This window comes from Vespa crabro, chromosome 14 (genome assembly GCF_910589235.1).
Source record: "Vespa crabro chromosome 14, iyVesCrab1.2, whole genome shotgun sequence".
Lineage (NCBI taxonomy): Eukaryota > Metazoa > Arthropoda > Insecta > Hymenoptera > Vespidae > Vespa > Vespa crabro.
The window spans coordinates 638,331-760,226 of NC_060968.1; the positions used below are offsets into that span (position 1 = coordinate 638,331).

Consider the following 121,896-nt stretch of genomic DNA (forward strand, 5'->3'; position numbering starts at 1 on the left):
TTTAATTATCTTGGTATTATTACTTTTTCTTCCTCTTATTTCTTATCTCCGTCATTCTATTTCTCTTTCACGCACTAACACACACAGCAGTAGATTTGTCGAATAAAAATAGTCGTACAAACTGGCCATTACACTGAAAATACGTTTTACATTATTCATTTGGTACAAGCCTAACGCATCGGTCATCATCTAGATTGTTTTCATTGGGTATTTGTGCTTATTAATTGCGCTTGTTCTAATAAGTAATTCTATTAGAAAATTTATTGAAAAATTTCAATAAGTGTGTCATCAATTAACACCAATTCCGGATTGAAATATATAAAAATCATTCAAATCGAAGGAATGTTTAGCGTCACATTGACACGACTATAAAATATAGTTTACGTTTTAGCAATTTTATTTCCAGTCTATATATTTTCACACCATTTCAGTCGAAGCAAGGACGCATAAATATATATCTTTGATACTCAATTGAGTACTCTAACACATTGATAATGGAAAACTCGCATCCATATATTTGCTTCGTAATTGTTTTCTTTACTATAAAGTCACCGAAAATTGGATACTAGTTCACTTTGGATATTCGCTAACAATTATATATTATTTAATGTAAATTTGGCATCATGTTCATAGAATCAGAGGTAGCCGTAAATTTTATTATTAAAATCAATTCAGACGAATCATAAAAACGTCTATTGATTGATATACATATGCATGCACATGTAGATGAGAATGAGAAAAAGTATAGCGATATATGGGAGAAGAACAAGGAAGTTAGAGAGAAAAAATGACGGAAAGAAAGACATGTATGCAAAATGAAATTGAATAGTAACAGAAAGTGAATAAAATTCCAAAAGAGTCAAAAAATTTATCTAAGAAAATATCGGTATATTAAAATCGTGTTCAAAAAGACCGGTCAATGTCATATATACGAAATTCTACATTTAATATCTCATATTATTGTAGCTGAATAGAAGATATTTCAAAAATGATACTAATTCGCTACTCTCTTGCCCAAATCAAAGTTGATGGGCCGTCATGTAGAAAAATCCACTGTGCAAATTTTATGTTTGAACACCGTTTTTAATATTAATGCTGATGTTACTGTAAAAATCAAATCTTATTAAAGGAAAAATGATTAGTGAAAAAATATTTTATTATAGTATCTATGAAATATCATGAATTCAACTACATTAGTATATAATAAAATAGCGGTTTCCATTAAAAATTTTTTCCGTTCCCTTGATTTATCTTTTCATGCCCCCTAGTCGTATTATGCATGAGTAATTTAATAAAAAGTATACAACTATTCTATGGAATCTTCCAATTAGTATTGTTGTAATAATGGTTAATATTCCAGTGAATTCCATAATGAATCGAATCAATTCAAATCTATAGAAACAGTTTAATTAAAATAAAAATAGTCTATTGATTGTAGTAATAATTTTTGTGCTTTACAGACACTCTACTTACACAGTGCAACCCCTACTATTCTCATATCTTAACAGAAAGTGAGGATGGAGGGGGAAAACGTGGATTATTAAAATATTACCGTGTAAGGATATTGTTCACTCGACTAGAATTTACGTCAGTAAATCTTTTTTGCTATTGGAAAATTTTCTTGCTCAGAAGCGATCAATAATGATTTTTCATAGTACTACTTATAAAAAATGAATTACGACTGCAGTACATTGTTGTATAAAAACATCTTCTTTTGGTTCTTTATTGGATTGATGAATAATTTATGTAATAAATTTTTCATTCGTTTCTTACTTTAATATATATTTCTACATGAACTTGTATTTCCTTATCTTGTTTGTTAGAAAAGTAAACATTTAAACGAAAAAGAGCTTTAATAAACGAAACAGGGACAACTTATTTACAATTACCATCTTAACAAATTAACTCTCTTAAAAGTATTCAAATATTTCAGAATGTTCGTGAGTCATGTCCAATTAGGCCATTCCCTTAAAAGACAGATGACAATCTGTTGTTATGTGTCAAATTTTCTGAATGCCTAGAAGCGGGCTTTTAGTTCCAAGTTCACTCCGTACTTCTCTAGTTAGGCTCATAACAATATTAATAATAATAATAATAATAATAAAAATATTGGTACAAAAAATAATGACAGTATGTATAAAAAGGATAAAATATAGATGAAAATTGTCAAAGATGTAACATCCGTGGTATGTACTTATAGATAAATAATTTTAAATAAGGATTCCAAGCTAGTACAGAAATGTTGAAACGTGACAACGATACGATGATTACGGACTCGAGGAAAGTAATAAAGACATTTAAAAAGAAAAAAAAATTATTTTTATGGGTTATTGATTGTTGAATTTGAAAGCGACCGTAATGTCGCGACCAGAAGAGAGTCTTGAGTTTCAGACGACTGAACCTATATTTAACAAACCGACAATTTGTGAAAAGTAAATAGCGCGATCAAAAGATTGAAGAATCAGAAAGCATTGGATATTGACTTGATTAGGAATTGACTTGATTAATAGATTAACAGAAAATTTCATAAATTAATGAACTTAATCTGGGACAAAGAAGCATTAAATAATGTATATAAAAAATAATGTATATAAAATTTACTTCCATTTGTATGAATTTATTATAATTTTATTACACTTTTTATCGAAAGATGACAACTAGGATGCGCATATATTAGGTTGTTCGGAAAGTAATTTCGTTTTTTCCCGACAGAGGATTTAATTGTATTTTTTTGGATTTAATTGTATTTTGCACTCAATTTCACACTTAAGCCGCATAAGCATTATATGATTAGAGAGCTGATATAGCTAGGCTTGTGAATGAAAATGTCCAATTGATTCTACGCAATAATATTTGGTTTTAAATATGGAAAGCAATAAGCAGCATTTTCGTCATATTTTACTTTTTTACTATAGAAAAGATAAAAATGCTGTTCAAGTCAGAAAGAAATTAACCGATGTGTATGGAGAAGATGTGTTGACAGTACGTCAATGCCAGAACTGATTTGCAAAATTTCGATCCGGCAATTTTAATGTTGAAGATGCACCACGCTCTGGAAGCCCGGTTGAAGCTGATAAAGACACGATAAAGGCATTAGTTGATGCAAACCGACGAATAACAACACGTGAGAAATAACAATGGTGAGAGATTAAATTTATCAAATTCAACTGTTTATGACCACTTGAAAGGCCTGGGTTTAAACTCGAAGCTCGATATATGAGTTCCCCATGTTCTCACGGAGAGAAATTTGTGTCGTCGCGTTGACGTCTGTGATTCGCTTCTCAAACGTCACAAAAATGATCCATTTTTGAAGCGCATCATTACAGGGAACGAAAAATGGGTTGTATATAACAATGTCAAACGCAAGAGATCATGGAGCAAAAAAGATGAACCGGCTCAAAGCATTTCCAAAGCCAATATCCATAAAAAAAAAAGCTGATGCTGTCTGTTTGGTGGGATTTTAAAGGAATCATTTTTTTTTAGATTTTACCGGATAACACAATTAATTTGGAAGTCTACTGTCATCAGTTGGACAAACTGAATGATGCATTTCAACAGAAAAGGCCAGAATTAATCAACAGAAAAGGCCAGAATTAATCATCAGAAAAGATGTAGTGTTCCACCAAGATAATGCGAGACCTCGTACAAGTTTAGTCTCTCGCCAAAAGCTTTTGCAGCTTGAATGGGATACAATACCACACCCACCATATTCTCCAGATCAGGCACCTTCGGAATATTATTTGTTCCGGTCACTGCAAAATTTTTTAAACGGTAAAACCTTCATTTCAAATGAGGAGGTCAAAAACCACCTCGATCAGTTTTTGCCAGCAAAGACCAAAAATTTTATGAACGTGGAATCATGCTACTACCAGAAAGATGGCAAAAGATATTGGACCAGAATGGCCAATATATAATTTAATAAAATATTTGTTCATTATACGAAAATTGTCTTTCATTTTCACAAAAAAAAAAACGAAATTACTTTCCGAACAACCCATTAAATTGGCTGACAAATCCGAATTTTAAATTAGCTGGATTTATAGAACGGTAATAATGACATATATCTTTTATATTCGTAATGTTCTGTATTTATTTATAATATTTTTTCTTTTCTTATTCAATGGGATGGATATAGTTGCCCAAAAGGATCCTTAAATTATGATCATGTATATAATTTTTTATAACACTGCTATAGGGAAGAAATTGACAGAAGAAAATTCAGGTTAAAATAACTACAATACATATAATAGAATTTTAATTCTCATCTTTTTTTTGTACTAATAAAGGATCGTTATTTATTGTACAAAATGAAAAGCCGAAAACATTTCTCAACTTTTTATTCGAATCAACGCACAAAGGAGAAAAATATTCGGAGCAAGATATTTGGGATGACATTAATACGATAGCTATAGCTGTAAGTCGCATTTATTATTTAGACGCAATAAAATTTTGATATCCAATAATGTACATACGTATTATACTTTCTTAATTATTTGTGATTATTTATATAAAGGAAATAATTTTTATATTAACTTCTTATCATCCTTTTTCCATCTTCGATCAGAAAGAACAAAATATACAAGGAACTGAACCAAATCTACAGCTCGGACAATCCGAAATATGTTCCAATAACATATAATGAGATTAAAAGTATAAAACTGTTGAAAAGAGTGATTAAGGAAACATTACGCCTTTTTCCTCCAGGTCTAGTCATCCTTTGGAAAGTAAGTAAAAGTATATAAAATATCTCTACATATAAAAATTATGTTTTGTTATCTAATATGTTATATAATATGTTATGTTACATAATAATTAATTAACGATATAATTTTTTATCGTTAATATTATTTAATAATAATATTTACTTATTAATTAAAGCAAGTGACAAAAAATTGGACTATAGGAAAGGAAATTCTGTAAATTCTAATCATATAAACTCTATCGAAACGAAAAGTATTCGACCCAATTGTTACTATTCAATGCGAATATATTTCTACCAAATATGCATAGTATATCAAAATTCTCACTATTTCGCTACGGAAGAAGAAATTCCACAGGTAATTATAAACTCATATATTATTTTAATAGCATACCATAAATTTATAGAACAAAATACATTTACAATTCATTTTATTCTTTACTTAACATCAAAAATTTTCTATGCTAGAGATGATAATAATAATAGTTGTTGCATTGCTAAGAACAGCTATAATTAAAATAGATTAGCCAATAGGACTTGAAGAAGTCGGAGTAAATTTGAAAGTTAAAACCGACGAAACCAATAAAACTAAAATTTGGAAAAATATATATATACAATCATAACGTATTCTGTGCGTGTTAATCGGTAGTAGAAATAAATTAATGAACGTATTAAATAAGTTCTGTATAAAAACTGCCCTCTATGATCTCATTATTTCAAATAGTAAAAATTCAAAACTGCACCCATATAGATTTTTTCTCTATACTTTTCTTATAGTTAATGCTGTAAAGTAATTAAAACTCGAGGGTGGGGAGTACTATCCAATTTTGGAAATTCACTAATGAGCGAATCATATCGGATATAGAATATATTAGTGTACAGAATAACCACATAAAAATTCCATCCATTTGTTTAGGAGTTTGTTCGCGTATTGTATCTTATAGAAGAGACGTGTAAATATTTATGAACAAGACCAACCAAATATCCATAATTTTATCTCTTTATTTCGCTACTTACTCTTCAGCACTTTCCAACGTAATTAAGAAAATTGGTAAAGAGATTCTATGCGTTTATTCGAAATAAGCAATTCTTAAATATATACAGAAAATGTTTTTTTTTTTCTTTTTTTTTTGTAATGATAACTAACGATAGAAGAAAAAAACAACGAGGAGATACGTTTCTTTACAAGTTTAACTTAAATAAAGCAATAAAATTTGCAGAACGTATGTAAAATATTTTCTCTAATAATATTTATTAATAGTGCCGAAAAAAATTATTTATAGCATAATTTAATTAAAATTTGTACTGACTTGATGGCATAACAGTATGGAAATATTCAAAAAACCGATGATCCAATATTTTTTTTTCTAATAGAAAGTTCCGAAAATGTTTATGTTTAATTTTCTAATATTCAATCAACAAAAATATTGACATAGAAAACCGTAAATTTATTGTAGCAAAATTTATGTTTTTAATAATAATTTATCATATTAACAGGTCAATATGATTACTGTCACTATTTGATTGGACAAAGTGATATAAATAATATCATTTAGACAGTATAAGAATCGATCGAGTTGGACTAGGAGTGAAATAGAGTCCGGCAGGATTGTGCTGTAATTTTAAGTTATAGTATCGAATTATAAATTCACCTTGCACTCAATTATTCTTGTTTGACATTTTGATTTCTTTCCCATTTGAAATAGACTTTCTAGTATTTTCTGATAAGCAATTTTCCAGTATTATATTTCGAGAAAAAGAAGAAAGAAGAATCTCGACTTGAGCCGCATACTTATCTTGATATAAGGCTGAATAAAATTGTAAAGCACAAAATTGTTATCGTTAGTTCTCTGAAATAATGCCGAGAACTTTCGAAAGTTCGATAAAAAATTAATATAAATATGAAAAGAAATAGCCAAGTCTGTACGTATATTAGTTACAATGAGTTAGACTGTGGCGGCTAAATCGTAAGTCTATGATATGAACAAAGTCATTATTATAGGCATCGTACAAAAAATAAAAAACTTTCTAGAAAGATACAGCAACCCTTATGCCGAAATTTATTACAGTACCGAAGAAGATTAAATTGCCCAAAGGAAATGTAGCTGTCTTCATAACGTCTGGTCGGTTCAATAAATTAAGAAATATTTGTCATGATACGCGATTGTTCTGGTCACTATTCACAATAATTGAGCACTATAATTTAGTAAATCTGTTTAATCACTTAGTTTATGACATACATATATAATACTTTAATGCTATTTTTGTTATAATTAAAGATACTGTAGGCATACGATGTTTACACGTACGTAAGGCTAGGTACGTGTTACTATATAGCCTTTAATAACTTACTCTTTTTTACGCTACCTGTATACAACGTCGTAATGTCTTGAAATGCAAACGAGATATGGGTACTTTATACATGAATTTTCTTTCATTCGCGTACCAATAAAGTGAAAGCAATTTTTCTTTTCGGCTTCGCATCTCTCGCTCTTCTTTTTTGTACGGCGACCACTCACTGTTGTCTAATCGTCATGTCATTGCGAATTACAGTCTAATATATACACATATTTAAATACATATGTTTTTCCCTCAAATATATACCTTTCTCAATCTCACATTGTATTTATGTTAGAATACTGATAGCGGATAAGTAAGTATATATGTATTGCATATATAAGGACTGTACTTTTCGAAAGTATAATTTTCATAAGATAAGATTTTTATATGTCACATCTACTATCTCATTACATGCAATCCCCCAAATTTCGTCATAATCAAACACCAATACTTATGCAGGAGCTACAACCGAAGTTTGTAACAATATTACCTTCACAAAATTGTCAGATTAATTATTATTAATAGCTAATGTTAATTGTTAATTACAATTAATTATTAAATTATTAATAAAAATTAAATGGAGATAAATTTAGATGTTAATAATAAATTTATATATTATTAATAAGATATGGATATTTTATACTTGAATTTTCTTTCATACGCGTTTATATATCTCCTGTATGAACATTTTTTAATCTGATAATCTGAAATAGTAATTAATACGAACTGATTTAAGATAATTATTATTTACGTATGTTTTCGTTAACACCAAATACAAACGATAAGAAGGACAAAAATCTATTGGATCCTTCGATCTTCGGTTACGCCCATACGTTTGAAAATTGAACGCGATATTCAGATAGTGATCTTACTGTAAAATCGCCGAATTCAAATATGTTAATATCATTCAAATAACACTCATAGATATCGTTGACTTATATTAATTAATTACTTATTAATTAATCGTTAACCGATTATTAATGATTTAACTTTATAATGATTAATCTAAATAATGTATAAATTTCTTATTTAAATAATTAATTATTTCGTTTCTGTAAGGATGTTCATCATCCCTAGTTTTACAAAGCCAACAATGAGAACAAACGTATTTCTTGACCTATTTTGATAAACAAGATTTCATTTTAAAGAGGAAGGTTTAAGATAGAGCTCACTTTTTTGAATTATTGTAAAAGCTTTATTTTCTTTGTAAAAAATTGTATTAAAAAATGATATTTCTTCGAGAAGAGTTTTTGCCGAAATATGAAGCTTTTTTAAAAGTTTCAATCAGTTGGTTCCTAGATTAAACTTTCGTTTCCAAAATGGGGCTTTGGTTAAGAAATATGTTTGTTTGTCATTGTTCAATTGCTGTTTTTGACATGTCTTGCAAAGAAAAAGTTTTGTACACTGCCGTTCCTGAAAATCTGCGGCAAAAGAGAAGAAGTTCGTACCTCTAATACTGATTTTCATATCTATATTGGAATAATGTATGATTTGTTACGGTTAATAAACGATTGCTCGCTTGTTCGTTTTAATAAGCGGATAATACTAAGATCTTTTGAACGCTAAGAAATGCGTTTCACGATAGTCTTATGGAGAAGCAACGGACATTTTCATGAGCTTTGGATAAATGATTCTATGGCAAAAATAAGGAAACGCGTGTCCAATCTTTCATGTCAATGGTTCTGAATTTTTAAGATATTGTTAAATTTTAGAAAATTGTATAGTTCCTTTTATATTTTATAAACTAGAAACTTAGAGACTTTATAAGCAATATTAGTAGCACGTTGACAAACATCTAGATTAGTAATTCTGAAATCGTAGATTCTCTGAGGTTGAATGATTCCGTTGTTTCTTTTTCTTTTGTTTTTGTATCAGCGTAGAAGAAAATAATCGACTAATTTATTCTTTGAGTTTATTTTATTTGGAACTTTAATAGGACGTTAGTGCTCAATATCTTATATTTATTTCCTCCACTGATAGTTGATGTGAGTAGAATGTGATGTATGTTGAATAGGACGCAACAGCATCAGTATTTAGCTTGATGACCAATGCATATAAAATATATACATTTGTCGATTGATTTTCCAATAATAATAATTAGTGATAGATTAAAGATCAAAGAGCAAGTGTGCTTCCACATTATCAGCGGGGTTTTTTTCTCATTACTTTATTTCTTGTATCATTACTATTACTACTACTGTTACTATAATACATAATATAATATACTAATAGGAAGGATGATAAGAAGGAAAAGTAACAGAATATACTTATAATAATTACGTGTGTCGTCTGTTCGAAATTGTTTATTCCCGTAAAATTTGTTATTATCCGATTCGTAATACAGCGTATATTTTAGAAACACAACGTAGTTAAAACGTTCAATCTGAGACTTTCAAATAGCAACGTGTCACCAGTGTTCATAATATAAAATAAGCATAATGTATATAATATTTACATACGCCTTTATTATTATTATATAATTATTAGTAGTAGCAGTAGAAGTAATAGTCCAAATAGTATGGAGTGAAGTAGTCGTGAAAGGGAAATAGATGTGGAAAAAAAACCCGCATATGTAATATGGAAATGAATGCATGTTTTAATGTATATTAAAAAGATATAATATATGTTTTCACTAATTTTTGACAAAATATTCTACAAAATCTTATTTTTTATCGTATATTTATATACTAGTTATATGTATCAATCATATTTATTATTCTCTATGCAATCGTGAAACAAATGCGTATCAACGTCATATCTAATTCGGATCATTACATACGCATGCTACTATCAAAAAAAGATGTATATATGAGACATTAAAAAATATGATGCGTTCACACGAAACCGGTTATTATGCACACGTGAAAAGGGGAGTAACAAACACAAGCTTATACACCAATACGATAGACGCATGGTAGGGACAGCGTTTCCCGCTTCTTTCGTAGTTCATATTTTGTCCATATCTGAAAGTCCATCACTGAAGTCACACGCTTTGAACAAAAGGTAGTGAATAGCCTTAATAAATTTTCCAGGTAGATTAAACTCTCTATTAATTTTTGATGAAGTATACTTTCCATATGTTACTTTTCTTTGTACTTAAACGCTATAAATAGTTGTGACTTAGTCTTATCAAGAGCCTTTAGTGATCTTTATGCAATTGATATAATCAGCAAATCGTTTACGTATACCACAACTATTATGATTGATTTTTCTATTATTCCTCCAAATATATGATTAACTTTTAATCCGATACTTTTTTATTTTTCACACATGTTATTTGTGTTACTCGACAAAACTGTTTTAGTCCATACAATGTCGTAAAGGTTTTATCATTAGTATCATCCTCGATGAATATGAATGACTGCTCATAACTGTTCCCTATACATATGCATAATAATGTCCACATGATGCACATGAATTTTCTACACTGATAGCAAGAAATATATGTCAAACATGTGATCGGGCAGAGACAATTTGAACAAATGAAAAAGGATGAACTCAATTTGCAAACATCCCCTACGATTTCAATTCAGCAAGTAACATACAATAGACTAAAGCTTCTAAATTATTTAATTATTTTATAAATAACTAAATAATCTAGTCGGTGGACGGAGATCACAACCTGTAGTCAATGTAATCAACTGTAATCAACTATATATTTGTTTCTTCTCTTATTATAATCTTTATTCACATGCATTACCTTAAATAGAATTTTCTTTTCACAGCCTCTTTCGCTGTTCAGTTCGCATAATTCTTGCTCTATCTCGGCATTGTTTTCTGGTGTTCCGCATTTTTAGATTTATTTTTCTCTGTTCATTCAGAACTATCATTTTTAATTGACACATCATCTAACTGCTCTGGTGAAATGTCTCTCTAATTTCACTGCGTAGGTAAATTATATAAAAGGTAAATTAATACGTTACAAGTAGTTTTCAGCATTGCCCTGAGAAATGAGCGATAAATCAACAAAATTTGAGTTTTCAATCAATTTTACATGCCAGCTCTTGATTATTTTTACAGTCCTAGGTTTTCATAATCTGTACATCTCTAACTTATTATGATAATAACGAAACTCTTAAAGAATAATGAGTCAGTCAGTTGATCTGATGACAGCGATACAACTACCTGCATCGCACGTCTAATTTCGCAGTTTCTAGTTAGTATATCTTTTAATAGATGAAAATCAGTGAGTAATGTCTTCATTGTCGAAATATTTATTTTTAATTGAAATAAAACATACGAATCATTTTTTCTTTATGAAAATAAAATGAGATGGTCGAAGTATAGTAGCCAGAAAACAATGGCAACGAAGTAATGCTCATAAGTGTCGAATACCGATATTCTTTCCTGACGAGCCCGAATTATGTTTCAGGCAATTCGAATCACAAATCGCAATGGCAAATATTAAGATGGATTCGACGAAATTCCACTACGATCTATCAAGTCTCTACATATAAGCTATGAGAGAAATCTATCCCACTCTTATAAATTCGCCACAAAGAACTAAAGTTCGGACTGATCGAAAATTTTTGTTTTGTAATTCGCTTATGGACGATTCTTAGCGACAAGTAGGTATCGATGAGACGCGCACTAGAATCAAGAATGGTAGACCAGCTGTCATCTCAGAACTTCATGAAAGTAATACTTTCAGGCAAGGACAACTGGGAAAAGAATGGCTACATATGTTGAGGCAGTGCTACAACAACAAAAAAACAAGAAAAGAACTAAATGGCACAAAATAATTAATAAGCAATGGCGAATAAGAACAAGAACCTTATGCAAGGTAGTACGAGATATCAATTTGAAGAAATATATATGATTCTAGAATGGATTCTATGTCTGAAATAGAAGTGGCCTTTTAGTGAGTCCTACACATCAGAGAGCAAATAAGCTCTTTAATAATGCATAATACATTCTCTCCTTTCTAAAAAAAAATTAGTATCATTATTGTTTTAGTTTAAATTGATCTTTTTCCAATTTAGATGATTTTTCGAACCAAGCATCAGTTAATCTTTATAATATTTTCTATTGTAATTGTATAATATTGTACATATATTAGATATCGTGGCTTCCTGCAACTCTAACTAGATGTATATCTTACTCCTACTACTGCACGTAACTATATGAAAATATATGATTGTATAGAACTTCTGGAAATTATTCTAATTTACAATATGCTTTGGTTATATAATGATATTGAGAATTTGAATAATTTTTTTCTTATTTGTACGTTATATGATTTTACCTGATACTCTCAGAGTCACATGAGAATTTTCATTATTCTAGACAAATAATGACAAAATAATAAAAAATATATGAAGTATTTCAATCACTGATGACCACTATGGCTCCATTGAAGAAACAATCTTTGGTCATAAATGACCAATATGACACTCGATGTGTTAATATCTCATTCTTATGCTACCAATTTTCCTCTTTCTCTTACAAACCCCCTTTTGTCTTCTCTTCTTATTTCTTCCCTTATCGTCTGTATTTCTATAATATGTATCTTTGGAAAAACAAAAAAAAATCAAAAAAATTTATAAAATTGATTACATATATAAAATAGAAAGTCATAATACCTTGAAAGAAAAGATACAATGAAATTTAAAGTAGCAATTTTTATAATAACAATAGAAATCAATCATTTTAACCGATTGGTAAATTTAATATTAACTTCTTGATTTTCTCCATCTTTTTCACTTTACTTTTCTCCACATTAAGCAGTGACTTTTCTATTTCCTAACCTCTCACCTATTTTCTTATTTACATCACCATCTGTTTCTTATTCTTTTCCTCTTTTTTGTTGCAATTTTTAACATCTTCTATTCTACCATTTTCATCCCAAAAATTTACTTTTATTTCCCTATTTCTCCGAAGATTTATTCACTCTTTTATCACCTTTTCGTATTTCTTTTACTTTTATTTTTTTTCCTCTGCATCTCCAATTTTCACCTTACTATATCTATTCTTTATCTAATAATAAAATCTATTTTCTCAGTATCAAAAATCATCAATATTAATATATTTTCATATTTATATTACTGATTTTTTGTTTATTTCTTTTTCTATTTTTTTCTTTCTTTTCTTCTCCTTTCCTATATAAATTTATTAAAGGAATTGTCTTTCTTTTAAATATACCTCTTTTGTCATTTTCTCATATTTTTTACTTTTTACATATTCTTGTAGTTAACTTCTATAAATATAACAAATCCTCTTTTCTTATATTTGTAATTCTTCTATCTTTAGAAGTACTTTACAATTTGTTACAAAGTAGTTAATTATCAATATTCTCTTCATTCCTGTATACTTTTCTTCTTTATCCATCTTTACTTCAAAATATTAATTTTGTATATATAAAATTATAAGTAAAAAGTAATATTTTAATTGAGAAAAAATAGTATACATAGAAACATAATATTAGAATAAAAAATTAGTATATCAATGGATTAAACTGATTAAGTCCACTTTTGATAATTATTCCAATTTGAATACCAAAGTACACACATAAGTATTCAACTAAGTATAAATAAAATAGTTTGATAATATCTATTCATTATATAATATTATCTTAATATGATAAAAGTTTTAATTTCTACCGAATAATAAATAGCTTGTTTTAGAAATTAATTCGATATATATATTTTTATATATTTTATACATTATAATATAAAAATTACATATGTTTAATTATATATTAAAAATTTTTTGTTTGTTCATATAATTTACACAAAATTTTTAAAATCATTGTATAACTTTAATGATTTTCTCTTACTTTTATTTGATAGATTTAGCTAATTTGATTTCTAAATGGCTTATTTGTAAATCCATCTAACTCTTTCTTATCTATTTTTCATCCTGCTTTCTTCAAATTTATGATTGTTCTTATATTTACATAAAAACTGTTTTGTTTATCGTGCTTTATTAATTTTATCAATTAAATCTATTTCTAACCTTACCTTGATCATTTGGAATTAAAAGTATCTTTAAACTTGTATACTACCATTTTCTTTATTTTACCTATTACCTAAAAGTCTACATTCTGTATACTATTTCTTATTCTTACTTATTATTCTTTTCTCAAACCTCTCTATTTAACATCTTTTCAAGTAATTATTAAGCCTCACACAAAATTTACTCCACTAACACATTTTTATCTAAATTCTCATTTATAAATAATGATTCTAACTAATAACTCTATCTAAGCTTTTACACATATTTGACATTTCCGTTAATTTTATTAATGATACTAGGAAATGCCGAAGGAGCGAATTTTTTGATTCAAAGAAGTAATTTGGTATAAATTGAAAGTCACGTAAAAGTCATGGTATTATAGATTGTTAAACTCATCTTGATTTTAACTATTGTGTCTCAATGATAATATGTTGTATATTTTTTAATTTCCTGGATGACCTTGAAATCTCGAAAAGAATTGATTCACATTATAATATATACTCCTTTGAACTAAACAATTCATTCCTTCGGAATTTTTTTATATCATTCAAAGTAACAGAGACATCGCTTTGTAATAAAGTTACTGATACACCTATATATATACATATAAATTAATATGTATACATATAATATATGCTTCGGACAGCGATCCTCAAAATGCGACTGAAATACTGCAATGTCATCTACACAAGCTTGAATTATGGTGCCAAAAGTGGTAAATCAACATCAACGAAAATAAATCGGGACATATAACCTTCACGCTGAAAAAGGGCATTTGCCCTCCTGTGACAATCAATGGGACAGTAATTCCAACCAGGGATTTTGTTAAATACTTGGGTATGGTACTTGATAAAAGACTGACGTGGAAACATCATATTAAATCCAAAACAACCTATCTGAAGGAAAGAGTAAGAAAGCTATATTGGATCATTGGGAGATCATCCAAGTTAAGTCTGGAGAGCAAGCTCATAATATACAAAGCCATTCTAAAACCCATTTGGACCTATGGAATTCAACTATGGGGAACCGCTAGTAACTCTAACATAGAAATTCTACAAAGATTTGCAATGCCCCTTGATATGTAACAAACGAAAGGATACATATTGATTTAAGAATTCCTACAGTCAAGGAAGAAATTGTTAATTTCAGTGAACGCTGCAATATTCGTCTATCTAAATATTCGAATCCTCTAGCAAATAAATTGCTAGTAACCTCAGAACTAGTACGTAGGCTAAAAAAGTTCTACACTTCTGATCTAGGAAGAAGATTTAGTTAATTTCTTTTTTTTTTAATTAGGTTAATTAATCATTGTAATGTTGTCTTGAATTTACAACTCATGTCAATATATCACGTCAGCAAAAATACTTATAATTCTCTGCAAGAATTGATTGTATATTCCTCTATTAAAAAAAAAAATAAAATAAAATAAAAAAAATAAAAAAAATAAAAAAATAATAATATATTAAACAATTTAATATATTCGATTTTATTTATTTTTGATTTGCGTTATATGTTAAAAATGAATCGTGTCATTTTCTGTTTTCTTTAACCTTGACAAGACGATGCATCAAAACGATCTCGGCAGTAGTTAACCATATTGTAGTTCGTTCAAGGAGATATCAAATGTAAACAAATGCACATGATCAAATGTGATCGGATCAGGACCGTACTTATAACCTTCAGATATTATATTATAATATAATATTTTTCTGACAGAAAACTTACGAGAATATACTCCTGCATTTAACAATTAACTATCATTCAGCATCCAATAGCTGGTATCCTAACACTAATCACATTCTTAGTACGTGATTGTTTCATTTAGATTTCTATTTCGTTAAACGAGCTATAGGTGGCGATTTTCTTTATAGTGTATGTTACGCTATTGAGATAATATGATACAGTTTTGTTAAATATGTGTGCGTATGCTACTTATCAGTGCCACTTTACTATTTAAGACTAAATAAATCCTAGTGAAATCGAAAAAAAATGCAAAAAAATTTGATAATGCAGCATTTCTTCTATTAAAAATAAATAAAATCTTTTAAAGTGCATTGTATATACAGATACTACAAGCTGCAAAAATACTTGTTATATTTGCTTATTTCTTCTTATATATTGCTTATTACAAAAGTCAATAAAAAAATGACAACTGTCACATCATTAAATTGGAATTGTGAACGCATCTTAGGGACTGGAGGTTTTGGAATTGTAAAATTATGGGTTCATAAATCAACCGGACAAAAACTGGGTAAATTAAATATGTAAATAGTAAAAATACGATTATATGTAGCAAGTGCATTAAAAGTATTCTATGTATTCTTAAATTTATAATTCGTCAAAAAAATTATAATATTAATTTAGTAATTATTTTTTTAGCAGTAAAACAATGTAAATGGAATGATACACAATTAACAGCAATACAAAAAGAGCGATGGACTAGAGAAGTCGAAATAATGAAGCGCTTAACACATCCTAATATCGTAAAAGCAATACATATTCCATTTGAACTTCTGGATAAAGATAAAAGCATGCCAGTATTATGTATGGAATATTGTACAATGGGTGATCTTAGAAAAGTAAATTTTTTATTATTTTTATATGTGTCTACACCATACTTTAATTTTAATTATTATTGTTTGATTTTTTGCTTTTTAATATTGATTGAATCATACTATCACTATTATAGGTTAAAATTGTTTTTTTTTTGTAATATCTGTCAGGTCTTGAACAAACCAGAGAATTGCTGTGGTATTAAAGAAACAGATACCTTAAAAATAATAAGTAATATTTTATTGGCTGTAAAGTATTTACACTTGCATAATATTACTCATCGTGACTTAAAACCAGAAAATGTAGTTTTGCAACCTGTAAAAGGCACAGTAAGAATATATTATCTAATCTTGTAGAAAAAAGTTTGTAAAACTTTTATATAATATTTAAAATATTTTATAGGTTTTATATAAATTAATAGACTTGGGATATGCTAAAGAAATTGGAGAGACAAGTACATCTGCATCTATAGTAGGCACGTTGAATTATGTAGCTCCAGAACTTCTTTGTAATGAAAAATACAGTTGCTCTGTTGATTATTGGAGCTTAGGAATACTTTTCTATGAAATAATAACCGGAAAGAGACCATTTTTACCACTTATGCCACATACAATTGAATGGTAAGTAGTATATTTATAGAATAAATATTCTTTATAAAAATCATGTTTATAAACATTCTATTATTAACTTACACAGGATGCAAATTATTAAAAATAAATCCAATGATGATATATGTGCATATGAATGCGAAGGAAAAGTAATATTTAGACAAGATATAGAAGATCCAATAGATCTGTCTAGGTAAATTTTATAAAAAAAAAAGTTTGGTTTATTCCATACACAATTATAGAAGAATTTATTAAATATAACTTTTATTATGATTTATTTTATTTTATTTTATAGTTATATCAGATCTGCGATGGTAGAATGGTTTAAAGTTGTCCTTCAATGGGATCCTAAGAAACGGGGTAAACAATTAGATGTAAATGGAACATTTGAATTAGTAGTTTTTAAATTACTTGAACCAGCTCTATTACAGAAGGTATTTTTAAGTAAGCAACAATTAAAAATATGAAATTTTTCTTTTTTATACAGATGCAAATAATAGAATAGAATTTTTCGAAATTATTGTTTCTATGCTTTACATGTTATTGTTTCTATATTTTACAGGTTCTGTATGTGTATTGTATGTATTTATATAAGATTAATACATATGTAATTGATAACAACACTACACTTTCAAATTTGCAATTTCTTATAGAGAAAGATACGAATATTTCAGTAAATCATCAAATATTAACTGATTATTATGGGAATATCCTTCTTAATGACACACCAGTTCTTGCACAAATTAATGTACGTATTAATATAACATGAAATGTTTTTATAATTTAAAAATAATTTCATTAATATAGAACTCAATGTTATTTGTCCTGAAAACTGGGGATATATTAATATACAATATACCTGTACTAAGTATGCCTTACCTAACACAAAAAATGATAGAACAATCAAAAAGTGAACTCGGTTTTGAAGCATTAAATGATTATTATCGTGCAACCATATTCATGATGAAACAAGAGTTGCATTTTTTCAATTTGTATATTTTTGCTTTATCCATAGAAGTGTAAGTTCATTCTTCTTATTCTTTACTTAATTGTTAAATACATATAGTAATTAAAACACTGCAATGATCTTATAATAAAAAGGTATAACATTTCAGAGATTTAATAAATGCAAGACTTGTTAAATTTGGAAAATGTATGAAAAATACATTACAAAGTACAAATTTATTAGCTGCAGAAGTAACTTCTTGTCAAACCCATTATGTTAATCAAGAAATAAAAAAAGAGAAAATTGAAGCTTTGGAAGAAAATTCTAAGAAAGTAAACAAATTACTAACTGCTGCTAATCAAATACAGTTACAATTTACTAGTTTAAATGAAGATAATAATGTATTAAGAAACATTGCCCAAAATATTTCAATAGAAGTTTTATATGAAATGTAAGTAACATTATATATTTCAATTTTAATGCTATATTATTCTAGAGAAAAAGAGATTGATATTTACTACTAATGAAATATTTTAAATAAATTCTCCTATAGATATGATAAAGCTTTAGATATATATAAAACTTTTAAGGAGACCTTTAACCGTATTGGGACACCAACAAAAATGGTTAAAGTACTTTTTGAATTCATAAAATTACGAGAAGTTCAATTTCGTGAAAACAAAATCATTGAATTTGCAAGGTATTATGTCTGTTTAAAAACATTTATTATTGTAATTAAAACAATAATCAAGAAATATTTTTCTTGTTATATTGAATATAATCATGATTTGTATTAGTTTGTACATTAAGAATCTTTTTACAGGCAAATAAATAAACTGGAAAATGAACTTTTTAAATTAGAAGGTTCATTTGATTCTGTAATAGTCATGACTAAAAAGTATCAAGAAGATTTGCATTCTATAATAAAGGAAGATTCAGATATGGAACTTTCATCTAAAATTGATGAGATTACTGAGCCTAATAAATCTATAGAATGTCATGATAGCTTAATATATGAAAATTTAATAGTACGACATACGTGAGTTTATTTTACATTATGTTTAATTAATACTAATTTTCTACAACAGTTTTATATATTATATTTATTGTATAGGATGGATAACCTTATGACAGAAATAGAGAAAATATATCAGGAGATAGGCTTGATCCATAAAATGAAAAATAAATTTTGAGTTATACATAATACGTGCAAAATATAAATATTCATCAACATTTTTTTAATAACTAATATATTATTCCACTTTAATTTTACATTATACTTGTATCAGAAAGTTGTATTGAATTAACTTTTATTACAATTATAAAAAAAAAAAAAATAATAGCATATATTCTTATCTTACTCATTTAATATTTACTTCTTTCTCAGTTCTAAAGAATGTATTTACTTTCAATTTATTCATCCTTTCTAGTTCGAATAGAATATTAATTCATATTGTTGAAATAGAAAAAAAATATATATATTTGTCATAATGATTTGTAATCTCCTATAGTGTAGTAAGTATGGATCTTTTTTCTACGATTAAACCATGAAATATTTACTAGGAACAGATCCTAAGGAATATGAATTCATTTAAAGATTATGATAAAAAGGATTGTGATTCTATAAAACAAAATAAAAAATATAAAAATAGATAAGGTTAATTTATTATTGTAAACTGGGGTGAATTAAATGAGTTTCTATTTAATCTATAGAAATAATTTTTGATTCAAATATTTTTTCCAGAATTATCATAAAAGAAAATGGGATAAAGAAATAATTATGAGTGCAGAAAAAGTTTAGATTGTAGGGTTGTTCAGAAATTATATAAAATTATATAGTAATTTTGTATAATCTTTTTGTAGAAAAAATAATTCTTCAATTATTCATCTTATTGTGTCTTTTAAAAGAACCGGATGCCCTCTTTTGAACTTGTTATCATTTACGTAAAAGAATAGGCATCTTTTTTGAATTGAAGCTGTAAATGTTTAATGCACCAATGCCTACGTAACAAATAATCGAATAAAAATTCTAATTGGATCTATTTTGATTACTATATATAGTTGTCAATTTCAAAATAATATTGTATATATTGAAATTAAAACTTAGAAATTTTGAGTATAGAACTGACTATTAATCGTAAATTCTAATTAAGTACTGATATTAATTACAAAATAATGAGATTAATCTTAAACAACAAAAATTTCGACTAAACTAAGTGCAGATACCAGAATAAATTAAACACAGATTAAGATATTATTGACAGTAGACTTTAAAATGGATCTTGCCTCAATTCTTACATATATGTAGAAAATATATTAAATATGAATTCATTTATACATAAAAACAATGTAAATATTTTCATTTTCATAAATTCTTCGTCGGAATGTTTTTGAGCATTCTTATTGGTTTAAAATTTAACCATGAACTTTTTATAATTGAGAATATAGAGAAGTTCGACTAACATAAAATATATCTGTAAAAGAAATCTAGTAATTACCCTAGAAAGTACATTACGAACAAGAATAGATTTTAATTAATAAAATTTCGTCAGCAAATAATACAATTTAATACTTAAATTGTATTAAAGAATTAAGGAACAATAAAACACTAAGAAAGGTTTATAAAAGAATTTTAATAAAAAAGACGTGTATTTCATCTTTTATTTTTAGCGCATCACAACGATCGCAGTATACTTTCATAATCTAGTAGGTATTGATTGGTCTTGATATTTTCATTAACGACCACTCATTGGTTAGCACCCTTTTTCTGAAAGAACTTCATTCTGGTGACTAAAATGTAAAGTCACCATATATTGAAAAGATAGATAATTTGCATAATCTATAAGTATTATAATATATCTATGTAAGGTATTAACAGTTCCTTGTGACTGTTTATTGTTTGAAAGATTTTTTTAGGGATAAGCGCGCGAATAGATTTAGGATTCAAAAAATCCTTAATCTTCAGCCTATAGAAATTCAATGTAATAAGTGTTTTTAAACTTATTTTAGAATTATATTTAGATAAATGACGTGACAAAATAATGAAAAAAAATGAAAAAATGAAAAAACTAAGAAAAAAAATTTTTTAAAGATACTCAAATATTTGCGAACGATTTTTAATTTTGTGACTTAAGCGAATATTTGGTTTACGCATTTCTAACTTTCAACGAGGAATATTTATGGCATTAAACAATTTAACGTATGTAGGATATGACAGACATCGATATGTATATATCTGATTGTTACAAATAACATATATTTATTTATATATACTTATATATATACTTATATATATATACATATATATGCTAAAAGAAAATAAGTTATAATGAAAAAAATATATTAAACTTACATTTATCATAAGTAATAATATATATTGTATATAAAAGTAAATATACAGGAATACTCATAACTTTTAAAAAAGATAAATAATTTATATATTACATATGTATAAATAACATAATATTGATTTTTATATAGATTTATATTCATATGTTACTTCATACACATAATGTAGATTTATTACAGTAAAGATTTGCATTGTAAAGTTCTTTATAAAATGTAGATTAAAATGTGATAATCTTGTAAATTATAATTAAATGTAATTTTATAAGACAAAATGTTACTTATAAAGAGCAAGTGACTAATATTTATATACTTTATTTATACTATACATTTTTTTTATGGTAGAAGTTTTTTTATTAAATTTTTTCTTGATTCAGATTTTATTGTTTATTACTACGAATAATGTATAATTATAGTAATTATAAATTCGATTTCTTTCAGCATATACATATAATACATAAATGTACAATACACCAAATTTTAATATCATATCTTTGTATATGTGTACTATGTTATTATTGTTATTAAAAACTATATACAATACATATTTTTTGTAATATACACAATAAATCTTTTATTATTAATATATTTAATTATTAGCATATGATTTACAAATCACGAAAATTCATATAACATAAACACGAAAATAAAATTATTGGTATATTATAAAATACACAACCCTATGCACGTTTGAGATTAAAAATTAAACAACGATCTTAAAATAAATATCATGTTCTTTATTTACTATTATTTTCTCGTCATGGAGAAATATTACACACCATACTATTTCCTAGATTGTCCACATACATCAACGATTATGCAATTCCATGTATAAAAGACAAATTTACATTAACTTAGCAAGTAAAAAAAAAAGAAATGAGGATTTTTAGAATATCCATTCATCCGATCATATAAGATAAATAGATATTATTCATTATCACTGATATCTTCGTCAGTTGTGAACTCGGAATGTTCATCCACTGCATCCACATCCTCTGCAGTTTCTTCATCCGAAATATCCCATTGAGGATGTTCTGTTGGTACCTCGGGAGCTTCTTTTACATCCAACTATCAATCACATTAATTTAATGATTTGAAAGTAATTAGTAAAAAAAATTAATTTTTCAATATAATGTACCTTAATATCTTGTGCCTGATCAAAACCAAGATATGAATCGCTACGTAAACATACTGTAAATGTATATAGTCCCGGCCAACGAGGTGCTGTAAAACGTAATTGTACCTCCTCCGAATGTGCTAAAGATGTAACATGTACTGGAGTTGTCAGCAAAGTTTGACTTTTGCGATCACAGATATAAACCCACCAATATTCTTGTTTAACATCAGGAAAAAGTGGACAATGTACTTCGTGTGATAAATTACTTCTTCCTTCTAAAACTCTTTCTCTTTTTGAAATTCTTTGTTGAAATCTATAAATAATAATATGAAAAAATCGTGTCTTCATATTTTTAATTTATATACATAACTGAAAATAATTATGGAATAAGATTAAAATATTTAATGATTTATTATAAATTATTACCTTTCCCATTCTGTATCATCATCATCAATACTCATATCTTTCTTATCATTACTGTCTTCATCATCACTTCTATCGCTATCAGCTTCACTATCACTAACATCAGATTTCTCTTTGGAAGACTCTTTTTCTATTTTGTCCTCTTTCTTTTTTGTGTTTGGTGTATTACTTTGCTGTGTACTATTATTACTCTGTTGTGTTGTTTGTCCTTGTGCTTGTATATTTTTTACAGGGGCTGTTTTCTTATTGGTACCTTTTTTGTGAGGTTTCTTCTGACCTTTCTTCTGTCTAAGCCATGCTGGTTTCTTCACAGATTGATTTTGTTCTTCTGAACCTTCGTTAACTTCCCCACTTACTTTGATGTCATCTATCATAGTTTGTTCTTTAACAGTGTCATCACCAAATAAATGTTTCATGTCTTTGCGTGTTAATGATACTGTTACGGTTACTATAGCACCAGCAGTATACACCGTTGGATTTTCATCATCAATTACTAAAATTCAAATGAAATATTAATTGGTTTAATTGAATAGTAATCTTATTGTGCGATAGAAAACAATAATCTAACCTTCAGACCGCACTTTGAATTCTATGTATGGCATATTTCCAAGAACTTTCATAACATCTTCATATTGACTATCCGTCAAGTTTCTAAGAATCAGTCTTCTTTCCTCTCCTTTTAATTGTGCAAATTGTTGAAGGCTCTTAATTTGGCGCTATCAAATAAATATATATACAACATTTGCTACCTTTGATTATATTTACAAAAAATTTGCAGTAAAATAATATTAGAGTAATTACTTTTTTGGCTAGAAAGTATTTTAAATTATCCTCAGAAATATGTGGAAGTTGAAGAAGAGGATTTTTAAATTCCCAGAATGCTTGAACAATCATTGGACACAGTTTCATACAATTTTCTATAGTTTTTATACTGGGTACTCGCGGAACTAGAAAAGAATATATTTACATTTATAAGAAATTCATTAAATTATTTTATATATAAATATATATGATAGATACCTCGTTTTGCATAAGCTAGAAAAATTACTTGATTGACACATGCAACCATTTCTTGGATTAAATATGGACATTTCTTTACAATATACTGTCTATCTTTATCTAATGTTTCCGGATTTAATGATATACGTGACAAATGTGCATGAAGTAAAGCTCTAGCTTTTATTGAATACAGATGACATAATGGTATTTCTTTATTTTTTTCTCCTAAGTTAGTTAATTGCTTGATAAGCTGAAAGTATTAAGAAATATTGTGTATAAAACATAAAAAAACATAATTTTATAAAGATCTTACCGAAGGAACTTCTTCAATGTCTGTATGTCTTTCAATTATTTCTGCATTACGTTTCTTACAGAATTCAAAAGATGCAGCAAGAATCATAATAACTCTCTTTAAAGTCATCGATGGAGTTTTAATAAAAAAGTAGTAATATGTTTCAGTTGTAGCTAATAAAACCTAAGAAATTGTTTTTTTGTTAAATATACACAATACATTTTACATGTACAATTTACATTACAAATTTATATCCAATAGAATTAATCTTTATATAAAATAGAATTACTTGATCTCCTGTATAACGAATACTTTTATACCACCATGTTCCAACAACTGTAGGTAAAGCTACCATAAAAACCAATGCGTATAAACCTAAAACCCAAACTGAATTTTCTTTTTCAACTATCCAAGAAGGCAAAGCTATTCCAAAGCTCATTGCACCTGGGCCATCTGGATTTCCATATTTTTCCCAATTTTTTCGTGCCTCATCATCTGTCAAAGCCTGATAAGCTAATTGTATATTAAAAGAAGAAATAATTTTTGTTAAATTTTATATTAAATTTGTTAATATGCTAGAAACAATATACTTTCTTATGCAATATATGCAAGCTACGATATTGATACATATATACATACATATATATATATATATATATATATATATATATATATATATATATATATATATATTGATACATTTCATAATATTATTTAAAACTAATTATACTTTGTTTATTTCATTTATAAACTAACCTTTAGTTAACTTCATAAACGCTTTTTCATTTCCTGTTTCTTTATCTGGATGTAAAATCAATGAAAGTTTACGATATGCCTTTTTAATCTCACCTTGTGATGAGCCCTTAATGAAGATACGATTAATAATTAAGTTATTTAATTAAATAGATATCTTAAATATTATCTATACTTACAGGAGAAACTCCTAATATTTCAAATGGATCAAAATTTGCCATTTCATAATCAAATTGGGATACTTTATATGCTAGTAAAATAAGAATTATCCATCCCAGAATAATCAGAAACTTCCTACGATAATGTACAGATTATGATATCAATCGTATCTAATATATACTTTTGTTAAATTAAATAATTAGATTATAAAAAAATATATAAAACTTACGTAAACAATGCTTTTGTTTCTTTCCAAGGTTCATTCGATTGTAAAATGATTTTTTTCTTTTTGCATCCATCGCACTGACATTCTTTCGAAACTTTATCCGGATCTACAAAGAGAAAAATGTTAATTTTAACAATCTGTTCCCCATAACTTAATTACAAATGGTAATAATCAAAAACATATTAATAATTATAAATTTTGAAAAGCTTTGAGCTTAATCCATTATGATAATACACGATATATAAAATATATCTCTTATTAAAAATTAAACTTTAAATTTAGTTTATGAAACATTTTTTAATTTAGTTATTACACGAAGTTTATTTCGCCAATTACTTTATTGTTTCTCTACTAAAGTAAAAACAATCAATAAGAGCAATAAAGTATAAAGAAAAGCGTCGCCATTCGATTCATGAGTTCAATAAATTTTAAATAAACTGATATACTCTAACCTTGCTTTGGGCAACGTGGCCATAGATAATATGTTCCGGGTATCAAAAGGAGTGCCAAAAATGAAAGCAGGAAATAGAAAAACGTCCCTCCACTTTCGTCATATTGAAATTTCTGTCCGCTCATAGCTCATTAAGTACAAATATTTAAATTAATCGAGTTATACTTTGAATTCACGGTTCCATCATGTACATCATTAAAGTGTAACATTTATCTTCGTCAAGAGTGCCAACTCAGCATAGACCGCGGATGAATAATTTTAAGTCCGGCATACAATAGACGTTCTCGGTGACGTTGACGATTCACCAAAAATGAGTATACTTGTCATTCTTTCTATCAGTTTTCACCGTTATTTTTCACTCCCTCTTCTTTTCATTCCTTTCCATTTTTTAAGCTCTCTCTCTCTCTCTCTCTCTCTCTCTCTCTCTCTCTCTCTGCAACTAAATTGTTATATTAGTAATTACGAAGCTCGTTCTTCCTTCCTATTAATAAGTTTCCTTTTTATTACAATAAATAATAATCTATCTTTTTTCGTTAATACTAAGCCAATAATAGTATATATGTTAGTACTATTGGAAAGACAAAACTCTTGTACGTATTTCTTAATTTAAAATATAGTTAGGAAAATATACTTACTTAAATTGATGACGTAGATTAATTAATTAAGAAGAATGCACATCTAAATAATAATTATTTTAAGACGAGCATAAACTATATTTTATTGTTTTAAAACACATTCGCAGCAAAGCTCAATATATATATATATATATATATAATTTAACTGTCTTATATTTTTTTCTTATTTGAAAACTACCTTCATTAGATTACGTTAAAAGTCATAAAAACAATAATTATATATACGAAGTATTAAAATTTTTAATATGGAAAATACTATATTATTATGTATTATATTAATATTTATCAAGGCTGTAAAAACAATCACAGTATTAAAAAAAAACTAATATTTCTTTCAAGATATTTATTCTGGTTGATCTATTTAGAATTTATATAATATCAGAATTTGTCAATACTCCCAAACTCTAATATAAAAGACTCGTACATGGAAAATCAGGCAACGCAATAATATATGGATATATCTTTACATGGTATATAATATGTGCAATATTATGTATCTACTAATGTATACGTATATATTAAGGTTATATTAAATCTGTAAGAACAGTCGTCACTATATTAGAAAACTGCAATATCGACATATGTATTCTTTTCGCCAATCAATACGTTTATTACAGAAGTTTATTTAGAACTTGTATCATAAATAACATCATTATAGTATTCCATGCTGATAGTTGTATATAGCAGAATAAGCAGCTTAATAAGCACTGCCGATAGCATAAGATTTCTGCTGGATGTATTTTTTCAATTATATGTTTAAAGCAAGTGTAAGCATATTTTATATTGTGATCAAACTGTATAAACTATATGTTTTGGATAAGGATATAAAGTAATTTATTCAATAAATAACCAAAAATATCCCCAAGTTATATATTATCAGTTATATATTACTATTGAGTTATTAAAAAAAAATATTAATCTAATGTTATTTATCATGTTAGATGAAGACGTTGATCTGAATCAAATTTAATTTAAACTAAATAAATCAAAATATTTTTTATTTATTTATCCATATATTCTACATTATTTTCTATTAAAGAAATTAAACATTTTAAAATATCATTTCTTTTTTCTTGAATTTTATTCTGTTTTCCGATCTTTTCTTCTAATATATGAATTGCATCTACTTTTCTTTTTTCACAATAACATCCCTTTACATAGATTATATAGTGCTCTTGATTTGATAAATTTTTCTTTTAAGTTTCTAGAAAGATATTTTAAAGCTATATGTAAAATATAAATAACTATACTCTCAGATTTACATTTGAATTAATATTTTTATCACAATTATGCTACTTTATGTCATACTTACATGGATCAAAATTAAATTATATACAATTGTTTAGTCAATTGAAAATATGTGAGCTACCTCTTATAGATTCTTTTACACACTGTATTGAATTGAAGTTATTTTCGACTATGCATTACCAATATCCGAGTGAACAGTATTTACATATTCGTCATCTTGAGTCAACGGCGATGGAATGGATTGAAGTGGAACCTGCCTGATAATTTACAATTAACATTAATGATATTAATTATTTAAATTAATTAATGGTAATTATTTTCATTGACATCATTATACATATTTCATTTTCCTTTATCTTATCCATCTTATTAAGTTATAATTTTAGTATCTCACTTTTGATATGAAAAGATATTAAATGTGTTCCAATAGTTGCAAGATTTTTGATTGAACAATACTAATTGCTTAATGCCTTTTCGATATGTTTGCCCAGCGTTCACCATTTTTTGCAGCATAACAAATGTATATTTATTAAAATCAATACATTAAAAATCTTCTCAGTTCAAAAATGAGATTCCAAAGAAAGAAAATGGAATTATATATATGAATAATAATATCAGTTATAGTAATTGACATTAATATATTTAATTATTAATAACATTAAATAATTAATGTTATTAATATTAATTGTAAATAATCAGGAAGGTTCCACTTCAATTTCATCAATATCAACTTAAGTTGACGAACACAACTATCTACTCGGATAATGCACAACCAGAAATAATAAAAAACTTTAATAATACTGACAATGAAAACATTACTCACAGAGTAATGTTTTCAGAATAATGTTTTCAGTAAAGAGTTCAGTCTATTATTATTTTTAGAAAAACTTTTATGAAATATATAAACCTTCTCAAAAACTGTCATTAAATGTCATAATATTCCATGATATGGCAGACTCAGAACATGTAATCCTCCAGAAATAATGAAATATGATATACTTGTGAAACAAATCTCTAAAGATTTTATTTATTTAGCTTTATACAACTATGCAACATTATATTTATCAAGATAATTATTATAATGTCAAAATAGCTCAAATTCTTAAGAAAAGAAGATACGAGAGTGCTATAAGATTTAGAGAAATAGAATTACTTTAAAATTTTCAATCAGTAATACTCAGAAATGGTCAACAATTTTTCATAGAAATAATGATCTTATACAAATATGGAATAATGTAGAAAAAAATATAAATTTGATATTAGCAATACATTGCACGATTAACAAAATACGATGTCGTAAATAGACAAAATTATTAATTCAAAAGTTTATATCAATATTACATTATAATTATATAAAAGGAGTAGATTGTGCAAATAAATACTTTTCATATTATTCAATTTTTAAAAAGACAAAAAAGTAATCCAAACAAGTTGTAATGTTCTTTATAAATTATATCTTATTTAATTCTTTTAAAATATATATTGAACTATTGGGTTGTCCGGAAACCGACGCCGATTTTTGATATGAGATTCTTACCCGAAGTTGTAGTTGAAGAATGAATTGTTGATTGCGCAATTACTGAACAGGTAGACTTTCTAAATACTTCTAACTAACTTCATTCGGAAAGTTTAATGTATCAAGTATTTTTAAAATGATAAGATCATTCAAAATAAATCATCTAAATTATTTCTTCATTTAAAAATAATAAGTAAACCTCTATTAGAAAAGTATGATATTTTAATTAAAACTTTGATATTTTATATATTAATACCAGATATACTCGAAAAAGATTTCTAATTGGCTTCTTTGACAATTGAATTAAACCATATTTAATTTCCATTATTGTTACCTATATATCCATTACTTTCATGTTCATTTTCACTTTCATCAGATACGATTCTACATTTAAATTATTTGTATATTTCACCTGATGAATAACTCAATATAGTAATTGTTAGGGTTAGTTTATGTTAAAGGCGCGACGACGTTTCATAAGATATAACTCATGTCGCGTGATGCCAATGACGTGTATAGTACAAAAGAAATTTTCTATTATCATTTTATCGGATAAATTTAGCCGAATCTGAAGACTGAGACGTAACCAGTCATGGTATTCAATGAAGTGCCATTCCCTAACAGATTTTGTCCAGTGTGATATATGCTTAAGCTATACGGTGTGGTATTTGTATTGCAACGAACAAGGTGTGATATTTCCATGATCAAAACATGTATATTTTAAGTGGTGCCATTAACATGTTGCCGCAAATGACAGCTATAGCCGTCTTGCACATTTTAATTAATAAAAAAAGGAACATCATTAGTACGAAATGTACTAATGCATTTATTTGTTAATTATTCAGTAATACATAAAAAAAAAAAGATGTAACATTCCAGATAACATATCAATTGTTTTTCTGTGCAATTTTTCATGCTTTAACAATTCGGAATATTTTCACATTCAGAGACAAATGACGATTATAACAGTCATGTACCAAACGTTTCGTATATTTTAGTTCACTTAGTTAAAATGTGTGTTTCTGTGAAGACGAACTATTTATTTTTGAAGTATCTTTTCATGAATTAAGTAGACACAGATCAATTACTCTTCTCAAAATTTAATAAATAAAAAAGTAAAATTAGCCGACAGAATATGTACACAGGTATCAGTATGTAAATTGATAATAATATAATATAAAAAAATATTAAGAATGCATAAACGTTTCGGTTTGCATTTAAGCCCTCTTTAGTATATAACGTTTATGTATTCTTAAAGTTTATTAATATTTACATAATACTCTTTTATATTATATTATTATCACACTCTGACACCTGTGTACTTACTCCGTCGGCTAATTTTACATTTTATCTTTTCATAAATTAGTAAAAATGTTTGTTTCGATATTCCTGTGAGTGATGTGTATAAGTGCATATATTTCTCGCTTTATATAGGATAAATTTTAATCGCTAAAATGAACTTCTGCGGAAAAGAGAAGAAAAAGATCAGAAAAATATTACGTGACTGCAACCTCACTGATGACGATCAGAATCTTGTTTCGGAAGAATCCGATGTTGAAGCGGACTCTTTTAGCATCGATAGTGAGGCAACTCAACGCCGGAAGAAGAAGCGTTTGATAGTGTCATCTGAGGAGACACTATAAAATATCGATGATCTTGCCGATGACGATGGTGCAAGTTGTTCACCAATAACGAAAGATAATGAGAGGATGATCGACGATGACGATATGTAGTATGATAATAAAGAGAAATTGATTGAATTTGCATTTAACGATGGTGAATGCGGCATTAAAATGAATGCTGATAAGTATTCTAGTGCGAAAGACATTTTTGATCAGCTGTTCTCAAGAAATATAGTTGAGACACTTGTTAGTTACACAAATGAATATGGGAAGCATTTATTTGAAACCAAGCATTCTAGTAATTTTGTTTTACAATTGATGCAACCATGTTTGGGTAAAGGACATCATTTCTTTATGGACAATTTTTACAACAGATCGAGCTGTCAAGAGCTGCTAACATATAAAACACACACGACCGGAACGCTTTATTCTAATAGAAAAGGTAATCCGAAAAAAGTGAGATCAAAAAAGTTAAAAAAGGGCGAACATCGAAATGGCGGGATAAACGGAACGTTCTTTTTATAACAACAAATCATCATCCCGAAATGGTAGAAATTACCAACAAATTTGGACAAAAAAAGAATAAACCAAATGATATAGCTGAATATAATTTGAATATGTCAGGAGTTGACAGATGTGATCAAATGATTTCCTATTATTTTTATATTATCTTATCGATTTTCGATAAGATGGTATAAAAAACTTATTTTTCATCTTTTAGACCTCTGCATTTGGAATTCCTACTTCATCTATCAACAGTTCCATAAATCAACGACATTCCTACAATTTAGAGATTTGCTGATGCAATCATTGATTACATTACCTAATACTGAGATTTCTGGAAAGAATTTAGCGGCATTAACATCTACGCGTGCTCGACCGAAACAAATAAATTCATTATCATTGACATCCACAGGTTCTACACAACAACATTTCTTGGAAAAGATCCCTTAACCTATTGATTTTCAGCGTAAAACTTATTTTCTACATTGTAGACAATGTTCGGCTAACAAAATTAGAAAAGAGACGTCATATAGATGTAAAACTTGTCCGCAAAACCCACCATTATGTCCAGAATGCTTCGAATCCTTTCATTTACAGTAAAGCTGATTCCTTTATAATGCTTTTTCTTGTATGTTTATAATTTGTTTCTTGAATTTTAATTTGTTTCTCGAATTAATTTTTATTTTATTTTTATTAATTTGTAAGCAAAATAAATTGCAAATGATAATTTTGTTTGAAACTGATTTTCTTGTATTAAGCTTAGGCCTTTTTACTCTCTTTTATTCATAGGAATCATTTTTGAATTAGTAAAGTAAATCCAGTATAGTCGTCATGACGGTCATAGCCGCCATTTGCTTTGGGAAGAGAAAAAAATATGATAAGCAACTGACAGTTACAGCCATCGAGAGTTTTCAAGGAAAAACTGTGACAAAATGTGATAATTTTCGTTTCCAAACATACGAATGATGCTCAATTTTATATGGCAGTCATGAACAATTGAAACAAAAAAAAGTATTTCTGAGCACGATCGTTAAATTAAAAGTGTGCGACAATGTGTTAATTATTAATGATCGATATTCATAAGCCAAGTTCTGTTCTTAAAAAAGTTATTTAAAATAATGATTCGAAGAATTTCTCTAATATATTTCTGTCGAGATCATTAGATAAAAGTAGTTTTTTCATTGTTAAAAACAATAAAAAGTTTTAAATTGGAATAATTAAATCTTTATTTGCTCCAAAACTTCATGTTGAGGAATGTTTTTTGTATAAAAAGTTAGCAAAGGTAATAGTTCAACAATATATTAGTTACCGAGTATGTATTGTGTTTAAAGATTATAAATGATATATTTTGAATTGAGAATGAACTATAACTTTTTTCTTTTAATTAGTTTAATAACTTAGTAATGATTAATGAAGGGTGATAAAAAGCTCAATAAGTTTAAAAGAAGCAAATGGTAAATATACTAATTTGTTAATTTTTAGTTATTTAATTAATCAATTCTGTTTTCGTACAATCTTTATGACTTTTAAGTATTGTCTGATTTATATGACATTAAAGAAAATAATTAGTATATTATTCTCATACTACTTTTTCCTATATTGTTTAAAAGATATTTCAATTGAGTTTTTTAATATTTTGTACTCCTACCATTATTTGATATAATATTGGGTTGGCAACTAAGTGATTGCGGAAAGTATAAAGTCCATCTATCGACAAAATTCGCAATCACTTAGTTGCCAACCTAATAGAACTACAATTCGAGCACGTTTTTATAAATTTTTGGAAAGAGTAGATCATAAATGTTTGAATTTGTTAATTTGTTTTATTTTAATATAAATTAAATTTGTTTTTAACATTTTAAAGTTCTCTGCGTTATGGTACCTATAGAAAAGCAATCTTTTGGGGTTATATCTGGACAAGTATAATAGTAATCACACGTTTCATTTATCTGTTTCTTGGCGTACAATACAATCCTTTTTCATACCTTTACCTATTATATGAAGCTTGCCAACTTTATATCAGAAGAATAGGAAAGTCTTTCTCTTGGTCAAAATTTTTTATGAGTTAATCAACTCAGAGTTTAATATATTTTAAATTCTACAATGTGGTGTTTCGTTTTTGTTTAATTTTCCAGTTTTGTAGAGAATACATGAATTGATTACACACATTTTCATTCTCCACCATAAAAAAACAATATCTCCACCATATAAAAGATTTTATAATTGTTAACGAATTGTTAACAAATCATTTGGGGTCATTAGTAAAATGTTCTTCTAACTTTTTTGCCAATTCTAATAATTCATTTAATATGTTTAAAATAAAATGTTGGTTTGACTTAGTAAAAATTTGTAATGGGTTTTCTTCATTATTATTATTATTTGAATCGTAAGAGTGTGTAAGTTCGTCTTTCTTTAAATTTTAGTAACTATTAATCAATTCAATAATATCTTTTCTTTTCTTCCAGAATAAGGCAAATTCATTAACATTTCATTAACAAATTTTTTTTAAATCTTTTAGTTTTTTCTATATTTGTTGATGTACTTTTTCCCATAATTTTGGCATTGTACAAGAAAACTCAATTTCTAAATCTATTAAACCTATCATTATTAGCTTTAAATTCATATTTATGTGATTAATTATAAGAACTCATTCAAGTCCTTTTACATGTTCATAAAATTTAAGTGCCTTTTGTTTTATCACATAACTATTCAAAGGCATATTTTTGAAACAGTTATCTTCTATTCATATCGAGTTTTTCATTTTATTCATTAAAGTATATATTATTCAAGCAGTTCTATTCAAACTTAATGAAGATCCAGAAGAAACTATAGCTCTTATTTTGTTTTTATTTCTTTTTATTGTTCAGATTATTGACTCATTTAAATTTATATTCTTAGCAATGGCTACTACTTTCTCGTCAAATTTCAACCTATTTAAAATCTTAATTTTTTGTTTTTAGAATTTTTCTCTACAACAAGAATTATGATTAAAAAAAAACTGAATTTTTATACAATGTAAAAATTATTATTATTATTATAAAGTTAGATTTATATCTATATTATATCCTAATAGTATATTTTTAAATCTTTTTAAAATGCTTAACTCTTAACAAAAATTTTTTTTGAAGACAGATCTATTTCTTACAAAAAAATTATTTAACACTTTTTTAAGTTATCATTACCGCGAACAAATTAAGAGTACTTCACTAAGATCGTTCCATTGGTTCCTTACTTTATATATACTATAAAACAATGGCTTTATAATATAATGTACTACTAGACTGTGAAAATGTAAATATATATACCATGTTATACAAAAATGCCATAATTTTTTAAAATTAGTTATTTTCTTTAAATGTTCAGGGCCTCCAAACTTTAATATAAAAAGCTTGCACAAATTTTAATTTAACACATGGAAAATCAGGCATGATATCTTTACTTGATATTAATATTATGTATCTACTAATATTTATTAAGAATTTATTAAATCTGTCATCATTATATCAGAGAACTTCAATATCAACATATTCATTCTTTTTATAAATACGATCTACTTAGTACTTTAACATTAACAATACTTATATCATTTTTTTTATTCATAAAAGATATTCAAAATTCCTTCTTCGTATCTGAATATAAGTCTGTAGACATCTTACTAATGACTGCCTTACTCTCTTCTCCATATATCTAGCTATATAATCAAATTCTACAATTGTAAACATTCTTATTGGTTAAAAAATAAAATTGTTCATATAAGTGACAAGATCCCCACTAAATTTTTAATTTATTATAGAAAATTAAATGCCTGTTTATTTTACAAAAAAATGTAATATGACTATATTAAGTATTACAGTGTGGATTTATTACCGTTAAAGACATGCATGTATTATAAAATATATCCGAGATTGAAGTATCTGAGATTAAAGAATCATTGAAATATCCTTTCGGTAAGAATATTTAATAGAAAGTTTGCGAATTTTATCGATTTTATATATATGTTTAAATGAAGCTTTGAAACATTAAGTATTTTTTTAAAAGTTCAATTATGCATAATGATTTTACGCATTTCTCTCTCTCTCTCTCTCTCTCTCTCTCTCTCTCTCTCTCTCTCTCTCTCTCTCGCTTCTAAGTACATTTTTCACATTGGCTCAAATACAATTTAAATAACATCAGATTAATAGTGAAAGCCATTAAAATGTAAAAAAATGTAATTTCGAATTAAAAACTTTTTCTAAGATGATTAATCACATTAGAAATATCTTATTATAGAATATCTATATTCTCTTTGTTATTTAAAATAAATGTTTAGGAAAATAATTATATTTAAATATATGTATTATGCAACTTGCAACTCTCTGTAAATTTTTATTTAATTTAATAATACACGTGCGTTATCTTTATAATTAAGGAAACAAAATTATGATAATATACGATATTTAATTATTTTTATTTGTCCAATAACAAATAGGAAAAGAGACAAGGATATATTTGTATGTATACATATATATATGCATATATTCTCTTTCCCTTTATGGTAAAAGAGATAGTGTTACATGAACTCGATGTGAGACAAGACGTCTGCGTTTGCTTAATCAATCAAAGAAATAAAGACGTTACTTTAAACGTATACTTATTTTGTTGGATTGACTCTTATTTATTCTATGTTAAAGAATAAGTCAAAAGTGTGGAATAAAATTTGTTTATGCGAAATTTTATTTTCGACTTTCTCTATTTTATATTATTTGCGTGGATAGACGTTTAATAATTCACGTTGAGTTATCTTCCATCTCTATATCGATTTCTATTATCTATACGACTCTGTTATGAATTATATTCTTATTTATTACTTTCAGTGTTCTATCTACATATGCCGACATTAACTTCGTTAGTGCACCTCGAACGACGCGCTCAGGACGAGCGTGAGATGAGAACTGGTGCAACAACGTGGTGACCGTTAACTGGCTTTAAATTGTATTAATATTCTATTGTATAGAAAATATTATAAGATATGATATTTAGGATATAATGGATATAGAAAATATCGATTAATTCTTTGTTTAGATTTGAAATTTAATGTGAAATAATAATATATATAGTCGGTAAAAGGAAATAAAAATAATAGAAAAAAGTAGATATAGTGACTGTTACTTTGTATGCTTAGTACCCTCTGTATTCTCAGATAAATGTCTGCCAGGACTTACACGAAACGTCCACGCAGTTTGCTTATGATTAAAAGAAATAAAAAGAAAAAATTCACTTATTTTAAAAAGTTTCGCTATCCTACACTTAAGTATTCGATAAAATCCGTTCTGAAATACATATTTACTTTTTGGATTATTCCATACTTCTAGACAATTTTTACTATGAATAAACTAACATTCGATATCAACTAAGCACTGAATAATAGTGCTTGGATTACTAGGATGTGTTTAGTGTTATAAAAAATATTTGATACCATATAGCTAAACGCCCTGATATTTTTATTACATAAAAAAATTTCCCACTAATACATACTTTTTTCAGCATTAATTAATCTTTTCTAAGCACAAACCGAGAAAAAAATCAACAGATACAGGAAGCTATGGACTAAATATGAATACTTCTATCAATATGTAATGTTAGAAAAGATAATTTTAAAATAGAATTCAATAAACATGGAACAATCGAACATATTAGTATAAATCGTCAATTTAGTTCGAGAGAGACACATAATATATGGTTTAATAGTTTAACAAGCAAGGAAAATAGTTAATGACGTTAGCATAACCAAAGAAATATAATTATATTTTTATTATTAAACATTCAGAAATCCTTTAGATCGACGAATTAATATATAAGTATAAAATGATAAGATATAAATGTATGGACTCATTTGTAAGATTAATTTACTCATATTTAAATAATAAATATTAAAAAGTCGTGAAAAAATCAAGTAAACGCAAAATAACGATAGAAGTCTGTCGATAGGACCAAAGCTATTTAATATATATATATTATATGCCGGATTCAGATATAACCAGGAAGCAATATGTCTTTGTCTTCAAATACACTGAATAGAACCGAATTATAGCAAAATGACTAAATATTATATAAAAAAAATCAATATCTTTTCATAAAAAAAGAAAACTAAATTAAGCCAACTAAGAACGAACTATATAGTACTCACTATTATTGTTATATGACTAATGAGTAGATCTTTATTGTGTTACACAGATTTTTGTACAATTTATTTTATATTATCAAATAAACTTACGTATGTAGTATAAGATTCTCATTTAATTACCAAAGTCAAACGACGGAGAAGAAAAAGTTCTCTGCAGTCTTGATAGATTTTAATGATAGATTTTTTTATAGATTTTTTTTAAAGAGTAGTTATTAAAATCAAATAGTTCCTATTGTAGGATTCAAGTGAGGATACATGAGAATAACGAAATTTTCATTAGTAAGAAACACTTTCGAGTAGTTTTATTCTCAAGTAGATGGATGTCTTTAATATAGAACTGACACAAATTAAATATTAACCCTTTGTATTTTTAAGGTTAGCTTTTAGGCATTTAAAGATGTTCTATTTCTATAACTAGTATCACTAGTCTCATCGTTATTTTACATATTAAATTTTCAAGATACTTTTTCTGTAAATACATTAAATAAAAGCATCTTGGAATTGGCTATCAAAGCATAATTAAGTTGTGTGTATGTGTATGTGTAGATGTGATGTGCAAAAGATCTATTATAGGCTCTTAGGATCTTAGACAGTTAGTTATGTAGTCGGATAATATAAAGAAGAAATAATGTATCAGTAATCAAATCACTCTTAAGTATTATAAGTTCTTTTCTAGATTTTATTTTGCCTGAATCTATTTCCAAATTTTAAAATTGTCATCTTATAAAGATGTCCGTGAACTTTAAATATATCATCGAAGCCCTTTCCTTGAGGATAATTTAAATATTTCTGCAATTTACCTACATATATTCTAATTCAATTATTGCAACGATAAGGCATTTTTCTACGTCTTTATAGAACAATCAATTGGCAGGCAAGGAAACACCCGACGCTCTCTTATCAATATACTTATCAATATACTAAACAAACTATTTGGGACGCGATCTAATCAGCTCTTATTGTAATTCACTTCTTAACATATTCCTTATAACTTCACAGTCCATGTAACAGGTCAACGAGATTTTTACTTAACAATTCTACTCATAATATTTCACAAATATTCTGTGTATATTATTAAAATCAGAAGTTTTTGAAGGAACCTTGATGTTTTTCGATAATGAATTCATTTATTTACAAAAACTATTTATTCCAATTTACAAAACTCAGCTGTGATAAACATGATAGTACTAATAATGGGTTCGTCCCGATAACACTATGTATTTTAAAATTACGACGTTATTTAAGTTAATATTCCACAGACATCTATCACCATTAATTATTTTTCAGAGGTAGAGATTCTTTTTTTATGCTTTTCAATGTTAATTCTTCGATTCTATTCTATACTAAAAAATATTGGTATATTATGGCAATATTTGTACGTAATAAAAATATGAAAGATCAATTTAATACATTGTACTTATAAGAGTATAAATATTTTTTTATATATGTACTATTATAGGTACAATTTTCATGTATATAAAAACATACAAGAGAAGCAAGCAACAAATCAATGATGACAGTTTTTTCATTGTTATAGATATTTGTAAATAATGAAGTCTGAAGATGCTCTATGAAAGTTAAGTTATTAATTATTTATATTACGATAATATTCTCCATTCTTATAAATTTAATCCCATCCGATTAATACGGTCATAATATATTCCTAACATAGAAAATTTCAAAATTGTTTCATTTCTTTTTTTTTCACCTTTCTTGTTTATTTCGTAGCAATTGTTTAAGCAAATAAGAAAATCTAAAAAATAAAATTTATAGTGACCGTGTTAGAACAATACGCTTGGGACGCTTTACAATCCGTAGCGACTGAGTTGGAAAGTTTTAAAACTATTTGCATGGAAAATTTTAAATGTTAAAGCTAAAAAATAAACATATAAATTCCAGATTTATATGGAAACGTGTAGATCTTGATTATAGATTCCAATTGATTCAGCTTTGATACAGCCTTTGTTTGTAGTTCGTAGACCTAGTTAATTAAAAGAATCTTATTTCAAATTTTCTTATATATTTTTTTATAAATCTATTATTATAAACGATTGCATTCGATTTACAAACAGCTCCTTTCCAATCGAATTTATTCATTTTAATCTCTTTTTCTGCTGGAATGACATATATTGCTTAAGTCACATAGACGTCGAAGCAGAAGCAAAAGAATGTTAATTGTGAATCTCTATAAGTTCGATAATCTTAATCGACTATTATACAATATCTAATTAATTTTTGAAAATGACAAAAATTCATTTATTTTTATTTCATATTTCAGTTTTGATGAAAATATTAAGTAATTAGAAGAATCTTTACTTTAATATAGCAATCATGATATTTAAAGAAAGTTATATAGGATAAAAATTTAGGCAATATTCTAAATATATGTATATTTATATAATTTTATGTTTTAATTAACATGGTCAATGATAAAGGTCAAATGTTACGAAGATTGTCCTTATATTTTGAAAGCGAATATAGTTCTAATGTTGCAGTAGAAATAATAGAGATAATCCAGAACATAGACAATGAATAGATTGTTAGATCTATTGGATGTGTCTTTTTATTATATCAGCGGTGGTATTTTTACTTAAATTTAATTTTTTTTTTTTTTTTTTTTTTTTTTTTTTTAATAACTCCCAGGAATTTTCCCGCAATTTGTCACGTAAGACATTCAGCGAGTTGTTTTACTGAATTGGAATAGCACTATTACAATATCCTGTTGTTTCAGACTTGCGTAACTAGATCTTGAGGCCTTTCTTTTTAAATCTTCTTACTGTATTGTTATTGTAGAGAGTGTTGGCTATCCGGTTAGGGTGGTTTAAGATCCTTGATTTATATTTGTCAGACATCCTTTGATACTGCTGGGATTTGTAAATCTTTACGTAAGTCCTCGTTTTTGACATACCATGGCGCATCCACAATGGTGCGGATTATTATTGATTACATAGCTTCCATTTTGGAAATATGGCTTTTAGCTATCGTGCCCCATAACTGGATGCTGTACATCCAAATAGGCTTTATTATTGTTTTGTATATTAGTAACTTATTTTCTATACTTAGTTTAGATTTTCGGTCTGTTAACCAATAAATGTCTTTTCTTTTAAGTTTAATTTGTAGTATTTTTTTATGAATGTGTTGTTTCCAAGTTAGTTTGGAGTTAAGGTGCAAACCCAAATATTTGATTGATTTTGTTTGCGGTATTTCATTATTGTGTATAGTGACTGCTGGTACTTTGTGAAAAGTGAATGTAATATGATTGCATTTATTGTAGTTAACTTTAATTTTTCGATCTATCAGCCATTTTTCAAGCAATTTTATGTGATTTTGCAAGATTTTAGCTGTTTCTTATGGATCTTCGTGTGTGGCTAAGATTGCAATGTCGTTGGTGAATATAGTGTCTTGCGTTGTCGGGATATCTGCAGTGTAGAGCATATAAAGGTCCGGAATTAGTATATTTCCTTGTGGAACACCGGTAAATATTACATGTACAGTTGAGTACGAATCTTCAACTTTTACGTATATTTAGGTATATTAGGTATATCAGGTATGATTTAAGTAATAAATAAATTGGTACTGGGAAGTGTTGTTTTATAGTTTTCAATAAGCCTTCATGCCATACCTTATCAAAGGCTTTTTCTACGTCTAAGAATAGACGTACAGTATTTCTTGTTTTCTATAACATTTTTATTTGGTTAATTACTTTGTGGATTTGTTCAGTTGTAGCACGTTTCTTTCTAAAGTCAAATTGGTGATCTGTTATTAATCGTTTTTTATTAATTATTTTTTTAATTCTACCTAATATTACTTTTTCTAAAAGTTTGGACAGAATCGGTAATAAGGAAATTTGTAAGAGGATGGTTCATGAATATTCGGCTTAGGCAGCATTATTATTTCTGCCAATTTCCGTAAGTCAGTGATGTAATGAAGTTTAAGTATTAATATTTATATCTAAATATTATGGTAATCATTCTGATGGCTTCTTCTGGGAGTTCTTTAATTACTTTCCTACTAATGAGATTAAAGCCTGGAGATTTTTTAGTTTTTATTGAATTTATCAATTGATTTATTTCTTTTTTTGTAGTTTTGTATATCAAGTTGTTTTGATCTTCACTTTCAGTACTATCGCATACGGTTGTAGTATTTACTGTCGTAGCCATACTATTTGGCTGAAAAGTTTGATATAAGTGGTTAGCAAATGTCTTGGCTTGTTCCATGGACGTCTTTGCCCAAGATCCGTTTGATTTTCGCTATGTTGGAGTTTGCATTATTGGTCTTTTTAATTTTTTGTTGCCTTCCAAAGTGAATAGTTTGTATCTTCATTTGACGTAAGGTTTAAAAGATATTTGCTAAACTCGGAATTACAATATTCTTTTATAATTATTTTAACCTCCCTTGAGAGTGCATTTAATTGCCTTTTATTTTCTTCTGTTTTATGCCTTTGCCATTTGTATTTAGCTTTTCTTTTTTGTTTAATTTTCTGCAAAACGTAGACTGGGTATGAACAGTTCGTTTTATTTTCTTGTATATTTGAAGTAGATAACCATGCTGACTCTTGAATTATTTTTGTTAAGTAGTCCACGGCATTCTCGATGTGTTCTGGTGTTTTTAGAGAGATTTTGCAATTTAGTTTTTCGTCAATAGTTGACCTAAATTTATCCCAGTCCGTATTTCTATTGTATAATTTGAGTATAGTTTCTATGTGGATTGGTTTTTGTAGAAAATCTATAGTATAGGTGTGTGATCAGAGTTGTTCTGTGCTTGAGATTAATTTGAAGTGCACTTTGTTCAGTCCTTTAGTTATGGCGAAATCTAGAAGATCTGGTGATTTGTTTGATGTTGGTGGCTAATAGGTGGGTTCCCAGTTGATAGTGGTGTTGATGATAATTTCTGTGTGATTTCGAGTATTTTACCCCTAGATGAAGTTCTTTTTGATCTCCAATATTTGTGCTAAGCATTGTAGTCCCCTACTGCTATAAATTTATTTCCTAGACTTTTAAAGAAGTTTGAATATTGCTCTTGAGTAATTTTATGTTTTGGCGATAAATATATAGCCGATATTTGTGTTTCTCCAGTTATGGTTTCTAGTGTAATTGTTGTTGCTTGTAGATAGTCAAGTGAAGTGTTGGCATATAAATGGTGTTTAATATTATATTTAATAATAATCGCAGAACTCCGGTGTTCTTTTTCCGATGAGTGCTTGGTATCATATATGCTGTAGTATGTTATTTTTATATAATTTTTAACTGTAAGGTGAGTTTCTGAAATTGCTATAATATCAATGTTATGTGTGTAGATGAAAATTTTGAGTTCTTGAAGTCTTTGTTGTAACCCGTTGCTGTTCCAAATAGCTATTCTGATTGATTCATCCATTATTTATAAGTATTCAAGAATTTAGTTGAGGTCTAACATGATGGTTATTTGATGTGTTTGTTGCTGTAACAGTGATGTTTGTGTTGAGAACATGTCTGTTATGAGTTCTGTACTTTTAACAGATTGGATTAAAAGTTGTTTAAGTTTTGTATATTCGTTTCCAGAATTTTTTGAGCAAGTAGGAGGAGCTAGGTTTTGTTGTTGCGAGGTCTGTTTTACTGTTATTTGTGCATAAGTTTTGTTATTCTTGTAAAAGTTTTGAGAAGTGTCTATTTTTGGATTGTATTCTGTGATGTAAAAAATATGATTATTGTTAGTTTCAGATAGTGTTCTTCGTTTTAGTGAAGGAAATGTTTTGTGTTGTATTTGTTTACGTATCAAACAGCCTTTATAACTTGCTGAATAATTATCTTGGCAATTAAAGCACTTTACGTTTACTAATTTACCCTATTGTAAGCAAAATGTAGTTAAGTGATTATATGATTGCCTGCACTTAACTACAAGCACGTAACCTATTGCAATAATTCTTCGTATGGCAGCGATGGCATTGAGGTATGTCGCGTTTCGGTCTTGGCGGTTCGAATTTAATTAATGTATTGAGTAGTTTTTCTATGCTGTATATGCCCTTGTTATTATTATTTAGTTCAACTTCAATAGCAAATAGTGGCTGTTTAGTATCATATTTGACTATATTATTAATCGATCTAATAACGTTTTTGTGTTGCTTGAATTCGTCAATGATTTTCTGTAAATTTGTTTTTGGATGAATTCCGCGCAGAATTACCTTGTAACATTTTTCAGCTTTAAGTTAATAGGTGTAAAAATTTGTGTTTTTGCTTTTTAACTCGTTTATTACTTTCCTATAGTGGTCCGAGGATGATAATTGGATTTTTGTCTGATTATTTTTGAGTTACTTTAAAGCAAAATTGTTCTTATCTGCTTGTTGTACAAATAATTCTATCAACGGTTCAATGACTTGAGCCTGAAAGTAATAGGAGGAGATTTATTTTCTTCATTTGTTTTAGTGTTACCTTGGTATAGTATCGGTTTCGGAGAAGATACTATATGAGTTGTATGTAGGTATATCTTGTAGTCACATTTCGGATTGATGAACGTATTAGATTTCCTCTTTTTACTAGTAGATAGGGACTCAGCTCGATAGATTGAAGCGTTAGTGGACATGTCGATATCCTCTACTTCGTTATTTGATGTGTTCCGTATGGAGCAGGTGTCTCCTAATTTTGAGATTTTTAATTTTATTGGTGGCATATTTGAGCCAATAGCCATACGATGTATGCTTACTGTCTCACCGCGCCGAAATAATACAAGAGGTTGTTAATGTACATTATAAGAACTGTAAACAATTCACGAGTGATAGGAAATACGTCTATCCCGTATCAAGTTAGCGACCAGACTGTATTAAGTAAGTTTGATATATTAAGCGGTACTATATAAATGGGAGTGTGTAATACATGATTTTGGTATATATATAGGTTTAGAATATAAGTTTAATTTCTTGTTTTCCTTTCTGAGGAAAACGATTTCTATATAACTTCTTCTCTCATTTTTTTAAATAATCCGTATTATAAACATGGATTGGTTTTACCCATCTTATCCGTTTTTCAATAGAAACTTTTTATATAAAGAAATCGCTGTTATAATTGTAGAAGATAATCACTATAATAATTGTAGAAGATGGTAAATTAAGAATCGGCAATTTCTTTTTGGAAAAGAAAATCGTCGATTTGCCGTTCTGCGATAAAAAAATCGTATTTTTCTTAAAAATTTTTTTTTCTTTAATGCATTTGATTTTATTTATTTTATAAATATGCATTTTCCTATTGTAAATAGAAGATAAATTAAAAATTTTGTAATTTACCATGGTGTGATATCTTTGGAAACAATCTCCCATGTGCATTCTGGGTTTACTTGGGCAAATAATCATAATAATCATTTGTTTGACGTCTGCCATCCATTTGTTTCCTTTTAGAGCACACAACACAGTCCCTCTTTGTATCTTTTCTCATTATGTGAAGTTTTCCGTTTAGTCTGATTTCAGAAATTGATGTAGAAACTTCTATCGTGACGAAAATCTCCTACGAGTTGATCGATTATAATTTTTCTATACTGTAACTGCGTCAATGCTTTCTCATTTTTATTGTGCTGTACAGTTTAATAGAGAATGCATTTGAATTAATTATTGATATCTCCATTCCCCAGACAAACAATTTCCGCCACCACTTAAGAGATTTCTTCAAAAAGCAATAACTAGAGGCATATTGATCAGCTTGATCAACTTCACCCATCGACTTTGTGTACCCGACAACTACATTTGGCTGTTCAATTACTTCGTTTGTATCACCTCGTATAAATCTTTTAGTAGTTATCATTTCAGCATTATGTCAGTTGCTCAATAACGATACTATCCTCTTATCCCTCCAAGCTAAGAGCATTGTATTTCCTTGTTTGTATGCGACAGTCCTTTTTTCATATAATTTTGGTTTCTTCAGAGTTGTTGGAACACCTTTTCTGTTTGTTTTTATGGTATCGATCAAGTGGCACTTCATTTTTCTTAATTAACGTAACATCTTAAACATAATCACATGTTAAAAACATTTGGCTTCGCAGCGGAGTCTTCGCAGTTACGGAACAAATACCAGATGTCTCTGTAGTGGAGCCAACGGAGCGCTAAGGGTTAAGTGTGAGTAAAGAAGAAATAAATGTCTGTAAAACGTAACAGGAATAATAAAAAGACTACAGAGAAGCATTCATTATTCTCGAGTCATCTATATAATAGATTTTCCAGTCATCTATATAATTGATATACTTTACTTCGTAAATGAGTTCAGATCATTGGAACATTTCACGAACAGCGTCGATTTCCATTTTTTCCTTTGATCTTTTATAATTATAAGAACAATTGTTATAATGAGAGTGAAATTACTGAAGATGTTCTACAATAACTATAATAAAATATCGATAATTTTCAATCATAGTTGAGATGTCGTGCAAGGAATTGAATCCTAATTTTCTCCGTGTTCCGTGTCTCGAAACAGAAACTTCTATCGTTGATCCCTCTACTTCTCGATTATTCGTTTTCATCGGCTATTTTTTTCTTCGATCTATGAAATAATAGTTTACAATCAGTGACTAAGCATTTACTAAGTTATTTATGATTAGATCATAGATGATCTGAAAAAAGATTTGGTTGATGTAAATCTATTATGCTTGCGTTTAGTTCATGTATTGTTAAATGGAGATATCTTGAAAGATTAAAAAACATTTGTAGAGAGATTATGTGTAAAAAATAAGTTCAATTACTAGTGGCACAGTTTTAAAATGCTGAAGGCAAACAATTTAATTTGAATACGATTTTATTTGTATCAAGGCGGAGTATTTATACAACTTGTAATGTTACATCTTAAATATCTAGGATATTACGATAACGTTTTATCCTACATTTGTTGCAATACTCATCAGTAGAATTGACCCTATCTTAGACGTTCTGAACTGTATTTCAGAACTATTAAATTATTATTGTTAGGCGATTACTTGAAATGTTGAATTTGCGATACTTAGCAAAAGTGTGACAAAGGAGGTTGTCACTAGCTGAATGTTGTCGTGAATATATGTCAAAATTGTGTGTACAACTGAATCCTGTTGTAAGACTGAGTCAAAACTGTGAATGTATATGACAGATTGTTATCGTACATATAAGCAAAGATTTGGTCTGCTTCATATGTGTAAAAGGAACTTTCGTTTCTCAAGAAATTTTTTTTCGATGCCATTATTACTTTTTTTATATATGTTTCGAAACTCAAATACACAAATGAAGATTAAATGCGTAAAATCTGTTAGTATAACCATTTACTAGATCAAGTTTTCTTACTGAATTTTCAGGACGATCAATTAGTTCATACATTATTAACTGAGTGATAATAAGGAGTTGGATGCTTTATGTTTATATATTTTTTTAAAAACATACAGTTATCGTAAACAAGTAAATTTTGATTTCTTCGTTTTCTTCATATTTTTATGAACATTAATAAGAATTTTAAAAAGCTTTCCTCGGCTTTTTTTATAAAACATTACTAAAATCTTAAATTCTTAACTAGAATGGGTTTTCTGTACTCAATATTTCAGGTGAGTAGAGATCAAACAGTTTAGGTAGTAGAGATCGAACGTTTGAATGTTCAAATGCATTTACTTAGAATTCTACAATTTCGTAAATTTTACAAATATTGATGAGAAATTTTCAAAGTATATTATTAAAACTTGTAACTCTTACAAAATATAAAAAAAATGAAAAAAAATTTCTGGGTGGATTTGGCTTCTTTATCCACAAAAAAGGCGAGAACGCGCATGTTGCAAACTTCGAAAGTTGGAAGAGAAGTGAGTGAGGATGAGGATTTTATTTGGTTGATAATAAAGAATGAGAATTATATTTAGTTGATAAGAGAGGACTTTAGCAAGGACAGAGATGTGTTTAGTGGTAAATGGTTCATGGGGAATTAATTTGATAGGTAGTTGCAATTCTTTTTAAATGGTTAATTAGGATGAATAGCGTGATTTTAGGAACAGAAGGGCAGTAAGTATTAAGTAGTAAGTCGTGCAATGTTGCATCCTAGCAGTTCTTAAGTAAATTTTAAACAATCGTAAAAACGTAGTTTGAGAGAAAAAATGATTTGTTGGAAAATATTGGAAGCAGAAAAAAGGCTGTTATATGGAGACGAAAGTTAATCATTAAAAGGCGGCGAAGTTAGACGGTTAATATATGTTTTATACATAAAATCGTGTGAAGAACGTCATCTTGTTATACGTAATTTTTTCTTCCTTGTTAATTAATGATAAAAATACATCGACGATGAGTTTGAGTGAGGAGACAAGGGGATAATTCGTTCGCCTTTAACAGTAAAGTATAAAGATGAAAGTCGTCTCTATCTTTGTTTCTATCAGTCCGTCTGTCTCTCTCTCTTTTTCTTTCTTTCTGTAAGGGTGCATTTAATTAGATTCAATTAATTCTGTTAAATTTTCTTTCTCTCAATAGGGCGATAATTTATTTTCGAACGGCACGATAATATTAGCCTTGTTAAGATAACCGTTGTGTATTTATAATAGGAATATATATTGAAACACGTGTTCACGTATGAACTGACAAGAGAAGAAAGAACGGAGAGACCATTTTTTATCACAATAACATTAAATAACGACCACGTTTTAGCTCTAAAATCTTATTCTCACTGAAGTAATTACAACATTTTCAGCAAATAGCAACTTATAGAAACCTTGTTACAGTACATAACAATGCGTTATGCATTGGAGTAGTAGATCTGCCTTGATAATTACTGTTTGATAAAATACTTTCAGCATAAATGGGTTTTTTGTTGTTGGATGTGATTAGATGTGCATGTTGTTGATGTTGTAACTTTGTTGCACCGAACAACATGTTGCAGTGAATTTTATGATCTTGTTTTCATTTAAGTTCGAAAAATAACTAGGTTAAGGTATGGGGCAATTCTAGTGAAGCTCCTTGGAATACCCCAGAGTAACGATAAATAAGATATAGTTCGCGTATCGCTCCCGAAACGGTGAATGCCCCCTTTCATGAAGAATGAGGTAGTACAAATAATTAAATCGCTCAAGAACGAATAAGTCCCAGTGTCAGATTTAATGTAGAAATATGTATGCGAAAGAGACTTCACTGCTATCCCGAGTCACTTCATAGAATTGTTTAACGAATACCTTCGATGGAGTATCTATGCTTCTCTCTATCTGGGCAAAGAATTTCTTAAGAATATTCTTGAAAGGATAGGACAAAGACGTGAAAGATACGAAATCATATTGTCCGATATGTTTCTCTCTGTTATTGAAAAAATATTCGAGAGACTGTTGAAATTACGTCTTGTCGACACTTTGTTTGCGCAGGAAAAAATCGTGGATAAATAGTTTGGCTTCGTCCTGGGATGCTCGATGGAAGATGCAATAGTAGGCATGCGACAAATTGTTTCTACCTTCCGAACGATTTATCGTGGAGTTTTTACACGGTTATCTACGAGGCAACAAGATGGTCCGACTTGTGCAGGAAGGGAGATCTTTAAAAGTTGAGAGCAGTAAGCTCTCATATCTTTATTGTTGCTGTCGAATCTCCGATTGATCTCCAACTTTACCAGCGACGGGAACTTTATAGTATTAGGCAAAATAGAAATTCCAAGATGGAAAAAAAAACAATAAATCGCGACCCCAAAAATTAAGAGACGAAGAGGAAATAGACGTGAGCGTAGTCAGCGATTCGTCATTGTAGGGACGTCGGTTACATCGAAATTGCTTATCTTGCCTTGCTAGCGGGAGTTTTGGATTTTTATGGGCCTGTTCTTATTGATTGTGATGGTAATGAGTGATAGCAACGGAGAGTAGATCAGTTGCGTTTGCCAGTTTTTGGCTAGGTAACATAGGAACCGATACCTTCTCGATGTTCTTTTTCACAACAAATAGTTTTATGCAGAAATTTGCTAGATGTATCGTTAGATCTTCATTGAGTTTGAGTCATCGTAACTATCAGCTTTATATGGTGCATCATATGTTGGTTTTCAGCATCGGTACTACCACAGTAATATCAAGTAAACACCGTTAATTATAATGTGTTGTCTGCTATCTTCTTTGTTCTCCATATGATCTGGCAACCAACTCAGGAAAAGAAGCCACTCTTCCAGAGATCATTCATCCACTCATCCAGCCACTCATCTACACGAAAGTGTGATTCTAAGACATTTACATGGATGATACTACATCTGAGGTTGCCACCATCGCTGATAGCTATATCATCTTCTTATGAAAAATAGATCAGCAACTATCTGTCCTTTCTAAATAATATTACTGCCAACTATTGCCGATTCTCATTGCCTATTACGTACTGGAAGTATTTCCACATGTTACAACAACGTAGATTTGAGTTACAGCCAATTGTCATTATATTGGCGGGTACTATGGTGTTCTTAAAAAAAAAGACAACCGCTCCCCTTGAAGTGAGTTATTGGATGCATTTCTTAGATTTTTCCAGAACATGATGGTGTGACTCATGTTGTGTGTGACGTGCACACATCTGTTGGAACTATCCAATATTTGCTTTTCAAGCTATGCCCGCTATCGTCTTAGTAACTATCATTAATAATCTGATTTTAATGAATTTGTAGCCTCGTAGCATATTAACTTGCTTCTTTAACTTTTTTATGTGTCATCTTGCATATCAAGGTACGACCAATCCTTGAAAGTTGATTCACTAAAGTCTGATTAAGCAATTTTTCCTATCATTCGCCGTTATTGAGCGCGAAATGCTGCAAGCTTTCTTTAATTCTCATAGCTAGATTAAGAAGCGCGTACAAAAAGGAAAGAGACTATCAGGTGCGCCTCCGTTTACTGCAGGAATACCGCTCTTCTTTGCAGTTATGTAACAAGAAGGTCCGTTAAGCAAAATTTGGAAGCTGGAGGGAATTTGCAGCGCACGATAATTCGAAGCACTGGAGCTATCGTATATAAGCATCAGTCCAACAAATTTCGAGTTGAAAAGGTTATCAGTATCCTCAGGCGGAACGGTATTAGCATGACGAGTATGAAAGAAACTGCCAGCATATCCCTTGACACGCACACGAATCGAAGGATGCCCCGGAGCAATGATTAATAAGAGGTAGCTCGCGTATCGCTTCCAAAACGGTGAATGCCTCCTTTCATGAAGAATGAGGTAGTACAAATAATTAAATCGCTCAAGAACGATTTTTAATTAAGTCTGATGCCGGACTTAATATAGAAATATGTATGCGAAAGAGACTTCACTGCTATCCCGAGTCACTTCGTAGAATTGTTTAACGAATACCTTCGATGGAGTATCTATGTTTCCCTCTATCTGGGCAAAGAGTTCCTTAAGAGTACTCCTGAAGGGAGAGGATAAAGACGCGAAAGATCCAAAATCATACTATCCGATATGTCTCCTTTATCCATTTTACATTATCTATAATAAATGTAAAAAGTATTCGTACAACAATGAATTTTAACAAAAACTTTGTAAAACTTTGTTTATTACAAAAAATTTTATATATATATATATTTTCAGAAATCTCTAAAACGAATGTTATTAAAAAATAATTATTTATTTATATTCGTTATGAAAATATAAACAAATTTTTTAAAATTAACAGAAAATGTATGCATAATAAGTATTCGTACATTTCTACGTTTACAACATACATAATACATAATACATAAATGTAATAAAAAAGCAATTTATTTGCAATTTTAGTATCTAGTGGAATTCCCTTTAGATTGTATAAGTCTTTATGGCATCGAATTTACTAAATTTCTGGTTTCAGTATTAGAAATTTTATTCCACCCTTCTAAGAATGCATTTTTTTAAATCTTTTTTTGAAGAAATGATCACGAATTTTTTCTTCGAAATAACCTAATAAGTGTTTTATAACGCTCAAATCTGAAGGCTATGGAGGGATTTTTAATTGATTTGGTACATTATACAGGATCCATTATCGTCGATCATTATTTTGTAAAAACTCATAATTGTCCTGTAATTCAATCTTATTCGCACTGACTTGGATGTTTTAAAATATCAATATACAATATATGATCCATGATACCATGATCTTCATAAAATGGAGAGATCCAACCGCATTTGCATTTATGCAGCACCAAACTGTGACCGAGCCTCCTCCATGCTTTACGGACGCCTGCAAATTGTTTTTCTCATATTCGCTATTTTTTTTCTCTATACAGTACATCGTCCATCTGAACTAAATAAGTTAAATTTACTTTCATTAGTAAATATAACACAATTCCAGTACTCCATAGGAACATTGACATATTCTTTCGCAAATTCTAATTATTTTTTTCTATTAACTTCATTTACAAAACTTTTTTCAAGGGCTACTCTATATATTTTCTATGGTATACTGTAGCCCGTAAAAAATTATACACTGTACTATTGCACACATTAATATTAAGATTATTTTTAAGTTTAACAATGATGTTTCCTGTATTTCTCTTCGGATTTTGTTCTATTTTTCGAATTATCCATCGACTAGTGTCCTCATTTATTTTACGTTTACATTTGTTTCATGGATTATTTTTTAAAGCTTTTCGGTCCCCATATCTGTCAATGATTCCTTGAATCGTGGACCATGGTTTATTTACAATTTTAGAAATTTTATTCAATGTTTTGGATTTATTATGTAAACTTATAATAATTTTTCTTTTTTCTTCAGTGATTTCCTTGCCTTTTCGTCCCATTTTATAGTTATCACTGTTGACTATATATGAATTTAGAACACTATCTGTATTGACAACATATCTAAATATACTGATTCTAAATATATTGATAAAAGATGTATTATCTTATCTTGTATAATGTTACCAATAAAGAACTATATGAATACTTATTACACGTATATTTTCTAATAATTTCTGAAAATTTGTTAATATTTTCATAACAAATATAAGTAAATAATTATTTTTTAATAACATTCGTTTTAGAGATTTCTAAGAATATGTGTATATATTTTTTGTTAACATTTTTTTGTAATAAACAAAGTTCTACTAAGTTTTTATTTAAATTGACTGTTGTACGAATGCTTTTTACACTCATTGTATGTACTAGAGTACAGATCCAATGTAAAACTTACCATTTCTAAGGAAAAATATACCAAGAGCAAAGTTTTTATAAATTCGACGATTCCTTCATTTCAACGATGCAGATAATAGTAGAAGAAACCTAGAAGTTATTGACAAAACTTATAAAATATAAACCATTATTGATATTTTATTGATACGTTTTCAAAATGCATAACGACAAGGCCGATACATCGTTGTAGATGAAAGCTTGATATTATAGAAAGATAAACTGTCATTCAAACAGTACATTCTTTTCAAAAGAGAAAAATTTGGTATATAAACATTTGTTTTCAAAAAAAAAAAAAAAAAAAAAAAAAAAAGAAAAACTTTTCGTGAAATAAAAGAAGACATTATATCAAGATTATTAGAAAGGTATTATACATCAATAAAAAATTCTCGTTATGGAAGAAGCAAGTCAAAAAAAAAGTTGCCGTTTAGAATGAAATCTAGATGTTTCCCTTTAAAAATACCTCCAACAAAAAAAATGCCACCCAACAAAACGATGTGCACTGTGTAAGAAGTCAAATGTTCGTAAGGAAAGTAGTTATTTTTTTAAAAATTGTAATGTATCATATTATGGTGTATTACACCATGTTTCGAATTGTATTATTCACTTGAAAAATAAAATTATTTGTTTAAAAAACATAACATATTCTTCTTTTAACATTGCTAATTTCCATCGTATATACGAATGCAATAATTTACAAAGTAAATTTTATCCAATACTATTGACGAGATTGTATTGAAAACAATCCGTGAGATATCTCGTTTAAAGCATCTGATAAACAATATCGCATCGCAAGATATCTCATTCAGAGCATGACATGAACGACATTGAGTCGCGAGATTCCTCGTCCATAGATGTGAGCGGTTATAGGAAAAGTATTCGAGAGGTTGTCGAAGTTACGTCTCGCCGATTCTTCGCTCGAGAAAAATCTTGGATAGACAGTTTGGCTTCGTCCCGGAACGCTCAACGGAAGGCGCTATAGTAAATATGTGACGAATCGTTTCCCTTTCTCTGAAGAAATACACCATCGCATTATTATTTGATATCTTAGATGCCTTCGACAACGTATGATGATTTCTAGTTCTTAAGGCACTTAGGGAAAGAGACTGTCCGAAGAACTTGTTCGAAGTAATGAGGAGTTAATTCGAAGGTCAGAGGGTTAAGATCTCTCTAGGAGAGTAGGAGGTATTAAAGCAACCCTCGAGAGGATGCTCCACGGATCAGTCCTCAATCCTTCCTGTCGGAACCTGATGTTCAACCAGCTCTTGAGGATAATCGATGACTTAGAAGAAGTCGCGTACGTAAATGTAATAGACAGGGATTCGTGAAAGGAGCTCGAGAATACAGGAAACGTGGTAGATAGCATCACCGGCTGGTGCTCATCAGCTAAACTGATTATATTCGAGCGTAAAATAGAAGTTATCGTGACTAAAAAGTGACTGGATCAAAAGGAAATCTATCGGTAGAAAGGGAGAGGATCACGCCCTGTTATGAAATGGAAGACGGCGAAAAAACCGATCTCGTCAGTAGGGCACCTACCATTAATATATGGAACAATAGCATAAGATTCAACAACTCGATTAAATATCTCGGGGTGCACTTTGATAAAGGTATGGTAGTAAAACGCGCTACCATTATCTAAGCGACAAGGTATGGTTGCTTTTCACGAGGCTAGGTAGATTAGTGGCTAGAGAATGAGGACTTCGATATGGCGCTCTCTAATTTATCATTGAGTGTTCATATCGACGATTACATATGCTGCAATAGAATGATCCGACTTATGTAAGGAGTAGATGGATTAGTTGAGTATGCCAATATTTGGTAAGGTAGCATAGAAACCAACACTCTCCGGGTATCCTTTACAATAAATATCCTTTAATAGTAAAAGAAGTGTGATTATACTTCTGAAATACGTTATAATAAAATATCAGTTTATATCTTCCGAAATGGATCATAATACTGAATCGAACAAAACTAAACAGAAAATAATTTTGAGGCTGAAAAAAAGAGGAGCCAACCTTACTGAAATTTCAAAAGTGGTAATTAGAAACTACTGAAGAAGACTCCTCAAAATTATGGAGGAAAAAAGCGCAAAAGTCCTCTTCGTGGTGTGAATAATTGTGATGTTCGAATTGCATCAAATTACACTATGACATTACGTGAGATACCACAGGAGTGGCAATTAATATACAACATATTAGACAACAATATGATCATATTCAACGTAAGAAACTTAAAAAAAAATGTCATTAACAAAGAAACATCAAGTATCGATTAGAATTTGCTTATTGAGTGGAGGAAACGATGGAGAAAAGTGTTGTTATGAATGAGAAAAGATTCACACTTGCCTAAATGATTGGCCATGTTATTTCCACGATCTCAGAATATTTATTTTTCAAATGAAACACCAAATTAGAAGAAGGAAATCATGCTTAAGGAAGGAATTGGATACAAGGTTAAAACAAATATCCAATTAATTGATACTAAATTGAAGAATGACCGATATATGAAGTTAATTGATGAGGAAATCGTGAACGCAGAAAAAATTTTTGGAGATGAATTCACATTTCAATAAAATAATGCATCGGTGCGTACTGTCAAAGTTGTAAAAAACTACTTTAAATGCAATAAGATTTGTTTTGTTTTGGCCAGCGATCTCTTTAGACTTGAATATTATCGAAAATGTATGGGAACTAATAGTTCGTAACATCTACAAAAATTGTAGACAGTTCAATACAGTTGTAGAGTTGATGATAGCTAATTAAAGAAGCTTGAGATGCGATTCACGTAAAGATATAAAAACATTATATAAATCATTACCTAAGAGGTATATATAAAAATACTATTGAATCAAAGTTTTTTTCCAATTTTTCACGTAAGCAAATATAATACTTGAAAAACGGCATAAATTGTGACAGTTCTTCTAGAGAGCTTACATAACAATCGGTTACCGAAACTATTCAGTTTGAAGATGTTGTGATTGACCTGGATCTTCATGTGTTGGCCAGCTTAGACATGACGTAGAATATCATCATTGAAAAGAACGTGTTGCAACATAATCTGCGAATTATAATGAACGCGACAGGAATAAAGCTACAGTTTATCGCAAGACTATTCGAAGAATTCAACAAAATGGATCCACTCCAATGTCTCACCATAGACAGCATTGATGAGGCAATATAAGAACCTTTCCAGAAACTACTAAGACGGATCAGTTACATGATAATGACAGATAACAATATAAGGCGCACTGCAAAGGTAAAATGAAAATTGTTCCGTTACGCCTTGAGCACAGTTTGACAGAGATATTTATCTAAAGCGCACTTCTGGGAGTGAAATCTCACTCTATAGATATCACCTTCTCTGCAAATAGGTTCAATACTGAGAGATTATACTTTTCGTAGGTCTACGAATATATATGAACTATGAAGATCTACAATAGATTGCTTGGATCAATTAGTATTGTATCTAATCACAATCAAAACAGAGATGAAATGGTATTATAAATATGGTATATAATTTCTCCTTAGAATTATGATGGTGAACGTTTTTATGATTTACAAACTAACAACAAGAAAAAATATAAAAATAAGATAATTCCTACAAAAAAAAAAAAAAGATTCCTACAAACATAACAGAACCTTCTTTTACATTTAAGCAGCACCAATATTGGAGTTAGAGAAAATGCTTCTAGAGTAAGCATTAGATCTGCATATGTATTATAGAAACAATTTTGTGGACTAATCAAAAGCAAAAAATGATATAAAAAAAGTAATAACTTTTTGTCCAAATTGCCCCAATTAACTGCAGTTGTGTATAACATATTTTAAAATTGTCTATACAAAATAATTTTCTAAATACAAACATTTGTATTAGTGTTTCATTTTTATAATAATTTATCTATTATATCATTTTAAATATCTTTCCGAATACCATCCACCAAAATCCTTCGTAATTAGTCAATATAATCGCATATTGTATGCAGCATATTTGAATTTATAACTTTTCCACGAGTATCGTACCTGTACCCAAATTCCGATAAATCGATAGCTAAGTAATCACATTACACTGCCACTCATACGAACTTAAAATTTTCTCATTGGAAATGCGTTAAAACATTACCGTATATCATCATCTTTAAGAAGTAGTATTCAAACTTATAACTTTTATTATGATAATAGATATATTTGTAGTATTTTAATTAAATAACTTAATATCAAAGAGAAATTTAAATATAAAAACTTATTACTTATTCCATCCTTTATATATCTTATAGTTATCATATAACCAACTTTTTATGTATCAACCTTTATCTAGGTCAGAGATAAACGCTTTTTGTCCAAGGAGAAATAATTCTCCTCTCCTGAAATATTTTTTATTGTTATATTTTAGATTACCCTCATTTAAGTATATTTACTCCTTCAGCATTTTTAAATATTATAATTCAAATGAGCGATACATATAAAAATTCTTCATTTATAAACTAAGCGTAGTAATGCTATAAGATTAGTAACAGCTGTAAAAATCCTGGAAAGTTGTAATACAATGAAAAAGAAAATCCATTGAAGAAAATCAAATGAATAAAGTAGATATAAGAAACAATAAAATTTATGAGTCAAATTTGGATATCTTTGATTTAAACTCTTAAGGTATGATTATAAATAATAATAAGAAAAAAGATTGCAATTTTGTTCTCAAAACTATAAACAGAATACGCAATGACAACATCTCACCTATTTATTTAATGTTCGGCGACTCATCAAGCTAATGACGCTAATAATGATCACGTGGTGACAACGATCATGATAACAATGAGAAAAGTCATATGAAGGAAAATATATACCGACTGGACTCAGTAAATACCATAAATAGCTTAGTTGCTGCCACAAAAATCAAAAGATGTAGAATATGTTTTGTTGATTATTCTGAGAACTGGATTGTTACAGCTGATGTTGAAAATTAGTTATTAAGATCTCACAATGAAAAAATAGAGTTTACGCTACAGTTGCATCCGTTCCAATTGCCTCTGATTATTCTGTGGACTGTGATGCCAGCGAATTAATATCACATACACAATAGTTTATGATATGAGTTTCTTCTTTCTTTTGTTGTTGCTACCAAAATATTATAACTGTGAAAAAGATAGACATTGTTATCAGGATAGAGAAACATATGGATTATAAAGAATTTTATTCCAGATACAGATTCTTACCTTTTTAGAAACGATCGCAATTTTCAAAATTGCAATAAACATTACTATCTTTGAACATTGGTCAGCTTAAGAAAACTTAAAGAAATCGTTGTAATTAGTGGAATAGATAGTGATATAATATGTATTAAAATAATTGAAACTGTTGGTTTAATTCATATCTAGCGATTTTTTTGACTTACTAACGAAAAATAATGATCTCATGCTATGATTTTTCACCTTGTTCAATTTTCTACATCGAAAGAGATGTGTTAAACAGTTTACCTAGGCTTAAGAAAAAAAGTGTCTCTCAACCCAATTCAATACCAATTTCATAATTTTAATATTTATAAAAATAATTCATTTGTTAAAAATAATTTTTTGCGTTTGCAGAAACTGACAAACACTATAGTGGATGCTGATATCATAGATGATTATAATGTATGATTCATATTCATCCACCCAAATTCATTAAAAACTTGTAGTACTTTGCTGCCATTTGACTCTTCTGCAGTACTACAGGAATTAATTAATTAAATTAAGAACAAGAATCTGGTATAATCCAATAATAATATATATTATAATTTATTAAGAGAGACGAAATGTAAAAGAAAAGAAAATATTACATAATACACATAGATATGGCAGATGAGTAAATATTGGTTCATAGAATTAAGCACTACCTCTATTATTAGAATATAGAACATAAAATATAAAATAAAATAATAAAATATATATAATATATAATATAGAATAATAGAATGTAGAATAATAGAATAATAAAGTAGGATCTTTCTATTCCTCAACTCCGACTAGCAAAAACTGTTGTCTAGAGAGATAGCTAAGTTAGAAACGATATAACAGTTATTTCAAAATTTACTTTTGCAAACAGGTCAAGTTAAACGTAAAGAATGAAAAAAGAAAGATAATAAAAAATAGATCTTAGGAAAACATCAACAGTCGCAATAATCTCTTTGAACAAATGTCTAATTCGATTTATAAAAAAAACCAAAAGTAAATACAAATACATTATATCCTACTTTTGTATTATATATCCTAATTGTTAGTTAGTTATCAGAACGATATTTGAATTTTGAGAATTTCTCCACATAAATTCAGATAAATCAGTGATAAATTCTGATTAACTTGATCATCTAATTGAAAACGATTTATTTTCTCTTTGAACAAGAACGACGATGAGATTAAATATAATTAGATTTTTTTTATTTATCCTTGCATTATCATTAGATCATCTTGTATCACTTTTTAAAGATATATTTGTCGAAGGAGACAAATAGAAAAAAAATCAAGTACGAAGAAACTGTGTTATCACTGAGAAAAAAAAACAGTTCTTTCGTCTTTACTTAGTAATTCCTTATTGAATAAGGACATAAGCGTCTCTCTCCTTCTTTCTTTCTCATTCTCTCTTTCACTTCCTATCTTTTTTGTAGAATAACAGATATAAAAAAGAAATGAAATAAGACAAAAATATAACGTATGCTGTCTCATAATTACCGTCTCGTCAGTTGCTTCATTTCTATTGGTTGATGAGACTGCAGTCATTGGCTGATTATCACATCGAACTGAATTCGACTACTCATGCGCTCACTATCAGCTCCAGAGGCATAAACAGTTTAAATCTCCAATTTCTTTTTTCTAAACATGCACTTTTAGAAATTCCCTGAATCTTGGCATCAGCCAGACGTCACCTCTTGATGCAATAGACCTTTTGTTTATATATGGATCAATCAAAATCCTAGTGATAAAATTATTATCCAATAGGATGCAAGTTTCATAGATGATCAGCTAAATGCATCTGAAGAGAGGGAAAATTAAAAAGAATCAATCAGAAGAAAAGTCAAGTCGGTCATTATTCGTCTTTCTGTAAAGTCGGTAACTAAGTAGGTACTAAGTAGGTACTAAGTAAGTAATAAGTCTGTATATTGTATTTTATGATGCTGGCATTTAAGTAATAAGTTCGTATTCTGAAATCTATAAAGTCAATAACCAAGTAATAATTCGGTATTGTGCATTTTGTAAAATCAATAATTAACTAATAATACGTATTCGGTATTTCATAAGATCAATAACAAACTTGTAATTTGATCAAGAACCTAATAAAATTTATAAGACTTTATCCAAAAATCAGTGATTATTCAATTAGTAAAGCGGCCTTTTCTCAAAATACTTTTTTCAAAGCCAATGGATATATCTAAAAAAGCGCTAAATGAATCGTTTTCAAATTTACACAAAATCCTACTTTTTTTTAAATCGATCTCAATTTTTTAATAATTATGTAGAAATGATGATTTTTCTTATAAATTTTCCATGTTCGAGTTTCAATTCGTCATCATTTTGTAAAAAATAATCGATTTTAAAAGTCTAACGTGACCAACGACTCGTTTTCGGTGTTACCTTGAACTGTTTCATTTGTTGATTCCAAATTCATCGTTTAGCTGAAGAATGTCCATCTCCAAATATCTTCAAACAAAAATTCATTGTTTGGTGGCAGACATATTTTTATTATTTTTTTATATTTTTGGATAATCTTTTAGAAAGCTCTCAATAAATAAAAAAAAATACGTCTCATTTCTACCAATCGTTTCTGAGAAAAAAATTTCGAATTTCGAAAATTTCTCAAGCTTCTAAATGAATCGTGATTCCTTCAAGACGTGTCCATTTAAGAGTAAAATTGTCAGGAATTGGTGTTGTGAGTATTTCTTATTTGTGGACACTATATAAAAGTAATTATTTGAGAGCACGGTTCAACTATATGAGAACTGATTGAGTTGTAGCATACTTTCAAATGGAAACAGAGGAATAGCTCTTGGAGAGTTCCCTTGGAAATACAAATAAGCTTGGTATTTTGATCTTGGCTATACACATCCATCATTAATATCATCATTAATAACATCATTAATAAATCCATCAGATTTTCCAAATTCATTATGTCAGAATTAAAATTTAGATATTGCATTACATTTAGATTTTGAATTAGGTGTATATTTTTCGATCCTTAAGGAAGCCATTCACTTGAAAATTTCCAGCGACAGTTCTCGAAAATATTCTCCAGTTTTGTATCCATTTGAGAGCAACCTTTAAATTAATTAATATTTAATATTTTAAATTAATATTTTTTTCGTTTCATAATTCAGCTTTAAGGAATGGAATCAACCTTTAAAAAAAAAATCAAAATTTTTTTTTCATAAAATATATCAAAAACAATGGAAGATATCTGAAAATAGCTTGAACAAAAATTGCATCGTTTCGTTGTGCCTACTACAGTTCGTAAACAGAATTTTTGAAATATTCATGATTTTTGAGTTATCTATTTATAATATAACATTTTTATTAGAAGTGAGTGGTAAGATAAATCATTCTAAGTTAATGATTGTTACATCAGTTCTCGTTTTTACCTTGGACCTGATATTCAAAATATCGCTCTTAAATAGTTATAAAAAAAGCTAATCGTACTATTAATGTACATTATCAACCAATCATTTAAACTTGCACATTTTCTTCAGCACTGGAAAACAGGGTTAATCATTCCTATACATAAATCGAGGAAAAAGTCGACAACCAGGAAAATATAAACCAGTAAGTCTAATCATGAATAAAATAATGGAAAAAATTATTTTATTTTAGAAAGACTCAATAGGCATGAAACATTGCAGATCATCGATTTGATTTCAGAGAGAAACACAACACAGTCCAACAAACGAGAAAAGTTAACACATATTAGCACAACAGATATTAGTGTAAATTTTAACAAAGGAAATAAAACTGTACTAATATTATTTGATATCAAAAAAGCCTTTTATAAGACCTGAAAATTTTATTTACATAATTTATAATATTTATTAAATAATACGTTTTAATAACTGGATGCTTTTAACAATTAATAATTTTCTTATTATATAACATGAAGTTATTGTCATTTCTTTAATTTATCAATCTAGCACGTCCCATAAGTTCTCAATCGAGTTAAGATCTGATAACAGAGGTGGTGGATATAATACTTTTGGATAATATACTTTGGAAATATTCTTACACAATATATATATCTATTGAACATAGGATTGAAAAAAATAATATTTTTTATATAAATAGTAAATTTGCGAAATAAATTTTTTATTTTATTTTTTGTATACTTTAACAGTACTATCACCAAAACTTTCATTAAAAATAATAAAATGTACAAAAACATAATAGAAACTCACAATTAATTCAAAATATTTACATGAACAACAGCTAAAGAATACAACAAAAAAGAGATAAAATTCAGGCTTTGCCCTCTGTGTGGTTGTCCAAATTGAATGAATGAATTCTTTACTTTTGCGAAGTCAAATTTGATGTCTAATGAAAATAGTTAGCAAAAAGAAATAGTGATTTTTCTGGAGCTTTAAGCAACTTCTTAAATGTTTGTTTTCTTTTCTTAGTTATATCTACGTTAAGTAAGTTTTGCGATCTAGATTGTGTTAAGCTGTTCTAGAAAAATATATTCCGATTCATTTTCATTAAGATCTTTGTTGTCTTGTTGAGTAATTTCCATGATATAATTGGGAAAATTAATTATAGATATTATATCTTCTTCATTTATAGTTTGTAGCAAAATGTAAGAATAAATTATATGATTTGACTACAAATATATTCTCATATTACACGAAGAAATTCTTCAGTAGAAGAAAAATGTAGATATACATGCGTCTGGAACCTAAATAAATTATATACTTTTTAAATATATTTATGTATAAATGAATTAAACTTAACCAAAATAGTCACGTATACAAAGCCTTTATTTGAAATAAATCCATTAAACGAGAAGATAAGATATCCCAAATCCTTGTACAATCTATAGAAGATATGTTTAATTATCTCGTATCAAGACAAAATATTGCATCTACAAGTTGTCCTTTATGTCCACAAAAATGTCTCATTATTTTTTTTATATTTAAATCAATTAAAATCACTGCAAAATCTTTTAATGCAACAGTTATGAAATTATATTCAATTCATTGTGATTTGTAATATCACATCCATTCTATTGATTCAGGTAGTGTTATAGTAGTCATTTTAACTCTGAATGTATCTTAATTTTATATAATATTTAATTTAAACAAAAATTTGAAATACAAAAAATATTTCTATTTTCTATTAAGATTTACTTACCATTCTTAGATTTGAAACATTAAAGTTTTATTAAGAAATCCCTTCTAGCAATAACTTCTATTTAAAACATCTATCACTATGTCCCTTATCGAATTTTTATGCATTTCACGTTTATTGCTATAATAACAAAATTTTCACATTTGGTAAGGCACAAGTAGCATTACGATTATTTTTAAACCTTTCTGATAATTTATGATCATCCATCTTTAATAAATCATAAGACAACGTAGTAACTGTGCCTAGACCAGAATGAGAAGCTACTATATAGCTCTATTCCTTTTCTATAGATTTTCTGCAAAATTTTTGTTTAAATTTATAAAGAAAGCATTTAATTTTCTATGACTAACGTTTTTCTTAGTCGCTTTTCTATTAAAAGAAACTCTTTCTAGATTCTTATTAAATTATTAAAATAATAATAGTAAAAAATATTTTAAGCAAACAATCAATTTTTAATGAAATCTCTACAGTTAATATATTATTGCTATTGTTACTATAAAAACATATTATTGTTGACAGCTCGAAATAGCCTTGTCATATTTTTATTTGATAAATAGTTTAAACTTAAATAACACCAAACTGAACTTTGTTTAACTTGGCTTTCAATCTTTCTCTGATTCCAAAATACAATATATATGCTTAAACTTTCTGTAGCCATAATAGAATGGTCGTCGTTACAAGATATAATCTATATTATAGCAACCTAATTTTGGATCAATTAAAAGATTGTTTTTATTTAAGATTATTCTATTAAATTATATATAATTTAAGATTATGCAATATAATTTTTTCCTCATATAGACCTATAGCTATAATATCTATCATAGTTATTTGCTCTAAAGCTATGATAGTTCTATTCTATTCCTTGAATATATAAATCATCTTTATTATTTTCAAATTTCACAGTTGTAAATATCCCGTATTAGCTATTGAATACAACTTTGTCCATATAAATATGAATATATGTCAACGTCATTATTTGAAATATTTCATTAGAAAAGCTTAATTTTAAAATTAATTCTTCTGTTTTTACATCCTAAACTTTGAAGTTATTATTCTTATCAACTGAGAGTAAATGTAATTTAAAAGGTAATATAATGTTTATAGAATATTCATATCCTTTATAGGTATGTTTTAATTCTTTACCTTTTCTCCATGCATATACAATATTTTCTGCAGCTGCATAAATACGACAGGTATCCGCAGATAAACAAGATATATTGTTAGGATGAATTCAAAACACATTGAGAAAGGTAAAGTGTGCTCATCCATTATTAAAAGATTTGTTTCCACAGTAAGTAACCAAAAGACTTTCTTTTCTTTCAATATATCTAATTACTATGGATATGTGATTACTGACGTAAACAAGTATACAATTTTACACAAATATTTTCCTTTGTACCATTTTTCTAACTTTAATGTTTACAACGAATGAGATATATTAGGATACACAACTACGCATAATAAAATGATGCCTTATAGGCGCAACCATTTTTGTAAGTAGTAGATACTAGCTCCACTAACGGATCTTTTATGAAATTTATCTAAAAGATGACGTCACAAGATGCCCGCTAAATTATAAATTCATAATAGAGAACTACATGTCCGTTTATTTTACGAAAAAGTTTAATGTAATTATATTAAATATTACATTGTCGATGTACTATCGTTGAAGATATCCATTTATTATAGAATATCTCTGAGATTGATTGGATACAAGAAGTATCCTTTCGATAAAAATATTTAACGAAAAGTTCGCCATTTTTATCGATTTCGTATATATATAAGTTTAAACGAAGATTTTAAACGTTAAGAACTTTTTTTACATTATTTTTTATTAAATTCTTTAATTCTACGCCTTTCATCAAAATCTCTTTCATTCTTTCTTTCATTCTCTCTTTCTCTCTTTCTCTCTTTCTTTCTTTCACTTGCAATTTTTCTTTTACGAAATACATTTGTCAGATCGGTTTAAATAGCATTTGAACACAATGTCGGTTTAATAGTGAAAGCTACTTAAATAACGAAAGAATGTTATTTTGAATTAGAAAATTTTTTAAAAATCGAACTAATGCATTCTTTATATTCCGATAAATCTTTAAGAAAATAATGATATTTAAATATACGTATTATATATTGCAACTTGTAACTCTCTGGGAATTTATTCATTTCGTTAAAAAATATACCTTCGTAATGTTCACGATTAAGCCGACAAAATTATGATAATATACGATATCTACATAATAATGCGTTATTTTCATTCGTTCAATAACAAGAAATATATAGCGAGACTCGATAAATTGTCAAATATTATTTCAGATAAGAACTTAACGAATATTGAATTACTTTTAATATCATTTCCTTTTTAAACAAGATTTATTACATACATAACATATTTCTTAATATCGATGAATTTTTCTTTAATAATATTAAGATAAATAAATATAATAAATAAATATAATAAATAAATATATATAAATAATAATTTGCAACATTTTTCATATCAAAGTAAAAGAGTCTAGTAAATAATTATTTCTAAACGATAAAGAAAAAATTACGTATGTGTCTATATTAATACAAAAAATATATATATATAAATAATGATTTTATAAATAATGATTTTTTTTAACATATTCACAATGCTTAAACAAATAAAAAAGAAAAGGTTTCTAATAAATAATTATTTATAAACAATAATGAAAATAATGATATATATATATATATATATATATATATATGTATATATATATATATATACATATATATATATATATATATATATATATATGTATATATATATATATATACATAAGTTATTTAATGAATATATGCAATTGAATGATTCCAACCGATTAAATAAAAAAATAAATAATTTATCTTTAAATTACTGCACTTCGATTTGCCTTTCCTCCATCTCATACATATTAACCAATAAACGTGATATTGGAATTTCACCAATAGTCTCGTGAAAAAACAAACGTTCGACAGTTTTCGATGAAACACTTCTTAGATAACCAACCAACAGCATCAGACTACAGATTCTACCCTGTGGTGAATATCTTGATCTCATATAATCATCTAAGATACATTGCACTTGTTCCTGTAGCATCTCAATAGGTTGTACCACATGAAGCCCAACTGTTTCTGAGAAATAAAAAAATCTTCACTTTCACTGATAACGGTTCAATAATCTTCTTTTTTTTTCAGTAATTTACATGAATAATAGGGATTTAGTTTACCTGGTATGAAAAGTGTTAGAGCTTTTATACAGCTACGCTCGTAGACGTCAGGTGCTAAGCGCCGGAAACGATATATTATTGACTAAAACAAAAAAATACAAAACAAGAAAAAAAAAGAGAGAGAGAGAATTATATTGAAAAGTGGATTTAGAATTATTCGTTTGATGTGATCAATTCTTCATATTAAGTATGATTTAAAAATGTATTATTTTTAATGTAGAAGACATTTGATATTGCTGCTGCCATTGATTATAATGATGATTATGATAACGATAATTACCTGTATCATACCCAACTCTTGGCTGGTAGCAACGTCATTAACCGGAAGTCGACTTTTAACTTGTTCATCGTCGAGTAAAGTTGTCACATCCCAAGGTATCATCCATTGAGCAAGATGTAGAAGAAAAAGTTGAGTCCAGGATCGTTCGAGTAAAAGTAATTGATCGTCCTTTGGTAGGGCTTGAAAGGGTGGCAAGCATCTGACCCATCTCACGACCATGAATAGAAGCCTGGCGGTGATCTCCTAACAGATATTATTTATTCGTTGAATACATATTTTTTAAATTTATACGCAATATTTCAATACGTTGATAGAAAACATGAAAGATTTGAATGAGATAATCTTTGATTTATTTTTTAATAATGATCTATTTTTTCTCTTCTTTTTTTTATAAAAATTTATAATTTTGTTTCATTGCGTATACGATAGAACAATTGTAAATGATATTCAATAATATTTTACCTCGAACATTTCCCAACTTGGACCAATAATCTTCAAGGTTCCCGTCGGACTATGCCTCGTCTCAGAATCCGTTTGTTCTAACGAATATTCCGTTTCCGATTGTAGCCTAGTACTCCATACAAGTTCCTTTTAAAAATGTACAGCATAAAGTGATCTCATATCATTCAAGACATAAATTAGGTTGTCCGGAAAGTTCGTGCCGATTTTGCCATTACGTTACCTACAACTCGGCACGAATTTTCCGAACAATCCAATGTATTCGAAAATGTTCTTTTCAAAACACGTAATTAAATGTTTAAATCAATCATTTTTTTTGTTTTATCTTTTTTCTAAATACATATCCTATTTTGTTATAATTTTAATTGTGAATTTATATTCTAATCACCCGCCTACGTACATATATATATTATAGATTAAAAAAAAATAAGAAAAAAAGAAAATAGCTAATTCAAATGTTGACAATTTGACATTATTTTGAAGGAAATCAAATCTAACATAAGAAGAATAATATAGGTATGATTGCTTTGTTTAATTGAAAGATCTTTACTTATTAAATTAATGAGGATGGGGTGTGGGAATAAGAAGATTGGAAAGTTGAGAGAACAAATGAAGTTAAATTAGTTACCTGACACTTCTCAGCAGATATCAAGATCTGTAAGAGGGATTGTTGCGGAGCAAGAGAGACAGTTGTAGCTGCTGCTGCTGCTGCTGCTTGATAGAGGGTTGTTGTCGTAGGAGGGTGCTGTGGCTGAGTTAAAGGTACTGGAGATGCTGACTCTTCCGGTGGTTTGTGTGTAAGTCCTATTGGTCTAGGATAAGGTGTGAATCTTTGCTCGCACCTGAACCTTTTTAAATTGATTATTTTAATCAATATTTATTATTTAATTACTAAATTTACAATTTTCTTTTATTTCTTCTTATCAAAAATAATTTTTTTTCATTGATATCATTATGAAGATATACCTATGATGTGAAAGAACATAAGCAGAACGAAGTCCTGTCCTTTGTGTAACTATCGGTGACTGTTGTTGCTGATGTTGTTGCTTCTCCGAAAAGATCGAATGTGGTGGTTTCGGTTTTCTCGGTCCACGTTCATGTTGTACTGCTAAACATCAATGAAATCGTATCTATGTTATTTTTTTTTCTTTTCACCAATTTCACATAAAATTATCAGCATTGATTATTAATAAAAACAAATTAATAACAATGTCATCATTGAATAATAATAAATCATATTGATGATTTTGAATCAGCAAAATGTTATAAATAAATAGATTAAATGTTTTTCTAAATTTTTATCAGAATTAATTAAATTGCTTTCATTGTTTTTATTTTGTTTTCGATCAAATTTGATAGTTATTTTGTAATGTTCTCCTAAATTTTTTAAACACTTCCATAATATTTTTTTGAAGACACGATTTGTCACGTGCATTCATCGTGTTCTTTTCCAAAATTTCAACAAATGTTCTAATACTTCTTCAATGTTTTAGAAATATTGTAGTACCTTTGTAATATTTTTTCAAAATCTCAAGTATTTTTCAACTGCTTAAAAGAAAAAAGAAAAACAAATTATCATATACTTTACTAGTGATTTTTAAAAATGTCCATAAAACTTTTAGTACTTTCTTAGTATTCTCTTTTTTAATTTCCAGAGTACTTTTCTAATGTTTTCTTTTTTCAAAATTTTCTCGTACCTTTCTAGTTTGTTTTCTAGAAAAAAAAGAAGCTGTTACTTCTAGTCCTAATTTTATCGCAATCAACATTCTTCATGGATATAATATTGGGAATCGAAAGGAAAAAGAATTCTAACGATGGGAACGAAAAAGTGGTTATGGCTTGTTCGAAATTGAATTTGGTGGGGGTAGATATAGTAGTCGTAGTAGTAGTAGTAGTAGTAGTAGTAGTAGTAGTAGTAGTAGTAGTAGTAGTAGTAGTAGTAGTAGTAGTAGTAGTAGTAGTAGTAGTAGTAGTCGTAGTAGTAGTAGTAGTAGTAGTAGTAATAATAATAGTAGTAGTATCAGTAGTAATATAAGTAATAGTAGGTTGCTACTGTTCGATATGTATGAGCTATATTTCTGTAGGAAAATAGTAGAGTATGGAAGTGTTAAGGAGGATAATGTTAGAAGGGAGGAGGACCTCCAAATGAAATTCTACGAGGGTGGTAGGTTGCGATGGATGCGGTCGCTGGCTGGGCATCAGCTTCCACATACACACACAAATAAACGAAATATATTATACATGTAAATGTGTACAACTCACCTATATATTTGTATATTTGTGTTTATATGTATGAGTATTTGACTTGAATCTGTATGTGTGAGAAAGAGAGAGAGCGAGAGAGAGAGAGAGAGAGAGAAAGAGAGAGAGAGAGAAAGCTGCAACTGGGTGGCAAGCACATCATCATTAATGAGGCTGAGCGGATAGCAGCCGTAGATTCCCACGTTCGCACTGGCGTCGCAGCAATATCTTTGCTTGATACTGTATCCGTAGCCGTATGACCATTGGCGCAACGAATTACTCAATTTTTTATTTTTACTTTTCATTCATCTATTTCTTGTTTTATAATATAAAGAAGCGAATAAAACTACCTATCAGAAAAAAAAGAAATACATGTAGGTTACAAAAATATATAATAAAATCAGATGTACTAAGATTTTCATTTATTTTCTCTATTTTGTATTTCATTGATTTTGTAACAATAAAAAGCTGAAAAATGAAAAATACATACCGAATGATCTATTTAACAAAAAAAAAAGATATATATATATACATATCTGTGTTTAATTAAGAAAAATATTAAGAGAAAAAAGAACGAAAAATTAAATGATTTTGTTCTTTTAAATTTCATACAAGATCTCATAATTGAGATATAAAAGAGGAAAAAGGGGAGGAGAGATCAGCTTCGGGGCTGTTTTCTTTATCGACTAAATTGTCCGTTTCAAGGCAGGTAGATAGATGATTATTTTCTCGAGTTTAATTGTTTTTACGCGGGGAGAAAATCGCATGGTAGAAAAAGAAGATACATGGACGATCACGTACACGTGTTTACTTTGTAAACACGAATCTTTGTATAGTTGTAATGTGACATGGGGTGATGTCGGTCACGTGTCCCATATTAATTCGAGAATGATTTTCTAATCGGTCGATCCTAAACTTACTAAACCGTTTCGTTTTCTTACACCTTATCGAATCGTTTTTTCTAATTTCGTTCGTCTTTTATCTAAATTAATTTTTTCATATTTTCAACCAAACAATTTGTTTTTTTCTTCTAATGAATGATTTTGGTTTTTTTTGTAAATAAATTTAAAAATAAAGAAGAGGAAAAGTAATTAATTAATTACTTTTCCTATATATGTGTAGATATATATATACTAATCAAACATATATAAAATTAAACGTCGTGTTGATTTGAAGAAGAAACTTGAATCGGAATCGGTGAAGCGAAAATGAATGTGCTTCGAACGAAAGCTTCGCAAACGTAGAGCATCAAACGACGTCGGACGGATTAAGCTCGTTTATCCTTTCGAGCTTGTCAAGCTGTCGAAGCAAAAGATCCGATCTCCGTCCTTTTTTTCTCTATAGTATAATACAAAAAAAGAAAAAAGAAATAAAGGCTCTTTTATTTCATCTATTAAGCATCATTTCTTGTTCACACTATAAAATTAACAAAATATAAGATTTTTTGGATACAAATTAAGCCTATCGTAAGACATTCAATTAATCCTAAATAAATATCATTATAAATATGTTAAAATTTAAAAAAGAAATGTTAAATTGGCAAAGAATTTTTGAAAAAAATATTTATAGAACTTTTTTTTCCCAACGTTACTTTTTTTCACTTAATTTCAAAATTCTTCTCATTTTTTCTTTCTTTTTTTGCGTTTATTTTTAAAGAGTAATCTTTATCTAGATTTATCAAATTCAACAATGAAATATTAACATTGAAACAAATAAATCTTTTTTCTTTTTTTTTATCGAAAAGTAATCAATAATGTTGATGTTATATGGAATCTACAAAAAAAAAAAAATAAAATAAAAAAAAGAACAAAAAAGAAAAAGCAAATTCGTTGATGTGCATTGTCGAGAATCTTGGTGAGACAATTTTCAAGTAGTACGTGCGTATTCACGATCCGGACGTCGAACGGACGCAAGGATTAGATTCGCATGCGCTGGAATGGACCGCGCCCTGTTTCCTTTTCATCCTCGCAACCCACCACCATTCTTCCCTCTCTTTGGCCCCGTTCATAGAATCTCTCTTTCTCTCTCTCTCTCTCTCTCTCTCTCTCTCTCTCACCCATACACTCTCGCCAGAGAGAACGCAGGAGCGCGAACGACAGCGTAATACACGAGCATAGCGTGTGCCACGTGTGTACCACAATGCTAGTTCCCACACTAGAGTACCACGTTCTCGTACTATATATAGGGTGGTCCACTTTGATTCGAACAATTTAACAGATTCATTAAATAACAAAGTTGTGACAAAAATCATTAAAAAAAAAAAGAAAACATAATCGATTCGAAAACATTTTTATTATTAGATACACTTATATCATAAATACTTAATTTTGATTTTTAATGATTTTTTAAAAAATTCTTTTAGAATATTCTTATCGAGGAATGTAATGATTAACTATTAACATTGAAATAGTTCACTTTATACATACATATATGCATCCTTTATTGTACGAGATTACGGTAATGTGTATGTGTGAATTTATGAATGTTCTCTATCTCTATCTCCCTCTTTCTATGTCGGCTTTTATGATCTCGAGCGTGTTGGGTGCTCACACGGGCCACAGATCACTGAGGGTGGAGATCGAGGACTGCCTCGCATCCTCCCATTCCTCCTCTCTCTCTCTCTTTCTCTTTCACTCAGTATCCTACTAAACGGTAAACCGATCTGTGAACATTTCAGCAGTCAGCGATCTCGAAGGCTAATCCCCTGGGTGAGCGGGCTTGATACACATCTCCTACCATCACCCATCGTCACCCTCTCTCTCTCTCTCTTTCTCTCTCTCTCTCTCTCTCTCTCTCTCTCTCTCTCTCTCTATTCTCATACACCTAACTCTTACTTCTTTCCCTCGCCTAGCCCTACAATTTCCCTCTCACTCGACTCCTCATATGAGCGTGAATATGAACACCATGTAACTTCCACACAGTGGAGCCTTGTTTTGCCTAATACTTACCTATGTAATACACACGAATTTGGATTTACTACATACGTACATGCATACATATCAACTGGACTACAGGAATATACGATCACCTCATCTTGTCCTATGTCTCCCTGAAAATATTATGCGTGATGTGTCAGACACCAATGTAAATGTAATTTGGGTATTTCAAGTGAATTGGTCAACTCATTACATGTATCCATTTATGTTAATCGTAATACGATTTCATTGATTTCTCTTTACTCGGACTACTTGCTACATTGATTGATCTTATGTTTCCATCACTTTTCTTTCTTGGATCAGGTAAATGACTAGAGAGAGAGAGAGAGAGAGAGAGAGAGAGAGAGAGAGAGAGAGAGAGAGAGAGAGAGAGAAAGAGAGAGAGAGAATAGAAAGATGAAATATTTAAAGAAACAAAATGTTCGGTAATAATTGAAATAATTTCTTAATGATATCATTAAGTCAAACTTTGATTAGTTTTCGGTTAGATTCTTTCTATACAAATATAAGGACCACAAGAGAGATACAGAGATAAAAAGATGAAAAAAGACAGAAAGTAGAAAGATTGATTATTTAAAAAAAACAGAATGTTCGATAAAAATTAGAACGATTTTTTAGTCTTATCATTTAACCAGACTTCGGCAAAGTTCTTTCCATGTAAACATAAAGATCATAAGATAAGTAAAAAGACAGAGAGAGAGAGAGAGAGAGAGAGAGAGAAAAAGAGAGAGAGGAATAGAAGGATAACTTTAAGAAATAAAATTTTCGATAATAAATGGAGCTATTTCTTAGTCGTATTATAAAGCCAAACTTCGATTAAGCTTCGGCCATATACTTCTCAACCAAATAAAAGAATCACAAGAAAGATACAGAGATAAAGGATAGAAAGATGAATAACTTAAAAAAACAAAATATTCGATAAAAATTGGAAGGACTTCTTAATCGTATCATTAAACCAGACTTCGAGCAGGTTCTGTCTTACGCAAACATAAAGATCAAAAGAAAGGTAAGAAGACAAATAGAGAGAGAGAAAGAGAGAGAGAGAGAGAGAGAGAGAGAACAGATAGAAGAATAACTTAAAAAAATAAAATGTTCGATAACAATTGGAGAGATTTATCAATCATATAAAGTAAAATTTCTATTAAGCTTCGGCTAGGTTCTTTTCAGGCAAGTCTAAGTATCACAAGAAAGATACAAAGGTGGAGGGGCACAAAGAGAAAGAGAGAGAAAATAAATAGAAGGAGAATATAAAGAAATAAAATATTCGATAACAATTAAAACGATTTCTTGGTGGTACCATCAAGCCAGGTTTTGTCCTGGATTCTGCCATGTTCTTTCAGACAACAATAAAAACTGTAAGAGATATACAGAGAGCGAGAGAGAGAGAGAGAGAGAGAGAGAGAGAGAGAGAGAAAGAGAGAGAGAGAGAGAATAGAAAGATCAATAACTTAAAGAAACAATACGTTCAATAACAATTCGAGCGATTTCTTGGTCATACGATTAAGGCAGACTTTGTCCTGGCTTCGGCCAGGTTCTTTCTAGACAAACGTAAGGACCACAAAAGATATATATAATATATATATATATATATATATATATATATATATATATATATATATATATACATATATATATACATACACACATACACAAACATATACACACACATATAGACACAGAGTAATGGTTAGAAAGATGGAGAGAAGGGTCGAGGAGGGTTAGAACGGTCGCGTGGGAGTGGACGGCTGGTAACGCAACGAAGCGAGGCGTGCCGTACACGCGGCGGCCAGCATCAATCCATCCACATAAACGGTAAACGGTAAAGCGGCTTCACAGAGAGGGCGAACGGTGCTCGCTCACCCTCTTCCCCGTTTCACTATCTCTCTCTCTCTCTCTCTCTCTTATACACACATATAGTAAATGTATGTATGTATGTATGTGCTCGTGGACAGAACGGGTCGTTGCGCTAAGCCGAGCTTTGATCGTCACCTGTCATACCAACGCCCAGGAAACTCCGTTACAGAAACGAGCACAGTGCTCGTACAATGTCATGCCTTTACATAACTAACGCTGAAAGAATTAACATCGAGCGTTAGGCCAGTTTTAACCATTCGTTTAAATTCGAATTAGCTACGAAAAAATGGCTCGAAATTTCTCGGATGTTTTCACCAATAGTTTCTCATTTTTATCATCCTCTTTCGCGTTCATCTTTTTCGTTGTAATTTTTTTTGTTTTTTTAATGATTTGTTATCTTTGAAATTAAATGGATTATTTATTTTGAAACATTTTGAAAATTCTGCAACATTTCGATGAGTTTAATTTCTAATTTGTATATTCTCTCTTTATGTTCTCTTTTTATCAGTCTATGTATTTAAGATTTCCATTCAATTAACTTTCTTCGGGATTTAGAATAATAAACGATAGATTAAATCTCAATTTCTGTTATAAATATTATTATAGTATATGTAACCCTCTTTCTCTATGTTCTGAATTGACCATGGAACTGTATCACTGTACGGACAGATATACCACAAAGTACGATATTAATATATCAAGACTATTTAATACGCTATTACAAAATTGACAAAGATAGAAATTTCTCGAAAATTTCGATTAATGCTGTTATCAAAGTAGCACTTTTGAAGAAAAGAAGAAATAAATGCAAATTAAAGAAATTCAAATACATTGTAATATCAATGTTAATGACTTTCAAACGAACATGTGCAAGATACAAAAGATGACGGCATTGTAGCGGCTGTATTATCCTACAAGTGTATCTCATTAAAAAATCACTATAGTGATAAAAAAATTGAATCCTCTCTAACCCAATATTTTTTTCGCATGAGAAAGAAAATTATGTAATGTGAAAATTATATGTAGTATTATTTATATTAATATAATTATACTATATTAATTGTAACATTTATTTTAAAAACATTAAAAATTTGGGAAACTTATGAAATAAATAATTAATTTTATGACGAAAATGTGAAATTAAACTTAAAAAATATAGATATGCAAGTGTATAACTTTAGAGTTATAAAATTATAGAGAGCTAGATGAATGTTGTCCTTTACAAATAATAAAATATCAAAAGTAGATTTAACGACTGAATTGACTGCGTGGCATACAAGAAAACAGAACACAGATATAAGTAAATAAACGTTGTTAATGGTTACGTAAAAAAAAGGAAAAGAAAAAGTAAAAAAAAAAAGAAAAAAAAAAAGAAAAGAAGAGAAAAGAAAGAACAGAAAAAAACATATATAGAAAAGAGAAAAAAAAGGAAAAAAAAGGAAAGAAGAAGGAAAAAGAAAAAATATCTAGCGATGCGTCGTAGCCAACGTTGGAAATCGTTGGACAATCATTACCGGTACTTACTAATAAGTGTCATTTGTAAAAATGACGATGCGAGAGAAAGTGGAACAGATGGAGATTAACAAGTAGATGATACTGATTTTGCACTTCAAATTCAACTTTTTGCAAACCAAATTCACCATTTTGCGAATAAAAATTTTCTACAAAATTGTTTTCTTAAGTTTTTGTAATAAAAATAAAATTAAATGTAAATTTATAGTTAAGAAATTCAAAATTGTATCGTATGTAATACAAAAATATAAGTATATAAAATACTTATTTAATAATAGGTATTTACCAATTCATTACATATGGAATTCATAATATATGTACGAGTATATGTATGCAGATTAATGATGTATGAACAACATAATCTAGAATGGTTTTCTTGCAGCAGTTGGTAATAATTTCATATACATATTCATATAATGATTGTCACAATTTGTGTAGAGGTAACAACAAAATAAAATCGATACAATTTTAGTTTTTATTAAATGGATAATCTTTAGACAAGCATCAGTAATATCGACATTTAATTTGCTTAGAATCCTTACAATTTACAGAAAAGAGTAATTTCCTGTAAATATGTGATTTGAGGTTAATAAAATATAAACTCGTGTAGATATTCACTAGATCGTTAATTGTTGAGTGAACAATTTTGATAAACGATAATTTAAAATTTTAGTTTCCAACGCATTTTGATAAATATTTTTTCATTTTTTATTTCAGAAATTTATGTAAAATTATTTAAATACGATAATTTGAAAGAAGGAATTTGTAAAAAAAACTTGATTCACAAAAGATAGAATTTTATTTGCAAAAAAGTGAATGTGAATTCAAAAATAAATTAGAAAAAAATGAATTTGATGAATTCAATTTGGAACAAGTTGAATTTGATATGCAAAATCTTTAATGAACTAATTATATATATCACTGCATGCAATTTCCACGATATACGATGATACGTTATCGTGGAATCGAATTTTTTAAAATGTAAAATTGATCATAGTATATCTTTTTAAATATAATAAATCATTATCTTTTCTAATCACTAAAATGGGTTTAATTGCATTAGATAAAAAGAAATCGTTATTTAAATTAAATTATTTTAAGCAAATTTATCTGCCATTATACAATAACGTACGCATGTAAATACAGCGTTAATTAGATGACTAATTATTAGGTACGGTGTTAATTAGATGACTAATTATAATTGATAATATTCACTATGTGAATATTTTTCAATTTGTTTTAATTCATTTGAGAAAATATATTATATATATATATATATATATATATATATATATATATATATATATATATATATTATATAGATATTATATGGATAATATATATTATATAAATATATTATTTATAATAATTATTATAATTTTGTGTTTTTTTTTTCTTTTTGTTTATCCTATTCCTTGATAGTGTGTAATGATTAATAATCAATTTGTCGCAGTAAATATAAAAAAATAAAAAGAAATTATTATATTACGTATTTTTACATAAACTTTTTTCTACACATACTCATTCGAGTGTCATTTTGAGCTTTTTTCTAAACAAACTTTTTTCTACGCATATGTCACACTAGAATATATAATAACCAAATAAATAATAAATAATAATAAATAATAAATAATAATTTGATAAATAATAATTTCAAATAATTCCCATTATCTCTCATGATCTTCTTTTGATAAGCGTTTGTTATTCAAACAAAACATTCTAGAACATATATTCGATGTTCCACGCTTTTTTCTCTATTATTGATTAATTAAAAGTAATTTCAAACAAATTTGATTAAATCGTAATATTTTAGGATTCTGTCTATGTGACAAAATATTTTTAGAAAACGATATATTTAAATAGTAATATTTTAAGATTATTTTCAATACGAAAAATGAAAAAAAAAGAATTTGTTAAATCTGAGTGAAGATTTACTCGTCGGAATAATTTCAATCGGAGAGGAAGAAAAGGGAAGAACAGAGAAACAGTAAAGGAAAACCCGTCGAAATGCCGAGTTTAATTCCGGTTCAAAGTACTTCGTAGGTACTTTTAGAAAAGGGTGCTCGCGAATTATGAGCAGAAACAAAGAGATTTAAACTTTCAAATTGAAGAGGAGAAGTAGAAGGAGGAGAAGTAGCAGTGGGGATCGATTGGGCATGAAACGAGACAAAGTTTGCGAATCGTCGTGGAAAGGCCAATGTGTGTACATTGAAGATGATGTTGACTATACGCTCGAAGAAAAGAACATACACATATACATGTGTGTATGTGTTTGTCTATATAATATATATATATATATATATATATATATATATATATATATATATATACACATATATATATTTCATTGTTTGCAAGTCAACGATTAAATTTTCGTCTCCCCAATTGGATAACAACTTTCTCATCGAACAGAAAATCGAAGTGAGGGAATGTAAACAAAAGAAAATCTATCAGAATAATTAGAAAGTTTTGTCTTTGAAGTGTCGGTGTGAACTTTTAGGATATTCTGTCTAAAATCTGAATTTTTAGGACAAACTGTATAAAATCTATCAGAATAATTAAGATTATTTTATTTGTTAAGTGTCAATCTGAATTTTTAAGTTAGCCTGCATAAAATTTATTAGATTAATTAAGATAATGTTGCCTGTTAAGCTTTAATGTAAATTTTTACAACATTCTGTATAAAATCTAGTAGCATAATTAAGAAAATTTTATTTTATAAATGTTGATGTCAATTTTTAATGAAAAGTAATCATTGTTTAGGTTATATAAAACAAAGATGGAGTGTTCTACTTAATCAAGATAGTGACTAATCATTTAAATAGTCGATTATATTACAATTAAAAAAAAATGGAAGGAGATAAATAATGATAATGAAATAGGAATAATAAGAATTACAATAAGAATATTATCATCCCTGGAGAATCCGAAAATTCAAAGTAATAAGCCGCTTGGTAATCTTCTGATATCGTTTAACGCCATATTTCGTGAAAATATATACCGCGAAGGGTATTTATAAAGGTAGACGAGAGTAACAACGAGGAGGAATGAAGAGGATGAGAGGGAGGAATTTTCGTGCGGGAGAATCAGAGGGGAATAAGAGAGAGAGAGAGAGAGAGAGAGAGAGAGAGAGAGAGAGAGAGAGAGAGAGAGAGAGAGAGAGAGAGAGAGAGAGAGAGAGAGAGAGAGAGAGAGAGAGAGAGAGAGAGAGAGAGAGAAAGAGAGAGAGAGAGAGAGAGAGAGAAAGAGAGAGAGAGAGAGAGAGGAGAGAGAATTTAGGAGGTTTGAGGGGTGTGAGTAGCGAGTCTTTTGCTTCTAGCTTGGTACGTGGTGCCAGGGGTTAGAGGTTTTGGGCTTGTCAGCAGCGGATGATTGCACGCCTGCGGCTGCGTTTCGCGAAGCGTCGAATACCGCCTACATAATATATACCGAGTGGTCACCTGTCTTTTATGGGTTATACACAACGTTCCTTCTAAAAATAGTTCTAATAATATTTGTTTTTCAGTGATGAATGAACAAGATTGATCTTTAGAAAGTATATAACTTAAAGAGGCGGTTTAAATTTTTCAAAAAACAAAAAACAAACAACGCATTAATGGACAGATAAATAAAGTGATCAGAGCAAATAGAGATAGACTTATAAACAGATATCAATGGATAAGTCTAAAATATTAAGTGATCGAAGTACTTTTTTAAATTTATTGGATAAAGTAGAAAGTATTGAAAATAAAAGAAAAATAAGGGAAGAGGAGATTGGAGAAAGAAAGATTAAAAGATAAGATCTCTTGGTGTCATGTCCTAAACACCGTGTGGAGTCTCCTTAACGTTAGGAAGCTCTGCCACTAATTGAATCTCCTCTCTTACTCGCGTCTGGAGCCTCGGCAACCGCTGGGAACCGGAGCACCCGTTCTGCATTAAACACCCCCAACACCCTGCCACCCCGTCGAGAGGTCTCTCTCTCTCTCTCTCCCTCTCTCTCGATTTTATTTCATCCCCATCCCCATCCATTCTCTACCTCCACCTTCAATTCTACCTCTTCCTCTTCCTCCATCACTACCTGGCACCACAGAAAAGCGTACCTAGTCGTCTCGACCACCACCATCACTACCATCACCATCACTACCACTACCACTATCGTCGTCTCCAGCATCGTATCTCAGCGTTGGTAGCAAAAGGTAACTCCCAACCAACCCCTTAACACCACTACCTTCTCCCCCACCTTACCATACCTAGACTTTCTCTCTACGTAACTTTCATACCTCTCGAAAGCGTTCCACTATCAGACTTTTCTACCTTCACGTTGAACATTTCCTTACATGTGTTTGTGTATTTATATGCGGAAGGTGTGTACATTGGGATGTGGGTACCCCCTCTCTCTCTCTCTTTCTCTCTAATAAAGAGGATGATTCAAGATCGTTGAATCTTCTTTCAGGTTATCTCTTATTTTTGTAATTCAAATTTTTAAAATTTTAATCTATTAAAAATGGATCTGGTAATTACAGAATTAGTTTTACTGAAATTAGAAGTAATTAGAAGTAATTAGAATTGATTTTCCCGAAACTTTCTCTGATTTCTCTATCAAATCTAATTAAAAAATTTTAATCTATAGATAAGAAATAAATAAATATAATAATTCGAATTTTGTTGAGAAAATAACTCTTATCTTTTATAATATGTAAATAGAAAAACTAAATAAAAATTTGTCTTTTATATAATGATTTTAGTGATGAAGTTTTAAGAGAATGAAGAGATTAGAATGAAGTGAGGTTGGATAAAAAGATCAAAGCAAGTGACTAGGCAAATACGAAACGTTGCATGACGATGTAATTTTGTCCCTGTGATATATCTCTATAACTATCAAATCACTTATCATCTAAACTAATAAAGACAAAAATATAATGATTGTGAATCACATCGAAAGCGAAACGATCCGTTTTCTAATAGTTTTTCTAGTTTCATTAGGAACACCTAACATACATATGGTGTTTCGTTTGATCACAGTCAACAAGTTGGTCAACCCAGAATTAAAGTTTACTTAGGAAGCTTTTGGTTAACCTATCTAATCGGATAGATCAGTCTAAAACATTGACTTCTAATCGAATTTTTCTTCTATTAAATTAAATCGATATTTTGTTTAACAATTCGGTAGGTAGGTAGATAGATAGGTAGGTAAGTAGGTAGGTAGGTAGATAGGTAATTACTCACCTTCTTTGTTCATCTTGACCTTGAAACACTTAGCTAACCGACAAGCTCGACATTGATTCCTGTGAGTCTTGTCAATCGGGCAGCGCCCTTTTAATGCTCCTTGTGCCTTGCAGGTATACTCTCGATGATTATGAATGCTTCTCTTGAAAAATCCAGAACAACCTGGGTAAGAGAAGAAAAAACGAAAAAAGAAAAAGAAAGAAAAAAAAAGAATTATTGAACAAACATCAGTAAAACTTTCAGAAAGAGAAAAACGATTAATAAGTTCATTTAAAATTTTCAAGTCAATAGGGAATTGAATTACTTTAAGCAATACTTCAAAATATTAGATTTAAATAAATGATGATCGAAGAAAAATATTATACCGTCGCAGCTGTAGATGCCGTAGTGTTTTCCGGAACTACGGTCACCGCATACTCCACACAGAATGTCGAGTAACCGGTCTCCTAAAAAAAAAAAAAAAAAAAACAAAAAAAACAAGAAGAAAACGCAAAGACAACAAATGTTGAATACTGAGTATAACAGTATAAATAACAAACATGTCCTTACAATCCTTTTTCAGAAATTTAAGAAAAAAATCAAATCAAATTTTCAAAAGAACAATTAGATACTTAAACAATTAGATAATATTTATGTTAACACTTATATACAAGAAAAATAAATATTATTATCGGTCGAAAGTGAATTCCAAGATATTATTTGAAAGTTCTTTTAAAGGATTTTTTGAAAAGATTGAAAAATATGAAAAGGTGTTTACGATGTAAAAGGGCTGACATAAGATCCGTTTAAGAAAAGCGAGGAGACTTCGCTCGCTAGCTAATCTGTTCTCCCCCTTTTCGCGGGAACCCTAATCGTCCTAATGATCCGCGGCAAGAAAAACACGGCCATAGCTAAGCCAACCAAAGCTTCCAGTTCTTGGCCTGGGGAATTAACCACCTTTGTTTCACGCCCACTCTCTCTCTCTCTCTCTCTCTCTCTCTCTCTCTCTCTCTCTCTCTCTCTCTTTCTCTCTCTCTCTTTCTGTACCTACCAACGTAACACGATCAGCCTTCCTAAGGCAACCCCAATGGATTACGTTTCCTTGGTCGCCTTCGAACTAGGTATTTCTCTCTTTCTTCCTCATCTATTGTGTTGAAATAAATCGTTATCTCAAATGCATCATTATTAACTATAAACCCATCAAAATGATTCCTCTTATATGATTCTTCCTTTACATATTCTCTATTTATTTATCTAAGTATCAAAATTCTCAAAACAAAAATTCAATCTTCCAATTCTAAAAAATTTTATCGAATTTATTATTGAAAATAATTTCATTTATTTTTTCATAAATTTTTTTTCTTTTTCCCCTTTAAGATTCTCCAAGATTGCCAAAAGTGAACTATGATTTGGTTTAGTTTACTTTATTAAGTTGATCCTTCAAAATTTTCAACGCACGCACATACACACACACTCACACACATGCACGACGATTTCAATCATCAAAAAAGCAAAAAATGGATTCTTTAACGTATACATACACGTACGCACGCACGCGCGTACACACACACATAATGTTGTAATTGATTTCCAAAAAGGCCATTAAAATTTCATATATATATTCACAGGAATCAAACTTTGTTTTTCGATAATTTAAAAAAAGAAATCACCGATGAACAATTAAAACGAAACGAATAAAACAAGAAAAACGAACAACCAAACAAACAAAAAATTGATTTAAATTTCCCGCTCTTGGTGTATACGTAGATGACGTCACGATTCGATTCGATAGCTAATGGCGGCTGAAAAAATCGGCGCGAAGTCACCACTATAACTGGTACTTTTCATTTTCTTTTTTTTTCTTTTCCACAACGTATTGTATAGAGTTAATCAGGATTAGAAAAAAGAATGACGATTAAGTTTATGACTTTTGATATAATGAGGTTAAAAGAAGAAGGATGTGGGACTGACCTGTGCCCATTCTCCGCGGCTCAAGTCAAAAGTCGAACATCCCCAGACGGAAAACCGAACTGGTTACCGTACCGACGACACCGCGCCAAGGGAGTCGCGCGAAGTCCCAAAGCATTCTCCGTGACGGCCTGGCTTCGAGATTCACTGTACCTATCCTCTCTCTCTCTCTCTCTCTCTCTCTCTCTCTCTCTCTCTCTCTCTCTCTCTCTCTCTCTCTCTCTCTCTCTCTTGTACACACACATAAACACACACACACACACACACAGAGAGAAAGAGAAAGAGAAAGAGAGAGAGAGAGAGAGGCACACACGTATTGATGCTCCATCTCCCTCGTTTGAACGTCCTCCCTCCAGGAAGGGCCGCTCGTGCCCGGGTAAGTCTCCTCTCCTGCGTATAGGCGTGTACGTGTGTGAGTTTACGCGCATTATCCTATGAAAAAAGAACGAAAGAGAAATAGAAAGAAAGAGAGAGTGAGAGAGAGAGAGAGAAAAGGAGTGGGGGGTGAGAGCTTTGCACGACTGGCTGGTAAAGTAACCATCTCTTCCAATATCCACGGCCTCTGTATGGAATCACGGGTCGTTCGTGAGATGACAGTATGTGTGTGTGTGTGTGTGTATTATGTATGTGTACGCGCGCGCGCATGTATACGTACAGGCGTACGAACGTAAAGCAACGTCGTTGAGAAGTGCCGTCGGATAGGATATGTCACGCGATTCCAACGCGGCTCTTCTTTTGGCTGCTACGTTGCCCTATCTATTGAAAGGGGGAATTGAGTGGGTGCGGGGTGGAAGAGGAGGATAGAAGTGAGGTGGGGTGAATTGCGAACGCAGAAGGGAAGGGTGGCCGGGACTTGCTGGCCGAGTGGCTGACATCGACGCGCCGACTCTCGAATGCGGGGAAACGCTGTTAGTTAGCCAAGAGAAATGCAGGGGCGTCGACCAAGGCCACGTTGTCAGACGAGCGTTACCATCGTGTCATTGGTCGACTCTAACCTGATTGAACGAAAACTAGTAGGCGTGGTTATTTTAACTACATTTACGCCCATTCGACACGCCTGTCAAAGACTGTGAGTCTCTTGACCAATCAGATGATTTCGTTTATCGATGATGCCGGTGATTGGTCCGTTCGTTTTCAGTCTGTTTTACATTAGTATTGCTATTGGTTAAGCTATCGGAACGGAAGGATGAGAGAGAAGATTTCTGATTTCTTTTTCTTCCTGCGGTTTTGATACAAAATTCTCATTGGTCGAATTACCTTTGTTGGCTGGTATGGCTCTATTCGTGTATACGTATGTGTGTGAATTACACAGGTGTACGGAGTATGGCTTTCGACAGGGTAGACATCGATGTACTTTAAAACGAACGAATGACTCCAGAATGATACTTTTCCTTTATTCTACGAGGACAATTATGGGTAGTTAAAATGTTAGATATTTTCATGAATTATTATTATTATGTTTGTAAGGTGAAGTAATGGATCGTTAAAGTATTAGGCTTTTATAATCGAACATTGATAATTAATGAATTGGTTTCGAACTATTATCAAATTCTTTTTTACTCACATAAGTCGTCGATAATAATTTTTTTATAATTAATTTACTGTTAATTATATTTATATCATACAGATATGGCGGTAGATTCAATTGATTAGACTCGATAAATTAATGGAAATTTGGAACTTTGATCTCGGTAGATAAATGTTTTGTTATCATCGAATGATTAGAAGTAGGCGTATGTCTGTAATGCAGAATAATATAATTAAAATATATCGATTACCTTATTAGTATTCTTTTGCTTTCCCAATAATTAGATATCTTCTGAGAATGAATGTCCATTTTAAGTGTTTCTTTTTTATTTCATTCTGTAAAAATAGCTGAAATTGTATGGTTATAAAAAAGACGTAACCTCTTCGTCTCTCGAAGAAAAAAAAAGAAAAAATACAAATTATCAAGTATGAGTAATGAAAATACAGTATAAATAAAAATATATATTATTTCTTGAATTATAATTATTTTGTTTATACATGCTGCAATAAATAGATATAAACAAAACTTAACGGCATCGCACATATACAATTATGTTGAATAATATAAATTTTTTCTATTAGGGGTTAAAGTACAATGGCTTCTTAGTTAACTAAAAATTTCCTCTATTCAATATTCCCTCTATTCAATATTTCCTTTTGTATCGATTTCACGTTTAATCACATTTATCTACCAATATATAATATACATATTTATGTTACAAATCTTGTACAAAGGCAGTGGAATTTATTAGTATTCATTATATTATCGTTATTATTATTATTATTATTGAAGCTACATCAGTCATTGTGAGGTAGATGGCAAGTCAATAAAATTTCGCGAGATTGCACTAAGTAACGCGAAGCAAATTATTATTATTATTATTATTATTATTAATATTATTACATAACAAATATAATCTAACTTCACGATCCTTATTATACCATCTTCTTAAATAGGATTTTTAAATTTCAATTTTCTTCACTCATACAAAAGCAAATCATATACAAGCGATTAATGTGGACAACAAAATAGCAAATTTGTTTTTCTTTTTTTTTTTATGCACTACCGCGAATCAGTATAATAGTAATTCAAGTATTAACTTAAATTTTTATGCTGAGTTTACTATGCTTTACATTTAAAAAAATTTATATTGCGTTTGATCTAAACATATCTTTGCAGTTTCAAGGTTTCCAACTAAGGAAGCTGTCTTGTATCATTATTTGCTTAAATATACTATTGGTTATAGTTTGTGATGACTTTCGATTGCGTTGAGCCTCTAAGATATAAGACACCTTCTCTCTAGCTTCACCTCGTGGAATATCTCCTCTAAGGCTAAGTAATCTGACTAAATGATCTTCCGTCATATCAGGATATTTCTCCACTAATGAATGTAAATCAAGAGAAAGAATTTCTGAATCTTCACAACGCAATACCTCAGCAAGACGTTTGATTATCTCAAAAGGTGAATTGTAATTACCTACTTTAGGTGCTATTTTAACAAAGAAATTTTTTAATTTATCAGCTTCCGTTATTATCTTTGAAGTACAAGTTAAACATTCGTCGTAGGTCTTAAAGGATATTTTTCGTTGGAACATGGCTGATATATAACGCTTTGCTATAAGATTTTGCGCTTCCATTATAACATACTCAAAGTTTTTTGAACTGAGATGATTATAATCTTGAAAGTAATCCTCTAGGGTAACGCATATGGTCGCAATTGGAATAGACGATTGCAACCACTTTGATGTAATCAAATCTTGAAAATGAAGTTCTAAATCAAGAAAGGATTCCTCCAATAAAATAGCAGCTGCTTCGTTTCTAAGTTGTTGATAATGAGCTAAAAGGTTTTCAAACTTTACAGTGGCATCACCACTTGTATTAGGAACCCAATAGATCTGTTTTATTTGTTGAGCCAATTCTGTAAACTGTAGACAATTATTAACAATAGTAATCATATGATGAGTAAAGTAAGGTACGCGACTTCTGTCTTCAAAATGTTTACTTTTAAATTCTAATATTGCCTGTCGATACATGAAACCATATTTAGTAACTTGTTCTATGCAAAGGATCAAAGCTTGAGCTGTTAAATTAGAACTAATCGTTTTTGTAACTTGAAGATTTTGGTCGATCATTTGATATATAATAACGGGTGCAGCAGTATGATAATAAGCTTCTTCGGTGCTACTTTCTGGTAGAACTCCACTCCACCAATCAACTTTTTCCGTTTCTAAAGTCTTTTTCATCCAATCTTCGTAATTTTGACACATATTTTTCAAATATCTCTGTTGTAGATCATTTATCATTTCAGAACTTAACAAAGGTCCAATATCTCTTGGATCTATATTTAATTCTGGATGTTTCATTAATTCTGGTCCTGTATATGTATTCATAATCCAAGCCAACAAAGATACATATTCGTTTCCTTCTAAACCGCTAGTAATTATGTCTTTTAAATGTTGGGATAAACTAGTATGATACATTTTTACAAATGTATTTACAATGTTCCACCATGGTGGAAAACACGGGCCGCAAAGTGTTTTAACTACTCTCAGATCTTCAAGAATTAAAAGTCTAGTGAGTTCTAAATACCGTACCAACCACATTTTATTATCAGCTCTTTCCTCAACATGAGTACCTTCGATTCTATTTGCTACTGACTTCTCCAATATTTTCATTGCCATATTTTTCCAACATTTTGGTCTTCCAGGTGGCATAAAACCACTTTGTCTGTGCCTTTGAATTGCAAAATGATCTGCTTTCTCTTCCCTCTCTATGATTCTTAATGCGGTTACTATAACAGTTGGTTCTTTTCTTACCGTATTTAAAGTACGGCTTAAAACAAGTCTGATTTGTTTTTCCATTAATTGTGATAATATTTCTACATCCTCGAAGTAAGCCTTTAGCATAATGGTATCTGCCATCGATTGATTTGGAAGCTTATGTAGTTCATAGAGTAAATCGTCTCTAGAATTTTCTAGATCCATTAAACTTTGATGCGCGTGTAGAAGCTTACCTTCATTTATCCATTGTTTAGTCTTCTCCACGCTTTCAGGTACCGTAAATATATGTTTCAAATTTTCCTTAGCAGTTACATATTGAGAATGACGCATATTTTCATCTTGAACTGGTTGCAACTTAGTACTAAGTTCTGGTACAATACTAAACAATTTTTCTATCTCCATTAATTCTTCTTTTATAGTAGTTATACTTTCAAGAGAACTTTGCAATTGTTCAAAACCAACTCTAATACCATCTAATTGACTTTGCATTGCACTTTTAAGCATAGTTTCTACAGAAGCTTTTTTTCTGCTTATTCTACGTTTATATGCTTCAATTTTTTCTAATTGCCCAGGTCTCTGCAACATATTTGTTACATGTTGTGTACCTCTTACCTTAGCTTCCTCCTCTAATTTCTGTAAATCTTCCATTTCTTAACTATATTTAACACACAAATCATATAATAAATTTATTTCATTTCTTATTATGATATAATCATAAATGTTTTACGAGGTTATTCGACAACCATTATACATTCCTTGATAATTAAAAATAAAAGATATTCTTTCACGATTAAAATAATTAAATTAAATTGATTGTGTATACACTTATCGAAACAGGTTACATATGTGCGTTACTGTCATACAATGTGTTGAGGAAAATGTTTCCAAATATTTTCGAAATCACGATATAGGAAGGTGTGTCATCTGTTCTATGCATCATACAAGTAAAATTACAATATTCGCAAATATCTTTTTTCTTATTGGATAATTTCAACTGATGCACATTTATACTGTTTAAATGTGCAATAATAAAATTGACCAATCAACACTCATCAAATATAACATATGTTAGGAAATATAACCAATGAGGATACGCATTTAGGTTAGGATACGTATTCAAGTAACGCGAATTTTATGAATAGGTTCAAGATGGCGCTTTTATTTAAGCTGTTGTCAAAAACTCTAGTATCAGTACAAATGTTATCAATAATGATGTAGTTTCACAGAGGAGTGTCTTGTGTAAAGTTTTATTTAAAAATGTATATAGATAGATAGCATAAATTAAAAGAAAATGAATAAGAATATGAACTCACCGTCAAAGTTGACAGAATTTGCCCCGTTGAGTCCAGAGGAAAGTCAACCTGTTGTTGCCTCACTTTTTTCCAAATTTTTCAGCTTTGCCAGGAGTAAGCTATATAGTTGTATAGTATAGTTGTAATTTTTCATAATTATTTTAATTTATATTGCAGTGTATTTTAAAATGATTAATTTCTTTCTACGAATATAATGTGTATATCATACTTTAAATAAATACTATTCATATCTTGAAGGTCCACAAAATGCTGACGATTCCATTATCTCTTCTAATAATGACGAGCAAAGTTCATCTGATTCTGATTCTTGGAAGCAATCGCAAAGTACAGAAAAAACACCGGAAGAAGATAGTTCTAGTATAATTAATTTTCCCTTAGATACACACGAGGGTCGTAGTTTACCAAGTGTTTTAAAACGTATAAGAAATATCGTAGCTTCCAAGAGCAGCGTATGTTTTTCTTTGTTACTATTATATAGTTTTAATTAAATGTATTGACATAGTATATTAATTATAGAATTTGAGGTCATATAAAGATTCTGAACTTAGAAGTTACTGGATGCCAGATAGCGTAAGCAAACAATGTTACGAATGCGGTGAAAGATTTACAACTTTTCGTAGAAGACATCATTGTCGCGTTTGTGGACAAATATTTTGTTCAAAATGTTGTTCTGATCAAATTCCTGGAAAAATTATGGGATGTACAGGTATAGAAATATTATAGTTTGACATTGTTTTTATTTAAACATTTTAATATAATAATAGTTTTTCATAGGTGACCTCAGAGTATGTACATACTGTTGCAAAGTGGTTTTGTCGTATTTGCAGTCATCAGACATGAGAAGCGATTTATCGGCAGATCTTAAAGCACTGCAGGAAGATCTTCAAGTTAAATATGGTAATGATTCACCGCCTTTAACTCAGAAAAACTCATCTGAATGTACGGAAGGTGAAACTTCCATTTGTAGAAAACCAAGTGTTGGTTATATGGAAGAAAAATATGCTGTTGGACGGTATACTTCATTATCTTATCTTCAACACAAAATTATGATCATTTATTTAATATTATTTTATAAACATATGATTTAGATCGGCGAATAGTTATTTAACATCACAAGAATGTTCACTTGTTCTTCAAAATTCAGCATCACTAAGAATGATTTATGAAGAGTTATTCAGATCAAGCCAGGCAATTTTATTACAAACCCATAGAATTCGTTTGAAAAGTTACCATAATTGTTTCATAGCAAGTGAATTAGTAAATTGGATGATAGCGCAGAATAAAGCAGCAACCAGGTATAATAGATCATAATATATTTAACCTTTTGGCTGCCAGTGAACCGATTTATCGGCCTTCAGTACCTATACGAAAACTGCCACGAACCTATTTCGTATATTTACATTCAGATTAACGCTCTTCTAAGAATTAAATAGCTTTTGCTCAAATGAGTTGTTATCTCTACTTAGTATTGTATTTCTCTTTTATCTGTTAGTGTATCGCTCCTTTCTTCTTCAGTCTTTCGTGTACTGTCTTATTAAAATCAAAACGTTTTACTGGTTTATTTCACTTATAATATTCGGTTTAGTTGATTAATAATATCAAATCAATTTGTAATAGAAAACAAAAGTACCGAAAACTCAATATTTGATTCGTCAAAATAAATACTATAATTTCCCTTCAGAAAATTGATATTTTTCTCTTATTAAAGTAATTTATAGAAGCATGCATATCAAATTGGTTTAGGCAATCTTTGCATATATGGCATAGATGAGTCTGGTAGCCAAAGGAATAAACAATTCTTCATAAATAATTAATATTCTATAGGGTACAAGCTACTGCTATAGGTCAAGCATTACTTGAAGCAGGTTTTATAGAACCTATTACTTCCGAGAATGTTTTTAGTGATACCGCAGCAATATTTAAACCAGTCCAATTATCTCAAATGCAAAGTACAGATTTATTAACGGAAAATCAAGCTACATGCGATGCGCAAGAACCTGCTTGGGTAAATACTATACCTCAACATGATTCAACCACAGGTAATTATTATCTATTATTTTTATATAAATAATTATATTATATTGTATGTACTTATTTTAGATTCTGAAAGCGAATCGAAACCATCTAATTCGGTTCAACAAACTAGTGGTCGTTTACCATCCTCAAGTTCAAGCTTTTATTTAGATTTAAATCTAGAAGCATCGACTGTTACATTGAAAAGACCAACGTCTGAAGATTTAACAACAATTTCGATAGACAGTAATGATGGAGTTACCGAACAGAAAGAGGTAAACATAAAATCTCATGAATGTAACTTTAAAGTATCCGATGATCTTTTAAGTGATACGTTTCAAGTACAAGAAATCAAAGAAAAGAGTGGTTGGCATAAGATGACTAATCTTAGAACTGCATTTGGAGAAATGAGTGCCTACAACTGTTTAACGTAAGTAAAATATAAAACAGAAGATTGAAAGATAAATATAATTAAAAAAATTGACATTTTTATTTATTACAGTTCTGTATACAAGCAGCACGAAGACTCATTGATCAAACAACTTCTTAACAAAGAAGGTTTATCTCAAATTTGGTCTGAAGTTATATTAAACATTGCACATCAAATAGTGGATCACGTCAAGCCTGATTTAAATCACAATGCTGACGATTTAGACATTCGACATTATGTACAGATAAAAAAATGTACTGGAGGCAGCAGAGATGATTGTGAAATAGTATCAGGAGTAGTCTGTACTAAAAATGTAGCTCACCGTGGAATGAATGCGATGATTGCTCATCCTAAAATTTTGTTACTACAATGTGGACTAATGTATCAACGTGTAGAAGGCAAATTATTAAGTTTGGAACCTGTGATGATGCAGGTAAACATATACTTATCTCTTCGACAGACTCTATTTATGTAAAAATAACAAAAGTAATTACAGGAGAACGAGTACTTGGGTCATACAGTAGCTAGAATTACTGCTCTTGGACCTGATATAGTTCTCGTTCATCGATCTGTCTCTAGATTAGCACAAGATAGACTCAGGGAATGTGGTGTTACTCTTATTTTAAATGTTAAGTTAAGTGTACTAGAACGAATAGCCAGATGTACTGGTGCAAATATTGTAAAAACTGTTGATGCTCATATTAGTGCTCGTTATATGCTTGGTACATGTAAAAAATTTTATTTACGTAATTTTCCTGATGATCAAAGTGAGTATATTATATTGTTTGATTTGATATGAATAATAAAATACATAATAAAAACTTTTATTTTTTTGATTTAATAGATGGGATAAAAACATTGATGTATTTTGAGGGCTGTGCAAACGCACATTTGGGATCTACAATCCTACTACGAGGTGGATCTTTACTAGAATTGAAGAAGGTTAAAAATGTTACATCTATGATGATATTCGCTGCATATTCCTGGCGTCTGGAAAAATCTTTTCTTATGGATGAATTCGCCAGACCACCTTCTCCAAAAGACAACTCTTTCTTGGATGAAACATTCAAGAAGAATACTTCAGATAGCGATAATAGTGTGCAATTATTAGCTACCAAAGGAAAAGATAGCATTGAGACTTCGTTGAATATCGAAAATAACGGAAGCATGAATACCAAAGAAAATACAAAATTATCACAAATTTATGATAGTAGAAATATCTATAACAATGGGGAGAGTATAGATAATACATGTCCAATTAATCACAACACGTCTGTAAAAGATGAAGATATGGAAAATCCCAATGGAAATGATAATTTATTGAACTCAGCTGCACTTAAGCAGATATCTTCTATATTGAACGAGGACTGTGATCCTTATGATACTTTGAAATTATTTAAAACAAAGATCCGATCCAATACGAATAATTCAAAAAACTTAGATCAATCTTCTAAAGACATTACTCATGATAGTGACTTGAATGTTACTTTGAGTACAGTCAGGGATAACATAGATATACAAAATGATATATATAATTCCGGAAACAATCTGGACTTAAAATCAGAAGAGCAAAGTAATGTATCAAGATATATAGAAGAGAAACGCATTTATGGTGAATCTATTAGTGATCATAGTGATCCACTGCATCAATATTTAAACGAAGATGAAGAAGATGTCTTTGATCAGACTAGTCCAAATGGGCAGTGCCTAAGTGTTGCTGACTTACCATTGTTAAATAAGTTTAAGAAAGCTTTAGAGGGTACAGTTCTAAGCATGTCACCTTATTTAAAATTTTCAGTACCTTATTTAGAGACCGAACCTGGAAGAAATTGTATTTTAAAAACCTTCTTTCCAAAAGAAATTTATTATTCCGAACAGTTCTTAGATAAAACAAAAGAAACAAGGACTAGTAGCGTTTCTGTGGAACAAAATGTACCTGATAAACCTCTGTTAAATTTAAAACTTAAACCTAGGCATCCATTCATAGAAGCAAAATTAACAACCGATGTTGAAAGTAAAGAAGTTCAGGCACTTCTAGCACATTTCAGAGCTTGTGGAAGTCGATTATATCCAACGAACAATGTTGTGATAGAAAGACAACAGCAAAACGTACAAGCAGAGACTACTGAACCAAAATCTACATGGCCAGATTGTTTGGATCCTGTTAACCATCAACGTTTGTCCGTACTGTTTTGTAGCTTGTCACATACTGGCAATAATACTCCATCTTTTTGTGTATATCCTTGGACTGTTAACATGGATCTGTATGGGCGAAATGATATAGCATTGGGATGTTTTCTAGAACGTTATTGCTTAACTTCAGAATACAAATGTCGTGCTAAAACTTGTCGAGCGCAAATTGCTCAACATGTAAGACGATTTGCTCATGATGGTGGCTGTGTACGAATTGGTTTAAGAGAAATGAATTCTGAACCTTTTGGTCAGGAAAATACTAATCAAATTCTTATGTGGAGCAAGTGTATAAAATGTAAAAGTGTTTCACCTGTCGTACCAATGTCAGACGATACTTGGTCTTTATCATTTGCTAAATATCTTGAATTAAGATTTCATGGTAGTGCATATACAAGAAGGGGTGCTGAAAATTGTCAACATTCTCTTCATCATGATCATTATCAGTATTTCACGAGGAAAAATATGCTAGCCGTGTTCAAGTATACAAAGATCTCTCAATGGGAGATTTCTTTACCACCACCTGTTATAAATATTATTTATGATGCAAAACAACATGTTAATGTTATCGAAGAGATGAAAACCTTGGCTTTAAAAGGGGACGACGTTTTTACATGTATAAGAGAAAAATTAAATTCATTGCAAATAGACATTGAAAGTTTAAATACCGCTAAGCAACAAATGATGAAAGATCAACAGTATTTCAAGAATAAAATAGAGGAGATACAATTGAAATTAACCTCACCGACTTTAGAAAATAAAAAACTCGAAGGGAAGATTTCAGAAAAGCAGGTACAAGCTCTTATGTATAGAATCGAAGATGGTATTGTCATATTAAAAAGATTGATTTCTGAAGCTGTGTCTACCTGGAACACAAGGATTTTAGAGATTTCAACTAAAAAGAAAGATGAACGAACGAGAAAGTTCACTGAACGATCTATGACAACTGGTAGTAGTGGTATGATAGATACTGATGGATATATAACAGAGGATACTGCATCGGAATCACAATTGGAAGATCTAAGTCCAATGTCAGCTGATTATAATGCAGTGGATGCAATCGCAGTGATACAGAACGATTTGCAGAGTATAGATATCATGGAAAATTCTGATAATGAAATTCCAGAGATCAATAATCCTGAAGATATTATTATCGTGCAGGGATCACCTAAAATGCATCAGAGATCTTATTCGGATGTTTTACCTTTAACATCGGAAGACATGCCTGATAAAAAGAAAAAAAAGAAAACGATCTTGTCTCAATTATTGCCTTCTATTCCAGTAACTCAACCAATAGCTAATCCATTAGGTCCATTGGAACATACTTTACTTCCACTTGGGTAGATATTACTTAATCAAACAATGCAAATGTAACATATCAAATATATAAAATTAATTTTTTTTTCAGATCTGTTGTACCAGTGGTAGTCTATGAATCAGAATTATCTTCCATAATAGCCTATGCATTAGATTCTCATGACTACAAACATAGTCTGCAAGAATTACTTCGTGTAACAAAAGGTCCAGAATTGAATTCCAGTCCATTGTACAAACGTAAATTTTCTGAGAACAAGGAGAATTCTTCAGAATTAACACAATCAGGAGATTTTAAGAGACCATCGGTATTATCGTTCTTAAGAGGCAACAGTCCAAATCCTGCTAGTCCAATAGAGTCTGATAAGAATGTTTTAAGTGTGGAATCGACGGTACAAAATGTTAATGTTTCAACAGAAACTGACGAAGACAAAAAACAAATAAAACAGCAGAATTACATTGAAGTTCAGTTCAACGATACAACGACAAACTTTTATTGTAGGATATATTTTGCAGCTCAGTTTGCTGCTTTAAGAAGGAACGTCTTACCTTGCGGAGAGGATGGATACACTAGAAGCTTGAGCAGGACTGTTCAATGGGTAGCTAGGGGTGGAAAAAGTGGAAGTGCTTTCTGTAAAAGTAGAGGTATTCTCAAGTACATGTACTATTGAATATAAGTTTATCAAATTTCTATATATTTTCCTCAATGATTAATTACTTTCAGACGACCGATTCATTATAAAGGAAATGTCCAAGTTAGAAATGCAAATATTTTTAAGGTTCGCACCAAATTACTTTGCTTATATGGAGAAATGTCAGCAAATGAAACAACCAACATTATTAGGAAAAATAGTAGGAGTTTATAGAGTATCTTTCAAAAATGATACGACTAACAATGGAATAAGAACGAGTGTTTTGGTAATGGAGAATTTATTTTATAATCGAGAGATCACTGACAAGTTTGATTTGAAAGGATCCATAAGGAATCGATTGGTAAATCCAGATGATATCGATCATGAAGGGGAATTAGTTTTGTTGGATGAAAATTTATTGAACAGTAGGTGTCATGTAAAAAGCTTGCTATAATATTCTATCTTATAACTATATTTTAATTGTTTAGTGAGCTGCGACTCACCTTTATACATCAGATCTCATTCCAAGGTTGTATTAAATAAAGCGATTAGAAGCGACACCAAATTTTTAGCAGACAATTCTGTTATGGACTATTCGCTATTAGTAGGATTGGAACCAAGTTCAGGTGAACTTGTTTTGGGTATAATAGGTATGTCTCTTTTTTCTTATTGTGCACATACATACATAAGTACATACTTACATATATACATACATACATACACACACGCACGCGCTCGCGCGCGCGCGTTTCACATTTTTTTATTAAAAATTTACTAATTATTGCTATTGTATCAGATTATATAAGGACGTTCACGTGGGACAAAAAATTGGAAACGATGGTGAAGAAATCTGGCATATTGGGTGGTCAAGGAAAATTACCAACTATAATCTCACCGGAAGAATATAGAGCTAGATTTATAGCAGCGATGCATCGTTATTTTCTACCAGTACCAGATAGATGGTCTGATCTGGGTAAAGGTGTTGAAACAATCTGATGAAAGATACAGAGCAAGAATGAGAAAGAAAATTATACATTTTCGATATTGTCATCGGTATATATCGATTGTATATACATTTTCTATATGAAACAGACATATATATATATATATATATATATATATATATATATATATATATGTATGTATGTATGTATGTAACATATATATGTGTGTAATATGAAATGGAAAGAATGATTCAATCGTGATAATGATTAACTTTTGAATCGAAAACGTATTAAATCTTTAATTAATAATAAGTATCAAATTATTATCTATTTCTCACGCATCTGTGATCTTCTTTTAATTATAGTATTAATTTATTAATATATATATATATATATATATATATATATATATATATATATATATATATATATGATTTTTTGTTGTGTCGATAATCGGTTTATAAAAATATCTCATTGATTCTCAAAGCGGAACGAAAACAACGACGGTGTCGTCATTTAATACAAAGGTCTAATGAAAGAGACGCATGAAATTTTAATAACACATATATGAAAGCACCATTATTAATGTTTTATTTAGATAATCTGTTTGTTTTTTTTTTTCTTTCTCCTAAATTATTTACATGGATCGTTATTTATATATTTAATAATGAAATAAACAATAATAGTAATTAATAATAAAATTAATAATTAATAATAATAATATTATTTAATTAAGGTAATAGCATTCTTGTTTTAATAGCCTACAAGTTATAAACACAAGGAAGATATTAAAGCGTGTACCTTACGGAAAAGAAAAAACATTTCTCATCATACTTCCTTCTCTTTTTATCGCTAATATCTAATAATAATTAATAATAATAAAATAATAATAGTAATAAAATAATAATAATTATTTACATAAACGAATGCAAGGCAAAAAAAGCTGCAACGAAAATCCAACAAGACCATCTAATAATATCTCTCAACATGTTTGAAAATTCTATTACAACACGTTGTTTCTTCAAGTTACAAATTACAAGTTTCTTGTGATTTTTCTTTTTTTTCTGTTTTGCAAGATAATACGGGCTATTCAATGATACATATATTTATATATATAAAAAAAGAGAGAGAGAAAAGAGAGATCCTCACGTTATTCAATCTTAGTTCTTTCATTATGCGTTAACGAAAACACATATTTATTCATTCATTCGCACATACATACATACATTCAATTTGTTTAATTTTCTTGCCTACGGCGATTATTATTAACAAGGGGTTTTTATTTTTGTTATTAATATTCGACGGAATTTAATAAAACTAAACTCATGTCGCTATAACTAATGATAATAATAATAATTTATTCATTTATTTGCCGTAGTAGAATTAGAAGTTGGGATTTCAATGCTGAACGAATTCAAACGTACAATTGATTGATTGGTTGATATCTCTCATTGAGATTTGTTTTATATCGAACGAATAGAAAAAAATAAAAGAAAATAATTTTTTGTATTTCTACTAGATACTGATTAGGTAAGGATCGTTATCAGTTGTTCGCGAGAGAGAAAGAAAGAGAGAGAGAGAGAGAGAGAGAGAGAGAGAGAGAGAGAGAGAGAGAGAGAGAGAGAGAGAGAGAGAGAGAGACTGGAATTATTCCATGCATACGATAGGCAATAACATAATCTCTGTAATATTCATATTTGATTTTTTTTTTTGTATTTTTGTGATTGTTTTATATATTTTTTTTTTGTATTTTACTCTTAGTAAACTGAAAAAAGACTGTACTTAAGCACTTTCATTTTGTGGATCCAAAACAAGTGATTTTACTCAATCGGTACATTTTCAATATTACTGGATGATTTTGTCAAAAAAGAAATAAATAAATAAATAAATAGAGTATTGGTTTTCTTAAAAAAAAAACAAAAAAAAGCGATCTTTACAATTTTACAATCGCGTGACGTTGTTCTTTAAATAAAGTTCATATTGAAATAAAAATTGACAGGTTTCTGCTACGATGGTGCCACTCTTTGTCAGGCGAGTTAGACGGCGGGTAATTCGAATTTAACGAACAGCCCTATCTCAAATTCCAGCTGATTCTCAAACTCATGATAAAAGAAAGTCGAGAATTGTTGTCGCTTTTTCGAATTAATTTTTTCGTATTCGCGTCACGTGGAGATGAGGAACCTCCATCTTTCGTAGTTTTTATTTTGTTTTCACAGCCTTCCATGTAATCGTTGGAAAGCTCCCCAGTGACAACGAACGCGTACGTATTTATACAAGCCTACCGTTTTGACATATTCTTAATCAAACATGAAATAAACGAAGTGAAACAGAACAGCGAGTACTTTACGAAGCCATTTTGTGAATTTTTTTACCCCCCCTTTTTTTTTTAAATCGTGGCTTCGACAAGCTACTCCTGTCTTTTTTACATCAAATCACACACTACACGAACTCTCTGTAGATTACGTACTATTGTTCTCGATAAACGCTAAAGGGTATTTCTGTCTTTCATAGTGTAGGAACATTACCGTTCCTTTTAAAAAGAAGAAAAAAAGAAAACAAAATCAATGAAGAGTAAGGGGAATAAAAACGAGTAGAAAACGACTGCAACTTTTTTGTGAGATACAGCACGACAAGACGTTCGACAAAAGAGAGAGTAAAATAGTTTTATAAGAAGACTATAATAAAGAGAGAGAGAAAGAAAGAGAGAGAGAGAGAGAAAACGAATACAAAGAAATGAAATTCGAACGAGTCCGAGCAATAGAAACGCCAATGTGATTCTTGTTCGGTTTCGTTCGGCTTTGCTCGGCTTTGTTCGAATTCGTTCGTACATCGTCGTCGTTAGTCGTGCATTTTCCGCTAGAGGGAAAATCACGTGAGAGGCTACTACACTGTGTCGTAGCCGCCAGTGTATGTTATTAGCCATAGGAGAACCAAGCAATATTTTTTTTTATTTTGTTTGTTTTTTCTTGCTTTGTGAAACACCATATCAAGGATCGAGTTTTTTCTACCATCTCTTACGATCACTGTCATCATCATCGTAGTTTTTTTTTCTTTTTCATTATCATCATCATCATCATCATCATCATTATTATCATCATCATCATCATTATCATCATCATCATCGTTATTATTATCATCATCTTTTTCTTTCTTTTCTTCTCTACATCTTCGTACAAACGCTTGATAAGACGCATCCTCCTATCGGCTCGCATCTTCTTTTTTCCTTATCTCTGTAATTCACCCAAGCCAAATTGTTGTTGGCTCGGTACAACTTGCTGTTGTGCATTGCCGGAGATGCTACACCGGACCCCGTGGTGCTGCGCCACTGTCGCCGTTGAACTTTGTTGCAACCCGTTTTGGCTCGGAGACATGCCTGAAAGGAGACAGAGAGACAGATATGAGGGAGGGATTGGAGCGAGAAAGAAAGAGAGAGGCAACTACGAGTTTAATGTATGCAACCCCCGTGTATACACGCTCGGCGGGGAATGTTTCGGGCTTGCTGCCAACGTTACGAGACTTGAGACTCGATCGTTCCAAAACGTTATATTATACACGTTGCTATGTTCCTTTCTTATTTGTTCATACATTTATCTGCGAAGAGAAACGACATATATATATATATATATATATATATATATATATATATATAGATATATATATGTATATATTTTATGTATATATGTATATATATATTTCCATATGATTGATTGTTCGTTATTTTCTTTTTTTTTTTATTTGGAAAAAAAGAAAGAAAGTATACATTCTTTTTTAAAGGTTAAGTATTATTCAATTAAAAAAGAATATTAACAAAGTTGCGAGATAGACATATACACATACGCGATGGTAATTTATATATATCGGTAAAATTCAAATATTGAGGTCGAATATATTCTATGTTTGATCAATCGATGTTTTTATAAATGCCTCGAGCAATTCATGGCATATTAAAATATAGAATTATAAAATTGCATTTAAAAGTCAATCTTTGTAAATCAAGTTTTTCTAAAAGATTGAATATATAGTAGAAAACCTTTACTATACAATGACGCAATTTTAAACGCAATGTAACAAAACAATATCATTCGTGTTATGAAATTTATTGGAAGTTAAAGAAGTATTTTTTCTTTGCTAAACGTAAATCTAATCAAATAATAATAATAATAATAATAATAATAATAATAATTATTATTATTATTATTATTATTATAAATCGTAGAGAAACGCGTTTTGAAACTTCCGCCAATCTTTTGCAAAAATCTTTCTTCGTAAGATTTATTTATTTATTTTATTATTCTTTTAATTTTTATTTTATTACCTGTGGGAGTTTTTTCACCAGCCGACATTTTGGAAAATGCAGCCAACGCCTCTGGAAAATTCGGTGGCGTTGCTGGTGTATTGCACGGTGTGATCTGCAACAAAAAATAATAAATTTTCTTCATAAATAATTCGTCATGCATGGTTAAATTTATGGTTAGACAAAATGAAGACCCTAAAGTTTGCGCGATTTTTGAACACAACCTAATAATACAATAAATCAATGCATATATACATACATGTATATTTCAAATGTATCATAAAAATTAACTAAAAACTCATAGACGATACGAAGGTCTTAAAGTTATCAGTCATTTTTTCTTCTAACCATGATTGGATCCATTTGGAATGCAATTAAAATTATTTTACAACGATAACCTTTATTATCAAATATTGTTTGAAACAGAAAGGAAATACAAACATTCAGTTTTCTTTAATCAAACTATATGTGGCTGAGATGAGGAAAGATTTATTGCATCAGATAGTGAAGTTGTCTATGGATGGGTGTCGTACGAATGAGAGAGAAAGAGAGAGAGAAAACTGGCCACATTAGTGGGATTTTTTAAACGAACAAAACGCGATCGTTGGGGTATTGCTAGTTAAAGGTCATCGACATATACACACCGGATCCAGAACGTGACGTCAAGAATCAGGTGAACGAACACAAACAAAAACACACATACGGGTATATATAGGAATAAAACAATACGGAAGGTGCGCACGTCGGTTCGTTCGTAGATTCTCTAGTAAAACCTTGTGAACTAGTTAACGACACAACGTACGAATGATAAAACAACTTCGGTGGTAAAACAAACGCGGCCTTCTATCGATCTTGCTAATGTGTAACGAGATACTTTGTATCAGTGATTCTCAACCATATCGATAAATGTATATTCCATCTCTTATTTTGTATTTATTTTAATGGGAATGTTTATCGGATATGTTAATGAATTAATAGATACGAAATAGATCCTTTTCTATCAGTGGTTCTCAACCCGATCCTCTTCCATCTCTTATTTCTTATTTATTTCAAATTTTTTCATATTTATATCGAATGAATTAATAATAGACTAATTGAAACTATTACTAAGAATAGTAATAATTTTGAAAAAAAAAGAAAGAAAGAAATTGCGGGAAATTTGAATCAAGAAAACGTTCAAATTTTTTATATCGAAATGAAAATTTCCACAAAAACTTTTCGTACAATAAAACAAAGTCGAGTTTTAAAGAAACAAAATTAAAGGATATTGTTAGGACCAGCATCTTCACACTAATCTAAACGTGTCGTTCTCGTCCAGTCTTGGACCGAGATTTGGCACACGGCTTATCGGAATGCCACCGACCGAGAATAGTAACACATACACATAGTAACTATCTGTCGACAGTGGTTCTCTTTTTCTTTAACTTCTCTCTCCCCCTCTCTATCCCTCTCAACCATCCTTCGCATTCTCGCTTATTTGAATTTCTCGCATTTTTATTTTTATTTTCGCGTATTTTAAAGTTTCATAATCTTGTTAATGATAAATAAATAAATTAAATGATCTTCGAACTCACAAAATTCGTGTCAATATCGATAATCAATATCGATAATCAATATCGATTAGAAACTAACAAGGTTACGTGAAAAGTCTTATCTCTAATACGTAAAAAAAAATGTCGTCTTTTATTATCGTATACACTGTAACGATTTTTATCCTAAGTTTTTATCTTTTTTGTTTTTTTTATCTTCTTCATAATTATCAAGAAATAATAAATTAAATAATTCAATTTGTTCAATGGTTCGAATTCGAACGTGGAACAGCTTTTAAAGTCCTTTGGCTTTCGATAGCATACTCTTGAGCAATAAACGTATAAGGTTAGATTTTCTCCAACTACATAGAGCTTTCTGTTAGAACGAGTAATAGGAAAAAATATAAATATTACTGAACGTTATTATTGTTCTAATCGAAGAAGAAGAAGAAAAGAATGGACGAATGTAGAGTTAAAGTGATAAAAGCTTTGTTGAATTGATAAACCGAATCAAATAGGCTGCTTATTTATTGGATTAGTATTTTTAAACAGTTTAGATCAATATATTAAATAAATGGTTAATATTTATAATAAAGTATCAGTATATAATGTAATTGTATTAGAATATTATAGTATTTTGTATTAATAGTATTACAAAAATACGATTAATACAAAAACTGTTAGTTTTAATCAAAATATTTATAAATATAATAATAACTTATGAAATTGAATTATTTATATTCACTAGTTATATTACCTACTGATTTGATTTCATTATAAATACTGAAAAAAATATTCATAATGATCATTTATTTTACAAAATACTTATCATTAATTAATAAAAATACTGATCAAATAGAAATGAATAGATAAGTTCAAAATATACAATAATCTAAATTAATATTCGTACATAACAGTACCTGTAAAGTTATTACTGTATATCTCTGTTATTTATGTAATTAATCAATTCGTTGTTTTTTAATCAGTTAACACACTTATAATTGCTAAAACTATAAAATTTATTTATTTAATTTATACATTTTTCTCGACGATCAATAATAAATAAAACAACATTTAAGTTCGATGATCAAAACATATTTGTACACTGTACAGAGTATATATCCAATGTTTTTTTAAAAATATACATATAGTTTAACCATATTTTCCTTTGTTCAAGAGCATTTATTTGCTCCTTTGCTAACTCGTATATAGAAGTACGAGTACACATTAATTTAAATTTTTTTTTCCTTTACCTGTTCTTCGAAGTAGTTATATTCCAACGTTTACGATGTCTAATAAATTCAATGCTTTATATACCTCTGGGTTACCTCGTCTATAATTTTTTTAGCTCGAAGAAAATAGATATATCGATTAGAAATTAAAAACATTGAATAGGTGCAAAGGAGAATATAAGAATTTACTAAATTATTTACTTATATTTATTATTTTAACATTATCACTATTATCACTATTATTATTATTATTATTATTATTATTATTATTATTATTATTATTATTATTATTATTATTATTATAGTTATATATGTAAAACTTCCATATCCTTAATAACTTAATACTTTATCCTAAATACTTATTATGTGAGACGTTTCATATTATATTATACAAATATATTATATTATATATATACGTATATATATTTCTTACTCATATTTACTTTTTATTCTTATGCATATAAAATTTTCTTGTACATAAAAATATCGTAAAAAAAAATATATATATAAAATAATATTATAATAATTTTGTTTTCATTATTAATTAATTTTTTTCTAATTACAAGTTAAAGATACGCTCATTTATGAGACTTCACATACGCAGAAGTATACTGAGTTTGTCGAGCAATGAACAGAAGAAGACAATAACACATAAGTATAATATACACTACATATATACGTATATACGTGTTCATTGCAAATGAAGCTTGCTAACAGTGTAGTTTCAAACGAATAAATTAGACGGACATTTTCGTTTTCTCACGATTGTGTTTCACGACATCATAGCTTTGCTTAGCTGTGTATATCTTTCCTAGAGAGTCCACGTTGGGAAATATTTTCTAACGTGGCAATATGACTTTGATCCTAACGATCAAACGGCCTCTGATCTCAACGCAATCTAATGAAAAAGAACACTGCCTAAGCTATCTCTCTCTCTCTCTCTCTCTCTCTCTCTCTCTCTCTCTCTCTCTCTCTCTCTCTCTCTCCCTTCTTCCCTCCCTCTCTGATCGATTTATTATTGATCGACATTTTGTTCAAATGAAATGATCCTTCGTTCTAGTTGTCGTTGATAAAGAAGTAATCAACTGGCTTCGCAAAAACAGAGATACTTTTTGTTCTATGATTAGATTATAAAGGAAACTGATTCTTTTTATAAATCTTTATTTTCTATTATCTTTATTATCATTTATTTTTTATTTATCTTATTATGAATATTATTTCTAATTCTTATTTATAATTTATATAAAAAAATGTATTATTTGAACATTTTATTAAAAATAATAATATATGATCTTATTAAATATATTATTTAAATTTTATGAAAAATATCAATATATTTTATTGAAATATTGTTTTTTATAAATGTTATAAAAAATAGATTATTATAATATTTCTATATATTGTTTATAAACAATCCTTGTAGAGAGTAAGAATTTAACAAATACAAAATTGGAATATTTATTTATTTAACTTTTTAACATTAGACTCATCATTAAAAATATGAGACATTTTTAATTTAAATTTAATATTGATAAGATAAAAATGAAAATTTTTTTCTTTTTAATTTAGTATAAAATAGATAATTAAATAATCAAAATTTTAAAAGACAGAAACAACATTTTTACATTAATTCCTTTATCGTAATTCCATAAAAATGTAATATGTCCGAATTGATAAATTTTAATGTATTTGTGTGTGTGTATTAGATCGTAATGTGTTTATTTATAAGTAATTTTGTATAAGAGACGACACGTTGTAGACCATACCAAAATTTGAATTGCTCTCTGTTACTAATGGTAGTATGAATAGAGCAATATGACGAGAGCACGCACGTGCCTCAACGAATGCATCCAATGAAATAGTCATGAATTCACACGAGACACAGGTTTTAACATTTACGCTTGCGCCCGAGAGAATCTATTCATATGTATTTTTGTGTATTTGTGTATCTCTATGTGTGAAATACATGTGTGAAAAGGTGCAACACAACGCACATACATACATATATATTAACATAAATATCAATAAATGAAAGTTATATATATGTGTATGTACACACATAATTTTTTAAAATATCGAACTCGATCTTAACAATAAGTTAAATTTATTCTAATTAAAGTTCTAATAATTTAAAAATGTAAATCAATTAAAATTTTAAATCAAATTATATTATGATTTAATCAAAGTTAGGATTTAATTAGACATTAAATTAGGATTAGATTATTGAACATTAGGCTATAATATGTATATAATTACAATTAAATAGAATTATTTTTGCTGTACTCTTCAATAAATATTTTCATCGAAACTTAATTGGCTTTATATCAGCTAGTATTATTTATCAGTCTGTGGTTATGACGTGGCTTTAAGAACATAGATATGTGGAGGGATAATTGAGAGAGAGAGAGAGAGAGAGAGAGAGAGAGAGAGAGAGAGAGAGAGAGAGAAATAAGCGAATGTATGTCGGAAATAATCTCGACACTTGAAAGCTGTGTCCGGTTCTCTCACCCGCTCGTCTCGAAATGGGAAGTACGAGTGACTAAACGAACTTCCCCTCCTTTTTACGAAGTAGTTCCGGATAATCTCTATTTCTATCCTGATTATAAACCTAACAGAAATTCTCACTAAAAAAAAAAAAAAAAATGTATATCTATATATTTTTAATAATATAATATTAAACCAATCTTGCATTATATAAATATTTCATTTGTGTCATTATTGTGCGCGCGCGCATGTGTATGTTTTAAATGCATAATAAAAAAAAAAAAAAAAATAATAAAAATACGATAAAGATACAGTAAAAAAGTATATTTTCTGTAAATATTATGAAACTAGTCTTACATATAATATTTATTGTATTATTAGTATCAACATAAAAAATTTGATATGCTAAAAAGAAAAAAAGAAAAACGAAAAAAGAAAAAAAGAAAAAAATCTAAGAACAAAAATTAATTTTGCTCTTCCTTTTTTATCGTTGCTAAGGATCCATATAGATCTTATAGAATGAGATCAAGGAAGAAGGAACAATATTTACAATTCTTAAATAAATATTCCACTTTTTCTATGAGTGAATCTTTTTTTATATCTTTATTTTTTCTATTCATTTTTATCGATGAATATTTCGTAAGAGAAAAGAGTCGATTTGTACATCAATATCGAGACACTTCCCGTCACGAGTCTTTCGATTTCGCTTTTTTTTCTTTATTTTTTCCCAGACATAAAGTTGCTTCTTTAGTGATGGGAGAGTGTAGATCGGTGATGTCGATGATAAATAATTCATAGGGATGCTGGGTAGCAGAGCATCGATATGCAAGACGAACGACGACGGAATCGCCAAGAATAAAAAATTCTTTTTCCCGCTCTGTTCAAAAGAAACGAAAGGAAAAGAAAAAGATAAAAAATATAAAAAGAAAATAATAAAGACGACTCGTATAATATTTTCTCAAAAAGACGAGATAGCATTAGAAGTGTCCTTGGATTGGATCGTAATCACGAGTATCGATTATCTAAATTAATTCCATTTCGATCTTTCGACTCTATTCCTCTTTATGTATATGTTATAATACATAAATATATTTGTGTATGTATATCTGTTTGTTAATCAAACAATGAACGAATTATTATTTTTAATAATACCTTTTTTACCTTCGAATTTCGATTAATCGATTATATTCATTTTCTCTCTAATTTATTAATGAATTAATAGTAATTTTTTTCTTCTCTTTCTTTTTTTTAAAATACTATTCATACATTAAATATTATGTTATTAAACATGTAATCATGAATTTTTTAAAGGATTTTTACATTGAAATAATATATATACATGTGTTTGTATGTGTATACATAATATACACGCATATACTTATGTACATATAAACACGCGATAAAACGAGCAAATGGAACCGCGTGAAGGTCAAGCACGCGTTCAAATCGATTTTCTCCTACTCTTATAACACATATATATACACATATATATACAACGTATAAACATATACACAGACACAAACATACACATAAACATACAACACGCGTATGAGTGTTCTAACACTAGAATATTTTTGATTATTTCTAACATATACATTATATTTCACTTATAATACAAATTTTTTTCTTTCATTAATGAAAGAAAAATGAAGACATTGGTAATTAATTATTATAATTATTTTGATGAAATCGATCGGGTTAAGCTTATTAGAAAGAGAAACAATAATAAAACAGTGATTAGTTAGAGAATAAGATTAGTAATGTTCATAAACAAAATAATTGTATTATAAAAAAATAACAAAATAAAAAAATAAAAAATAAATAAATAAGATGAAAAATGTGTCAACTTACTTGACCAAAAGGAGTACCAGGCTGAGCACAAGAAGGTATTGCTACTTCTTGGAAAAAGAGACTGAGTGCCATCTGAAAGCAAACGCAAATAATAATAATAATAATAATAATAATAATAATAATAATAATAATAATAATAATAATAATAATTAAATATAAATAATAATAACAATAAACTTAATGATTAAATAAAAAATAGGATTAGACGAAATCTGTATTTTAAATACTATCATAAAGTTTATTATTCTTTGAATTCTTTCATTTCTAATTAATTTTCGATTCGTAATATTTTTTGTTTTTCTCCTTTCATTTTTTTAATTTCACTATAAAATCATTATATATACATATACTACTCAATGCGACTGCAATGCAACTGCAATGGAGTTGATAAATTGCGTGTCTTTCGGACATAAATCGTCAAACATGGAAGCTGATTTCAAAGTTCTTTTTCAAATAAATTCTTAGTTTACGAGAAATCGAGTAAAACTCGTGGAAGAATTATTTAAAGACGTGCCAAAGTTCGTCGATTCACTGATTCGCGTTTATGTACTTGGCAAAACTTTATGTCTTACGTTATACCAAACGTCCACCCCCCCCAATCACCATCACCAGCTCCCTTCCCTTCCCCTTTCTCGTTCTAATTTCATCAAGAATATTTCTAATACACAGATAAATATATACATACGTATACACAGTTACTGTAGATACGCGGCTCTAAAAAAAAAGCATGTGCGTGCAACACGCTCGATGTACGTTATAATACCAATAATAAAAAGACCACTTTGATTATACTTTAGCACGTCTAATCGATCGATAAACTATAAGATACTCGTACTATAATAACGATAACGATAACGATAACGATAGCAATAACACTAATAATAATAATTATAATAATAACAATAATAACAATAATAACAATAATAACAATAACACTAATAATAATAATAGTAATAATGATAGTAATAAATAAACAATTTAATATTATATTTCCACCAAGTACTAAATATTTCACGTATTATCAAAAGTGTGTGTATGTATAATCATTATAATAATTTAAAATTAATCTAATATACAAATAATATATATATTCTTTTTTTTTATTTTAATTATACCAATTTTTTTTTTATTTTTCTTTTCTCTAATTAAATTTCAAACGAGCAAATAGAAGAAGAGTGTCCGATGTGTTTAAATTATCATAAAATAATCGTATTAAAATAGTTAATTAGATAAAAAACATAGCGCGACCCACAAATAGAATAAATAAAATGTATACGAATAATGTATTCGAGGGCTACATTGAACTTTAACTCGTTATGAACACTCGTGTTACATAACTCAAAGGCAAATTGTAATAAATAACTTGGTTACTCTTGAAGAATGTGACTGGTTATTTTCACCGTGATCTGCAACGAAGATAGAAATAAGATTCCTTGTTTTTATTATTAGACTATTATTATTACTATTATTATTATTAATATTATTATTATTATTATTATTATTATTATTATTATTATTATTATTATAATATATTGTCATGTTAGATTACTAATATCAATGAGGAAGATTGATTATTAACTAGATGATTTCGTTCAGATGATCTCGACAAGAAAAGAAAATTCTCAGCTTGGACCTCAATACCAGATGTTCAACTACTACGAAGTAATCGTGAGAAACTAACTTTTTAGATCATCTCAAACACGGATGATAAATGTCTGACATGAGAAAATTTTCTTCTAAAGATTATTATTTAGCTTAATATGTTTTGTGTTTACTTTGAAATTTTTTTAAATATGTATACATTTAGTTCATATTATTGTTATTATTGTCTTTTTTAAAGTAACTATTAAAATATTTTTAAATTTATTAATAGAAATGAAATGTATTATTCGCTTTAAATATTAAAATTTTGTAACTAGATTTTTAGAAGAATTTATATATAGAATGTTTGTAAATATTAAGCAAATTAATAAGAATAAATTTAAGAAAATTGTAAATTATTTATTTACTTATTTATTACTATTATTATGTTATATTAAATATAGGATAAGTATTATCGATATTATATCTGTATATGTAACATTTTAATTCTAATACTTCTAATAGAATAATATATTTGATAAATATTAATATAATATTGTATTATTTAGGATATAATGAATTAATGATATAATATTGTTAAAGAAACTATTATTTTAATCGAACAAGAACAAAAAAGATGCTGTAAGATGTAAGACAAACTGTACCAATTCACCTATGGGATCCACTAGCATGTGTGTTATAATCAATAGTTAAATGTATTAGTGAGTAACTGGAGAAAGTTCCCGAGCCAAATTCAACGAACATGCACTTACAACCATACGCACAAGCTCTCTCTCTCTCTCTCTCTCTCTCTCTCTCTCTCTCTCTCTCTCTCTCTCTCTCTCTCTCTCTCTCTCTCTCAGCTCATTCGTTTTCTTATTATGAATAATTAAATTACATATCGCCATTGTTACTAATTAAGATGATATAAAAATTCAGAAATTGACTTGATTGATTTCACAATATCCTAATTTATTAATTACTAATTTCGGTTTAAATATCCGAAAAATTGCTTATTAAACGTTCCATTAAAAGAAAAAAATAAATAAAGAAAGAATAAACAAAAATAATTATATTCACATATGTATATACATTATGTAATGTGGTTACATGTATATTGTACTATATTCTTATTATATATGTATGTATATATATATATTTCCTTTATTAATTTTTATATTGGAAATTTATATATAATATTTATATTTTTAACAATTTCCGTTATAAGCGATATAATAGGCTTATTATCTAAATGAAGTAATCTTCTGTAAACAGAACAAAACACGCATAAGATCTAATCTCCCTATCTAAGATTTCACAGCGTAGACAAGTTAATTAAATTAAGTAAGCTTTTGCCTTGTAGTTGATCACGTTTATTGACATTTTCATTATTATCTACAATAAATAATAATAATAATAATAATAATAATAATAATAATAATAATAATAATAATAATAATAATAATTCAAAAATGTAAGAAAAATCAGACAAAATTTGTATTATTTTCTTTTGATTAATATTTTATGAATTTTGATCATCAAAATATATTTTTTTAATTTTTATTCAAAAACTTTCTATTACATACGAATTAAATTGCTTATTTATCGATAATACAAATATATCAATTTATGACAGATTACGTGATTCATACTCTGGACAATAAACCTATTTTTCAATATATATATATTATTTTAAAAATTCATAAACATTCTTCTCTCATCGAAAGAAAGAAAAACAAATTAAACTTTTTCTTTTACGTTTATATTCCGTAATTATTAAATTCAGGTTTGGAAAAAAATGATCATTATATATCATCGTTAGTCTGACTAGAATAATTGAAAAAATTAGGTCATCGTTTTCGATGACTCACACAATTCAAACGCAACACAAACGATCTTTTTTTTCTATGACGTAATGATAAAATATACAATAAATAATTAATTATAGAAGAAATAGCTCATAAGATAAATTCCCTTTTTGTTTGTTTCTTTTTTATTCTCTTTCGTTTTCTTCTGCCAATATTCTATGATGGACTGAAAAAAGATGAATATATTGTTCCGTCATTTTTTAGCATGAAACGTCTAACAGCTAATTTCAATTCTTATTCAATTAATAACTATTTGATAAGAAGACGATAATTACACGTAACAATATGGATAAGAGTCTAAGTATCTTCTTTGTAGATAAAATAACACAGATGTGACGAGAGAAAGAATAACTACTATTGTTAATTTAAGCGTCTTATCACGCGCGTGATATTATTGTCGTCCAACTATTACAAATACATATACGCACCACACCACACATATACACACGCGCGCGCATACATATATGTATATGCCTACATACATACACACGTGTGTATGTATATATATATATATATGCGATATATATACAAGGGTGGTCTAAAAAGTTTCCGACTTCAACATGAAGATCAAAGCACTCATAAACAAAAGCTATAGGGAATGTGTTTGCGCATTTTTTGAAAGGTACTCATCAGAATTTCAGCCATTTTGGATGCGCAGTTGTTGTTTGACAATCGTTTGAGTGAATCGATGTGTTTTTGTGAAAATGGAAAAAATCGAGTATCAAGCTGTTATTAAATATTTGTTTTTGAAAGACAATACGCCTACGCAAATCAAAGACGAGTTGGACGCTGTATACAGGGACTCTGCACCATCATTTACTACTCTGAAATTTTGAGCAGGTGAATTTAAATGTGACCGTATTAGCTTGGGAGACGATGAACGAGTCCAAAAACTGCAATCACTGATGATAACATCGCTCAAGTTCACCAAATGGTGCTAGACAACCGTCAAATTAAAGCGAGAGAGATAGAAGAGTCTATGAATATGCCTAAAAAATGTGTTTGTCACATATTAAATTAAGATTTAGATATGAGAAAGCTGTCCGCATATTATGTGGCGCGTTTGCTCACATTAGACCAAAAACGTGTTCGAATGAACATTTCCAACGCTCTATTGGCGCAGTTTAAGTGCAATAAATCAGAGTTTTGGCGCCGATTAATTACTGTAGGTGAAACATGATTACATCATTATACCCCAAAAACAAAAATATAATCGAAACAGTGGCTCCAAAAAAAGCAAACACTGTTTCTTTGACTGGGAAAATGATGGCGATTTTTTTTTGAAATGATCATGGAGTTATCTTAGTCGATTATCTTCAAAAAGATAAAACTATTACAGGAGCATACTACGCATCATTACTTAACAAGCTGAAGGCAGAAATTGCGGAAAAATAGCCACATTTGCAGAAAAAGAAAATTTTATTTTACCAAGACAATGTCTCACACTTCAGCGTTTGCCATGGTGAAAATTCACGAATTACAGTTTGAACTGCTTGACCACGCGACTTTTTTTTATTCGCTAAGCTAAAAGTTGCGCTCGGAGGACAGAGATTTTCGTCGTCATCTTCGTAAACAATTATTTTGCTGAGAAAGACGCCGAATACTATTTGGATGGATTAAAGAGATGGGAGCATAGCTGGGAGAAGAAATGTGTAGACTTACAAAGAGACTATGTGGAAAAATAAAAATAAATTTGAAGAAAAAATGTCTTGTATATTTGTTAGGTCGGAAACTTTTCAGATCAACCGTGTGTGTGTGTGTGTATACACACGTGTGTTCGAATGTGTATATATATATATATATATATATATATATATATATATATATATATATATATATATATATATATATATATACACGGACATTTGTCCGTGTAAAATCTATAATTTAATTAATAATTTAATAATTAGTATTAATAATGATTTTATTATTGCAATTTTATTCTTACAGGGTATCCTCATCTATAAAAGTCCGAGTAAATATTTCACAATTGATTAAAACTACAAGAAAGTTTAATAAGTGAAATCTGCACGGCCCAATTAGTTACAAAATGTATGTACACAAATTTTTTTTTAATCTTTTCGTGTTACACAGTTCGATATAATGTTATTTATTTATTTATTTTTTGTTGAATAGCGATCATTTGCAATCAAGATCATCTAATAAAAAAATTCCCACCATATGTCGTTTAATATGAGATAATTGGTATTTTAACGATTAACAGATTCATATTGTACCGTAATAATTGATATCTAAATACATTATTTACAAATCAAGCAGTTGTGTAATATTTTAATGAGTTGAAGGTTAGTGATCCTATTGAACATGTAATCGACTTCAAAATGTTATGTAGTCTGACGATCGTTTTTTATATTGTAGTTTAAAGAACCAACTACTTGAATACTTAGATCTCGTAAATGATATATAGTAATAATTTTTTACTAGACGATTTTATTTTATTACTATTTTTCATTACAAATGATCGTTACCATATAAATATGTAAAAAAACCCGATATTCATATCTCAAGATTACGGATAAAAAAAAAAAAAAGAAGAAAAAGAAAAAAATATTTACATGCACTTTATAGCTGACTATGAACCATGCAAATTTCTCTTATTAAACTTCTTTTTTTAACTTCAATTAGTCACGTGATATGTATGTATATACGAATATCTTTGTAAAACATAAAATATAATTAATAAATATTTACATTTAAATAAATGATATCAAAGAAATAAATAATTTTATTCTAAGCAAAATAATGATTAGAAATAATAATATAGATTTAATCATTTAGTTGATTAAGATAAACAGAAGATACGGAGATATTTCTTCTCTTTTTATTCTCTCTCTCTCTCTCTCTCTCTCTCTCTCTCTCTCTCTCTCTCTCTCTCTCTCTCTCTCTTACTTCCTCATCACGTGACATAACGTTCGAAATATATGACCCATTGTCAAAGTGAAAACATTACGGAATCAGTATTCACATATGTATATATGATATATCCTTAGTTTGTTTCTTCTTTCTTTCTAAATCTCAAAAAAATCATGTTTACATACAAACTGACATATTCTGTATCAATGACGCCAAATATTTTTTGGCCAGTGGCTTAAAATCAAACAACAAAATTTTCCACTCACCAGTCGCGGATTAAATATTTGAACCGAGTAATTTAAAAAAAAATAAAAAACCATTCTATATTTAAATGTTTAGTCATCTTGTAGGAAAAAAAAAAAGAAAAAAAAATCAAAATTATGTAGTGTAATTTGATTCAAAACTGATGTAAAATTCGTTGCCGTTTTCGAAATAGTAATTTTTCTATATCAAATTTTCTATATTAGATGTTTAAACAATGCTACAGAAGCAGATAATTAAATTTCCCTAGACACATTTTAAGAATCTATTAGAAATTAAATATATATGTATATATATTTCATTTCTATAAATAAATAATTTCAAGATTTTTTGTGTTTTCAAAGATTTTAAGTCTCACTTCTCTTGCAGGTCATAATAACCCATGGATCAAGGGTTCGTCATTGTTGCCCTATACAAACAAACACACACACACAAACACACTTAATTAATTTTTATTATTGAATTATTTCTATAATAAAACGATTGCTATTCTGAAAGCAATGAAATATTAATAAAAATTTCTATATACATTTCTCCCCATGTAGTATCCTACAATAAAAATTGTTTTTTTTTCCAAGAAATAGAAATAATAATATTTCCATTGGAAAAAAAAAAAAAAAAATTATTTTAATTAGTCGCATAAAAGATGTATAAATAAATATCTTTTTTTTCTCTTTCATAATCCTGTTGCTTTATGAGAATATGGAAAAATTGTTAAGAAAATTATTTAAATAACAATCAATTGAAGGTCGTTCCATTTGAAAAGATGAAAAAATATTCTTTCTCTCTCTCTCTCTCACTCTCTCTTCCCTTCTCACATAAGAATCAACGGACCGATCGATGCCTCCTTCCCTCTCCCTCCAATTCGCTCTCTCTCTCTCTCTCTCGCTCTCTGACAGTCTTTCTTTCTTTTTCTCTCGTTCGTTTTCGATGAAGAGTCGCCACAGTCGACGTCATTCTACTCTTACAACATTCTCCAGAGTAAACAAAGCCGCAACGTGCACGCGCGTGAGCTTTCTAACTCGTGATTAGAACTCTACATATTTGTTTCTCTCTCTCTCTCTCTCTCTCTCTAACAAAGTGCATCGACTTGTAAATATAGTAGAAATAATAGAATATTCAAATAAATATAACAACGATGATAACATCAACCAATTCAATTAATTCAATTCGTGATCAACAAATACTTTCTTTTTCCTCCGTTATTACAAATAAATCGATACGCAACAATTTATGTAATATAATTGACAGAGAAAGAAAAATAAGTATAAATAATTGTAAGTATAAATAATTGTAATTTTTCTTCTCTCTGATTTTTATGAATGGGCTCCAACGCATTGAACGTATGTATGTATATAAATGCCGTTCATGACGTGAAATAAAAAAAAAAAAGTCGTGTAACGATCCTCAACTTTTGTTTTCCAAACAGAAAGAAAAAGAAAAGAAATAGATAAATAGAAACAGAAAGATAGACAGACAGAAAGTTAAAGCGACGACAACGATGATGATGATAACAATAATAATAATAATGAAGCAAAAGTTCCTATGTACTTATGTACGATAATATTCCATACAAAAAAAAAATATGAATATCTATCTATCTATACATTTGTATATATTTATATGTATATAGGAAAGCAAGTAGTCGCCACCATTCGTCGTCATCGTCGTCGTCGTCGTCGACGACGTCGTGTCGGCCATTTTCGCAGCTTTGTTTACGTACACGAAGTGGCATCGAACGCGTATGAAGTGGCGAAAGAGAGAACGAGAGAAAACGAGAAAAAGAGAAAAAAAAAAGGAGAGAAAAAAAGGAATGAAAGAAACAAAGAAAGAAAGAGTGAGAGAGAGGGAGAGAGAGAGAGAAAGATACAGATAGAAAAAAGGGAAAAATTCAATTAAATAGTTGTAAAAAGTCTCAGAATAGAAAAATGAGCTTACCTCGAATTGCCAATGAGTAGCTTGTAAGAATTGCCTTGCTTGTTCTCTGGCACAACCGGCAGCCAGTACGAATTGATTGATCATCACTTGCTCGCGAAGAGGGTCCATCTTTATTTATTTCTCTTTCTTTCTTTCTCTTTCTCTCTTTTTCTCTTCCTCTTCTTTTATCTTCGTAGTCAATTTTCGTCGTTTTTTATTATAATATCGGAGATTAGAAATTATACGAAGGAAATCGAACGAAGAAGGAGAAAGGGAAGAGGAAGTTGGATAAAAAAGAAACAATATGTAAATGGAGAAAACACGCGAGTAGATGGGAATACCGGCTCGCAACGCGTCCGTCTCCTCTCTGTCTCTCTCTTCCTATACGAAGAAAGAGATACGTAACCACTGTCTTTCCTTTCTCTCTCTCTCTTTCTCTTTCTTTCCGTCTCTCTTTCTCTCTCTCTCTCTCTCTCTCTCTCTCTAGACTAATTATTAGTCGCACGACTCAAAACTCCTACGTTTACAGGACAAGCGCGAAGACCGAGTGCCGGCGAGCCTCTTGTTTTCAAAACTAAACTCATCGCCGACGGCCGATCGACGACAACGACGACGAGCTGCGACGAAGCGCGAGGGACGAGGAAGGTGACGTCACACATTGGCTCCTTCTCTAACCAGCGTGCCACCTCCCCGTGTTTGGGGCCGTTCCGTTTACCGTACTGACTCTCTCTCCCCACCACTCCTTTTCTTTCGTCTCTCTCCCCATATTCTTCTCATCACACTCCTCATACTCTTCCTCAGAATTCCGATCGATCACGAGACCGTATTATATATTACGTTAACAAGTATAATTTTTATTCAAGAAATAATCGTTCTCTTGTTGTCGATTAGATATTTTTCTTTTTTTTTTCTCTTTTTTTCTTTTTTTTTCTTTCTTCACAATATTTTCTTTCGATATTTATTCACGATTGGTTCGAATATTTTCGCGCCATTTTAATGACGAATTTGAAAATGTGTATATGTTCGCTGAATCGTTTCGTTTGCATAACGATCTGTTATTGAGTACATGTACGGTATAATTATTGGTTTGATTAATGAGTCATAATTCGATTAGGTTTATCTACATGCATAGAGTGTGTGAGACGACCTCTGCGTTTTAAAACTTCCAACAGAGAAATATTGAGGCGTCAGCAAATAACAGCTCAAGTTTACAAGTTTTGAGTATTTTATAATTTGTTGAAATGGAGAAGGAGAAGGAAGGAAATGATGATTATTATTTGGAATTATCTTCTGATCCTATTAAGTTTGAATCCGTTAGTTGTCTTACCAATGTTTTTTTCGACGACTATAAACAGCAAGTAAGTTTTTAATATCGCGTTAATTGTAATAATTTTTTCATTTTATAACCTCACTTTGTGTTTTCATTGAGGTCTTTGCTGTTCGATCTGGTGGTGTCACTGGTGTTTTGGTCAAGGGACCTAATCAAAATATAATATTTAGAATGGAGGATAAAGGTCCGGTAATCTCTATAAAGTTTTCTCCAGATATGAATATACTTGCGATACAGCGTACAAACACATCTGTAGAGTTTATGAATTTCTCTTCATCGCATGAACCAGATGGTATAGAGTATTCTCAGTCTTGTAAGGGAAGGACTGCCACTATATTAGGTTTCGTTTGGACACATGGCAATGAAATATTATTTGTTACTGATCAGGGAGTAGAATTGTTTCAAGTAAGATCAGTCTGATGTGCTATTATTTCATGATATGATATAAATGTTTTCTTATAGGTAAATCCAGAGAAACGTATTACTAAAACACTGAAATCTTCTAATTTAATGATTAATTGGTTTGTATTTTGTCCTAAAAGTTATTTGGTCTTGTTGTCTACTGGTACAGTAGGAAATTTAATGCAAGCATTACATGTAACGCCTGGCAACATTCAAAAATTTACCAAATTTGAAAGTAAGTTGAACAATGAGATCTTGTGTGTATTTATCATAATATAGAATTTGTAGATCTGTATCGTTGCCATTCATTTCAGTGGAACCTAGTACAACCAAGCCAGGAAAGCTCGCTGTTTCTGAAAGGGATGTGGCTTTAGCTGTTTTGTATGGAACACCTTGTATTATTGTTTTGCGACATCAACCAGGAGCTAATCGTTCTGTTGGAACTGCATTTGTATATGTATATACTATTCATAAGTAAGATTTTTATTGCATTTTTTATGCAATTAAATCTAAATGAAAGCATATAATTTATGTAGATAATGTTTCGTAGGATGTTAACGATTAAAAAAAGTCATATTCTTAAGCTCGATGCCAGTGGACGATTTGCTATTAATGTTGTAGACAACCTTATTATTGTTCATCATCAGGCATCGAAGGTATATGTTCTATATGTATAATTGTATTGGCATTGATTCACTTAGTGCAATTATTTTTTATAGACATCAATGATTTTTGATATAATGTTGCCTGGTGTAAGTGATGGTACTGTGATACATCATACTAGTGTAGCATCAGCAAAGTCTATTAAACCATACAATCTTGTTGTCCCAGGTGCAACTTTGTCAGATGAGTTGTTACAGCCTTGTCAACTATGTATCCCTTCAAACTTTTACTTTATAATTTCATTGTTTTAAAGATTAAACATATGTTTTTCTCAATATGATATAGATTCCCCTAATTGGGTAGTATTTCAACCAAATATTGTGATTGATGTTAAGTTAGGATGCTTATGGTATGTTTCTATAGATATCGCTATTTATTTTATTTCAAATTAATGTTTTGTATGTTTATATACTTACATCGTATAGGTACATAGAACTGAGGTTGGAAGTGTTAATTAAACTTATTAAAGACAAAGTTTTATTAGTAGAATTTCTTATGCAACGATCTAATGCGAAACAAATTTTGATACAAGTATTACAGCAATTTATGACTGAGCTGCCAATAAGTTTAATGGATATTCCAGCGATTTTTGACAAAATTAATCCTGTGTACAGAAATTATCTTGAAAAGGAAATACAGAATCAGGTAAATGAATTATAATTTTATATGAATGTTAGACTCTCATTTTCATTGATTGAAAAATGTATTATCAATATTTGCTTAGATCGGTACACCTCTTCAGAACAATACAAAAAATGGTAGCACTACTACAGAGAATTACAAGTACAAATTAAAAATTGAACAAAGTGATATGTATAGTATCATTTTGCCAAAATTTCCTGAAAATACGATAGAACCAAAAATGATAGTATGGGTCCTCCTAGAATATATCAGGTGTGTACATTGAATTATAAATAATAATCATACAAACTGTTATATTTTGAGTTATATTTAATGCATTATGGAAATTATTAGATCTTTAACAGAACATGGAATCCCTGTGGAACATTATTTACACGAGTTAGTTATCACAACATTGGTACATAGGAAAGCATATTATCAACTACATCAATTATTGCAATATCATGTTGTAGCTGACTCGAAACATTTAGCTTGTTTATTGCTATCCTTAGAAAATTTATATCCAGCTGCTCATCAATTAGCATTGGATATGTTAAAACGATTAGGAAATGCACATGAAGAAATAATTGAAGTACTTTTATCGAAAGGACATATTTTAGCTGCTCTTCGGTAAAGAAAAATTAAATTATTGCATAAATTATTGTTATATTAATTTGTATATGTTTTAGATATGTTCGTTCAGTGGGAATGATAGATCAGGTATCGGCTCGAAAATTTTTAGAAGCAGCAAAAGTTTCCAATGATGCCACCCTTTTTCATTCGGTCTTCAAATTTTTTGAACAGCGTAATTTAAGGTTACGTAATACAACAGCTTTCACAAGAGGAGAACATTGTCAACCATATGTACAACATTTTAAATATTTGTTTCAAGGGACGGATAATGGATGTAATTCCGATACAAACTCTAATGTTACTACAATTTCATCGTAAGACTGTCACTGTGATCTCTATATAATCAGAATATAAATTTGTTTATTTAATTATGAAATTTTAGATGTATAAGAATGTCAATAAAAAATAATTTTTATGGATTGTTTTTAAAGCGATACATAGATAATCAATGAAGTGAAAAAGTATGGCTACAATAATCCATTTAAAATGACTTTATTGATATATTCAAATCATTTTTATCTTTCTCCTAACATTTCGTTAATAAACATTGTACAATATTGGTTTAGCTACCATATAGCTCTCTTATTTGATTATCGATGGACGAACTTAATTTTGGATTAATACAATATATGTAATAATATGTTAATATAAATAGTCATGTACTAAATAAAATAGTTAAATTGCATGAAATTAATACAACATTGATCTTATAACATATACATACATATATATACATATATATATATATATATATATATATATATATATATATATATATATATACTTTTAAAGTAACGACATTTAAAGTTATAGTAATTACTTTATCACGTGAAATGAAAAATAATAGTAGAATGAATTTTTATCGCAGGAAATTTTATTTTAAATAATTCCTCTGGTTATCGATGCAATTTATTTACTAATATAAAAAGTTTAAACGATTAATTTAAAACTATATTTCATAAAGGAATGCTTGAGATTTTGATTAGAAAATTAGAAGCCTGTCGATTTACTTATTTAGATATATATATTTTTTTAATTTAATAGAAGAGAGGGAAAGATGTGGAAAATTAAATTAAATTTTTATTATTTCTCGTTTATAATTTCATATTTTAAAATATTAAAGTCTTCATAGCATGCAAAGAATCTGTAATTGTGCTTATATTTGGAAGAACAGCAAGACATTCATTAAAATTGGTCAATGATATTCTTTCTTTCTTAGTAACATCTTGCCTTTCTTAATAATCAAATGATTCAAAATCGGTTTCTTTATATTACTATTTCTTAAGCTCGATGGTAAATCAGTACTTTACGGTTTTCACCGTTTTTCTTGGTCCGTACTCTGAGATCATTTTTCATGGTAAAAATACGAATAAAAATTGCATTTGTTTATCCATTTATTTAAACAATAAATCGCCGATTCTGATTTGCTTGATTTATTTAAAAATATTGTTAAACAATTTAATAATTCAAACATTTTCATAAGAAAATTCATCGATTTTTCTTTTCAAGGTTTCTTTAATTCGTTTAAATGTTTGAGACTTATTGATAATAATATATGCATAGAGCATAGAATCACATTTTTTCTTTACAAACATTTTTGATAAGATAAGACGTGAAAAAAAATTTATTATGAAGTCTAATTCATTCGTTTAAAATCATTTTCTATTTCAATGATTTCAATCAATTTTTATGTGTTAAAAATTTTCCCTCCATTTTTTTCTATTCGTTCTTGCAGTCATTCCTAATTTCGATCAATCAGCGACATTGTATTATTAGTTAGAAATGCCGACAAGTTACGAAAGTAACCGAATCATTAATTATCAGTTTTTCGTAACAATAACTTATATGGAATTTCGTATTAATTAATTATTGTTTACTAGCATGAAAGAATAAGAAGATAATCGTTATTTTGATATAAGTTAATTATTAAATTATCGTATTATTTTTTTTTTGAACGATTCTGGATAAAATTGACGATGTAAAGATTGGAAAAATATCGTGAGTAAATGTCGTTCATTTGTTTCATGAAATATACTTTATAATGATCGAGATTTGTTACAAAGAAAGAAGAATTATCGAACAGATAGAGATAGATAGATAGAAAAAGAGAGAGTGATAGAGAAAGAGAGAAAAAGAGAGAGAGAAAAAGAGAGAAAGATAATGTATTAGAAGATTAGAAATAGTTTTTGATCATTTGTTTTCTTTTTTTTATAGCAGACAAATATAGTAAAGACATAAATAATAACTTGAATTTTGATTGCATTAATACTTCTTTTTTCTCTCTTTATATATATATATATATATATATATATATATATATATATATATATATATATATATATGTATATATATTTATATATCTATTAACGAACACGCAAAAAATCTTACTTTTAAGATTCAACCAGTAGAAAGCTTCGTTTCTTCTATTAAACATGTCGAATAACAATGTATATATATTTTCGAAATTAATGCGAAAACAGTTTGGAATTGCTTAATTTTATCTAACTAATTAATATTTTGTTTATAAATGAATTGTTTTCGACATGTTCATCGATAGCCAATAGGAATTCACATGTTTCCTACGTT

The 121,896-nt window shown here is 29.1% G+C and overlaps 8 protein-coding genes and 4 long non-coding RNA genes across 19 annotated transcripts; 5 read left to right on the plus strand and 7 right to left on the minus strand.

Annotated features, from left to right (window-relative positions):
- The first annotated feature begins 15,912 nt into the window (after positions 1–15,912).
- Positions 15,913–19,806, plus strand: LOC124429125 (inhibitor of nuclear factor kappa-B kinase subunit alpha-like). Of its 3 annotated transcripts, none has more exons than XM_046973985.1 (12): positions 15,913–16,244; positions 16,376–16,572; positions 16,717–16,875; positions 16,949–17,166; positions 17,243–17,347; positions 17,450–17,588; positions 17,717–17,902; positions 17,962–18,173; positions 18,270–18,551; positions 18,654–18,800; positions 18,924–19,139; positions 19,215–19,806. In XM_046973985.1, the coding sequence occupies exons 1-12, from the start codon at positions 16,139–16,141 to the stop codon at positions 19,291–19,293; spliced, it is 2,046 nt and encodes a 681-aa protein (XP_046829941.1). In that variant the 5' UTR covers positions 15,913–16,138; the 3' UTR covers positions 19,294–19,806. The 3 variants fall into 3 exon arrangements, with proteins under 3 accessions (XP_046829941.1, XP_046829940.1, XP_046829942.1); XM_046973984.1 differs by having other exon boundaries at positions 15,914–16,244; positions 16,373–16,572; XM_046973986.1 differs by having other exon boundaries at positions 16,131–16,257; positions 16,373–16,572.
- A 2,355-nt stretch (positions 19,807–22,161) lies between these two features.
- On the minus strand, positions 22,162–26,496 carry LOC124429014 (translocation protein SEC63 homolog). Its single transcript, XM_046973693.1, has 12 exons — positions 25,867–26,496; positions 25,418–25,520; positions 25,209–25,323; positions 25,033–25,138; positions 24,566–24,789; positions 24,298–24,459; positions 24,006–24,234; positions 23,787–23,932; positions 23,554–23,701; positions 22,989–23,478; positions 22,584–22,875; positions 22,162–22,513 (listed from the first exon to the last, which is right to left on the minus strand). The coding sequence occupies exons 1-12, from the start codon at positions 25,988–25,990 to the stop codon at positions 22,373–22,375; spliced, it is 2,280 nt and encodes a 759-aa protein (XP_046829649.1). The 5' UTR covers positions 25,991–26,496; the 3' UTR covers positions 22,162–22,372.
- A 332-nt stretch (positions 26,497–26,828) lies between these two features.
- LOC124429016 lies at positions 26,829–27,938 on the minus strand. Its single transcript, XR_006943362.1, has 2 exons — positions 27,813–27,938; positions 26,829–27,704 (listed from the first exon to the last, which is right to left on the minus strand). It is a non-coding gene; the product is annotated as an uncharacterized LOC124429016 (long non-coding RNA).
- LOC124429015 lies at positions 27,698–32,604 on the plus strand. The gene is made up of 3 exons (XM_046973694.1): positions 27,698–29,951; positions 30,699–31,328; positions 31,608–32,604. The coding sequence occupies exons 2-3, from the start codon at positions 31,058–31,060 to the stop codon at positions 31,838–31,840; spliced, it is 504 nt and encodes a 167-aa protein (XP_046829650.1). The 5' UTR covers positions 27,698–29,951; positions 30,699–31,057; the 3' UTR covers positions 31,841–32,604.
- Positions 32,605–54,669: 22,065 nt separating this feature from the next.
- LOC124429182 lies at positions 54,670–59,415 on the minus strand. Its single transcript, XR_006943387.1, has 3 exons — positions 57,815–59,415; positions 55,758–57,733; positions 54,670–55,662 (listed from the first exon to the last, which is right to left on the minus strand). It is a non-coding gene; the product is annotated as an uncharacterized LOC124429182 (long non-coding RNA).
- Positions 59,416–59,686: 271 nt separating this feature from the next.
- On the plus strand, positions 59,687–61,602 carry LOC124429169. The gene is made up of 2 exons (XR_006943385.1): positions 59,687–60,500; positions 61,315–61,602. It is a non-coding gene; the product is annotated as an uncharacterized LOC124429169 (long non-coding RNA).
- Positions 61,603–62,568: 966 nt separating this feature from the next.
- LOC124429168 lies at positions 62,569–65,260 on the minus strand. The gene is made up of 2 exons (XR_006943384.1): positions 64,103–65,260; positions 62,569–63,251 (listed from the first exon to the last, which is right to left on the minus strand). It is a non-coding gene; the product is annotated as an uncharacterized LOC124429168 (long non-coding RNA).
- Positions 65,261–65,810: 550 nt separating this feature from the next.
- LOC124429009 (protein dissatisfaction-like) lies at positions 65,811–82,805 on the minus strand. Of its 4 annotated transcripts, none has more exons than XM_046973676.1 (9): positions 82,630–82,805; positions 81,045–81,125; positions 80,680–80,841; positions 67,898–68,036; positions 67,560–67,779; positions 66,935–67,060; positions 66,473–66,715; positions 66,193–66,274; positions 65,811–66,097 (listed from the first exon to the last, which is right to left on the minus strand). In XM_046973676.1, exons 1-9 carry the CDS (start codon positions 82,637–82,639, stop codon positions 65,838–65,840), a joined length of 1,323 nt encoding a protein of 440 aa, XP_046829632.1. In that variant the 5' UTR covers positions 82,640–82,805; the 3' UTR covers positions 65,811–65,837. The 4 variants fall into 4 exon arrangements, with proteins under 4 accessions (XP_046829632.1, XP_046829631.1, XP_046829630.1 ...); XM_046973675.1 differs by having other exon boundaries at positions 67,898–68,039; XM_046973674.1 differs by lacking the exon at positions 82,630–82,805 and adding an exon at positions 81,437–82,362 and having other exon boundaries at positions 67,898–68,039.
- Positions 82,806–84,603: 1,798 nt separating this feature from the next.
- On the minus strand, positions 84,604–87,877 carry LOC124429212 (exocyst complex component 3). The gene has a single exon (XM_046974182.1). The coding sequence runs from the start codon at positions 87,580–87,582 to the stop codon at positions 85,336–85,338; it is 2,247 nt and encodes a 748-aa protein (XP_046830138.1). The 5' UTR covers positions 87,583–87,877; the 3' UTR covers positions 84,604–85,335.
- Positions 87,878–88,072: 195 nt separating this feature from the next.
- LOC124429211 (1-phosphatidylinositol 3-phosphate 5-kinase) lies at positions 88,073–97,411 on the plus strand. Its single transcript, XM_046974181.1, has 14 exons — positions 88,073–88,340; positions 88,485–88,696; positions 88,764–88,953; positions 89,022–89,259; positions 89,336–89,542; positions 90,072–90,286; positions 90,348–90,690; positions 90,763–91,123; positions 91,187–91,457; positions 91,535–94,220; positions 94,289–94,839; positions 94,919–95,251; positions 95,315–95,476; positions 95,623–97,411. The coding sequence occupies exons 1-14, from the start codon at positions 88,226–88,228 to the stop codon at positions 95,820–95,822; spliced, it is 6,084 nt and encodes a 2,027-aa protein (XP_046830137.1). The 5' UTR covers positions 88,073–88,225; the 3' UTR covers positions 95,823–97,411.
- LOC124429214 (UBA-like domain-containing protein 2) lies at positions 97,317–116,248 on the minus strand. Of its 2 annotated transcripts, XM_046974186.1 has the most exons (4): positions 115,683–116,248; positions 107,161–107,232; positions 100,086–100,179; positions 97,317–99,143 (listed from the first exon to the last, which is right to left on the minus strand). In XM_046974186.1, exons 1-4 carry the CDS (start codon positions 115,788–115,790, stop codon positions 98,995–98,997), a joined length of 423 nt encoding a protein of 140 aa, XP_046830142.1. In that variant the 5' UTR covers positions 115,791–116,248; the 3' UTR covers positions 97,317–98,994. The 2 variants fall into 2 exon arrangements, with proteins under 2 accessions (XP_046830142.1, XP_046830141.1); XM_046974185.1 differs by lacking the exons at positions 97,317–99,143; positions 100,086–100,179 and adding an exon at positions 105,882–106,186 and having other exon boundaries at positions 115,683–115,825.
- Positions 116,249–116,870: 622 nt separating this feature from the next.
- On the plus strand, positions 116,871–121,418 carry LOC124429213 (regulator of MON1-CCZ1 complex). Of its 2 annotated transcripts, none has more exons than XM_046974183.1 (11): positions 116,871–117,019; positions 117,091–117,396; positions 117,454–117,628; positions 117,708–117,867; positions 117,944–118,049; positions 118,113–118,266; positions 118,342–118,405; positions 118,482–118,701; positions 118,781–118,950; positions 119,032–119,307; positions 119,367–121,418. In XM_046974183.1, exons 1-11 carry the CDS (start codon positions 116,903–116,905, stop codon positions 119,626–119,628), a joined length of 2,010 nt encoding a protein of 669 aa, XP_046830139.1. In that variant the 5' UTR covers positions 116,871–116,902; the 3' UTR covers positions 119,629–121,418. The 2 variants fall into 2 exon arrangements, with proteins under 2 accessions (XP_046830139.1, XP_046830140.1); XM_046974184.1 differs by having other exon boundaries at positions 116,878–117,019; positions 118,360–118,405.
- Positions 121,419–121,896: the final 478 nt, after the last annotated feature.

Bases quoted from the DNA above. Each gene is read 5' to 3' on its own strand.
- LOC124429125 (XM_046973984.1), top strand. From the start codon at position 16,139: ATGACAACTGTCACATCATTAAATTGGAATTGTGAACGCATCTTAGGG. The intron at 18,174-18,269 runs GTAAGTTCATTC...ATAACATTTCAG, and splicing joins TTTGCTTTATCCATAGAAGT to AGATTTAATAAATGCAAGAC. The intron at 18,552-18,653 runs GTAAGTAACATT...ATTCTCCTATAG, and splicing joins ATAGAAGTTTTATATGAAAT to ATATGATAAAGCTTTAGATA.
- LOC124429014 (XM_046973693.1), bottom strand. From the start codon at position 25,990: ATGAGCGGACAGAAATTTCAATATGACGAAAGTGGAGGGACGTTTTTC. The intron at 25,139-25,208 runs GTAAGTATAGAT...ATCTTCATTAAG, and splicing joins AAATATTAGGAGTTTCTCCT to GGCTCATCACAAGGTGAGAT. The intron at 24,790-25,032 runs GTTAGTTTATAA...ATATACAATTAG, and splicing joins GTTTATGAAGTTAACTAAAG to CTTATCAGGCTTTGACAGAT.
- LOC124429015 (XM_046973694.1), top strand. From the start codon at position 31,058: ATGAATGCTGATAAGTATTCTAGTGCGAAAGACATTTTTGATCAGCTG. The intron at 31,329-31,607 runs GTAATCCGAAAA...TTCATCTTTTAG, and splicing joins GCTTTATTCTAATAGAAAAG to ACCTCTGCATTTGGAATTCC.
- LOC124429009 (XM_046973674.1), bottom strand. The intron at 67,780-67,897 runs GTATATCTTCAT...CAATTTAAAAAG, and splicing joins TATGTTCTTTCACATCATAG to GTTCAGGTGCGAGCAAAGAT. The intron at 66,275-66,472 runs GTAATTATCGTT...TTTTTGTTTTAG, and splicing joins AAGAGTTGGGTATGATACAG to TCAATAATATATCGTTTCCG.
- LOC124429212 (XM_046974182.1), bottom strand. From the start codon at position 87,582: ATGGAAGATTTACAGAAATTAGAGGAGGAAGCTAAGGTAAGAGGTACA.
- LOC124429211 (XM_046974181.1), top strand. From the start codon at position 88,226: ATGAATAAGAATATGAACTCACCGTCAAAGTTGACAGAATTTGCCCCG. The intron at 89,260-89,335 runs GTATACTTCATT...CATATGATTTAG, and splicing joins GAAAAATATGCTGTTGGACG to ATCGGCGAATAGTTATTTAA. The intron at 95,477-95,622 runs GTATGTCTCTTT...CTATTGTATCAG, and splicing joins ACTTGTTTTGGGTATAATAG to ATTATATAAGGACGTTCACG.
- LOC124429214 (XM_046974185.1), bottom strand. From the start codon at position 115,790: ATGGACCCTCTTCGCGAGCAAGTGATGATCAATCAATTCGTACTGGCT. The intron at 107,233-115,682 runs GTAAGCTCATTT...GTTTGCTTTCAG, and splicing joins CTACTCATTGGCAATTCGAG to ATGGCACTCAGTCTCTTTTT. The intron at 106,187-107,160 runs GTAAGTTGACAC...TCTTTTGAACAG, and splicing joins CTGGTACTCCTTTTGGTCAA to AGCGGGAAAAAGAATTTTTT.
- LOC124429213 (XM_046974183.1), top strand. From the start codon at position 116,903: ATGGAGAAGGAGAAGGAAGGAAATGATGATTATTATTTGGAATTATCT. The intron at 117,397-117,453 runs GTAAGATCAGTC...GTTTTCTTATAG, and splicing joins AGGGAGTAGAATTGTTTCAA to GTAAATCCAGAGAAACGTAT. The intron at 119,308-119,366 runs GTAAAGAAAAAT...TATATGTTTTAG, and splicing joins CATATTTTAGCTGCTCTTCG to ATATGTTCGTTCAGTGGGAA.